At 39.0% G+C, this 121,132-nt stretch overlaps 5 protein-coding genes across 25 annotated transcripts; 3 read left to right on the forward strand and 2 right to left on the reverse strand.

The window, feature by feature from the left end:
• Nucleotides 1-282: 282 nt before the first annotated feature.
• LOC131470792 (focal adhesion kinase 1-like) lies at nucleotides 283-56,124 on the reverse strand. 19 transcript variants are annotated; one of them, XM_058646763.1, is made up of 37 exons: nucleotides 55,879-56,123; nucleotides 47,210-47,236; nucleotides 38,511-38,788; nucleotides 38,251-38,417; nucleotides 36,068-36,155; nucleotides 35,726-35,805; nucleotides 35,572-35,634; nucleotides 35,385-35,439; nucleotides 34,970-35,110; nucleotides 34,481-34,558; nucleotides 33,847-33,954; nucleotides 33,064-33,181; nucleotides 32,700-32,730; nucleotides 31,890-31,960; nucleotides 31,490-31,507; nucleotides 30,789-30,845; nucleotides 29,940-29,960; nucleotides 28,182-28,279; nucleotides 27,598-27,682; nucleotides 27,373-27,473; nucleotides 26,345-26,460; nucleotides 25,841-25,941; nucleotides 25,624-25,713; nucleotides 25,268-25,472; nucleotides 17,837-17,948; nucleotides 16,100-16,960; nucleotides 12,989-13,066; nucleotides 12,294-12,482; nucleotides 11,232-11,357; nucleotides 8,974-9,036; nucleotides 7,050-7,089; nucleotides 5,928-6,047; nucleotides 5,540-5,637; nucleotides 3,785-3,940; nucleotides 3,137-3,217; nucleotides 2,953-3,038; nucleotides 283-2,318 (listed from the first exon to the last, which is right to left on the reverse strand). In XM_058646763.1, the coding sequence occupies exons 3-37, from the start codon at nucleotides 38,742-38,744 to the stop codon at nucleotides 2,192-2,194; spliced, it is 4,263 nt and encodes a 1,420-aa protein (XP_058502746.1). In that variant the 5' UTR covers nucleotides 38,745-38,788; nucleotides 47,210-47,236; nucleotides 55,879-56,123; the 3' UTR covers nucleotides 283-2,191. The 19 variants fall into 19 exon arrangements, with proteins under 19 accessions (XP_058502746.1, XP_058502742.1, XP_058502747.1 ...); XM_058646759.1 differs by lacking the exon at nucleotides 55,879-56,123 and adding an exon at nucleotides 54,097-54,158; XM_058646764.1 differs by lacking the exon at nucleotides 47,210-47,236 and having other exon boundaries at nucleotides 55,879-56,124.
• A 2,540-nt stretch (nucleotides 56,125-58,664) lies between these two features.
• LOC131471287 (protein NDRG1-like) lies at nucleotides 58,665-63,349 on the reverse strand. The gene is made up of 12 exons (XM_058647782.1): nucleotides 63,145-63,349; nucleotides 62,390-62,495; nucleotides 61,986-62,106; nucleotides 61,286-61,348; nucleotides 61,124-61,184; nucleotides 60,942-61,028; nucleotides 60,666-60,722; nucleotides 60,418-60,584; nucleotides 59,796-59,895; nucleotides 59,556-59,591; nucleotides 59,399-59,450; nucleotides 58,665-59,195 (listed from the first exon to the last, which is right to left on the reverse strand). The coding sequence occupies exons 1-12, from the start codon at nucleotides 63,193-63,195 to the stop codon at nucleotides 59,008-59,010; spliced, it is 1,089 nt and encodes a 362-aa protein (XP_058503765.1). The 5' UTR covers nucleotides 63,196-63,349; the 3' UTR covers nucleotides 58,665-59,007.
• Nucleotides 63,350-70,949: 7,600 nt separating this feature from the next.
• On the forward strand, nucleotides 70,950-78,850 carry LOC131471819 (protein tyrosine phosphatase type IVA 3). Of its 2 annotated transcripts, none has more exons than XM_058648588.1 (7): nucleotides 70,950-71,665; nucleotides 73,683-74,152; nucleotides 75,346-75,499; nucleotides 75,597-75,689; nucleotides 75,785-75,915; nucleotides 76,661-76,735; nucleotides 77,236-78,850. In XM_058648588.1, the coding sequence occupies exons 3-7, from the start codon at nucleotides 75,404-75,406 to the stop codon at nucleotides 77,351-77,353; spliced, it is 513 nt and encodes a 170-aa protein (XP_058504571.1). In that variant the 5' UTR covers nucleotides 70,950-71,665; nucleotides 73,683-74,152; nucleotides 75,346-75,403; the 3' UTR covers nucleotides 77,354-78,850. The 2 variants fall into 2 exon arrangements, with proteins under 2 accessions (XP_058504571.1, XP_058504570.1); XM_058648587.1 differs by having other exon boundaries at nucleotides 70,952-71,665; nucleotides 75,362-75,499.
• A 678-nt stretch (nucleotides 78,851-79,528) lies between these two features.
• LOC131470756 (zinc finger protein ZFAT-like) lies at nucleotides 79,529-89,372 on the forward strand. Of its 2 annotated transcripts, none has more exons than XM_058646695.1 (24): nucleotides 79,529-79,720; nucleotides 80,666-80,824; nucleotides 81,156-81,302; nucleotides 81,707-81,826; nucleotides 82,010-82,111; nucleotides 82,283-82,375; nucleotides 82,471-82,544; nucleotides 82,872-82,957; nucleotides 83,167-83,274; nucleotides 83,527-83,675; nucleotides 83,786-83,877; nucleotides 84,073-84,221; nucleotides 84,318-85,179; nucleotides 85,595-85,721; nucleotides 85,846-86,078; nucleotides 86,302-86,383; nucleotides 86,718-86,816; nucleotides 87,205-87,378; nucleotides 87,461-87,549; nucleotides 87,911-88,049; nucleotides 88,155-88,261; nucleotides 88,399-88,486; nucleotides 88,613-88,710; nucleotides 88,787-89,372. In XM_058646695.1, exons 1-24 carry the CDS (start codon nucleotides 79,702-79,704, stop codon nucleotides 88,994-88,996), a joined length of 3,606 nt encoding a protein of 1,201 aa, XP_058502678.1. In that variant the 5' UTR covers nucleotides 79,529-79,701; the 3' UTR covers nucleotides 88,997-89,372. The 2 variants fall into 2 exon arrangements, with proteins under 2 accessions (XP_058502678.1, XP_058502679.1); XM_058646696.1 differs by lacking the exon at nucleotides 79,529-79,720 and adding an exon at nucleotides 79,775-80,091.
• Nucleotides 89,373-90,084: 712 nt separating this feature from the next.
• mtbp (MDM2 binding protein) lies at nucleotides 90,085-115,479 on the forward strand. Its single transcript, XM_058646752.1, has 23 exons — nucleotides 90,085-90,251; nucleotides 90,576-90,659; nucleotides 91,501-91,574; nucleotides 92,224-92,372; nucleotides 93,000-93,058; nucleotides 93,473-93,617; nucleotides 94,122-94,236; nucleotides 98,415-98,531; nucleotides 102,920-103,014; nucleotides 103,154-103,220; nucleotides 103,404-103,521; nucleotides 103,954-104,133; nucleotides 105,118-105,231; nucleotides 107,001-107,171; nucleotides 109,258-109,351; nucleotides 109,444-109,599; nucleotides 109,892-109,987; nucleotides 110,154-110,417; nucleotides 110,843-111,003; nucleotides 111,676-111,782; nucleotides 114,233-114,346; nucleotides 114,760-114,825; nucleotides 114,936-115,479. The coding sequence occupies exons 1-23, from the start codon at nucleotides 90,185-90,187 to the stop codon at nucleotides 114,984-114,986; spliced, it is 2,664 nt and encodes an 887-aa protein (XP_058502735.1). The 5' UTR covers nucleotides 90,085-90,184; the 3' UTR covers nucleotides 114,987-115,479.
• Nucleotides 115,480-121,132: the final 5,653 nt, after the last annotated feature.

Genomic DNA, 121,132 nt, shown 5'->3' on the forward strand with positions numbered 1-121,132 from the left:
TCTTGGTCCACCCAAACTACAGCTTGAAACACCCTTAAATTAAACATGTATATTGTAATAAACAGCAGTATGGGCTTGCCTTAATGCTTTCTAGTCATCAATATGCTGTATTTGGTGAGAAGAATCAGTTCTACTGCACCTGAAAATGAAATCCTAGTTGTCATCAAGGTTCATGAAAGTATCATTTTGGGCTCAAAGACACTCATGCTCTGTAACAACACTTGTTTTTTTAATTTTTATTAATAAATATTTCTATCGTGGATAATAATGTGGTCAGACTGATTTTCATTTCATAATTATTTTTTATTTCACTGTGTTTTGCTCCTATTTAACGCGATGGTGGTTTATCCCAGCAGACAAAATAAAAACCAGTGTTTACTAGTAGGAGTTCTGTACAATTCACCAGTGATACACGCCAGTATAGCTTACAATATACCAACATGAGCAAATTTACACAACAACATAAAATAGATTGTGTGTGGCATTTCATTTTTAAACTTCTGATTTAATTTAGTAACATTTTCACCCCATAACACCCAGATTTGGACCCTTTTAATTGCCGGTAAAGCAAGGAAATCAAACGTGGGCATAAAGTAGGGTAACGGAAAGAAAATGCTGTTAGCTGTGCAAATATGCTCTTCTCCATACCAGTATATCATGCTATACGTGTACACTCACCAGTACATTTCATATAGCAGTATGTCATATTCCACGTAAGGTCAATATTAACAAAGACGTGTGAACTGCTGAATATTCAGTTCGCTGTTTTGTGTCTGCAAGACAGGTTCCAGTCGTGTGGCTGCACATTTCATGTGTGTTTGTTTCCCTGGGGACCGTTGTTAGGGAGGGACATATTTTTTTTATTATTATTTTAATTTAGTGTTATACCTGATTGGGACTTGTGGCACAAAGGGTTCCAGTTGTGAGGTGTTGTCTGTGTCACTGGGGAAACTCACACTTGTGACACCGGTGGATAAGAGGCAGTTAAAGGTGTGACATGACGTCTCGGACTGAATCCTGCTTGTATTCCGTGTCGATGAAACCATGTGTCAAGTAAGAAGACTGTGACGGCTGAAAACAGCAGCTGATAAAAAAAAAGAAGAGCAGACTAAATCTGAATGTGAGTAGGGAGTTTCTGGTCTGTGGTGTTTTTCCGCAGAGCAGACGTGGATTCTTCACATTTGGAGCCTTTTCAAAACTGCTCAGGCAAGAGGTACTGAGGAAGACTGCAGAGAGTAGAAGAGAGGAGAGGAGAGGTGTAAATGACAAGTGATTGAAATAAAGAGGAAAGAGGAGGATAGTGGCTTCTTTCTTTCCCGGGGTGCTGCGCTGTCCTCACTCTTTAACTTGCTCTTCCTACTTCACCGTCTCCTCCTCGGCAATTTCTGAGTCTATAAATACAAGTTAGTGAGACACAGAGGGAAGACAGGAATGGATGGAGGAGAGGAAACTAACTGAGGGGTGTGAACCTGCCTCTCCAGACTCAAAGGACACTGTCTTTCTGTCAGTTTTCTTGAAGGAGCGTCGACCTAAAGCACCGTGTACAACCAAAGCTGAACAGAAGACATCTGGTTAGAGCTTCCATGGTGATGTGGAGGTATTTCAACGGAGGAGGACGTTCACGTCCAAGGGTCAAAACACATGATGTCAACACAAGGGGTGACATGGCTGCTGCTGCTGCTGCTGCTGCTGCTGGCTGATGTCGGAGTCCATCCCGCTGTGAAGTTTCATGCAGATTTACTGCAAATCAAAGGCAATCCGATCACGTTTTGATGGCTCAAAAGTTGTCACCTCTCTGATATCAGCAAATCCAGACCCAAACGCCCATGTTGGTGCTTCTGTTGTCAGACCTCAGGAATCACCAGTCTATTCCTCTCACCTTTATATTCCTGTCCAGAGAGAGTGAAGCTGCCAAATCCCTGATTCAGGAAGAGTTTCTGCTCTGTCCTTGTTCTGAGAAAGTCACAGTGGTGGAGAGTTTTAATTCCAGATGAGCGCACTACTTCGGCTTATGCAGGATTTCAACGTGTGATGAGCAGAGCCACTGTTTTTCTCCTTCAGCTCTCAAATGTCAGGAGTCATGGCTGACGTCACTAATCCAGGAGTCTTTCATTCTCCGCTGCCAACAGAAAACGGGAACCGTGCCATCGCTAAAACAGCCGACCAGCTCCTGTTGGTCAGATCAGCTGGGCTAGTGTGGGCGGGACTGGGCCATCATCTTAAGCCGGGATTGGTCGATAACATCCAGCAGGTTCTTGGCATCGACTGCTAGAGCATGAGCCGCCGTCAGCATCTGTTTCTTATAGTCTTGCTGGAGACTGGGACAAACAAAGATAAATGTATACATTAGTTTTAAAAGGGCTAGTTTGTAGACGAGTAATAATCATAAAAAGACACTATATGCTTCTTCCACCAGGCTGTCAGGAGACTCAACTCCCTCCCTGCTCTACCATCAGTCCCACCTCTACTCATCCTCCCCCCCTCTGCCCCCTGCCACAGACCAGGACTGTACTCCCCCCACTCCCCCCCCTCCTCCTCCTTCACCAACACCATTCCCACACTCTGAACTCAGGGACTTTGCACTAAACTGCACTATTTTGCACTAAACTGCACTACCTCACTTATTCTTCTTGTTGATTGTTTACTTCATGTCTGTTGATTGTTTATTGTTGATTGTTTATTTATGTTTACTGCCTGTTTTGCACCGTGGGTCTGAGAGGACTGCAATTTCATCTGTGCTGTATGTCGTACATATAGTACATTTGACAAATAAACTACTTGAAACTTGAAACTTGAAACTTGAAACTTGAAAATATGTATGAAATGTGGCCCCTCCCAGTGGCAACTTAAAAACTTAATTGCCAGAAGAATTAAGATAACAAGTTATGGGACTGACACTGATACACAAGACACCGAAAAGTGTGTGTTTGTGTTGCTGGAGTGCGTACGCACCTGGTCATCACATACTGCTGGGCTAACTTCATCTTCCCAATCAGCTCTGCCAAGTCAGAGTTCAACAGCTTCTGTGCCATCTCAATCTGTGACAGAAAACATGAGCAGCGATTATCAGGCTGACCAGCACCAGCATCTAAGTGCGTACAGATACATGTACGTGTCGGTTGTGCGTTCTTTGTACCTCTCTGTGTGTACAGGCTGGAAGTTGTGGTAATGTCTCATCCACTGTGGCCAATAATGTCCTCAGTGCCAGACCCACGTCCTGGAACACACAACACACAACGTTTTTGAGATCAAAACAAAACGAAACGATAAAATCTTATCTTGAGTTTGAGTCAAAAAGTATGATTTTGTATTCTCATTGGAGAAAGTCAGGAGAACAGACGAGGAGACGGGTGTAGGTCACGTCCACATGATTCATCTGGAAGCAGCAGTAATCAAATTCAGAAGAGCTGACATACATCACCACGGTACATATAGCAGCATAAAACTGTCGACAGAAGTGCCTCCATCTTTGTAAAACTCAAGGCTGCTGGCTGCAAGTGGCCAACGAAGAGATTTAATGTGAAGCTACTGAGGAGAATCAAATCTCAAACCAAATAAAATACACTCACCCACAAAAATGCTAAGAGAGCTACACACCATGACAGAGACAACAAAGTACATATAATTCACAGAATATAAATAATAATATGAAATAAAAAAATAAAAATGAGTAATAGTATCTGCCCTAAAAAACAAAAAAGTGAAGAATATTAAAAAGAAGGCAAGACCAGATGAGTGCTCACAGCTAACAGAAAAATGGGAAAACACAAACTGAATCTGTTACCTTGACCATGGGAACATATTCTTCAGGCGGAGCAGGCTGAATCTTGCTCGACATCTCGATCACAGCTTTGACCAATCCCGTCACGTTCTCATACACCTTGTCGTTAGAGCGGTCCAGATTGGCGGTGGGGGGCGGACTTATCTCTTGGGGCTGCAGCTAAAAAAAAAGAAGCAATAAACAACAACAATTATTTCGGGGGGGCCGTGTTAAGGAATGAAGGACTTACAGTGCTGATGGTGAGGAACAGCAACAAAACATGAAACAAACGAGTTGAGACGATGGAGATGAAAAAGAGTCCTGACAAAGAAAACACCTCCACAGTTACCGATACAAACCCGATATGATCACAGAGAACATGGACATGAATCATGCACCGCCTGACCGCACGAACACAACACTGACTCCCAGACAATCACACAACTGCAGAGCTACATCACAGCTACATGTGAATGCGTAGATTAATCAAAGCCAGTGATTGAATGTGTGTTATAGAGATTTAGGACACGCTTTAACTTTGAAAGGCAATGAGTTTGTGTGGATGACAGATTGTTCACATAAGTAATGCTCCATTCTGGCCACTAGATGGTAGTGTCACCTTGGCACAACCACACACTGCGTATTCATCGAGACGTTGTCATCCTAAATAGGGCTGAACAATTCATCAAAATCGCAATATATACGGCCCCCTGCAATTCTCAAATTAAGCCAAAATGTGTGTCAAATGACCATTTTAGATTAAATATTGTCCTGTCCTATACACAACATATTCTACAGACGGAAGAGAACACCTCAGTAATCATTTTCAATGTTATTCAAATGAAAATAAGAATAATTATGTGAAAATGACCATTCCCTCTCTCATCGCATCGTTCAGCCCTCGTCCTAAACTAAGACAGAAGTAACTGAACTACTCTGAATCACTGCATAAACACAATTCCACTCCATCTTATTCCCTCTTAATCTTCCTCGACCTAATCTGCCTCCAGTGCTAAATCGAGTGTGTGCGTTCTGCTGCCATTTCTTCACAAACTCACTCCAGATACTCAGTCATGGAAGAAAATCTGATTAAATTAAGTATGTTAAAAGGTAGTGAAATTAATTTAGTTTTTTAATGTTTGAAAATGACACATTCTTTGCAAATGGCTTTACAGGGTGAAGCATATTTGTTTTTTCATATACTTTAAGCTGCATATGAACACCGTTTAATTAGTGTTAGAGGGTTAAATATTGTTAGTGTAAGAAAAGAGGCCAAACTTTTGAGACGAGACGGAAACCAGACAACACAGCGACTGCAGAGATGATATGAGATATATATTTGTTTTACACATGAACTCATTTTTATTTGTCGGACTAATGGAAGGAGGAAAAGAACCAGATGAGTGTGTGACCGACTAGGAGACAAGACGCACAGTAAACACACACAGACAGTGTGCTGCTTACCCGCCAGGGCTAGGGTCAACATTAAGGCAGAGTGGAAGAGGAGGAGGATGAGGAGGAGGAGGAGGAGGAGGAGGGGGAGGAGGGAACAGCCGAGGGGAAAAGAAGATACAAAAGAAAATATTAACATTCTAAGCACTATACACATGCAATGTGCATAGTCGTGTACTTTCTCTAGTTCATCTTGTTCTGATATGCATATCTGTGTGTTGTTACCATTGTGGCTATGCAGGTGTGAGTATTTTGTGGGCTAAAAATCCTGATTTTAGCACATGTTTGTCACTATAATACAGTGTGTGTGTGTGTGTTTATGTATACCTTGACTCCATCATTGTAACTGTCTCCCGTATTTAGACAGGCAGACACTTGGCTCTGGGCCCCGGGTCGAGGAGGTTTCTTTGGTGGGGCCACATGCTCTGCAGGGAAGAATGTAAAAAAAAAAAAAAAAAAGTCAACAAAAAAGAAAAGAAAAATGTTTCTTCAGAGTTTAAAAGTCTCACCAATGTGTCGTAATATCATTTTAGTTATTTGTATAGATGAGTGGTCGCAGCACAGCTCTAAACACAGTTGCACTGACAAAAGTGATGCAGTCGGTGAATAAAAAAACAATGTAAAGCTGATTATCGTGATTGTGATCGTGATCGTTAATGCCTCGATTGTTGCAATCGAGGCATTAATGGCTGCGCCACCATTAATGCCTCTGTACCTGTTTGTAGGTGTGAGAAGTTTGACACACTGTCGCACACAGCTGAGGGGGAAAAGTAATCCTGCCCGCTAAAGATGCTAAAAACTTTCTGGATGTTTTCATGGCTGATGGAGATTTGACCTGACGGAGACAGATGGGACAGTTTTGTGTGGGTGTGTGTGTTTGTATGTGTGAAAGACACAGAGTGATACCACTACCATGGCCACATCAGGGAATTACCACTGCAGTTCCCTGATGTGGATACCACAAAAGTAGGGGTGTTAGAAAATACTGATACACTAAAATACTGTCATATTTCATGGCATCATACTGCATCAATTCTTTCTATCGCCTCCGTCCACTAGATGGTAGCAGGCTTTCAGACATTTGACTCTTTCTTCTTGCATTCCTCTCACAAGATTTCTCACAACAAACAAGTATCTTGTCTCCTTTGTTTGCCTAATAATCACGCAAAATGTATTCTCTGGCTGGTCTGTCCCTTCAGGCTGCTGTAGGGACATGACAGTGCAAGATTTTGGCCTCCATCGAAAGCAAGACGCTTGTTCCAAGGCAACAAAAATCAAGCAATTTTTATTTTTATTTCAAATTGAATACAAAACACAAGTATGTCTGTATTAGTTTATAATCAATGTCTGCCAGTACACCTTCCTAAATGTCACACAACGGAATTTTAATTATTCAACAATATATCAGATTATATAGATGTCTATATGAAAAAGTATGTCTATATTTTCAGCTGAATGATGTTTTTCCTTTGGCCTCTGTACTCGGCTGTCTGCAGGGCCTGCACATTCTCACAACATACTGAGCCGGACATGTCGTGTCCATTTAAACAGAGCGTGATTTGCTCACGTTCAGGCCAACAGAGTGCTGAGTTCACAATCAGATGTGTGTTATTGTGGCAACAGACTGTAAACTGTGCAGATAGACAGTGTCTGTCTCACACACACACACAGAAACTGCTCTGCAGCAGACACAGCTCTACATACTGTAAACACATGTAACACTTTACAGTACAGTATGTACTTCAGCGGACTGAGACAGGAAAAAAAAGAGGAGAAAATAAAACAACAGTGCTTGTTTGACTGTAATTACAGAGAGTTAGAGTTCTGTCTGTCTTACCTTGTTTGCCAACGGGCTGGTATATGTGCTGGTTTCCCGTCTGCTCAGAAACACAAAACAACAAAGGTTAGCGAATGCAATCACGCATATTAATCAACAGGAAATCAAAAGCACCAGCTAGAGATGTAAATTTGAGGGAATCCAATATAACTTTTATGTAACTTGACACCAGGTCTCGATTTGTTCTTGTCAAGCTGTAGTTGTGAGTGTTTTTAGTAGTGTGTGGTTCAGCACTGTGTTTCTAATGTATAACAAAAGTATTCTGTCAGGCGACACCAGGATAACAAGGAATGTTTCCTTTGTTCGTGCAAACCATTTAAAACCAGGGAAAAAAACAACACTTAACCATGTCTTCTATATGATTTGATGCCTGTCAGCATAAAACGATGCCACAAACTCTCTGGTGGCACCAGGAACATTATAGGTTTACTGTGTTTGCATTGTTGCTGCATCTTTGTTGTTTTATCCGTGTGAGAAAGCTTTGAGAGCCTTCAGAGTGTCAGGGTTTGACAACCACCAACACCCAAAAATACTCTACTACAGCATTTCACTCTCACACAAAGACACACTCACATATAACCGAGGAAGGCTTTCCCACCACAAACCACAGCCATTCAATGGGAGGAGGAAGAGGAGGAGGAGGAGGAGGAGAAGCAGCGAGATGAATTACAGAGACAGAAATATCTGTCTTCACCATGCTAACTTCAGACTGCAGCAACAACCTCTGCTGGTATCAGTCCGTCACACACAATGCCAAGGAGTAACTCAGATTCAAGATTTGGAATAATATTTTACAAAATGTCCACATTATTTTGCAATATGATTTGTGAAAATTCTTCATCAAAATATCCAAAAACAGAAGTAGAACAATCTTACATACTGTGTTGGGTAGTGTACCTATACGAGCCAACATGCTTTAAATCTAAATAAAACTGTATTTCTAGTCAAGATAACGGACCGTTTGACAAATGTAATTGTCGATAACTGACGGTTACGTCATTACACGGCTTTTTCATGCACCCGAACAACATCCTTTTTAAATATGGAGTGAGAAAAATGGATCCTTGATTTCTTATATCAGCTTTGCCAGCCCTTGGATTAAAATAAAACATTTAATTTAAGCATTTTTAATTATTTGTAGAGGTATCCTAAACTGCAGCAATGTTAATTAAAATAAATGTTTATGAATCAAGTATTTTTATTGTCTGTATTGTTAGTTGCAGATGCCCAAAGACACAGTAAATGCACTTTAAGACCCTAAGAGAAGCACTTTTAGTTTGCACTCTTACTAAGTATCTAGTAAAATGACAACAAATCTGATTTAATTTGGTTTGAGAAGTCTAAAACGAATGAATGTTTGGCATTTTCACTATTTTAAATTGTCATCTTAGAAACACGTAGAAAGGTGCATACACATTACTTCCTATGAAACACTCTGAACAGCGTAGTTAGTGGGAAAACAGTGGATATGGCAGCTTTGTTTTCTTGCAGAGCTCTTCTATTAAAAGCCAGAGTTGTTATGGGAATCCATTGACCCCCTCACTGATGACCCCACCCCACACAGGTCATTTCCGATGGCTGAATCAATCCCCTCAGCTCTAATCAAAACAAACAAATACTTCAACCAACTACGGAGTCCGACCAGAATGTGGACTTCCGTTTACAGTTGCTTGAACACACACACACATACACAACTCTAAAAAAACAACAACTCCATTCTATTTTTAAGATGTATTCGTGAAGTAAGCGGAATTTGTGTGATGAAGGTCATGATTCTGAGATTTTGTGGGTAAAACCACTCACTCTCTATCAGTGAATGTACCCCCCCCTTTTTTCAAACTGTGTAGCTTTATTAATGTTCTGCTGTAAGCATAAAAAACAGCAAGTAACAACGATGCCATTAGTCAACAAAAAAGTAACATACCGGAGGTTGAAGTCCACCATCATCTCTGTCTAGACTCCCTCTAGAACTTCTGGTGTCTGGTTTCTAAACACACAAGAACACAAAAACAAAAATGATACATCTTCACATTCCAGTACTCAGGTTCAGAGCTCAACAATTCTGTATTTAGAGTTATTCAACACGACTCCTTTTGCGTATACTACTTTATGTCAAACAGTGAGCTCAGAATCCCACACTGTTGTCAGACTGACGCACTACTGTATATGATGCAAAATGAAAGATCATTTACCATCAAAGGACACACGTGCAGCCATTTTAGGAACACATGATGACAATAAGTAACCCTGAAATCTGTAAATGAGTGATACATCACACTGTGGTCTGACCAAAATGAAAACCTCCAACTTAATCTGAACAAACACAAAAGTCAAGGTCACTTTCACTGGATTGAAACATACTGCAAAAAGCTGCAGGACCCAAAACTTCAGATTGAGATGAAAATAAAACCACACACACACACACACACAAAACATAATTTCACCAGCCACTCTGTCACATACATCTCGCCTACCAGTTTTCCAAGACAGGACTTGAAGACCAGCATTGCCATTGAGTTCATCAAAGTTCCCCAAGTGAATTGTTGTGTTCGAGTTGTTGTCTGTGATGTTAGAGTCGAATCTTCTAATAACTTGTCTGCCTGCTTTATATATCTCAGTATCTCATCTCTTTATTCAAGCCTGCACTCTTGTCTACACCAGCAGTTTCATCAAGACAAGAATTCAGATTCAACTCCAGCTTCCTGCCTCCACCACACTTATATCTGACTCTGACGCACAGAGAGGGAAGGATTGGAGATGGGAGGGAGGAGGGATGGAGCATGCTGCCAACAAGCCGTAAGCATGTCTATCCTTCTTTCCCAAAACTTGCCCTTCTTCTCCCCCTTTTTCACTCGCCCCTCCCTGAAGAGACAGACAGACAGACAGACTCACACCCTCAGACGTTTGTGCAGCTATTCTTGTTCAGGCTCTACATTGCCTTCCATTCATTTGGACAGCCTAAACAAAACCTTACCCCTAACTTTAACCATAACCAGTGAATGCCTAACCCTTTGTCCTCAATAGGACTAGGATTTAGTCCCACTGAGGCCTAGTGTTCCTGACAAGGTCTGTGTTTATACCAGGAAAGGTACTTGGGAAGTAAACAAAACGCATACACACAAACACACACCTCCCAGGCTTTTCAGTAATCTTGTCTGTTGTCAGTTAGTGGTTGTGGACTGTTGACTGGGCTGTTAGATTCTCTAAGCCTATCATTAGCCTGGAATTCACATAGGCCACACCTGCCTGCAAACTCTCTCTCTCTCTCTCTCTCTCTCTCTCTCCCTCCCTCCTCTCACACACATACACACACAATAAAGTACTTGAGCAGAAACCCCACACATCCTTCGATCAGTGTTCACAGAAATATGCATCCTACATGAAGCGCCTCCTCCCTCTTCTCCTGAGGCCTTTAGCTCATCGAAACATTTAACGCTGTTCACAGTGAAGCAAAAGAAGAGCCTATTTTTTTCTTTTCAGAAAAGCATCATGTATACATGTATTATACTGTATGCAATGTATAGAGCTGAACAAAAGACGTATTTAAGTAATTTTTCAGCCATTGATGGGAGAAAATAGTAACATTGTTCATCTCATGCTCAGCCCCCCCCAAACAATGTGGTTCTGAACCGATCCCAGAAAATCCTTAACTTTCACTCGTCACAGATAAAACATGTTAGTGTCACTTATGACTATGTAATAAAATAGCTACAGTCCGTTACTACTGTGACCACAGTCCCATTAGTTCTGCTATACATGAAATTCTCATCAGGTTTGATATATTATTTGACGACAGCTTTGAACTTATTTGTTATTATAACTTCAATACTTTGACATGTCTTGGATGCGATGATTTTGAGAATCATTCAGCAAAGAGTGGCAACTGAAAAAAAAACATGCACCTTGAAACTTAAAGGAAAAAAAACCCTCCACAACACAAGTTGAAAAAAGGCAACTAAACATGACATGACATTTTTCCAACAATAACACACTGAACCAGGCAGCACGACACACAAGCGAGTCTTTTAAGGTTAGCCGTTTCTCTATATTTACTGTGCGCATGTTGTTTCTGTAATATCTAACTAATGTGAGGGTTAAGTTAAAGTGTAGGCTTCTATATTCAAGTTGGTAGTTCTATGTCAGTGTGTGTATTTTTTTTTTACTGTGTGCTGTGTGTGTTACCAGCAGCATTTCCTCCTGTTCCAGCCACCTCTGATCCTCCTCCATCTGCTGTTGTTGTATCATCAGCTGTTCCTCCATTAACAGGCACTGCTGGCCTACACACTGCTGCATGTCTACTGCCCTGTCCTACACACACACACAAACAAACAAACGGGCAACAAAAGACAAGACGAAGCACACAGACATGCACACAAACACAGAAACACACACACAGATGAAGACAGACATGCAAACACACACAAATACAAACACAGGAACATGGAACAGGCAAGCACATACACCAGGACTGATGAGAAGCTGAACTGAGGTGATACACACACACAAACTAAAAATAACAGCCATCAATGGACCACCAAGTTGTACAATTTAGATGTTTAGGTCATTTGGCAGATTTGTGGACTAGACTCATTATAAAAGTGACTTCTTTCCATTAATAATCTAAACAGAATGATCAGTCTCTACAGGCTGCAAGGCAGATGGTGTCTAACTGAACCAACAGATAAAATCTATTTACAGAAAGAAACAATTATCCAAATTGTGCATAAAAAACAGAATTTTGAAATAAATAATAATAATAAGAGCTATGGAAACAGATTCAGTGAATACATGATGTTTAGATATTATGTGACTGACATATAATTTTAGCTTTCACATTTCACTGCACTGGAAAATAAAATGGTGGAAAGGAACCACCACATTCCTCTACTTAGTGCAAGAATCAAATATAACTACAATATTAGATCTGAAGCAGCAAAAACAAATCTAGCATGGAGCTTTTTATTTACATCAAGTCGCACCTTCTTCTCCTGTTGTGGCGAACACCAATTGTGTGCCATCTACTGCTTTTGTTGGTAAACTAACTCCCAATATCTGGCCAACAGCAGTGGAGGGAAACACTCTGTGTTTGTTTGTTTTTATGATTTGTTGTTTTTGTAATACATTTAATAAAAATCAAGCTACGATTTAGACATGTTCGTGTTTTGGTTGACCATCCTACCATCATGACATGATAAGTGTGTTTGTACATGTGTGCGAGAGTGTGAGACGATTTTGAGTTCCTACCTCCATTGCAGAGGCCCAGAGTGCCATGTCCTGCCCATGAGGCTGGGGAAGGAGTTGTGCGTGTGAGTGTGTGTGGACGTGGTGGCGGGGGTGTGTGTGTGCATGGTGTGTGTCCAGCATTGCTGCCTGAGGAGGATACAGGGCGCTGGGCACAGAGGGAAGAGTGTGAGGGCCGGGGTACCCTGCCATCTGACACAGAGAGAAAGAAAGGACAGAGGCAAAAATTGTGATATTTAAATTTAAATTAATTTTCAGTTGCAAAAACACTGCCAGTGTCCAAAATTGAGGGTTGGGAACTTATATATAGTTATTAAATAATATATTGTATCATAGTCTTTGCTAAAACAATCAGATTCCAATTTGGAATATTTCCAAAATTCTCAAACTAAAGTTCCTGGAAATTTGGTGGGAATTTTCCGCCCCTTTGCAACCCTAATTCCATCCATTCTCTTTCAACATTTGTTTAAGTATTTTATAACCTCACTCATGTTTCAGAGTTCGTTGCTGACACAGACACGAAAAATAAAACACTGCTATATACCGAAGAACACAAGACAGAGCCATGTGGGGCAGCATTGTGTGATTAGACAGTGATTTCAATGCAACAAAAATGTGTTTATACTTAAAAGTTACACACTACAACTTTACATTTCATAATTACCGCACGTGAAGAGTTGTAAAGTCTGTCTACATACCTGGTAGTGTCCGGGGTGCTGAGGACTGGGATAAAAACCTTCACTTGAGCGAGGACTGGGATAACCTGGTCTGCTCGGCTACAGACGGACAGAATGAAAGAGAGAGAGAGAGAGACAGAAAATACAGAATGAGAAAGCCTTAAAGTGTAAGAAATCAAGTTAAAACTAATGTTAATCATATTTTTCAAAACGTAATGACAGAAGACGGGACACAAGGACATTCAGACAATCAACACACAAACCTCCAGGAGCGGTTTGTGTGGTTGGGTTAGCGGTCAATCAAAAAGAGGGATGACCCACTGGGCTGCAAATCCAGCAAGCAGTTAGTTGAACTGGCATGAACTACGGTCCCTATATTACAAACATTAACACCAATGGATAACCAGGCTTAACTATGTTCCTGGACTATGGAATAAGGGGAGATCTGAATAGATGTGATGCAGGGATGTAAATATTGTGTTATGATTACATGTTCACCAAAGACCACTATTTTAAGTGCACCCCGCCCCCCCCCATTTGGATTAAACATCAAACTACTGCTGAATAACAAAAGAATAAACAATTTTCAATTCAGATTACTAATATAGGATTTCTTCTATTGCAAGACATGTCTAATGGAAGCTTCTGATGAATGTTGATGGCCAAAGGAACAAGGTTTTAGTGGAGGAGAGTTTGTCTGATAGCAGATTATTTTCTTCTATGTCTTTTTTTTTAGCAGTTATGGCTAAAAACAGAAGTCCATGGTGAACCCGCAGCCTTGCTTCTTCAGTTGGTTTCGGGTGATTTGTCAAAATGAAGCTGATGAACAGTTTTCCCTCTTAAAGACGTTTTTTTTTTCTTGATGATTCAAACTGCTCTTGTACAATATTATAACAACCTCTACCTTCCACAGACTGTCATAGTAGCTTTCTCTGGGCCACACCTCCGACAGCAAGACAGAAAAAAAGACAAACGGAGGGAGAGGGAGACAGACAGCAAAGAAAGACAGGAAGGGATGACAGGGAAAGGAAAAAATGGGAAAGAGTAGGAAGGGACGGACAAAGAGAAGCAGACAAGACAAAGAAACTAAGACGGGACAAACGGGAGCAGCAAACCTTCAGAGTCAGACCAACAGACAGATACATACAGCATGTTTGTGCACATGCTCTCACATGGAAGGACACTGGGAGGGAAAATTATAACTCAAAGTTTCAATTTGGCCCAGATTCACAGCCCTGTCACAGTTAGTCCATGTTTAGGGAATGTTTCCCTGGGAAAACCCAGTTTAAAGATAGAAAGATAAACACAGGGACAACAGACAGACTGGAGGTTAATCTGACAGTACTGGAACACCAGGGTAAGAAAAACGGGTTTCTATCTGGACACTTTTAGATGAATATCTGAATTTGACAAATAAATTAACAGGCCAAATGCAGCGCTGGTGTTTTAGTGTAAGCTCGTCATTAATGGGTGAAATAAGTATTCTTCTTACAACTGAGTATGAGCATATTCACACTACCTGCTGAGAATGAAAACACAATTTTGATCCTGTCACAATTATTAAAGCTAGTTTTTGTCCTGATGATTGCGAAATGACAAAAGTAAGCGTTGGCTGTAACCAATTTCCAAGGTTTCTAAGGTGCTTAAATGTATGGCTATGTGTAGTTCACCATGATCATTTAACCCTGTAGCATTAAGTAAACACACTATGGCATAACTCGATTAGGAATCATGGGAATGCTGAGCACAGTGTAATTAAGATTCTTCTTTTTTACTTCAAGTATCTCTCAGGGGGCACAATTCAACGACTCCCACACTGACACATCCATCATCATAATAAGGGTCACAGAGTTGTGGAGGCATACACTGTATCAGCAGCTTTGTAACAGTGACTTATTTCAGACACTGATTTGTTGCAGGGATTTAGCTTGCGGCCTGTCTTCTTGTTGCCTTATACAATTTAAGCATATTTTACATAAAGCTACAGCTCCAAACGCAGACTGAGCTTCCATGCTATACATACTAGTCACCCACAAAACCCAAGCTCATGTGCAGTGCTACTGACCATTACTCAAAAGCTGGTGACAAGGTGACAGACAGTAGAGCTGGCTCTGAGTAAACATACATACGTTTTTTTTTTTTGGTTATTTCTGTCTCAAACACATTCACATAAATCATATTATTGGACTGAGCTGCATACACAAAAGTGAGGGAGTGTTCCGAACAGAATGTAGATCACAGGATTAAAGAGAATTGTGCTACATGTAAGCGCAAATCCTTACTCATAGACAGATATTAGACCGAGAACAAGGGAAGAGAAAGAAAACACTGTACTGCAGCTTTATTTCTGCACTTATATATTATTCTGTTACCGACAGCTTTGTGAAATACTGCATTTGATCTTCACATAATGTTTGTGAGGTGAGTCACACTCTAAGCCCAGTGGAATTAGGGGTTCTATACAGGCATTCCAAACAGTCTAGAAATAGGGTGCAATAATCCGAGGACACATCAACACAATGCCTGACAAAAACAAATATATGTGACACGTTCAAACAAAGCCAAGGTCACTTCAACAGCACGTCTTTCACACGGTGAAGCATGCAACCAGGTCAATGCACTCAGTTACAACGCACAACTCAAATTGAAGAGTTTAGTCACTAATGGTGACCACTGAAGCCATATACCAAGAAAGTAGCAGCTTTTTTGGAGAGTGGAGTTTTTGGTTGTTATGGCAAAAATATGTTTCTTTGTTAATATGCTTTTGTTTTCTACTGGCTAAGTAATCAACACCGCTTGGTTTACCTTTGGTTGTCATGTTGTGGATACACACAAAGTACAAGGACATGTACCAGTATTCAGTCATGATGATGAGCTACAGAGAAATATTTATTTGAAACCAAATTATCAGAGGATTTTTTTTTAATTCTATTTTAACTTCTAGTAGCTTTAGTAGCCTCAGTTCAGGGGAATTTTCTTGTGGCTTTTTGTGCAAGAAGCCTGTCTGCATTTATCAAAGGCTCCACGACCAAGTCTGTCGCAACTTTCTTTGATACAGACATGCACAGGTTTGTTTTAGTTTAAAAAAAAAAAAAAAAAGGAAATCATGCAGCATAGCAGTTTACCACCTGCCTTTAAAGGTATGGACATGGGTCTTTCAGAGCACGGCGTGTGGGTGGTTACAGGGGAGCTTTGTAATCTACTGGTTGGTAGATGAGGGTTAGCGGAGGGTCGAGTGTAGTGAGTGAGGGGAGCACCAGTGTGTGAGACCAGTGGTGGTCTCACACATGACTGCACCACAGGGTTCTGGGTCTGAGGGTCGGAGTCAGGCTGAAGTAGGGCACTGGGATTAGTTTGGCAACCGGAGTGAAAGCTGGGCAATGGTGGGACATTGAAATTAGAATTTGACATGGACTGTTTTTTTTGGAGGGTGAGAGGACAAACATCTGACGTCCTGCTGGGCAGTGGGTTAAGGTTCGGACTAAATAGTGAAAGGACTGGGGAGAAGTTCCTGGGAAGGGAGTGGGAGATGTTTGACATTGGCTGAGCTGAACGGAGCAGGTGGCCGTTAGTAGAGGGGTTTATCTTGTTGGGGCCGCTGCAATTGGACATGCTGTCTAAGTTAGTGAGAGGAGGCGAAAAGAGGTTTGTTTGAAACTGTGGGAACAAGCTTTGACAAGTTTTGGATTCAGAGTTGAACCTAGTGTGGTGTGGAGAGAATGAGCGATTGCAGTAAGTGGTGTTTTGAAGAGGAACGGAGAGAGGCTGAGGATTGTGAGAAGAGGATAAGTGATAGGGAAACTGCATGGACGATGAGTAAAGTGGAGGAGCGGGAAGGTGAGAGGAGGTACAGGGAGATGGAGGATGAGGGTTTCCATGGCAAAGGGAAAGCTGGGAGGCAAAGCGTTGTTTTTGATGGCAATGGTACTCAGGAGAGGGAGCAGAAAGACAATCCAGACTGAAGGTCGGCTGCAGGGAGGGACAACGACTGGGCTGCAAACAGAAAGACAAAGGTAGAGGAGGGACAAATGCAAATAAAAGTATAATAAAAGACAGAGACATGTAGTTGACAAGTATGGGAGAGAGGGATGAGCCGACAGTGAGAAAGAAATATGCTGGGCTGTAACCAAAGCCATACTGAGCCTCAAAAAAGGCTGTTTTAATTTACTTTTTTTGTCAAATTAAATTCAACAAATATCAAAACATATCCATTAATTAATTTATACTTGGGAAAAAGCATTACTGACGACTTAAACCAAACAAATATCTTAATCTCGTAAACTACAGTTAAAAACACATGGCTTTAGTTGTAACCAAAAGAAGCAGGTAACAGATGTAAACAGCAGGGGAATGGGGGCAGTGAGCGTGGGTGAAGTAGCCAGCAGCTGGGCAACAAGCTGTGATGGTAACTAGTGACAGAGGGCTGGGGAGGAGGTTAATGATCTCAGAAAAAGAAGAATAAAAGGAGTAATGTAATATTTGAAATATCATTTGCAAATGTATTGAGAAAGTCCACCCTGTTTAGACATTTGAAATTAGTGAGTTGTAAACATACACCAAATACATCTTTTTCCATTTGTTATATTGACCTCGATTGTCACAGTGGGAAATCCCCACTTGAAAACCTCATCGGTAATTGAACGAAGCATGTCACTGGTGTCCTACAGAGACACAGAGCTCTTCTACTTCATGGCCAAAGTAGACAACAGAAAATGTGCCACTGAACAGGAGCTGTAATCACTGACTAAAATGTAATAATCTGGAAGTTTCTCTTTAAATCGCAGAAGCAGAGAGAAACAGACATTTATTCCTGCACTCAGACAAAACACATAGACACAGGGACACAAATACATGTGCTGTGTGTCTTACCTTTGGTGGTGCTTCATCAGACCCTCCCGAGTCCCAAGAAACAGTGACTTGTCTCCGCATCTCCATCCTATTCCTCTCCTTCTGCTGGAGCTTCTCCTCCTCTAATATAGTGCTGAAAACAAGGAAACGGATGGTTTAACACTAAAGTGGTACTGGAATATTACATTTTCGAGCTGAACTGCCACTTCCTGTACTCCAGCACTGGAAAAAGGTTAAGGTTGAACGTGATAAACAGACAAGGCTGTCTATATCACAAATCAAACACTTTGCATTTAACACTTGTTAGGTCAGGGATAAAATGATATGGACTCTAATGAATCAACTATATTATCCTGACATCAGAGAAGAATTTTACTTAATATCCCTAAACAAATGTAGTGAAAGCCAGAGGGGACAACATGCTTTATACTTTGAGACAAAATAATACCACTTCTTTCATGCCCATTATTTTCTTATACTAAAAAGGCACCCGATGAAATATTCAATTACAACTAGGGTTACAGAATTCTGGGAATTTCAAAAAGTGGAAACTTGGATATTAAATATTTCCAAAATTCCCATGGAAGGTTTCTGAAAAGTGACCGGGAATCTTTCACCCCTTTTCAACCCTAATCACAACACAACAACCACAGTGGAGTACCCGCATGTTGTCACTGTCACAACAAGCCAACTGTTGCTTGTTGCTGATGTCAAGAAGAAAACTAACTGACTTAGTTCTATGTGTCAAACACTTTTAACACACAATCTCAAACATACAACGCATTAGTGACACAGTTTATACAGTGCAACAAATCACAAACTACTACAGACAACAGAAGAACTAATTCCATTTTGCGTCAGTTGTATGAGGAAGTTCGGCTTCAGAGGCTTTAAAATTTACCCTGATATGGTCACTTATATTGTAAAATTTACTTTTATTTCAACATTTAAATGCTACAATAGACAAGAGTAAATGTTTCAACTTCCTTCAACACTTTGGTTAACCGTAACCACTGAAGCCATCTGTTCGCTGTGTCAGGGTAAACTGTGACGGCAGCATAAGCAGTAAATCTTTGAGTGAAATGAAGTCCCAAACCAAGCATGTTTTAGGACTAATGTAGACATAGATACCACAGTGAAATACCTGCTAAAATTACGGACACTGACCTGTTCCCTTGAGAAACGACTGCTAAACCAAAACCCAGATTCTGCAGAAGAGCTGACGGTTCCACAAAACAGAAAACTGAGTGATTCAACAACTAAAAGGGAGCCATGCACACCCACACCCACCCATGCAGCTCTCCTTTCCTCAACAAGGATAAAAGCTATTTCTAGTAACATCATCATCCTCCTGTTGTCTCCCTCCTGTGTTTTGTATGTGTGTGTGTGTGTCCTTGCACCTGTCCAAGTCCATCTCCTGTCAGGATCACAACATACATTCTTTAACACATCAGTGCTGAAATAATGTTCCTCTTAACAACCAGTGAAAGCTGGGGAAACAAATTAAGCAGCAACTGCTGTGAATCAAAAATCTATTTATTTAATGTATTACTTTAGTTTGCACATTTGACTTTACATTATGTTAAATTTTATTATGAGACTGGCCATTTGATACTGTTTATATTGGTTTCAACCACTGTTCATCTGTATACTAAATCACTGGCAGCTACCAGTAGTAACTGTTTATACCAATATAATAATAAAAAGTAGTGACTAATCAAAGCTAATTTTAATCTTACTATTTAAGTTAGAATCAACTTTTCATTTTCATTTAAAATAATTCTTATGAACCTTGATAAGACCTGTAAAGGAATAATTTTCATTTGGCAGAAATGTTATGTACACTTAGTTTTTCATAAGAGTTGAATCACCTGATTGTATGAATTGATGAGTTTCATTATCCCAGAAAGAGCCTTTAATATTGACAAGAGGGTGAGCTCTACAGGGGCCGCCGTATTCTTACAATAGCCCACAATGGACAAAGACGTTAACTTAAGGCTACATGGGTTCTCCAACACACTTGGAGGGACATTAAGCAGTGAAATGTAGCTTCACCAATCAATGTTGCTTGATTTTTCACACACTGTAGGAAGTAAAACTATTGCAAAGCAATAAGTCATCATTACTGTCAGTTTTACAGTAAATGACACATGGCATATCCAGTATGAACGTGGGATGATGATGATGATGATGATGATGATAACATCCCCACCTGGCAACATTAAAACTCTCCTCCCCCATCTACACAAAACCACCACCTGGAACAACATGACTTGTTTAGCTTGTTGACTCAGGCATAGCTGTCTGCACAGTGTTGGACTCTTTAGCTATGCCCTGCTTCACTCTCAGTCTCATGTAGTCCTCACCTGTTAGCTGTCCAGCATAACAGCTACTGATCATCACTGAGCTGGAGATAACTGAGCAGTAACGTTACCATCGAGATGTACAATTGTTTATCTCACTACTATTCTTGAGAATAAATCTAAGAGATGAATACATGCATGTCGGAAATAAAAGCATGCAAACTGAATTACTTCACTAACTGCAGCAAAGGAACACGATCCACCAAACACAAACCACTTTTACTTAAGGAGGACTCTTCACATCCTTGACAAAATAATCTTTATTTGTGCAGTATTCTCTTTCTAGCTAGTGGCAAGAAAAAAAAAAAAACATAGCGAAGAGTAATCAGGTAATTCTACTTACATGTGGGTGAATCAATATCAATATGAAAACCCACTGTTTGAGTAGGATATACACAGAGAAGTAGACTCTGTGTTTTAAAATGGCTGCTCAACATCATCATTAGAATGCCGCACACTTGTGCACATCACGAACACTGGAGTACCGTCAAAGAGAAATAAAGCACTTCACTCTAATTAAGGCTGACACCAAAAGCTTTAAACACCAAAAGAGACAAAAGAGACTATACTTCACCTTCAGAAAAGGCCTGCCCGAGAGCAGCAGAGTTTTCCCAGGCAAACTCTTAAAGAGGAATTTCCGAGTAACCAATAAAATGATGATGATGGGCCAGCAGCACTCAACACAACAAGAATACCTGGATGCCAGCAAAACTTAACAGTCACAACCTTCTCCTCCTGGTGGGATGATGCAAATAAACTTTTCTAACTATGGTAGATCGTTACTCAGAGGCATAAGTTGATCTGAGAATCAGGAGCTTTGGTCAGCTGTCTTTGACCATGGTTGTGCAGAGGTACACTCGCTCTGCTCCTCTTTTTCCGCTTGTTTCTCTCTCCCTCTCTCTCTGTTGGAAATCTGTAGCTCCTGGCAGCTGCCCACTGTGCACACACACACACACACACACACACACACACACACACTGGTCTACCGTCAAGGAAAACTGTAGTAGTCGCTGAAAGCTGCATATTTGGCAAGAGAGACCTATAATTGATATTATGATATAAAAGCCAGCCAGACCTAAAGTACCCCAAACTGCATAACCTTATATGGCATGACTTTCTCCTATTAATAGCCAGTGACCACAGTGAAGACGGTCAATATTGACTTGGTTTCCAGGACACTGGAGGAGGCACATTAAGGGCTCCTCACACTTTCTTCATGCCAAGTTTTCACAGTCAATTAAAATGGAATAAATGTTTTACATTCTGTCAGCTTAGCACCCAAACGCTGCTCACGTGTACTTTTCCAAACTGTTATTTCAGCCCCAATAAAACACACGCAACCACATACCAGCACACTGTAGTCTAGAAGGAGGACAGATTAGAAGGAGGACACAAAGGAAAGGTGAAAGAGTTCAGGGGGAGAACATTTAAGAGGTGGAATAAGAAAAGGGGCGAGAGAGAGGAAAGCTGACTTTGAGAAAATTGGAAGAGGGATCATGGTGGAATTTAAGGTGTGAGTCATGCTGGTTTTAAGCAAACTCGTAAAAACCACAGGAGTTAAACATGCACTCTTATATTTCTGTGTGTAAGAGTGAAAGAACAAGACAGAGTGAGAATGTGTCTCTTGAAGGAAACAATGATGGCAACGATGAGCTGAAGGTGTTTTAGGTCCAAACAATATTGAAATGAAGAAAACTAACAAGTTACACACTGTACATTATAGTGTAGTTTTCTCCTGGATAGCTCAGATTTGATTAAGAGACAAATACTGCATGATAACTTCCACTTTTCTCTTAAAATGTGGAAATATATTATATGTTATATAATATTATAACACAAGTTAGTAAATACTGTGCTAACCTTTTAAAGTTGAGCACATGTAGCACATGGGGTGATGTCGAAGCCTCTGCACACCCTAGCTCAAGAGTTTATAGGTGTAGACAAGTCGGGTGTATAAAAATACTTATTGGTGCTAGAAATTCCGGCACGGTACCATCTATTTGGAACCTAACCAGGTGTAATCAGCCACAGTAATTTACATGTGTGTATGTGCAGTGATTTGTGCTGTAAAAGGATCCTTGCACCAAAGAATCTGTTCAATTTCATCAATTACCCCTTTTTTGTGTAAAAAGGGGTAATAACGAAGACCACAGTAATCATGTCTAAGTAAAAGAGCAAGCAAACCCAGTGCATTTATTGTGCCAATATCCTATGGGAAGAATTCTGTGCCACCAGGAACTGATTATTTACTAATTATTTACATTTGAATGTGAATCACTCAAAGGTCAAAGCTCAACTGAACAATTTGAATTTGAAAAACATAATTTGAGTTGACTGTATTGGTTGGAAAGTATATTGCAATAAATTTGAAACAGTATTTCATTTGGTTAAAAAATTCAGCTCACTTTTCACTTCTCTCAACTCAAACTCAGTTTTCCAAATTAAAGGAATACTTCACCGATTTGCATTTAGCTTTGTATTACTAGCATAGGGGTAGTATTTTTGAAAAAATGTGTTTCCCAACCTCAGTTTCCCCTGAAAAAAAAGAATGAAGATATTTCTCGACTCAGGGGAAGCACATTTTTTCAAGAATACGACCCCTATTCTAGTAATACAAAGCTAAATGAAAATCAGTGAAGTATTCCTTTAAATGTTTGTGCCAAACATCCGTTAAGACATGGAAAGTCTTTTTCACCCTGCTTGATTCGGCACAAAGAAGTTGACTGGCTGGAGTAAGGACGAGAGAGAAGTCAGTGCAATGTCCGGTGACCAGCACCTTAAATCTGAGGTGAGTATTGCAGTCACAACATACATGAAAAGAAGTGCCGTAGATGTACACGATATGTTATGAGCCGATTCTCTAAGTGTGTGACTCTTTCTCGGCACACTGAAATGTATTATGAATTGTGCAGCTCTCTTAATACCATGTTGCTCAGTCTTTAACTCGGCTGATAGTAATTTTACAGGAGCTATCTACATCCATAGTTCTTTCACCACCACCACCACCACTCCTTCCATTATGATCTATCTCGTCGTCAAAGGCGATGCTGAGGCATCACTTCCCAAAAACTGCAGGTCTGTTCTTGTCTGAATGATTAAGAACTGTTGTGTCATGGTGGCTGGGCAACACTCAAGGCAAACTTCTACTTCCTCTATATATAATGTACCGAATGAAAACAGAACGTGTCAGTGGACCTAGATGGAAACAAAACACTGTTAACTCTCCTTCAACGACAGCTAAAATGTCACCGAATGCACTGTTCTGACGAGACAGTCAACATAAGACTTCTGTTATGACAGGTATCCTGATTCTGCTACACAAAGCAAAAGGTCCTATCCAGCATCATGCTTCATAAACACATCCCAGAAAGCAACATTTAAATTTGTTGGCGTGCTTGTTTTTGTGCGTAAGGGAAAATTATAATCCGAGTGCTGATTATTTCACTCTCGCTGTAAATGCAGTTTATGATTAGCATTGATTATAATCACATACTGTAACCGTACACTGACAGACATAACACATGCCATTTATATAGAGTTGCGTTTTTTTTTTTAGCTGCTCTCCTCTCACCTGATGACTGACAACATACCCAATTGTTTTTTGTGGATTATACAGATGGAACAGTTCTTTGTTCAATATTTGTTAAAGTTGTGTGTCTTGAAAGTGCAACTCTCATGTTTCTTTGATAACCGTTTTCATACCGCGTTGCACAGTTAGTGGACCCTTTCTTTTTAAAAGGAAATGTCACAGTGATTCATAAGTCTGAATTTTACCCAGCATGTTTTTAAATTACAAACAGTGTTGTCTAGCTCTGCCTTATCTGATGACCATGATGACTGATAAAGTCTCTGTGAATCTGTTTCCAGGCAAATCCGGTATCAATGCATCATTTAACAGACAGTAAGTGAGACAAGGCGTGACCAAGGTGTCTCATTTAATCCTTCACCGTCATCATTACATTTCTGTCACTATGCCAACAGTAGAGGTTGTTAGTGCTAGAGGTGAATAGCAGATTGTTCTACATTGGAAGTCAGCTGCTATCTTGGGGGCTTTGTAACCCAGCAAAATAATTTAAACATAAATGATACTCAGGAGGTCACTTTGAGTCTTTATATCCAAATGCATGAACACTGAACAACCAGACTGTTGCTTGGATAATGCTGTATTTACCATCACGTGAAGTCAACATTATCAAAACACATCTGAAATTAAACTCCTGCACTGGGCAAAAAACAGAAACCGATATTACTGTCCAAACAGTTATAGACTATGGTGTATTTTACGTTGTTGTAAAATGTCAAACTTCACATACCGTCATAACACAAACAAACAAACAAAATTAAAAAAAATTTATGTTTGGTATACGATATATTATTTATATATATCGCCCATATATACATATATGTGTGAATATATATATGTATATATATATATATATATATATATATATATATATATATATATATATATACATACATATATGTATGTATGTATGTATATACATATATATTATATTGTATTAAATTATAATTATGATATTAATAAAATGTGTTGCATCAGCATAGATATTGTTAAATGTTTAACTGTTTGTGAGTGACGGTAACATAATATAAATAGCAAAAATACTGCTATTAATTCCCACTACCTCCAATAGCCTAGACATTAATAAGAGAGCAATGTAAGAGTGACCTCTCTCTTTCTGAGGTTAGTGCATCTATAACAATGAATTCTGCTCTGGTGTTAAATCAACAGTCAAAGAAAAAGGTTTAACATTTGCTCTGGTTCTCTTTCTGCTCCATTACTGATGTCACATTAAATACAGACATACAGCGACACCTGCTGTTAGGAAGGTGTAAGAAAAACGTCAGTCTGTGAAATATTTAACTCATAGTAAAGAAAAGCGAGCAGGTCTCTACAAACATAATACATTTGCTGAAGCTACAAAATGTTTGATACAGGCTGTTTCAGGAGGGATTTTTACTCTTAAAACAAAATGTTATTGTTATTATGATGTTAGAAATGGGCTAAGTGGATCTTTTCTTACAAATCAATACAAAAATACACACAAAGACAAATTTAGTAGCCTACCTCAGTTGTGTTTTGAGTTCATTGAAGCGCGGCCTTTTGCTGGGATCATAAGACCAGCACTTGGTCATTAAGCTGTACAGAGTAGGAGGGCACTGAGGGGGCATTGCCAGTCGCTCGCCGTTCTCTATCCTGCCAATGACGTCATTGTTCTTCACACCCTGGAAAGGCTTTATGCCGTACATTAGAATCTCCCACATACAGACACCTATGGAAAAGACAGACATACTTTATTATCTTTGCCACTTTTGCTCTGACATGCTGCAAACACATGGAAGTGACAAGTAAAGCAGCAACAGAGTCATGATACAAGTGGCACAGAAATGAAGAGAACAAGAAAACAACAAATTGGAACTCACCAAACATCCAGACGTCACTAGCTGTAGTGAATCGTCTGAAGTTGATGGACTCTGGAGCCATCCATTTAATAGGCAGTTTACCTTTAGATGCTGAAAAACAGGGACACGTTACCACTGATCACATTAGGTAATGTGAATCCGACACGTCTGTTGTAACAGATAAAGTAGTACTAAGAGCGTGCTGTTATGGGTAACCTGTGTGAGATATCACTTTTACCTTTATAATACGAGCTATCTTCCATGTATCGCGAAAGTCCAAAATCTCCAAGTTTAACACAATCGACTGTAGACACCAACACGTTCCTCGCTGCAATGTCCCTAACAAAAAAAAAAAAAAAACAGACTTAGAAGAAGTTGTAAACACTTTGACATTTATTCATTTTATCTACTGGACTGGGTGTTGAATAACTGACTGATCTCATGTTACATCTTTCATACAACAATTGAAATAAATAGCACAATGGCATCCCACGTGTACATTAACATGACATGAAGTATACAGCTCCTTTCATGACAACACCTGCCTTTGTTTATTTGTATAAGTGAGAGATAAGTGAGATACTTCCAAAGCCAACTGAGCTTTTTCATTATAAACGCCAATTTGATGTAGAAATAATTTATTCCATGAAAGAGCTAGGTGATGATGTAATTTAGTAACACAAACTTAAAATTAATAATAATAATTTGCTGTACTGTGGGTTCGGGATGGCCTCCTGCATACCTGTGGACAAAGCGTTTGCTCTCTAGATAGGCCAGTGCAGTGCTGAGCTGGTAGGAGTACAGGATTAAAGTGGCCAGGTCTAGACTGTACTTCCTCACCTGGAGAAATGATCGTAACTATGGAGAAAAGAGAGAGAGAGAAGAGCCATTAAAAACACACAACAGGACAAGGGAAGAAATAGAACTACAAGTCATTAGTTAATTAATGGACATGAACAATAAAAGTGCCCATGTGACATTTGGCACATGTGGCTTTGACTTAGAACTGTCTTTAGTTATTACTTCACTGAAAAAAAATATAAAATATTTTAGCTGAACGGCAATATATATGATACGATATTTATCTTGATATATTAAATCAAGATAAATCATATATTGCTGTTCAGCAAAAAAAATGTATATATATATAAAAAAAAATTCAGTCCATATCCCCAGCCCTACTTAGACATAGGGATGTTGGCAGTTTATCTCATAGCAAATCCTGCCAAGCTCTGTCAGATTAGATAAAAAGCATCTATAAACAGTGAAAAGTCAAGTCATTCCTCCACATCACTGGGGCTTAGGTTTCCGTCTTTGGCTCACCAAGATGCTTCAGGTCGTTGTCTGGAGATTTAGAGTGATTGTTAGGTTCTTTGTCACCTCCCTGACAAGAGCTGTTCATGTCCAGTTACTCTGCTTGGCTGGACAGCAAGCTCTCTACAGTCACGGTGGCTCCAGACACCTTCCGTATACCAATCATTTAAGCCAATGCGCTCCCAGGATCACTCAGACCATTAGAAATGGTTTTATGACCTGCTTGCACTTCATCACAGCCTTGTCACAATGTGTTATCTCTTGATGTCTACAGTAAGATCCTTGGCCGGGCTAAGCATGAAAAAACAACTAAATTATTTACAAGGCTAACAATAATACATTTACATCCAGTACTTTTAAACTAAAAAGCCATTATTGAATCATAATAAACTCTAGGTCGTATATATAGAGAATTCAATTTATTACACAACTCCATGTGCACATTCCGTCTCCTACCTCTCCAAGTGTGCAGAGCTCCATGATGATCCAGACTGGATTTTCTGTGATAACTCCCATCAGCTTTACAATGTGAGGATGGTCAAACTGACGCATGGTCACTGCAGGAAGACGGGGAGTGAGCAAAGGTCAATTCAACATTTCTTTCCTTACTAGAGTGGCTATTCTTCGTCTCATAGCTGAGAATCATCATCAGCGACAAATGCACCCACAAAAGGAACTTACATGCCTCCTGTAGAAACTTTTCCCTAACACTGTCTGACGTTGAGTTCTTACATGTCTTCACTGCCACAGAAAGAGCTGGGTTCTCCTGCGTGAAACAGAAACACCAAGCAAAACAAACATAATCAGCAAATCTGCTCAGTAGAAAATCAAAATCGTACTAACATAATCCAGTGTCTTCCCTCTGTAATCACTGTGTTTTTACTGTGCAGTTATTGCGATACAAGTTCATGTTTGGTTTCTTCTTTCTATTGGATTCAAAATGAATGAATGATACTATACCTTCACCTATCATCCAAGGCTAATGGTAATTTATAATAGTCTTTATTAATTACATTCTATGACTATATGCCTACTATCTATATGTCTACTTTAAACAAAATCATTTGCTACAGATGTGAAAAGCTAGTTCACTGCTACACCTGTGACATAAGTGTTTGACACATTAGTGATGACAATGTTCTCTCCTGGAAGTGTGCAGTTTCACTAAAACGCAGAAGGCCTGGTGACACACGATCTATGAAACAGAAGAAGAAATATAATTTCACAGTGTATGAAGATGAGACTCAGAACAAAAGACAACTTACTGGGCTGATATAGACTCCTTGGTGGACATCTCCAAACTGACCCTCTCCAATGCAGCGTCCTAGTTCGATACGATCCCGCTGAATCTCATAGTCCTGTGCTAGATACACAATAAAGACCAACATGAATGCCCACAGACACACACACACACACAAGATCAAACTGAAAAGTACACCTTTTCTATTAGACACATTTACTTTGTGGTCAGGCCTTGCATTTACCAAGCTTGTCAGAGTGTCTGCGCTCTACAGTGAGCAGGAATTACTCAACTGTACCTTTAAACACAAAAATCTGGAACAGATTATGTGGAATTTCATACTGTGAAACTATTCTCTGATCACAACAATAAATAAATGACTGTTTATGGTAATATTTCAGACTTGACCACACAGTGTAGAACACTTGTGCATGGACATTTTTTGATGTGCCATTGTTGCTATAAACAGAACATATAGTTTGATTAAAAAACAAAATAAAAAAAAACATAAAACAGAATGTGAGGTGGCTCAGGAGCCACCTCTCTACTCTGACAAGCTTGGTTTTAAAGCAATCCACAGAGCTCAGTGTCAACGGCATGCAACGACATGAGCAAACCACAGCCAGACAGGCCATGTATCACAGACAAACAACAGCCACTAATACCAAATGCATATACAACCAAGTATTTCTATTTAAATTCAAATGTATCACAGATTAAGCGGATTGTGTAGGAGTGAGGAGATTTAAAGCTCACAATCCTTTCAGAACCAGTTTCCCATTTGCTTGATCCAAGGGAATTTGTATGTTACTATAATTAGCCAATTTACAAAAGGTGCATTTTTACATTTACTTTGTTGACAGTAAAATATTGGCTGTTGAGAGGCTGGTGGTTTGCTTTGACTGTAAGGTAAGACACTGTTGACCCGACTTTGTTCATGTCATCAGTCTATGGATTTGACATACATGCCACTTTTATACTAAATTTCTGATTTGTTTTTTATGCACTGAGCATTGTTGACAAATGTCCAGTCCAGTGGAGTTTTAGAGGACGGCCTTAATTAATGTCTCCGCCTCCAAATGTCCCTCATGTAACCTGGCATGTAAGGAGTCAGCAATTTAAATAATGAAGTGAAACTTCCCTGTGTGCAAGTGGTTTGCACATATTTTACTTACAATATGTACAGCGTGTGAGTGTGTTATTAAAGTCTCACCACAGGTCAAAACTATTCATACTAACTGACTTGCCCGGATGATTGATGCAAGTCTTTTTCAAGGCAGACATTTTGGCAGGTCATAGCAGGAAAAGCACAGGTGTAAACAATAATAATAATAATGATCAATTATCAGGATACATGCTGGTTCACTGTCACCCTGTCCTGACATCAACTGAACAGAGCCATCTTTGATTTGATCAATAACAGCAGTGCTTTTCATGCTGAAACATGACAAAATGGCTGCTGTGAAAAAGGATGCATTGCGGAGTACTTGTGTTTTTTATTAACCTTTAAAAAAATGTATCTGGAAACAAAATTCAACTTTGTTTTCCCTTTCGTAATGGGACTCAGTTCTCAGTTTATTACCAGTTTAGCCAAAAACTGGCAACACATTAAGCATCAGAGAGGATAGGGGCCAAATCAACAGGGTACCGATACAAAACAAAAACAGAATTTCTTATTTAACATTAGCAAGCAAAAGTAAAACAAAAACATAGGGATCACAACAACCACCAAATCAAGAGCCATCACAACAAAACCATACTTATTGTATGTTCCAATCTTTACCTTGATCTAGTCCATAGTATTCTGGAAAATTGGTTAGTGGTAGGAGACAAAAATAACTAGCTGTGAGTACAAAGAGCCATAACATAATATTGTATGCTTGATTAGTTAAGTCAGTGTACCTTGAACTACTGCCGTGATTACAGATAAATTGGAGGTTCATTTTAGTGCCACTCATTTTACAAAATAAGATTCTTACACCTGGTGTACAAGCACAACACAGAAGCAACAGAAACACAGACCATATAAAACCTTCTACACTGATGTGAAGAACTGAAACAATGAGATGAACTAAAGATAGAGCAGGGATAAGTGGAAATAAAGTCATTTGAAAATTGTTCACTTGCAATATTGTGGTAGGAATACTGCAGTGGTTCTGGCTCAATAATAAACAGATGACAGAAGATGCAGTTTCTTGGAAGTGGCTTCCTGTTTTAAAGGAAATGAGTGCTGCATGTAACTATGGAAAAAGCAGATCACCCACCCTGATATCTACCAGGCTAAAAAAAATATTTCAATTGAAAACTTGTTGTAATACACTACTATGTATCATTAAATCCACCTGTATCATTTATACAGTATATAGTTTATGGGTGAAATTAATTTAACTGCACTAGTGCAAAAAAAGACATGTGATATATACAGTACACATTTTTCTATGATATTAAATCCTCACTTAATGGCCAAGAGACCATAACACCCGAATATACAAAGTCTAACATGTGATCACACGCAAAAGTCTGAGCATCTATAACATTGTTCCTCCATTTATCACATAAGCAGACTACAGTGTCTGAGGTGCATGTGTGTGTGTGTGTGTGTGTGTGTGTTTGAGTATGTGTGTCCACTTACTTGAAGGCATGGTGTAGGTGTCCTCCTCATCTATGATCTCAGCATAGTCGTCCGTTTCTGCAAAGCCAGAGCAAGGTGAGGAGAAAGGAGTCCCAAGGACACATTCAATCTCAGGGGAGGAACGAGTCAACAGATTATGTCCAATCTAAACTTTGATACGACAAGCAGAGAGCCATTAAACAGTGGGGAGTAACGTTCCTCAAAACAATAACGGTTCTGTTATCAAAACAAAATTATTTGTATTAGCACTATTAATATCTGCAATTTTATCTCCCGTCTCCGCTTCCACCGCCCCACACAAAAGTCAAGAAACCACTCGGTAAGTTCGGTGAACCCACCTTCAGACAACAAAAGCAATGAAAAGGCCGACAGCATTGGAAATACACCGTCATCAGACAGAAGTACCTTTCCATAAAAGCCTGCCACCATATCTGACTCCAGACACATTCACAACAGTTAAAAATCCATGTACTACTGCACAGCGTCCCAAAGAGAGAGAGACATGAGGAAAGGGGAGGGATGGAAAAGTTCCTTCTTTCCAGAGAAACATGTTGGAGAAAAACAGGTTGAGTCATGGATAAGGCAGAATCAGTTTCTTGCAGATACTGTATTCACACAGATTACATTAAATGCAGAGACAGAGCTAAGAACTTCTTTATTCCTAATAAATAAAGGGGTTTGACAGAGAGAAATTTATTTACCATCGCCACTAGTGTGACCTGCAGAAGCCACATGCAGCAGGAGGGAGGAGACGGAGAGAATCATTAGTTTTACTGTTATAAGATGGCAAAAAAAAGCTAAAGATGTTAACTTAATGACTTCAAAGTCCTTTTCATTTAATTCTGTGTCACTGTGAGATTGTCAGCAGTCAGGGAAGCGACAGAGAGACAGTGACTAAAGCTCTCCATGGGGACATCTGGGGAGACAAGGACTCTTCACTGCACACACAGATGAGGCTTTATTAGGGAAGCGGGGTGTGCACACATATCTATGGTCCCTTTATCTAATTCTCAGTAGTCACTGTCATTCATGACATTTAGAGCGGTGGACAGAACGGGCAAACTGGCAAGAGAAGAGGCAACTGAAAAACGCAGTTTATACCTGAGACGCAAACAGCTCTGGTCCGTACTCCCTCCATTCGTTTTTCCATCCGCTTCTCATGATTTGAAACTCTGCAATAAGAATTAGAAAATGATTTATTGGTTCATCAGTGTTTGGTTCTCAGCAGTGCTAATGTATTCTGAATGGTCTTCCCTTTGCAGCGATTACATTACTCGAAGTGACTCGAGTGACTCTTCCTTATCCTGTCATGTAGCCTCTTTACAAAAACACTTTGAAATTAAGTTTAGTTTTTTATATCTTCAAGTGAATATTATATTCATTATGTGGTGAACTGATAATTTAGTTCTACAGGCTTTCATGCTTCAGGATGGTAGTTGTTAGCCTCAAGATTACTATTTAAATCCTGAATTGCAAACGAGTGGAAGCACACAATAGAATCAAATCAACACAACACATGTGCTGGCAAATCATATTTTACCCTCAAACAGCCACTCCCCATTTCAGTGCACAGAGCCCAAAAATAAATAAAATGGTTAATGTTCTTCAAATCAACTCACAGTCAAAAACATTACCAGTAAAGATCAGGATGCCTGTATTACTGAACAGATTAATAACTTTGTGCTCAAGTAAAGTACATACTATACATTTTCTTATTCGCAGACACATCAGAGTCTAACGTGTCTGCAAATAAGAAAATGAAAGAACAATAACTGCAAAAAAGAAACATACCAAAACTAGTGCTATCAATGTCAAAGTGTCTTTTGGTTCACAATATTTAAAAAAGTTTAATATCAGGAAAATTAACTCCATAAAGTTGTCAATTAATGCAAAGAGAGTCAGTTAACTTACTTGGGTAAAGAAGGCAGAGCTCTGTCCCCCTCTGCAGAGACAGAAGGAATGACAAAAATTAGGAGACATGGCTCCATGTTAGAGCTACAACATCACTGTAACTATTCTCTGCTACATGTGTTATTTTTAAAGAAGACTGACCAAACACAGACTTGTTATTCAAAGTGACAAAAGATGACTCAGCCCAGACCACTATTTATAGTGTAAGATAAAACAACTTTGCTTAAAGTTTCCATCAAATGCAAAAAGAAAGAAATCACATAATCCCACAACTGCACCACTGAAATAAAGCAAAATTAGCTATGATATTGATTTATTTTGGATGTACGGCAAGTATAAAATGCATGGAATGTATGGGTCCTACCTTTGTGGACTCTGACAATGAAAGAGTGAGTAGCTGAGGAGACAAGCCGACAGTATCCGTCAATCAAGTCAGCCATGTTTTCTGCTGTAGTCAGTGATGCCGTGGTGACTGTGAGAGGCTACAGACAGACACACGCACACACACGAGTCAGTGTATGAGCAGGACAGAGCGTTACTTCACAGGGACACAATGAGAGCTTTATCATTGATCAACGTCTTCCAGAAGTCCACATACGAACACACTCAGACACACACACACACACAGACACTCCAGCACTGGCGCACACATGCTTTTCCACAAGTATTAGCCTACCGAGAACACAAACCACAGACAGACACATTCACACTGACACTCGAAAACAAGTGGCGAAACCCGCCTTCACCCTCCAACATCCTGTTTCCTTTTTTTCCCTTCAGCTTATGTCGTATTAACGCTCAAAATGGAATGTTTAAACGGCTGGATCAAATTAGTTACAAATGAGAAAAATCAATGATTTTGCTGCTTAATAATTGGATGAAAGCAGACAGTGAGAGAAATATGATGGGTATTTATGTGCCAACAAATACAACGCAAATAAATATGTGTTTTGGATGAGAATATAGACACTGTATACAATTCAGTTAGAGTTGTTTACAATTACTTACATTTTGTGATTTATTCAAACAATATCCAACCTCAAGACAATAAGTGGTGTTTCACCGAAAACCACTCAACATTGGAAAAGTCATTGCCATAGTATGCAAGTATGTTTGTGTGTGTGTGTGTGTGTGTGTGTGTTTTTACCTCAGGGGCTCCTGCTACGTTGAGCTGCAGCATACCTTTCCTGTCCTTCTCTTCCATAGGTGAATACTGGATGGACTGAACCTGGTTGAAGTTAGCTAAGTGTGTAGGCTGCAGAGACAAAAACAGATACACAAATACTAAAAATCAAAAGCACTGCATATAATGGTGCCATTTACTCAGCTCACTGGAAGTGGAAGAATTGCAGATTAATGGCATATACAGCATCAAGTTGAGACATCATGTATCATCAGTCCATAAGAATGTGTGTGTGTGTGTGTGTGTGTGTAAAGCTGTAGTTCTGTACTGATTGGACCTCATTGATGCAGCTGCAAAATCACCTGGTGATCACACTGCTGAGTTTTTCTAGCTCACAATATTTGCTTGTGAGTAAAACCACCAGACCACTGGCATTTCCAGAGTCAGTACAACTTTAGCAACTCAAGAGATGAGAGAAAACCTGGCTATCGAAGATGAGAGGTGAACCAGCAGAGGGCAGTATTTGTGCTGTACTATCCTACTGAAAACTGCTGGCAGACATCCATGTAATATTTGAAAGACAACACGTTTTTAAACAGCTAACACATTTACAGGATCAAAAGAGCCAAGCTAGATGTCTGTGTGTGTGTGGATTTACCATTGAGCCCTTATCTGTGAGGTAGCTGATTCCTTCCTCTGGCCCGATAGCCAACTCGACTGATATTACCCAACTAGACTGGAGATAGGAAACAGCATTTAATAAGCTATGTATACATTTTACAGATACAGAAAGACATGTTTCATCATGTTATATAAACAAAACATTGACAAGAATCTATTATTGACACTGCTTTTGACAAAATAAACTCTCTAAATTAGGATACTTTGCATTCAGTAGATAATGTATATAATAAAATATGACTCAGTATGAATATGGATCACATGCAAATGCTGTAAATGTATGGCTCTGGCAAGCCATTTAAATTAAATATGGAACCTTATTCTGCATGTGTGATCCCGTGTGCATGATAAACAGACTCTAACCCCCAAACTCTATGACTCTGCATGACAATGTACAGATGCACTTTGTACTTTCTCTTCATCGTTTCAGGCAACAGCATGCCCATTGCACCGAGTGTTGCCCTACCCCTAAAGCACATTTGAAGCACTCCTTGTCGAATCGGTAGATGGGACTGAGTATCTCAAAGAACTTGTGGATGCTCTGCTCATCATTGAAGTTGGCAAACTGCTTAAAAGTCTGTTGGATCTGCTTACGCAGAGTCTTTGCCTGACAAAGAGAGAAAGGAGAGGAGGAAAAACCATTACCAAGAGTGAACTCTTTCTAGTAGGAAGTTGGTCCAGAGCCAAGAAATTCACAACAGTCAAATGGCAATGCACAGTGTGAACAGAAGTTTTAACTTCAGTCAAAACAACCAGATAATCAGCCAGGCTTTCAGTTTGTCACTCAGTCAAACAGCTTTCAGTTTAAAATGTCTTCCTCTGTTATTAAAGTGACAAAGAAATACACGTAATGTATGGACACACAGAGAGAGACCACTGACCTTCAGCGAGTCCATCAGGGTCTTGGGAAAGAACCTTCTTAAACCAACATCTTTCCTAAAAAGACAAACAACAGTGTTACATTTATCTGCGATGCTGAAATTTACCTTCACACAATTGAGGATTAAATGGATTAAAACAAAAATAAATAAGGTGATTTAAACAGCGGAGAAAGAAAATCCATCTTACTCTAGTAATTCATAGTTTGATTTCTTATCGAGAGCATTGCCTGGCATCTCCCTGAAGAACCTCCTGTGAAATTCACAGAGAGAAGGGGATACACTTCAAACAAACAGGCCTACACGGTAAGAAATGAAGACATTAATGCATGTTTGTGTCTTACCTAATTTCCAAACATCCTAGTTTCAAAGCAACGTCTTGATCCACCTGATCAGCTATATGTTGCATGTAATCACTCTTCACCTGGAGATACAGAGTTAAATTTAAATCATATTGTTTTTGTACATTAGTGTGATACAAGAGCAGAGTAAAGTGCATTAGTAAGGGATGTTTTATTTATGTGTTTCACAGTATGCCTAAAAGGGGTCGAAGGAGGAGATAAAACCATGTAAAGAAGATGCAGATTCAAGAAAATTATAAATATCATTTAAAACAAATTTAAATATGTTTAGCGGTATTTGACAACTGTCGCGACTTTTTCTGAGGCATTGCTGGGTTATTTCACCTGGTGATAGAGGTAGTTGAGAGAAGGTTTGTCCTCAGAGAAATGGCTGAGATAACCTTTGGGAAGGTACCGTATCCGCAACTCATACCTGAGAATGACACAGACAATCAGGATAAATAACCCCACAGTACACTCGCTCTCTCTCACACACACACACACACACACACACACACAGAAAAAAACCTGCAGCATCAAAATTCAATGCCTGCCTGACGCATTAAGACAGAGTGAGTGCTTACTCATTCCTGCTGATGACGCATACACAGTGTGAAGTATATAAGACGTGAATGGTATGGCAATGGCAGACTGGACAACATGGAGCATTATGTACTTGAAGTGTTATTCACTGAAAAACAAACTGTACTTAATTGAAAACACTTTGGATATACAACAACATAAGTTGGATATACGTTTCTCACAAATATAAAATGCAACCCATGGTTCAGTTTGTCAATATTGTGGAAAACCGGTGTGGTTGTACAAGTATATGCACAGTATTCAGCATTCTGTGAGTAGTAGAAGTATACATTTCTGATGATGAAGCTTTACCATACACAAATTTGCCTGAATAAGCAAACCGTGTCTTGCTTCTCCATCACAGAAATGCTGCAGTAAATGTCAATGACAGGAGCATCAATGAATCTGCGTCAAAGTCACTACAGCATGAGGGCTGGCTGCCAACAGAGCAAACTGGAACCAACTCTTAAAGTTCTCTGTCCCAACTCACGCTGTTACAGTCTGGCAGGACAACTTTTTATATTTTGCTGACAGTGAACTACCTGAATGTGATACTATAAATCACTATGAGATTCCCACTGTTGCACTTGTTAATTAGCAGCATCACTGAAGTATCCAGATGAGAGGTTGCCATTTATAGTCGCATATTATTTTATGACTGACGTATTGCATTTGAGAGAAATGGGTCAGGGGGGAGTAAAGAGCGCTGAGCTGCTGTGATGCTACAGGACTGTAGTTAGATAACAAAGGAAATCAAGGTTGAGGACAAAATGAATAAAACATAAAACAACGTTCTCTATGATGAACGAAAAAGGGTGTGATAAGAGGAAGACAGGACATTAGCATATTTGAGAAAAGAGAGAGAAATTGATAAGAGAGAAAACAAATTGGAAAAAGAAGGACAGGGAGAAAGATCAAAGTGAAAAAGAGTGACTGCGAGATGAGCACCAAGACAGAAGGAGTGAGAGCACGCGAACGAGACAGTCAGTCCATCCCCTGGGCTACTGCTGCTGTTCTAACAATAGCCTGGCAACAGCAGAAGCTCCTGTGGGCTTGCAGCTCCGCTGCCCTCAGAGGAAGAGCTGCAACAACTGGCAGAGCTGCTCTGCTGCACGTCAGCAGTGTGAACAACAGGTTCACTTTGAATACATTTCAATATTAATGACTTTGGGTATGACACATCAAATGCAGGCTAATTGACTGAATTGTAAGTTAACAATATTAGCTAAATATGGCAAAGAGCCAACACAGGTTGACTATTAAAAATGAACAAAGTTGTTTGTGATATGTAAGCAGCTTTGAACCAATGAATGTTTTTCCCCAGAAGAACAACCGATCAGGCAACCACTTCAAATAAACCTGTAGATTAAGGCCTTACAATTTATAAAAAAACAACAAATAGTACTATTTAGAAGAACTGATTGTATGAGGTAAATGCCATAAACCTTTTAATTGTCTATGAATGCTTCTGTATTCAAAGCAGGGGCCATGGTAAAGTCAATATAAAAAACTTGCTTGTAATATTTTTGGAGCTTATATAGTGTGTGTTGCAGGTCTTAGTCTATAAAAGGGTTTCATTGGAACCATATGTTATGTGGTTGTAACTTTGTAAGCTATTAATAAAATATGGTTTATTGGCAGATTGGCAGCTTCTTTACAGTCCTACAGGGCATTTGTAAAGATGACTTGTTTATGTAACGATCTGCCTCTTCCTCTTCTATGAAAAGAATCAATATTCTCAGTCAGTTCTCCCACACTTCTGCAACAATGTGGCTTCCTTCCTGATAACCCATAATAATTAACCCATAGCGACCTTAACTACAGAGGCATCATTATCTCTACACACATACTGCAAATATCACACTCTAGCACTCGTAGCAATTCCACGGATAAAATGGGGAGCAGAAGCAGACAGGGTAAAACATTAAATATTGATGTAGTTCTACCTCCACTCCTCCTGAGGGTGCTGTTTCTCATATTTCTCCCTGACATGAGACACGCCCAAATCAGGGTGTAACCAATGGAGAGCATCAGAGTGCAGATGGGTCAGACGGAGGCCAAGAGAGGAAACGCAGCGCAGTTTGTGGATCTCTGCAATCTTCTGGATAACACCCTGTTTGACAACAATCAGTTAATGGGAAACTGAGAGTCAAGGAAATCCTGACAACCTAATGATAGAAAGATGAGAAATGTGCACGTGTCTTACCCTGACATCTGTCGCATCTCCGTGCCTGATATTGCTAGCCCAGGTACATGGTTCACTATTTGTCTCAAAGTAATGGAAGATCTTGAGAACCCGGTCCATGGAGCCTGGGGGTCGCTCAAGGCCTCCAGCAGAGCTGCTGGTGCCAACACCAGGCATCCCGGACCGGGATTTGACCGCACAACCACCTACTGCCGAGTGATTGAGGTTGGGTTCCAAGTAGGAAGACGAAGCCATGCTTGACTCAAATGTTTCTGCTGGGGCTAACTGGCCATCATATTCTGCAAAAGAGGGAGGAACAACAGAGGACACACAGGTCAAAACATTATTTCAGTATGTAGTAGTAGTAGTTTAAAGTAGTAGTGTAAATGTAGAGGGGTTAAACGAGGCAATCTGTCAGTAAATTAGTCAATATAAACCAGCAGAACACCTATGTTCTTTTTCCTGACTGACTGACTCACAGTTGAGGTCAAATCAGTTTCGATAAATGTATCCTCAGACAGTGGGAATCATGGAGGTCAGACTGAAAGGACAGTTTTATTACTTACACTGTCAGTCTTGTCAGGCCAAGTCTGACTCCACTCAGGCTAACAGTCACTCAGAGTGTAAAATTGAAGCGGCCAACAGGTAAAAAACATGTTTCAGTCTTTTCAAAGCACATATACTCTAAACTAGCCTGCGTGGCCTACTGCTCATCCACAACTTGCAATCTGGTGGTTCGCAATATTTGACTCGACATGCTTAGGTCTGCAGTGGGACAATTACTTAATTGCTATCGAGATACTGTCGTTGACGGTAAGTGGCTGTGGCTCATGTTATATAAGCCTTTCCCACTAAGAACGAACCAATAGGGTGTTTGTACTGTACTGACCTTTTTCTACCTCTTAACTCAGGTTTATCAGCCGACACCAATACCCACATATAAAATGATTCATATGTAAGGTAATGTGGCTCAGTGAGGTTTTTCGAGTACCCCAATATTGAAGCCTTTGTCATGCATGTTATTGAATACAATAATAGGCTTCTAGCCTAAATAATTATTATAAGCCCTAAAGATGAGCTAAGAAAAGCAGCAAAACGTCATACTAAAAAAGTTTTCATGTTCAAGGTATTGCAGTGCTAAATAAATGCAAAGCAGAAATAAGAAACAAAAGACAAAGACAAATCCTGCAACAAATTATTACTTTCACCTAATGACCCATTTAATGACCCGTTTGTTTTCCACCTTATTTCTAATGTAGCTTCATCTTCACACGTCTCCCCACAGCTTCCTGTCATTCCTGTGTCATATTTTTCCTATATTTCCTGGATATAGTAGCAGGGCCTGCTCAGTCAGTGACTGGTTTCAGCTGAGTGAATTCTGGCTTGTCACTGTGGTGAAAAAAAAGTAAACTCCAAGGGAATTTCAATTTCATGGCTCATTTCCAGTGTTGTGAATGTTATCTACAACAAACCTATTTACCATCATAATTGTCTGAAATTGAGATCTGCATCGTCAGCTAACAGGATATTTAACACTCTGATGAAGACATGAATATCACCAGATTCAGCATTTTGTTGTACTCAAGTCACAGCCAGAACACTTCAGAAAAAACGGAAGAAACACAGAAACTGAAGTATGGACACTCATCTGTGTAAACACTGTTGCCTCTTCTAAGAAAAGTGAAATACATGACCGTGTGTGTGTGTGTGTGTGTGTGTATACACAGAATAACTGCAACAGAAGTGTAGAGGATGGCATTATGCATCTAAGCACTTTCCAGTAAGAACTTGCTGTATCAATTGTGTGTGTGTATAGAATTGTGGGTGTATAAGCATGAGTCCTGTGCACATTACCCATCCACAGATGTGTGGGAAGGGAGACTTTGTTGCTGTGATTCTTGTGACACAAAACCCTCTTACTCATTTAATTCACATTACACTCTTTAAATGTCCAGTGTGTAACATTGATGGAGGTTTATTGGCTGAAATTGAATTTACTACCCATTAGTATGTTTGCATAAGTGTATAATCCTTTTAAGTCAAAATTGTGCCTCTGAGCACGGGCGATTCTTAACAGAGGCTGCTAACTTGGGCCGCCATGTTTCTACAGCAGCACAAATGGAGGAACCTGCCAGAGCATACATTTTGGATTTTCCACAAAGATGACTATCATCCTTCTTGGTATGTGCAAACCACCATAGTTCCCTGATGTGCTTGGGAAAGGGGGGGTGAGTGAAGGAATCCTCTCTTTTCTTTTTTTACAATCTGCAGTCTCAAGATTAGATGACATAAATTCCAACACAATGGACCTTTAACCATAATGACTTATTTAACTCTTATTTTTATTATTATTCTCCAATTCACATGTGTGATAATAATGACAATCAGTGCTAATCTGAAGCACAAACTTGCCTTCATCTTTAGTGTATGAATGAGCTCAGGAGGTTCTATACATTAAGGTCAGTGTATTATGACGACAGACCCAAGGGACCCTCACACGGCTTAATTACACCAGATTAGTGCAATATTATATAAAAATCTCTTTATAACGTACAGCAATTACTATCATTATCCAATTAAACTGATATGATGGTGCTACTGGAATGTTGGTGGTTTGTTATAATCCCTGTGCTGTTGCTTCAAATCCATTAGCAAAACCACAATATCATAATCGTCTCTTCACAAAAATAACTCCCGGTTCTCTGGCACCATGATTGAATACATTACATATATAACTTGGAAAATGACATGCTATATGGTTAAATACAAATTGATTACATTTTTGATTTATTAGTGGGGGGATTGGTCGTGCACATTGTTTAAAGTGGTCCCTCAGAAAATATGTGTAACTTCTAAGAAGGCTTTCTCAACTAGACCTCACACTATATATTTATTGGTTTAAGGGTTTTGTTGTTTTTCTTTACAAGTGAACCTCAGTGCTGCATTTGAATGAACAGGAGGTTTGAAGAAAGTGTTTTTTCCCCCTAATGACTCCACAAAGAAAAGAAAACAATTGTGAATATGGCATCCAAAAATATGATGCAATGTGGTGCATTGAAAGTCAAAAAACCAAACACTGACTGTGTTTAGCCCCAGGTGTCTCTACAGTGCAGGTGAAGATGCCAGGTTGTGGAAATCAGAGACAATTTTTGTTTTGGTAAAAACAGCAAATTGAGCAGTAACACTGAAAAACTAATTCACAAAATATTTGTATCCATACAATTTACAACAAAGTTAATTTAATTTAAATTCCCATGAGTTGGAATACAGTTGTTATAGTTAAACATATCTTCGGTTGCTTTAACAGCACTAGGTCCAGCTTTCATGCCTTTTCTCAGAGGGGCACATAAAAAATGTATTGGGGACATTAATTTGACCTGATTTTAAATAAAAGCCTTTTCACCAGAGGAGCAATACAATCACAAACCACAGTCAGCCATCATCTTCTGCTCACTCACCCAGTAATCAGTTTAGATATGAAGCACTCAATTATTGTAGCACAACACTGAACACACAACACTGATGCAAAAAAATGTAACTTTAACCCAAATACTACACGCAGCTTACTGAAATCCTATTAGAGAAGTAGGCATACCTAAATTTCAGTTTATGTAGCTACTTTATGACATAAACGCTGCATGTAGTGATTGGTTTCAACTGTTTCTCTGATTCAGGACACTATAATACATAGATTTATGTGCTTATAATGCTAATCACCATTTTAAATATAGGTCCAGTGTACACAACACAGGACAAATCAACCCATATATCTCGCTGCACCAATTTCTACTCAGCACAACTACACTAAATCCCAACATGCATGACCTCAGAGCCTCACAAGAGGAATAAAATCAACTAGGCCATGGAGGCAGCCAGGACGGGAGCAGGCAGCTGCCAATCCCCTCAATGGGGCTCCGCTCCCTGTTAAACGGCAGAAGGCTGGACTTTAGCTCTCTCCCATAGCACCAGCAGAAGGATGGTTTATCTTGTTCAACTGGTATCTGGGTTACTGTGGTTAGCAAGATCCTGGGGGAGCCAAGGACTCGCCATCTTTTAACCATTCATTTCTCCCATTCCTCACGTGCATTCCTTCTTTCATGTCTTTCTTTACAAATTATTTATCTTTTCCTCCTCTTTCACAATCCCCACATCCCAAATCTCCCACAACTCCCTTCTTTCTGCATCCCTCTGTATTTTTCATCACCTCCTTTAAACTCAACTGCAGATGCTCTTGTTTTTACATCTCCATTTGATCGCTGCGTCCTATTGAACAGCCTCTCTTCCTTCCTCCCTCCATCTCAGCTTTCGCGCATCCTCAAACAATTTCCTCTGCCCCATCTCTCTTTCTAAATGGTGGTAATTTATCTGTAAGTATGGGTGTGTGTGTGTGTGTGTATGTAGGAGTGCGATCCAAGTTGTTCCACTGACATCAAACCTTCAAGGGCAAATAAAGGCACTTTACACTTTTATTCAGCATCCTATGTGCAGCTCAGTATGACCATAACCCTGGCAAATGAACAGATATGAATTCACAAGTCGTTTGGGTTTCTTCTTCACACAAAATCAAATCATAAACAAAACAGCTAAAAGAGGGGAAGGATTCATGCACATCGGTCTGGTCGGTGACGTGGTTCTATGACATCCAAGAGTATAAACATGGTGTTCAACAAACTGACAGTCATTGGTCATAGTTTTAGTGACATTCACACAGCTCTACTTTATACTGATTGCACTTTAAGATTATGCAGCACTTTATAGTGCTTATTGCTTGGTGGATTTTCTTCATTCTCTAGTGGCCTCCAAGACCTCAAAATAATAGCCTTTCATTAGCAATGACAAACATCATGAATAATGAACCTCTCCCAAAGCACAGTGTGTTGAAGAAAACAAATTAGATTCACATCACTGTCTGATTCAGACTCTACTGCTGTGTCTTCCATGAGGGTAAACTGAATTTTACATTTAGTGTGAAGGAATTCTGTGGCATAAACACATGTATATATATATGTTTAGTACATACTTGGTAGGGGGTGCTGTGCATAGATGCAAGCCCCCTTACTCCAGCAGAGGGGGATGCAGCCGCTGTTTTCCATTTTTTTGGTACAGGGTCAGTTCCAAGTCTGGCCACGGGGTCCAGACAAAAAACCCGGGACCCCAAAAACAGCATAGAGGCCAAGACTGGCTCCTGAACTGGATTGTCGGAAATCCCCGATATATTACTATGAATGCACTGGTGATTTACAAATTGGGATATCCAAAAATGTTCCCGAAAAAAAACAGAAAGTGTTACTTGCTGGGTTGATACCTGACCTGGCACTGTGTACAGGTGTGACAAATAGCCACAAAACAGCCAGGGGAAGCTCCCAGGCTTGTAAGTATCTCCTGTAAAGCTGGGAGCACGGCAGGAGGAAACAGAGGATTTCAAATATCCTTCACAATGTAAAATGTGATGACACAGTAAGTATCCACACTGCAGAATGAGAAAAAAACATCCATATCTTCTCGATGCTTTAGTAGCGACTCCACGTGGTAATGGTCGAAATCCAGCTGATAAAGATGCTCAGAATGTTTTCACCTTTATGCAGCACCGCAATAAAAGGTCTGACTCAGCTTCTCACAGCGGTCCAGCATGCAGAATTATTCCAAATCAAAGTTGGCCTGAACAACAGACTGGCGTTTGTTTTTTCTTTTCCAACAGAAAGACACTAAAGCAGCAATGGCCGTATCCGTTGCAGGAATGTGAGCTACTGATCACAAGAACATGACTTCCTCTTCTGCATCCTGCTGAAACATCATATTAGGCTACTTCATGACTTGTGAAAGTAGCTTGGAGTCCTGGTTTAAGTAATCGATCCATCCAAGTCTATGTCATGACCTTTATCCAAGCTAAATATCTTCCCCATTCTGCAATGTGATATGCATTGAACCCTGTAAGGCAGGTCTTTCTTTGCTCCTTCACTTCAGGGAGATTGAGCCCCAATGGCAAACAAGGATTCAGTAGGTTGCTCAAGGACACTTCATAACGGTGTAAGCTTCACAAAACATTAACAAGACATTCAAGATTGACTTCTGTGGTTGAGGGATGATTTCCCATCAGGCTATCTTGCGGTCCACTAAATTCCCACAATATATCAAATTCAGGTCTTCTTAAAAGCTGCTGGTCCAATTAATCGATTCTTGATGTGAAATTTAGCTTCCCTGCAGCCTTGAATCTCAAGTCGCAGGTTACAAAATAACACCGATGGACAGCCCCTCGCTGTCCAGACTTCATGTAATATTATTAAAGTAACATTTTCCAAGTAAGGTAGTGGGGGTTCTGTTCAGTAAATCCAAAGTGTTATCTAAAGGATATCACAAGATGGTTGAGGAAAAATAAGAAACTAGCATCAGTGAAGAAAGACAAAAATGTAGGGCAAAGAGGGACACAGAAAAATGGAGCATCGCGAGCAAGAGGTAGAGGCAGATGAGCCTGACCGACGTAGGAGAGAAAAAGGAGAGCAAAGACTGGTGAATAAGGATACGGAAATGAAAAAAGGAGAAAAGATGAACTGACAAAGAAAATTAGAATTTCAAAGAGAACAAATGAAGACAGTACGATGAAGAGCGTGAGCGGAGAAATCCCAGGGAGAAGTGGAACCTAACATCCTTATTTCTTTCCACTGCTCAGAGCCTGCGGTAGTTGACCAGTTCAGAGCAGGTGTCTGATGTCAGAGACAGACATACAGTGGCAGAGACCTGCAAGGTGAGGTGAAGCAAAAACAAAATAGCAAAACGAAGCGAAAAAAGCTGTGATGCAAAGCCATGCAGGATGGGAAGAAAAAAAAACATGAAGAGAAAATGATGTTTATGGCTCGATGCAATAAAATCCTTATCAAAGTCAGTCAGCTGTGCATCGTCAGGCTTCAGAAGGCTTTTCCTCTACAGCTGCAGAAGAGCAACTAGATCGGAACATTATTCCCAACCTCAAACATGCTCGCGCACACACGCACACACACAGAATATCCAGTGCAATCTTTGAGTCAAATAAGAGACTGTAGAGTGAGAGTATGGGTTTTCAGAGAGAGAGAGGGAGAGAGAGTGAGAGCAAGAGAGAGAGAGAGAGAGTGTGTGTGTGTTCACAAGAGTGTGCATGTATGTAGGTGTGTTTGTGAGAGAAAGTCAGCAAGGTTTAAGTGAGTGTGTGAGCCAAGTGTTTTTCCTTTGCTGTATTTTCTGTATACCCTGCAAAAAGCTGCTCTGCTTAGTACCAGGCATAAGAATGGAAGGAGGGAGGGGGATGTTTGTGTTTGTGTGCGAGTGTGAGTGGGAGTGTGAGTACGTAGTGTATGTATGTGGGTGTGTGTAGTGCAGAAAAGGAGAGAGGGTAAACATGGAAGAGACAAACTACGTGAAAAAATTAGTAACTGAGACTTGATGTATTGGTCAAAACTTAAATAGTAACTTCCTCTTTCTCTAAAAAACAAACATACACAAAGTATGCTATTCTTCTAAAGGACACTGCATTGACTTCCATTAATTTGGACAGCATAAACAAAGTCTTATCACTAACCAATTAACACCTAATCCTCACATTGACCCAACCACAATTCAAATATTAGCAACAAACATAACTACTTGCTAATTAGGACCAGGATTTGGTCTCCAATGTTTATGCCAGAAACGATCCTAAAGAAGAAATACAAGTACACACAGTTTTAGCAGGATCAGAGATTAGCCACTGCAAACACATTCCACGCTTTGACCTTTCACAGCACTTTCCCTCTGACTATTAATTATCACTCCACCCTGTCTGTCTGACTGTCTGTCTGTCTGTCTGTCTGTCTGCCTGCAGAGTCCACAGGTCTCTGCTGCCCCCTGTCCTTCCTCCCTGTCCCCTCCCCTCTCTTCACCTCTCCACATATAATTCTAGTTATTCACTGGAAGTGCAAAGTTTACGTAGACTGTGACTTTACTCTGAAAATCTTCTGTGTTAATGTAGACTTGTCACTCACTAATAACGTCACCTGACCACGTCCTTTGCTTCAGTCATAATTCCTATAGCAGTCCATCATTTTTTTTCAGTAATACTGAGAATGAGTGTTTTCCCAGGACTGTTAGAGAGCATCATCGACACCTAATGGTTTCAGACAACATCAAAATGAACCTCATCTTTGGAAACGTCTCCCAGAGGACATTGATCAAAGCGAAGGATGCAATAGTTTGAATGATTATGTTTTGGTATTTTTTTCCCCAGACACAACAAATTCCCAGCTCCAAATACACAACATCCTGCTCAGAGACAAATTACCAGTTGTTACCTAGCAACGGCTACAGAGAGAGAGAGACTGGAGCTAAGGATCATAAGATGTCTTTAAAATACCTCTGAAATGTTTCAGCTTTGCCTACATCTACTTAGAAAAATAGTTGACAGTTGAGTCTCACTCATCCCCATTGATTCTGGATCGCAATCTCAGACAGACACACTTGGTTCAAACACGACAGATGACCAGAAGCGATCCCACCAATTATGAAACTCACAACTGAGATTGATATGTTTTATTGCATTTGTATTTAAACACTGCATGGGCTCAGTGCCACCAAGGGAAATAGAATCACATTTGAATCCAACATTTTTAAAATAGTAAGCTTTTAATTTCTGGCAATTACTGGCAGGTAGTTCAAAAGCACACACACACACACACACACACACACACACCCAAAAAGATTCAATTTGTACTCACCAGCGTAGTATGATATTCTGGAAATATCTGAAAGCAACAAAAAAAAAAAAGAGGATTTTACTCTAATAATTTCGTGAAGACAATTTTGTTCTGAATTATTGAAATACATCTTCCTGTCCTGGATTAATTCATGGTATCAGTGGTATTTATTTTATTTAGGATGCATAATGAATTCTCATTTTTCATCATGCTGTTCAATAAGCATCTCCTTTTCCCTCCACACAACAAAAAGGGAGAGCAAAAAGTGGATGAAAAAAGAGAGGGATGTATACAGTACAGAGAGAAGTAAACAAGCAACAGGATCAGTGGAAGAAATCAAGATGAGTGCCATTAATTCTAAATTAATCACATCACGTTCATTCATCAGAACAAATCTTTGAATCAGTTTCTGTTTCCTGAATGAATGATCAGTGTCGTGTCATAACCAACACAGGGAGGAAATTTATCACTTGGAGTCCAACTGTGCAATCAATAATTACAATGTTTTACTACTTAATTTGACAAATAAGAGTCAACGTCTTATCACCCTGAGCACAAACCACTGGTGTCAAGCTCTAATGAATCAGGAGGATCTGATATGTGGTGGCATTCCAGACAGCCAGTGCAAGAATCATGACAGAGCAGAATTTATTTGCTCTGTCATGCAACACATATTGACTTCATCCAGAACGATGTAGTTCTGTCTCATAAATCCTGCATCAACTTATTCTCATCGCATCTCTGTCCCAGCTTTTCACTCGCTCTGTGCCACACTTGTGCATAAGAATAAAACCAAAATGAGCAACATGATGAAATGTCCGACACGCCGAAGCTACGCTGACATCTGTTACTAAGCAACAGACAGGGAGCAGGACTGATTTAGGAGGTTGCCAAGGCTTTGTCTTATCATGTATGAAAGATAATAGCTATGTGTCGATACCATATGGCCTGTGATTGTTATATGTTTTGTGGTATATATAACAATATCCAATACTCTTATTACAGGAGATACACATGCAATTAATTAACACTAATTTTAGCCAATGAAAAAATACAAACAGATATTTTTGCATTCAACACTTAGCTATGTCTAGATTATTTTTTATTTTCACCAGGTTTAATTGTGAAATTAAATATATTCTAAAGAGGCGGAATAAGACTTTTTTAAATTGATAGCACTGAGAAAATGTATGAGGTTGTATTTATTTATGTATTTTAAATGGAGAGCAGTAAATGGAGATACATGTAAATGTATTTCTTATATTCAAGTAAATTTAGTGACATTAATATACAAAAAATACATTTGCTTATTTTAGTACGGTTACCAACAATAACACACTGCAAACTTGTGCAGGACAAGATTTCAGTATGGAACTGGAATACAACACACACATATACACATTTTACTTGGTTTGAGTCACTGCTGCTCAGTGTGTTTTGCCATTCCACACAATTTCCCCTAATCACATAATCCAATTTGTTCCTGGCAGAGTTGTGTCCAATATGTCTACTACAAGGAAGATACCATTAACAAAAGCAACACCACCAATGCTGGCATTAGTTTCCATCTCTTTCACTCTGACACTAATAGTAACTTGTGAAAAATGTTAATATTTACTGGCACTACATTTAGGATTTGATTTGGTGTTAAAATATACAAAATTTTGAAGCGCTAATGCGCTACAAACTAGAAAGTTATCACATTTTGCTTACACATTTCATGTGTCAAATACCCTAAGTGTGAAAACATGCACATCACCTGTGAGTCTGAACAATCCACTTGGCAAGAGACATTTCTCATTTTAACCAAAAGAAGAAGTGGCCTGCTTTAAACCCAACTTTGATCTTTCACATCCACAAATGACGACTTGAAACTGGAACCTATGATTTAAACAATTCTGAAACATCTGTCACTGGTACTGCTTAAAACAGTTTCCTCTGCATATAAACACTTCTTCCTCCTACTCCCTCACATTTTCCACCTCATGCTCTCTCTCTCTGTCTCTCTCTCAGCGTCTCTTGTTCTCTCTCCCACTCAGTGTAGTAGAAAACTATTGCCTCTGGGTGTAAACCATAGAGGCTACACTACTGATGACACCATACTAAGGACATTGCACAACTCCATTCTCATCAGGAAAACAGCCTTTTGCAGCTCCTCTGCACTGAGAAGCCCTTCACAACAGAGTGGTGCAAAACTAGATTTGCTATGGGAATTAACAGGAATTAAGAGTTAAACTGGACATTTTCGAAAAACTGAAGGTTGGGAATAGAGCTGCAAGTTACAATTATTTTCATAATCGATTAATCTATCGAGAAATTTCTCGATCAATGAAGTAATTGTTTGTTGTTTTCAAACCTGAAAATTATGATTAAAATTATAAACTCAAACCGATTATCAAAATAATCGATGATTCATTTAGTAATTGATTAATAATCGAATATTCGAGTAATTGTTTCAGCCATAGTTGGGAACATGAATACAGTTTGTAAATATTGCACCATAATCTTGGCTAAAACAATCAGATTTGATGCAAATGGGGTTGAATATCAATGCTATTCCTCAATCACAGGCACATGGCAAACTACTTACTGCTGCAGGGCTATTGAGGCCCCACCCACTACACGCAATGTGCATTCCCCATCACATGACATCAGAGATGATTTCTAGAAACTTAGTGAAGCTACGCCATTGAGCCCATTGATGGAAAGTATATATTTATGTGTAAATATTGTAGTAAGAACATACTTGAAGAACACCACTTTCTTTAAATTATCCAAAATGTCCAGTTAACTGTCATTATTTCTCATAAATTCCCGATTAAAGTTCCCATGGAGAGTTTCTGGACATTTCCCAAGGGTTTTCTGCCCTTTTCAAGCCTATGCTAATCTGAGTGCAACATCAGAGAGGAGAATAAAGTCACCACAGTGGCTACAACAGCTTTAATGAGGAAGCTCAATAGGTCATACAAAACATCTTTGTAGTATCTGAACTACTGCGGCGATGACAGGGAAGTGAGGCAGAGAACTCAATTTACACCAGTGCCCTTTTCCACGTCTGTGGTTTCTTTTTTTTAATATTTGGACTTCTGCTAATGTCAACATTTTCATATGTTGTCTTTAGTGTCACCTTAAATTACATCCATCTGAATATCCCAATTTTTATCTTAATTTGGACCTCATACTTTTATCATTGTAATTAAAAAATAAAATTCAGATATTGGACAAACTTTAACTTTATTTGAAGTATTTTTTTATTGTTATTAAATGATGACGTATAAAGATGGTATATTTGTGCAGTGGACGAAATACACCAATAATGTCAACCACAATTTAAAGAGTAATATGCTTCCAACTGCTTAAAAACCACCCACAGTTTTTACAGAACAGCAGCATGCACCATCAGATTTATGCTCGACTGTTACGGTCATTTTCCTCCAAATTCACAAATTTATAGTTTCATTTTTTACAATCTCATTTTTTTTTTTTTTACACAAACAGCCTTTTTATCAGCAATTTTATGGCTAAACCTCAATACACACCACACCCAAGTTAATGTGCAGATATTTAAAAAGAAAATACACTGATCTAAACCACCAGATCTCTGGGGTCCCACAGAAGCTTCACATTTTCACATGAATTCTTTGAGAAAGAACTGAGAAAAGAGGATTTTCTTTTTTAGATACTCATTGATTAGGATATCCTGGTGTATATTTGTGACGCAGTGAAAAGAGAAAACAGTCAAACAACCATGGTATATTAAATATGTCTACCTTTTTTCAAAATAATACGCTTGATTTTGCACCAATCAATGATCACAGAAGTGGAAACAAGACAAAACAAAACAGCAGTCTTTACTAGCATTGCAAATGTATGTATTTACTACCACTTCTTTACTCATCTGCCTGTGGTTGTGATTATTAAAACACCCTTTTCTGCAAAAAAAATCAAATAAAGAAACCTTTAGGTAAAAAAAGAAAGCAAGGGGTCCATCATCACATATTTGCTTTCAATCAGGATACAATAAACTGGTAGTGGAATGCTTAATTTAACTTCCTTTAGCATTTAAAGTTCAGTGAGATAAACACAAATTAGAAAACCTGGCATTTCAATGCACAAACAGATGTTGCCTGGCATAGGCCTGTCAGAGGGAGGTGTTCTTACTTTTATTGTGGTGTTTTTTTGTCTCATATTGCGATGACTAATTGTGATGTCATTTGCAGGGGAATGTCAAATATGTCACATAAATATGTGTTGTTACGTAAACTATAACATTACATCTCATTTCAAAATCAAAAGTGCCTGGCTGTAAGCTGTGACCACACGGAATACGTTAAGCAAAGTAGTGAGCTGTGGATGCAAATAGAGGAAGACTGACAATGACACGACACAAGCACATATTTCTGTTTTTCAAAGCCAACTACTGCATGGTCCCAGCAAATATGAAAACCAAATATGTGGATATGAAAAAGAAACATCAAAATGTCATTAATGTCATTAATGGCAAAAAGTAGTATCTGTACAATGTACATTTAAAAATAACTGTATCTGAAAATGTGTTCCTGACATTTGGGATACTGTTCAGTAAGTGTGAAGAAAATTACACAACCCAACAGGTATCTAAGCCATAACTGTTAGTGCAATAGCAGAACACATGGCCTGAGGCACAGGATGGGTGTTGGAGGTAGGTCTCTCCTGGAATTCAATACAACGCAAATAAGGTAAACCACAATTGTAGCAAGACACAAGACATAACTAAAAAGCACAAGGCAGACCTGTCCTTTATACATTTAAAATGTTGTGTTTGTCCTTTTATTTATGCTACAGTTACAGTCACACAATAGTTTTATTCCCATAGGCCTATGAGAACATAAAAAAAACTGGCCATACTTTTGACCGCTGCTGTCAGTCGCACACCGACATGTAGCCTTGTGGACAAGAAAAGAGACATTTGATCTCTGTTGCCTGTGGTTGTTTAGCTGCAGGTAAAGAAATTGGCTGCTTTACTCGCTGTGGTACAGGTCAGACCAGATCTGGCTGTCCAAAAAGATTAGAAGATTGAAGAGCAGCAAACATGCTCAGATGTTGCAGAGATGCATAAGTCAAACATGTGGACCTTATAGGCAGGTTTCCGGATGAATAGGATGAGTGTGAAGGGTGCATTTTAATTGCTCCACGTTCTATGCCTAGTGTTAAAAAGAGCAATAGAACCTTGCATTAGTGTATAGCAGTTAATATTTTTATGGTAACTCATGCGTCATTTTGAATGCTGTTAAATTCGATTGACTTAAAAGTTGTATCACAAATCAAATCACAGAGATCACAATAAATATTTAACCAAAATTGTTCAGCCCTAACATCATTCAAAATCTGCTCATAACATTTGTTCTGTGAGTTTTTATCACAAATGGACAGCATTAAATACCTGGAATAAATGTGCCGAGGAAGAGTCTCCCGTGCCCACTTGTGATCTGATCTCACTTTTCTATGCTTAATGGTAATACACTGTAGTGACTAATCAGTCCAATTTTAGCCACTCCGCTGGCTGCAGGCAAAGACCTGTTTTAACGCGCTTCAATGAATGGATGTCCAGGCAAACTTGGTCTTTGTGTTGAATTCCCTTTTGTTTATTGATCATCTGCTTTAAAGGTGGATAAACTGGCGATGCAAGTATTTGTAAACGTGTCTAGTATAGCGGTGAAAACCGTGCAATCTCCCAGTAACTTATACGTGATCAGTGAACCTAATGCAGCTGCACTTATTAAGACACAGCCATTCCCCGTGCGCCATCACCATAACAAATAATCAAGGTGTAAATAAACACAAAGACCCGATAATCAGGATAAATGATCAGAATGGCTCCTACACCGACGTTTTTTTTGGTCATGGTAACAAAATGATGTTTTTAAAAAGGCTGTACTGATGTGTCTGTTACAATGTGTTTGTGTCCACGTGTCTGCTTACATTGTGATTTAGTGAGTGATTTAGAGAGGAAGAAGAGGTCAGAGGAGCTGACTGAATCAAAGCTTTACACACGTTGTTCTTACCATTTTGTAAAAATAAATCATGCAATGATTAATACTGTCACTTAAAAAAAATCACATATGGACCCTGAAGAGTGTAGATTTACTGAGAAACTGCAGCGGAGGACGACAGCTGACGAGGTCTTGTTGCGTCCCCAGGTCAGATTTTTGCAGATGCAAAAAAATATGGCCAAATGCGTTTCCAGACCATTTCCAATTATATTTATAATATTATATATATATATATTTATATATTTATTTATTATATTATGGGGATTGGATCTTAAGACAAGCCTTCAAACCTGTACTTAGCACTGTCCACTTGTCATCAGTTTACTCAAGATGAATGCTCATACCAGGTCAAACTGACCCCTCAGTGCTCTCTGAAAGTCAGAGTGACAGGAGGAACATGAAGCGGTAGCACTAACCATTGTTACTTCACCATTGTGGCAGCATGTGAATTAGAACACCAATCACAACAAAGACACCTTACATGACTGATACACGAGCCAAAAGAATAAACTCCATGTTAGGGGACAGCACACATACATGCCATGTAAGGAGGATCCACAAACATTCAGAACAAAAGTTACCATCTGTCATTGTCCATCGGTCAAATCTGTTAGAAAAAAAGCCACTGACCAGGTTTATCAAAAAGAAAACCAATCAGAGCGGCACCGTGTCAAAGCCTTCTACGTCTGTGTTTGTATTGTACACTCTACCTGCCTGTGAAGTTTTCACATGCAACTGCTTGCACAGCGGTGAGCAGCACAAATTCCTTTCCAGCCCTCATCCTGCCAGACCCTCTACCTGCCTCGCACAGAGGACCCATACACCAGTCCAATCACAGACGAATGAATTCACTGAGCCATCAGTATGACTACATACCTCTATTGGTGCAGCCCAGGAAATCCCAGAACTGCATGTTAGTAATTGGTACACAGAGGACTGAGCCTCTGCTAAATCACAGGCGGCCTGTATACGTTCTCCTTCTGTCTCTCCACTTCCTAGTTGTACTGTATGCTGTCACTTATAGGAGAGGGAAAACACCCGCCCACTGATTGTTTGGGACTGACGCACCTGGGGGCTGAGTTTCATTTTCAAATACCTGCCTCCTCCTACAAAAGACTTTTTTTCCTCACTGCCTCCTCACTGCTTCTTTCTTTGCTTCTCAACCTTATGTTACCCGCCTTTATCTGTTCATCGATCCATCCTCACTGTCATTTACCTCATCCCTGCATCTTTAGATCGGTGGAAGTCATGACAGCAAAAAAAGTGAAACAATAATACTGCAAAGTAAGCTTCTAATAAATAAAAATCCTGACTTGCAAATACATTTTAAGTGAATATATGTTATTGTGTAAGCACAATAATAAAGACATAATAGAAAATGAGATATTTAAAAAAAAAGTGATATGCACAAATATATATATATATATATATATATATATCTGATATATACATCAGCCGAGAAAAGCCACAAGTCCCAGTACTGATGGATGAGCAATCTAGCAAATATTAACTAGGCTTCCAATAATCCAGACAGTGGAGTGGTTGTGTTGATCCGTGTGAAAATGTCAAGTGAAAGTGGAATTGAAAATCTACATTTGTAAAAGTGAATTGATATCACCCTTTTATCATTTTTTAGCATTTTAATCTGTGTAGTTTTTAGTTGTTGACAGGACATGCTGCATGAAGACTACAACAATACCAGTGGTAAAATTGCGCCAACAAAAATCCCTGGTAACTTCACCATACATGAGGTCATCTTCATCGACAAATCTCATATACTGAGGAGGACTTAATCCATCAATTTCAAGGTAACGACTAATAACAATTACAAAAAAATAACAAAAACATCAGCAATAGTCATTTCATCAACGATTGCATTAAATACGTCAGGGGACATAGTTTGGGTTCTGATGATCTGGTTTGACTGCTGGAGGGGGCAACAACCACATAAAGGCAGGAAACTAGATAGGAAATAGGCAGGAAAGCTAAAATGTAGACATGACATGGCAACTTTGACTACAGAAATCTCAGAAAACTCCATAAAAAGGAGACTGTCAAACGATATCCACAGAGTGACCAAGCATTTAAAAAAAACATTTGTTTAAAGCATTATATATAGTGAGCTGTATTCCTTTATACATCCTGACCAAATTAATAAATACAAATATTAAGTATTGTGTGGTTGACAAGGCAGCAGGCAACCCCAAAACACTTGAGACGAAGTGCCTCCCTTTGTCTCAAGTAAGAATAAATCTCAGTGTGAGATGTTCAACCACACACATCTTATTTTTTGGGCTAAATCCTTGTTGCTCTGCAGGACAGAAATTGTTTTTGGACCTTTGCACCTACAAGAGAATCACTGAGGGTGGGTTTCGGCCACTGCACCACTGTATGTTTGTTGGGAATACAAATGTGACTCCATGGCTTTAAAATAACCTCTATTCCATATAAATTCTGGTCACAACATTTCGTTGGAAATCCTAGAAGCGGCTCTTAAATACACATACATACACCACGCATGTTGCATTGACGTTAAACCTATCGTCCGAGTACGTGTAGTGTGTGTGTAAGTGTAACCCTCCTTTAATGCTAAGCTAGCCCAGCTAACAGTGGGCTATTCCCACTCATTCTGCATCTATAAGTGGGATCAATACTCACCCGCTTTAGCCCTGGAGCCCAGCCGCACCTATTCTCCGCAACCGAGCACCTTCTCCGGCCAGTGTGTTTGAAATTTCACACATCCACGTGTGGTTATCCGAGCCCGGCTTGGTGGCTATATCACCCCGATATGACTCTGCCTCCCTGTGTGTTTTTGTCCACAACAGCGCCGTGCCAGGCTGTCGGTGTCCACTGATCCTAGCTGTTAGCACCGCTGTAGCTGCTAGATGTTTTCCAACATGGCTGCAGCTGGTAGTCTCACTGACAGGAGAGGGGCCATACGTGTCCAATGCCACTTCAAGGGCCCTCAAGTGTTTCTTATTATGTAACATCCACGTTTCATTAATATTCTCTATATGAGGCGTGTATTTAAAGTAAAATAAGATTACGATTAAATAAGAAACCTCAGTTTTACCCAAATCCGACATTTCACTGCACTGAATATTTAAGTTAAGATTTGCTCAGTAGTGAAAGATGAAGAAAAAGATGTAGTTATAAAATTCTTTATGGCCAGAAAACAGCAAACACCTGTTAAATAGAGAATAATTTCAGAAGATTTGAGGCATGACATCTAGCAATGATGTGTTGTGACTCAAAATATGTTTCCACAATGCATAAATATTGTGTTTATATAGATCCTTGTTATTTACAGTCCTGACATAAACAAACACTGAACAACACATGTGGTTTTTCATACCAATCTGCATGTTGTGCCTTCACTGCACTGAAAACAGGGTATAAACTTAATATCAAACACATTAAATGTGGAAATTTGACAGAATTAATCTAGTTTCTGAGAACAAAACTGTCTTGTCCTACATTATCAAGTAATATGTGGCTGTTACTGATTATTAAAAAATAGCAGGAGTCATCCTGACTAATCGGTCGACCTCTAATAATAGACTTGCAGTGTTATATCACTAGGGCAGTCATTAAATCAGAAAAAAATTTAATTACACTAATACGGATGACATTTTTGCAGGATCAGGGTTTTTTTTTTTACCCATATGCAGCCCTATGCACTACAATATAGTGGTGGAAAAAACACAGCCGTTCTAGAGATGATATCTCATGTATAAATTAAATCTGAAGAGAGTTCTGTCATATATTATTCAACAAAGTATCATAATAGAAGCCAAACAAAAGGGGCTTTGGCAGGGATGGTCCAAGCCTTTATGGGGCCCTAAGCTAAATTTGATTTGGGGTGCCCTCCCCCCCCCCACCACCTCGGAGTAGTCAATGCTTGGCTATTATTGATACACATGTAACACTTTAAACTGCATTAATTACAGTTGTGTTATTTACGCCAAGCTAGTGTCATTCTTGTTTAACTTTTAAAGTAAAAGTACAATCGTAAAAGTGGCCTAGTATTAAGTTGCACTTTCATATTCTAAGTCAAGCACTAAGTGTGGTGATACTGAACGTGAATTAAACATATAAACCAGTTTAATGACTTTGGTTTTTAAAACTTAAAGCCTATGCCTTGTGCCGCCTCTAGGCTTTGACATAAAAATGCAGCCCGAGTACCCACACACACACACATACACACACACACACACACACACACATTCAAATGACATACCCACATTCAAATGTACAAACAAAATGATTGTGACTTTGATGGCGACTGCCATTATGCTGTCTCTTTCACAACAGCAGCCTAAAACAATTCATCAGCTGACAGCCTACACACACACAATCCCACCTACTCACTCACACACACACAATGCATTCATGCACACAGCTTACTACATCAGTAGTCCAATTATATACTCTGCATTTACACATTTGGCAGACACACAGTTGGACAGCTGGGAGAAAAAAATATTATATTCAGTGCAAATGTATTCTGTTCTCTACAATTTAACATAATGGGAGAAAAGGGGAAATTAAATCAACCCCATTGGATCATGTTAGGATGATTTTGTGTATCGCTACATTTCTACAACCAAGCTGACAAGAACAATGGTAAAGGAATGATGTTATGAATGTAATCTCATTTATTACTGACATTAAAAGTAATGAAGCCCTTTTGGAAATGTTCCTCTATTGTTATCATCATTATTATTATTATTATTGCTGTTTTTGTTATTTTCCCACACTAGCCCCAAATTAGATGTCACTGGAAAATACAGCTGTTCAGTGGCTCAAGCTGGATCAAGCATGCACAACAATAAATGGGAAATAGCACGGACAAAAAAGTATTATACAATAAATGCCATGGGTGAGTCTTTATTTGTATTGAAACATTTAAAACTATCATCATCTGACCCAGATAACCCAGCTATAGAGTGCCATCTAGTGGAATTATAATAGAAGTACACTATCTATCTATCTATCTATTCAGGTTGTTGTATTATTAAAGCAAAATAACTGGCATGTGGAGAAAGGAAGTACAGAAAAGAGACCATAGTGTAATTTTTGTACGCAGGTCAAAATGTACGACTTTGTCTCTGAAACCGAATCCCAAAGCTTCTGCTGCTGATGGAACTCTTATCAATTGTAGGATCTCTGTAAATCACCTACCGTAATGTGAAAAAAATGAAAAAGATTATTCTGTTTTTTGTTTTAACAGTTGGAATAAATGAAGGTCGCAGGCTTTTTGTTTGCAGTACAATGTTTAATCACTCATATCCACGACATGAAGTCAGTTCAAGATTAAATTGAATGTAACATTAACCGTACAAGAACGATGTAACTTTTGTTTTACACAGAACACCCCAAGCAAATCCAGCTCCAACTATTCCGTATCACTGCAGTTAATAATTCACACCTCAGCAGTTACAGAACATCAAGTTCCCACATGAGGAAACATTTTATTGGTAAGTCACAGACAATGGCAAAGAAATAAGCAGAGTGTGGAGACAAAAATAAATACACTTAAGAAGAATATATGGGTAGAGGCATGGATGAACAGTTCAGCACAGGTTTAACTTGAAGAGAGAAACGTGAGTGTGGAGGAGATACAGACGCAGTGGAATGGAGAGGGAGACAAGAGAGATGGAGATGAATCGCAGTGACCTGTGAACTTTCAGCTACTGGTAGTGCAGATAAGGGCATTACCACGTAAAGGGAGGTAGAGAGGGGGGAAGATATGAGGTATAGTTTGAAGGAAGTGCATGGGATACTCTAGCATACTACTTGAGTGGACTTTGAGAGGCTCTGGCTCACACTGGACACGCCCTCTATGGAGACGTCGGTGTGCGATCGTCCACGTTTCTCGTTGGTGTGTGTGCGCCTGCGAGATCCTTCTACGGACGAGATGCTGGAGCTGGAGTTCGTTCTTGAGCGGAGTCTAGTCATAGTGGCGCTGGACACTATAGAGATAGAAGAGGAACACGTTGTGAATCTGCCTCTAAAATGTCCCATATTAATACAAATACAATGATATAATGGTATTTATTGCAGCTGGAAGACAATGTTTTATCTTTTCCTGTTTTAAACACCTATGGTGGGGTAATCATAGTTGAAAAGCAGAGAATCAGAGAACTGAATTTGATTAAATATATCAGTTTCTTACAGTATCCCAGGCCCTGGATGAAATATTTGAAGGCTTCGGTAACTTTAGCAGGCTGTGGAGAGAAAGATGACAGGTGTTAAATGCGTTTCCAACCAATCAAAGGTGGAGATATGAGAGTGTAATCAACAAAGTTGAAAGTTAAAAAGTCACAGCCCACCTGATTCACCTGAGGAAGTCCTCCACAGTCTGCCATCTAGAAGAATGAAGCATGGACAGGTGTACAAAAGAGTATAAGATAATCAGTAAAAACATGTCAAATGTTCCGTGGATGTCTGCGTGGGTGCATTTTTCCCCATTCCTTGTTAATGTATATTTATTTATTATTACCTAGCACTTTGAGGTTTGTTGTTCAAATGTAAAGTGCAATACAAATAAAATCTATTATTATTATTATTACCTTGAGCAGTGTGGTTTTGGTGGGGTTGAGTTTAGAGTTGCATTCGACCACCGCCTCGACAGCTGGAGAACAGTCTCCTACAACCAGCAGAGTCTGGCACCTGTGACAACAAAACAAAACAAAACAAGACATTATGTAGACAAACTAGTCCTATTTTAACTTGTTTGTGTCACAGGGAATTCAAAATAACTCAGAGTTTTTACGAGGAATGTATTGGTATTGGTCAGATACTGGTCAAAATCAGTGGATCGGATATTGGACAGATAAAAATGTAAAATACAATACACAAATATGAGATACCACATGCTTCACGATGCACAAACTGTAAAAATGTAAATAAAAATCAGCAACAGCATTTTAGCTGAGTCATGTTGAGTGCTGTTTAGTCCTTCTCTATGGGGGGAGAATATTTGTTGCACAGTTGGAGAAGTATGTCTTTGAAGCTTGAAATGCATCAGCACAAATGTATTATGAACAGCTTCATAGTTGAAAGGTCTACAATGACTGTATCGGACTGATATCGTTATCAGACTCACAAAAGTGGTATCTCGCCATCCCTATTTTTTTTTTTTACAACAATCACTTGGATGCGTGGCAAAACATCTGGTTGTTTCTTACTCACTTGAGTGTCCTGACGTTAATGCTTCCCCCAGGAACAGGCCTCTCCACCTCCAGAGCGCTGCGGCTTTTGTAAGAGCGGAGAAACTGATTCACGTTGGACTGGTTCATCGTTGCGGTGATGTGGTGACGATACGTCCCAATGAGGTCGTGGTTGGTCTGGATCTCCTCCTGAAAAGTCAGTTTGGTTAGCGTGTACAGTATATTTCCACTTGTCTTGTTGTCATGCGATAGAAGACTGATGATGTTCACCTGTCCAAACAGGTGTGAGATGACTGTGTCTGGGAGAGTGTGGGTCCATTCAGTGATCTGTAAATTGCACAAAATATACACATTATCACAAACAAATGGGACAATGTGTGGGTTCAACCAGGAGCAGCCGAGGTACACGATCAATCAAATTCCAATATCTATCATCACTGATGTATGAGGGGGAGGAAACAAAACAACTCAGATCCACATCCAGAATGCTGCAGGAGACAGCAACAACACACTCATACACACTATTCTTAATATAGAAGAGTTTACCTTGTTTGCAACAGTATCAATAAGTCCTTCAGCATTTGGGTTGATGTTGATCAGAAGTAATCCATCCACCATCTCTGGATGATTTAGCTACGCAGACATGCAAACACAGCAGTTGTTTCCCCTTAAAATCAAATGTTACTCTCACCGTGTTGTGTTGAAATGAATAACAGTTGTGAACTTACAGCAAATTTCGCCAGGATGTAGGCTCCTGCTCCGACTCCCAGTCCGATCACACTGCCCAGTCTGCACAACAGACAGTTAAACGGACCAATCAGTCAGCGGTTCACTTGTTAATATAAAGGAGAGTGCAAATAAGAAGGTTTCGTAAATCAAGTGGGACCTACCCAAAGTGTTTGACGACAGAGGGCAGTGCGTCAGACAGCTGGTCCATGGATGGATACGTGTACCTGAGAGATCATATAAAGGGATGGGCAGTATTTGTTACACGTGCATGTAAATGAATTCCAAAAATAAAAATATTATTTGTATTTTATTGAGAAGATGAAAAAGCCTTCATATTGTGTACCGAAATGCTTCAAATTGTGTGTTTTTAAAATACTGTAAAATACTTATTTTGACAGAGCATGGCGCTTGGTGCCTACTTTAATTTGTATGAACTCATTAAAATCACACATATCAACACACTGACTAGGTCACAAGCTTTCATGGCCACGTATGAAATTTATAAATTATTTGTTCTCCATTTAGTCATCGGACAATAATAATTCATCTTTTCTAGACTTCTGGCACTTTTAAAGTTAGAAATTATTGATCATAATAATGGGCTTCAAAGTGTTTAAGAAATTATTATATTGGATGTTACATTAAAATTTGTATTTACAATAATAAAGGTTGTGCACACACAAAGCACAGTTTCAGCTGTAGACTAAAATATACAAAGTCATTTTAGTGTTTGGTATTTTATTATGCGTGATCATATTAATCATCAATTATTACTGCCAAATTTATAAAAAAATAATTACTTTAATATAAATAGCAATAAAAGTAAGCCTGCTGTTGAAAATAAATAAATAACTAACTTACGCAGCCGGGAGAGTATTGGCTCCCTCATGTTGTCCGGGTGCTTCAACATGACAAACAGGTAGATGTCTGTTGATTTCCTGCATGTCTTCATGGTTGAACAACGTCTCAAAGCAGGTCTTATCTATGGGAAGTGGGAAAAAAAAAAGTCACATCATGGTTTTGTTTGCAGTTTTGTTTTTAAATAAAATGTACAAAACGTTAAGTAAGGGTATAGAAAGTGTAGAATAAGTATTATTGAAATCTATTATATTATATATATATTATATACCTATATATTACAATATTACAACGTTAGGTTTGATGTAAATGTGTGGTGTTTTCAGTGCTTCCTTGATAATGTTTGGCATTTGTTCTACTTGCATATTGAATATTGTTTCATTGTCAGTTTAAGAGGTGCGCCTTACGGTTCAGTCCAACATCGTGAAAGGTCAGGATGACTGGCCGGTTTGCCTTTGGAGTCCCTGTCATGATGCAGTGGACGCTCCCATGCGGAGTCTCGACGAACTCCTCCTACAAAACATAAAAACTGAGTTGAGCTGCAAAAGTCTGTGTTTCTTTCAGTTCTTCAAACCATTTTTTACCACTTGGTCAAATGTAGAATCAACTTAAAATCATTATGATGCTGCTGCTTTTGTTTAGAGTCGGATTAAATTTGTTGTTGTTAAATTTAAATCTTTTACTCATAAAACTTGACCGAAACACAGTAAGTAGGTTCAGGGCAGTGTAGGGCTTTTATTTTCTTTGAAGGAAGTGATTTTAATGTTGAATTTTTGTCAATTTTATTTGTTTTTTCAATCCCAACTTCCTCTGTTGGCGTGGGAATGAGACATGTATCTTAGATCCACTGTCTGATGATTGAATAAGACATTTATCTCTGTAAATTAGTAAAAAAAAAAAGGAAATGTATTTTTTGGGTGAAGTGGCCCTTTAAACCTTTAAAAAAAATAATTGAGTCCTACAAATACTCCATTGCCATCTGCACATGTATATCCATTTATCACTGTAATAACAGTTAAGATGTTTATGCCATTTTTTTTTCTTAACAGTGAAATTAAACAATATATAATTTTGACACTGTAACACTCCAGTGACTGACCAGTGATCTCTATAACCATGCAGACAAAAACTATTTGATAACAGATACAGAAGTGATACTCACAGTGATACTGGGCTCAAAGATAGAGTCACACTCATTGTCCTCCAGAGCCATGGCAGCTGTGATGCAGAGTAGACCACAAAAGAAACAAGTTTGACGTCTTATTATTCTCCTTATTTGTATTCCTGGATATTGCCAGTCCTGCAATAACAAATTCTTTGATAGACTAAGTACAGTGTTGAGTCATCAGTGCTGTACAGTGAGTGTGTTGAGCTGCTTTATAAATCCTCTGACACTGATCTGTCTCTAAGCCCTAACTACAGCCGTCAATTGGCCTCTTCCTGTTTTAATCTGACTTTAGGCTGTTGTGTTCTCAAAGACACACCACTGGATATCTCATTCACCACATCCAAACTGCAAAAAGCACAACTTCACAGTATAATTTTAAACTTCTGTTTATTAAAGCTGACCTTATTTACTTTATTCATTTGACTTATGCATAAAAAAATCACGAGGGATGTCATTTCTCAACTGTCATGTCACGGTGGTGCCAATAAAGTTCACAGGTTATTTTTGCCGCACGGCATCAGGAGGCCCACAAATACCTTCTGCCATACTTTGAGCAGGTCAACTGTCTAATCTCAGTGAGCCATCTGCTCCTCACAGCAAAAATATTCTCCTCCTGCCCGTCAGTAACCTTTACCCCCCTAATTAAGTATAATAACTTAATCTGAGGAGCTTCTCTGAATGATGTCTGTCATGTGCTTCTAACACGTCTGCAGCTGTCAAGTTTAAGGAGTTATGGGGGAAAAAAAGAAACTGGTTATTCTGCACTGACGTTGAGAGAGTCGTGATACAGCCTTCATAATTCAAATCAGTGCAAAGGTTCATCTGGAAATTCTGTGAATACATGTCTGAATTTAGTTTGGATTTATATTTTTATTTCATTTTTATTATTACTACTCTTTCTTTTTGCAAAATCAGTGGACACACAGATATACACTTTGTCACTAACACTGTATATTGCTGACCAATGTATAATGAAGCAACATTCAAGTCAATCTTTCCTCTAAATCTACTTTCAGACTAGGTTTCAGATTGTACAGAAAATAAATCTAATGGTTAATTCACTGGACAATTAGTATTAGTTATTCACAAACAATATCATGTAATGTAATATAATGTGATTGTCAGGAGATACAGAACACTCTAAAACCTCTCATTCAGCTGCCTGAGCTAGTTTTACTTATTCACAATTTATTATCCTGTGTTCAGAGGTGGAAAGTAACAAATTACTCACGTTACTGTAATTGTGTAGGTTTTTTGTATTTATTTTGTAATTTTACTTTTACTTAAAGTTACTGAGTAAACAATATGGCCTCAACTTTTGGCAGCGAATGATGAGGACAGGTGATTTGACGCTAATCAAGGTCCCTGAGAGAGTGAGAAAGTTAAAGCATTTGTGACATTTGACCCGTTTTGACTGTTTACATGTTTTGTTTTGTCAGCACTTTTAATTTGTAAAGGTTTGGCCTTTAATTAAAAACAATTCATGTGAGATTTGTGTCCCCTTGTCCTTTTTGCACGACACAAGAAAGAACCCTAATCCTTGTTTAAAAAGTAACTAAGTAACTTTTACTCTGAGTACATTTTAAAAAGCTACTTTTTTACTTTGACTTGAGTACATTTTTAGTACTTTTACTTTTTTCAAATTTTATCAAAATACTTTTACTTTAACTCTTTCCACTTTGCCTGTGTTTATATTTATTATGTTTGCATTGTATTTTTTGGAACCTATATACTTCTTATATATCTAATGCTAGTTTGTACATATTTTCTTTATATAACTTTATTCACTAAACATTTCTTCCTCATCATACTACTTTGTAAAGTTGAGGCGAAACTGGGCACAAAGAATTTCATTACTGGTTATTATAATAATAATGCATTGCTATCGAGTATATGACAGTAAAGTATCTTGAATCTTGAATTTTGTCATGCAAGTGGTTTTAAAAGAACAACCAAAGGCAAATGTTATTTGTTTGTTTCTAAATGAAATGGTCTTTGCTTCACTGCAGCAGAGGGGTCAAAGGTTTATGGATTCAAAAGTGTAGGTAAATGTGCAAGTGCTCTCATGATCCTGAGCAAAACAGACTATTGTCTCCGACAGAAAGGACATTCCCTATAATTAACATATTAAATTGTACACTAAACGGTAGCAGGTTGACCCCACAGCAGACAGTCACAGCAGGCTGAATGAAAACATGACGTCCAACCCTCCACCTTCACCATCACTACCAGCAGCACGTTGTGCAGCACATTTAATCCATTTAGAGGTGGGAAAGCAGAGCGTGGCAGATGGGTCCTTCTCAGCCTCATGTCAGTCTGAAGCCATTTTAGCATCACACTAACTCCGACTAATCTCTGGCCTGCTAGCCTATTTCACCACTGACTGCTGACCCAATTTGCGGTGACATTTGACAACATACATAAGAACATGTTGTTTTCCTTGGTGTTTTTGTAACAACAACTACAATATCAGGCCAACTACAATATTTGTGTTTACGTTTAGGGAGACTGTGTTGCCCTCTCACACATGCAAAATCAGGAGAACTGAAGCAGCTAAATGGAATTCAGCCATCATTGGACAACATTCAAACTCATCTACTGTATCCTATTTCAAATATCCAAATTAAAAAAATATATATTTAAAGCACATGCAGCACATGTCTAAATAGATGAACCTTCTAACAGAAAATGTAAAACATTTTAGTCGTTATTATTAGTTCTTTGAATTCCTTAGAAAAACAGTATCATGAACATCCAGCAGACCTTTGGACCCTTGTGTCATTTCCTAGCTGTGTCCACTAGATGGCGTTTTATGTCGACTTTTTTGTTTTTGGCTGCAGGCAGCTTGAAGGTCAGAAGTTCAGGACTGATTTTGTTTTCACTTGATACTTGTGTCCTTTTGTTTGTCCATTTTTAATGTTGTTTGAACAAAACCATAATTTCTGAATGTGTAACATGAACTTCCAACAGAAAAAGAATATGGTGTTGTTACAATACAAAGCCTCGCTTATCAAGCAAAAACAAAATCAGTGATGAATTTGCTAAGCAAGGTTTTGTCTTAAGATTTGTGTGTCTTTTTTTTTTTCTGAGTTTAAGATTGGTAAATTATAATAATAAAATCGTGATCTTGCCATTTTCAAATATATAATTTGAACTGATTTGGTATAGCCACTGAAGTCAAAACATCATGGGGTCATGTGGATGTGGCTGTTTCAAAACAGAAGGGATGGACAGTGAGATGGAAAGCGACTTGTGAAAGCCTGGAATCTCAGCATATGGTTAAGTGACCACGAATCATGACTTACAAAATACCAAAAAAAGGAGGCCAATTGCATGAGATAATCTATACACCACATAGATCATGATATTATATATTGTATATTATATTTGATATAATATTCTAAAAATATGAGGTTTTATGGAGACATTTTGGTTTTTCTTTAATTGTCTAACTGTATTTCTTCGCTAAGGCTTTATATACAGTGTATAATGTAGCCCGTATTATAACGTTGTATTATCATACGGACAACTGGTTGTCACGGTAACTCTTCAGTCTGCAGGTAAAAGTCCTGCTGTCTGACTCTCAGCTTTCAAAACAGTCTAATTATATACACAGCAGCTGCTGCTGCTTGCCACATGCTTGACTCTCTCTCTCCCTCTCTCTCTCTCTCTCTCTCTCTCTCTCTTCCTCCCTCTCTCTCTTCCTCTCTCTCTCTCTCTCTGTGTGTCTCACTAACCCTCTCTCTTTATTGGTAGGTATGTGTCGGATTTTCGTTTGAACCTTACTGTGTGTACGTGCATTTATGTGGGTTGTCCCGTGGGCATGTTTTTGAGGGTTTGTGCAGGTCACGGGACCTTTTCATGACCTCTATTCCAATATGGCACCGGGGCATGTGATGATATCGTTAGGTCCTAACTTACTTGTTGAATTCCTTATAGAGCAGAGTGTTTTTGTTGTTGTAAAGTATCCGCTCATTCACAAGTGGAACAAAAAATGACAAGTTACTATTTCTGTTTATCATGTCCCATTTCCTCATGATCTCTTTGAAACCCTCCAGATTTTTGTAATTTGATCTCCTCACTGGGTCCCAAAGTTTATGTTTGTAACAACCACAGTAAATAGTACAAATATATATCATCTTTATCTATATCTTGTCTATGTATCATATCACACTGTGTCATATTTCACCACGTTGTACTACTGCATCTGGATCTTGTTCTATCCAATGAGGATCTCATTATTTCGCAAGTAGTGACGCACGTTACCCTCACATGGAGTATCATAAGATAAGATCCAAGTATTGTCAATGCATGATACACACGAGGATATGAAGGTCCATGTGCTGTTGAGACAACAGTGATGTGTCCGTGTCACATCACAAGTCTGAATGTCGGCTTCCAAAATAAATCTGGTGGAAGTGACTGTGCTTCCCTTTCATATCCAGTTTCTTCCGAGTAGCTCAGCGAATTATAAAGTATTTCACACTGCGGTAGGAGTGGTGTGCCTCAGGGACGGAGTTCCACACTCTTCCAGGGGAGGAGTTGCATATTTATATTAATATGGTAAATATACACTCACGTGTATTGCAACAAAGGCTGGCCCAAGGCATAAGTGAACTTAGTGGCTGCAGGGGCGCCCCAGCAGCAGCAGATACCTTTAGATATATTTAGAAGTGTAAATAGTGTCGAGCTAGTTATTTGGTTTTGTTATGTTGTTGAAGTTTGCTAATTTAGAGCACCTTTGCACGTGTTACTTAAAAACCAACATGGTTTACATGTCAAGTTCAGTATTACCACACTTGATGCTTCTCTTTAAATGGCCACTTTTGTGATTTTACTAAGAGTGACACTAGATTAGATTTATTTTTGCGTGATTTATTTTGTGGATTCACTTTTGGAGGGCCAATTAAATGGATGTTTAATGGATGGATGTGGATCAGTGTTGTGATTGAGATGGACAGAGTGATATGGAAAAAGGTGATGAGGTGAGATCCCACTGTTCAAGTGATGAAAGGAAGCATAAAGTGCACCTTTAAGGAAGACCTTTTTCGTTCCCTGTGTGTTTTTTTCTGCACCCACAGCTCTTTTAATAGAATCATGCAATTGTAGACAAACCCAGGATTACACTATAGTTCAGAGTAAATAACACAACTATAATCAATGCAGTTTATACTGTTACATTTGGATCGATAATAATCACCCACCGGCTACTCTGAGGTGAGTATCTTCTTAGTTAAAGTTCCTGAGTCGTTACTGGTGATAATTATTTTCTCACATAGAAGTCATTACTGTTGAATAAGCTGCCTGTTACTGTAGGTCAACCTTTTTTCCCCCCTCCACTTGAAGCTATGTTTGTATTCAGCAGACACAAATACAACAGGGTGAGATCAGACAGGACTGAGCTAGATTAACGCTCCTTTATTGTGATGATGAGAACTTTAAATAGCACCAGTCATTGCATAATGGCAAGAATAACTTACCGAGAATAATCTAGTTGTACAACAGCGTTTGCCTATTCGTAGAAATAATGGATTTTCACACAGGGATCAAAGTTCATCCACCCACCACTAATGTTTGTCTGGACACAATATTAAGTAAAGCACAATGCTATACAGTCTTATTTTTCAGCTGTTGTTTCAGGTTTGATACGAGACAATAAGGTTCAACTCTGGCACAAAAGTCTGAACTTTATGAAGATATGGACAAACGGCTTTCCTTGATAAAGTCTTTGCAGGACATCCCCCTTGCCTTTAAGAAGTTTGAACCATGAACAATGTATAACATTTTGCAATATCCCTTATCTCGCCCTTCCCTTGTGTTTGGGAATCTATAGCTTAAAACTCAAAATTGATTTAGTTTGTCCTTTGTGAGCTATTATTAAAACATAGTGGCCCATAACGTATATATAAATAAATATAAATATAAATATATATACAAATAAAAGGTTAATTTTGGGGTAACAAAAACAACAATGATTTATACAATCACGTGACTTCACACAGCCAATGCGCGATGTGTCCTGGGCTCCTCAAAATGCACAAGACTGCCAGCTGACGACTGACGTACAAAGTGTCAGCTCACATTTCCAGAAGCCATGCAGCAACCATGTTAGGGCCGGTTTACTGCCATTTGCAGCATCAAAACAGATGGTCACAGTCAGGTCACACAGGACATCATTGATTCCCTTATCTGGGAGAGATGAAGCCTCGAGGGGGAATATGAATATGAATGTATGAATGACACAAGGAGAGGTGGCCGTGACATTTCAGGTGCATGTTACTGGAGTGTGTGTTTTAAGGTTTTAAGGTTCCTACGGTGTTATTGTGGACTACCTTCTCTGATGTGATAGGGGCTGTTATCCAAATAGCAAAACATTACCAAAGAATATGAGTGGTAAACACACACACACACACACACACACACACACACACACACACACACACACAATAAATAGTAGACAAGCTTTTTTTTCTTAGATGATTTATAATTTGCTTGTTTGTCAGGAAAGTGAGTGGATGAGTTGGACAATTAATATTTTATTTACTTGTTTCATTTTGTGTATATTAGTGTCATTTTGGGATGTAAATTGATTGCTTGGGATAAAGGGGCAGAGTAAATGAGATTCTTCTTTCTGCTCCTTCTCATTCAAGACATGGACAATTTTGTGTTTATATTACATTTTTTTTATAATTTGTGAATGAAATGAAATAAACAAATAAACTAAACTAAACTAAACTAAACTAAACTAAACCAAACTACACCAAACCAAACCAAACTAAACTAAACTAAACTAAACTAAACTAAACTAAACTAAACCAAACCAAACCAAACTAAACTAAACTAAACTAAACTAAACTAAACTAAACTAAACTAAACTAATCCAAACCAAACCAAACTAAACTAAACTAAACTAAACTAAACTAAACTAAACTAAAAGTGTTCAAAAAAAAGTCAATTATTAATTGTTAAATTAGACAAAGAAAAAAAAGTGGATAGCTTAATTATTTATCAGCTTCAATTAGATATAACTGTATAACTCAGTATGTGGACTAACACAAAGGGTCAAGGTGCCATTTCACTTTGATGTCATTCAACAAGGCCAAGCTAAGTCATTTGTTTTTTCTATCTCCTTCTTCTTCTTCTCTCTGGAGGGTCTTCATCCTGTCACTTTGTGTTTGGAATCAGCTTGTTGTCAAAATTAACAAAAGGTGACAGGTTACTTTGGTTACTTTGTGCAGCAGATATATATGACCATGACATTTCAATGGAATGAAGTGGGAAGTTTTCACACACGGCTCCGCAAATAGGTAAACACTTGTGTTAACTGCAGCTCTAAGTGATTGATGGCCAGACGAGGCACCAGCAGGTTCTGTGCCTGTGACATGTCTTGTGACCGCCTCGACTCACGTATCCTCCCCATACCATAAACAAACCTGTCAAAGATGACTTAAACATAAATCCCGAAAACTCTGTGTGAAATGTATTAATGTCCTGCCATTTTCACAGTGTTTTATTTATTTATTTATTTATTTGGATGAACACGTTGACTGATGGCCTGTGGTTTAGGCGGTGGGTTTAGCTGCAGGAAAACAAAGACCCATGATACTACTAGTGTCCATTATGGAGAAAGTTAATTCCCTGAACTGAGCCTCAAACGTTTGACTTGTCCAATCTGTCTGGTAGCTCAAAGGACCATTTATTTTTAGTCTTTCAGGAACGGGTGGGGAAGGGGAGCGCAACGGAGGGAGGGAGGGAGACGACAAGGAAAACAAGAGACGGTCCAGACAGATGTGGCGTGGCAGGAAATGTTCATGGGAACGATTTACCAAGTCTAATGGACTTAAACTCTGATCTACATTAAATCTGTCATTGCAAACTGTTACATGAGAGATCATGGACTTCCTTTATTAGACCCTGTAATCATCAGCCTGCTGGAAGGGGCGAAGAGAGAGGAGGAGGAGGAGGGAACAGCACCTCTTATTTACCCACTACGTGCCTGCTGGAGGAGAAGAGGGGAGAAAGTAGGAGAGTGGAGGAAGAGGAGGGGGAGTGAGGCTTCTCCCTCTCTCTCTCTCTCTCTCTCTCCCTCTCTCTCACTCTTTCTCTCTCTAAGAGCATTAACTGTAGAGTGTTCTGCTGGTGACAGGTCTGTCAGGGTCAGATGGCTGCTCAGCCTGATTAGACCAGCTCACAGCAGATCCTTGGCCCAACACTCTACGCTGCTCCACAACAAGGCAGAGCCACAAAGTGGGACAAACTGTACATAGCAGAGAGAGAGAGAGAGAGAGTGTGAGAGAGAGGGAGAGAGAGAGAGAGGCAAGCAGGGGCAGGGGTGAGGCAGGGAGACAGTGGAGCAGAGCAACAGGTTGTTGCAGGAAGTCTCTCTGCATCACGACCAGATTTTTCAGCTACTACTGAGGCGGAAAAAGACTGAAAGCAGGTGAACTTCACTGTGGCAAAGCGACAGAGGAACTACTGTTCAGTCTGTTTGGAGATGACACGGAAGAACTAACTGGTAAGGACGCACATTAAATATTATACTGCATTCCCTTTGTTTTGCAGTGTTCCCTTAAATCCCAGTTAAATACTATATAATGTAGGTTCTGGATGCTGACATATTAGTTAGTTTGAGAAACAAAAAAAAAAATACAGAAATGATTTCCCACTACAGTGTTGTTAGAGATAGTAGTGAAAGCTAATCACAGAACTTGAGTGCAACATGCAGAGAGCAGGAGTGCAGGGTTGCACCAGCAATGGAAAATTCTGATGTGTCACACAACCAGCCACCAGTATAGATACAGCTATTAATACAGCTGCAGGTATTCAGTGTCTACAGGGGTTGCCTATAACAGGCAGTCAGCTGGTTGTATGTCAGCACTCAAACTCTGGTATAGCCTTGCTCCTGCCACTGCTGCTCCTGCCACTGCTGCTGCTGCTGCTGCTGCTGCTGCTTTTGCTTCTGCTTCTGCTTCTGCAATGATTTGGGGGAAGTGACAGTCAGTGGTTTGTGGATTTCCCTGCACGTTCAGGAGCCAAGCTGTCCACCGAGTTGAGAAAGACGGCAGCATAGCGTTAGAGATCTGTTTCAAAAGTTGTGTTACAAGTGATGTGAACTGTTGCAGAAAATCTCGGAGCCTACTATACCTGTCCTTTTATTATCAGTGTTGCTAACAAGTTCATGTGTTTTTTTGGCATGCTAATGCAGCTCTAAAATAATGTAACGGCCTTTTTTTTTATTACTTTTCGGGTTCCTACACCCAACCTGTGACGGGAATATAGACAGAAAACCATCTTGGGATGCACCTGTTTTTTTCAAATCTGACTGTGCTCCAAGTTAACAGGGAAAATCAGCATATTATTATGTCTGCAGTTTGTATCCTGTGTGTGTCTCAGTTTTCACATTGTTGTGCCTTTGGCCCATATATGCTTTAAAATGATATATCTCTATAAGCTCCCTCTGTCAATGATAAATAAAAAATTTTTTCTTACATCTTACATTTTGGCTTGTCCTGAACCCTAGTTTGTATAAACACATACAACTCCTAATTTAAGATAATGACCAACCTGAAATAGACCGTAGTCTTCTGGAGCATGTGATTATGAGGTGTGTGTATGTGTGTGTGTGTGTGTCAGAGGGGTGAAGAGGTGACCGTAAATAACTCAGATTACCTCTGAGCTTTCCTTTGTTGTTCTGAATTTGGCGTGTGATTGGATGGAGAGTCTCGTCTCTGAGCAACCTTCGTTCATATATCCCTCCCTATATAAACAATCTGTGGACATGATCAGAAATATACCAGTTTAGCTGACCTCTGTGTGTAAATCAAATGATTGTTTTTGCACTGCTTTCTACAATTTAAATGTGTGTATTTTCTACATTAAACTAGAGCATGTAGTTTGACTTCTTCAGTCACATAGACACAATCAAACCAGTCTAGATGAATCAAAAGGCATATTTGCTTCTCTTTTTTTGGATTTTTTTCCTCTCTCACCAAATTTAATTTTGTAGATATTGTGCAGGCTAATCTAATATGATCTCCCATATACTGTGAACCCCTCATACTGTATATTAGATTTCAAGCTCATGATGCATCTGTTGCCCAGCTCTCTTGTCCATTCCTCGTAAACACACTTGTACTTGTCTGTTCCAGCTATTGTATGTATTGCACATGAGGTCATTCTGAATACATCTGCTCACACAAATTAGATCAGTTCCTTGCAACTCAGACTTTCCTAAAATGATCATGGGCCCAAACAATTTCCAACTCTTCCAACTTTCAAAGAGGAGAGTGGAGGTGATATTTCACCAAGCAAATCTCAAATATTTTTTTTATTATTATTGTTGTTAATTGGCTGATCTGTCTACAGTCGTTGCCTAAAGAGAAAAGCAGTTTGCCTTCAAAAAAGTTGCTTTTATTTGGTGGTATCACTCAGCTGATACTTTGTCTGGACCATTGTTGAATTACTGAAATGTTTCCTCACCCTGCGAGTTGAATGTTTGACTTGTTTCTTTTTCTGTATCTTTATGACTTTAGAAACACTGGTTGATGGAGTTTATGCGGCAGAGTGGTGATTACTGCCACGCCCAACACTTTTAAACCCTACGTGGGATGATGTGCACTATGGCATCCTGTGGTCTTGAACCCTGAAAGACATTTTTTCCATTGTCCTCTGAACCAGCCAGCTCATGGGGTAACAAGTGGAGTCTCACACACCGGAAGCTATCTGAAGAGAGAGAGGGACAGAGAGAGCCACTGAGCAAGGCAGCAACAGTAACAGAGTGAAGGACTTGACAATCAGAGAGTTCAAATACAAAGGGACAGACCTGACACACTGTAGCCTGTTGGACTATAGAATACAGTCAATGAATGGTGCAAACAAAACAGTTACGACCTTGGAATTGGGAAGACAAGTCAAACGGCTATAAACAGGACGTTCCATAGGCAACAGGAAGTGTCAAGGATCACCTGAAGACTTTAAGTGGAGACCACAGCTGGAACTAAAGGTGACAAGCGGATTTTGACTACACATAACGATGCACCAACACTTTCTACCTCCTGAATTTTAAAGGCTGGAAAAAGCATTTATAAAACAGAATGTATTCGCAACAATGGAAACATAATCAGCAATGATCATGACAGTAAAACGTGTCAGTGAAGAAACATTTAAACAACTTAGCATCAATAAGATGATATGACAAGAGAGTTTACAAATGAGCTTTCATTTTCAGGCCAGTTTAAGATGATGAAGCTATGATGGGAAATAAGATGAGTTCACCAAATTCAGTACACCAATAAGAATGAGTCAAACACAGCCTGTACAGTTAATAAGAGAAATGTTCTCTTATCTCTTAAAAAAGAAGAATTATGAAGAGATTTAACTAGCTCTTTAACTTTTCACTGGAGACTTATGACATTATAAAGGGTACATGTTTTACTGATAAATACTAAACAAAACTGTGATGTATATGAATATGAACGCCTATTCTGGGTTCTGTGATGTTTTAAATAATTTGTTCAACTCTTCATCAAACACTTAATATGTTTTCCTTATGATTATGATTGAGGCCACTGTTCAGTCTCAATGGTAAATAAAGCTGAAGCCAACAGCTGGTTAGCTTAGATAAAGACGGGATGCTGAACGAAATAGCCTGGCTCTGTTCCCACCTAAAATATTTCACCTACTCACACGAAACTTTGCTGGTTATCATGTTGTAACCTTGCTTCTTTAATTTGAGCAAAAACTCATACAGGAAAATGACAGCTTGTCACATTGAAAAGCAATAATCAGCTAAGCTAAGCTATGCTAAAATGCTCCAGGTTAGCAGGCAGATGTGAATGGTACGATTAATCCCACAGAAATGCTGAACTATTCTTTAACGGTTTCAGTCAAATTTGTCCAGTATTGTCAAGCTGGTGATGTTTGGCAGATTCTGGTAAGAGCACAAGCCAAAGTCACACAGACTGATGATACAGTTTGAGCAACAAAAGGACAAAATATTTGAGCAAAATACATTTAATTTTGGAGGGAAAACATATATTATGACTATTTGTGGCATTTATTGGGAATATCTGCCATGTCTGTCATTGCCATGTCAAAAAAGCTTTAAATGTGCTCCAAATAGAAAGTCATAAATATGAAATTGTGCTAATATACAGCTGTACACATTATGTGCTACACTGGGCTCATTATTAACAGCTACACTAACATTAAGGTCAGAGATCATCCTGGGAGGACAAAGGTCACATTGGCCAACATGAACCGTCCAGCTCCAGTGGAACTGTCCCACAAGAACATGAGATTCCTTATCACCCACAACCCCACAGACAGCACACTCAGCTCCTTCATAGAGGTAAGCAACATGTGTGTGACTGCTATGCACCTATGCACTGAAGGACTTCATACAGGTGAGATGCACATACACACCCCTGTTTCTCCCTTTCATGCAGGACCTGAAGAGATATGGTGCCACCACCGTGGTTCGAGTGTGCGATATCACTTATGACAAGACGCCACTCGAGAAAGATGGCATCAATGTGGTGGTGAGGAAACAAAGCACACAAGCTAAATCAGTCATGCTGTGACGTAATGTGTAGTGCCTGGAGCTGGAGAAGAAAATGTTTCTCTTCTCTTTCAGGATTGGCCCTTTGATGATGGAGCCCCACCTCCAAGTAAGCTTGTTGATGACTGGTTAAGTCTGCTGAAGAAGAAGTTTCAGGAGGACCCAGGATGCTGTGTCGCTGTTCACTGTGTGGCTGGACTGGGACGGTAAGACAAAATGTATTTCAAAATAAACCACCAAATATCCAACTAATATCAACATAAACTACAAAATACAGCAGTCACACCATGTATCAAAATAAAATACTGTATTTTTGTGTTTTCAAATGTTTAAATGTAAATATTTGTATAATCAATTAAGCTACTAGATGCAAATAATTATGACATGATCAATACGTTCTAATTTTAAATGCACAAGAAACACTTTGAAATAGGAAGTGTCCTTGTCAGGTTTTACACACCATAGCAGTAAACCATTTGAAAGGATTGAGAACACACACAAATTAAAAGTCTAACAAATATAATTTATTATACCTCCAAAGAACTAAATGGAGAACAATAACAACTACTATTAAAAGGCAAACAGTGTGGCTATGAAAGCCACAGCAGCACCTCACATTTAGTTTTTTTATGATGTTATGATCATATGTATTTGAAAGTATTTTAAAAATACACAATAGTAAGGCATTTTCATCATCTGAATAAAATACAAATACAATCCCTGCCTGCTTAGCATTATTAGTCAGGGCCATTGGATATAATACATTCCCTAACCCCTTACCCTAACCTGAACCACCACAATTCAAGGTTTAACCCTAACATGAATAGAATAATTTCTCCAAGAATAACACATTTGTTTACAGGATATCAGAGACAAAATTTGATCAAAGCGGTTGTTGTTCGAGGATTTACAGAACTGTGTGTGTGTGTGTGTGTTTGTGTATATATACAGGGCTCCTGTGCTAGTTGCTCTGGCTCTGATAGAGAGTGGGATGAAGTATGAAGATGCAATTCAACTCATCAGGCAGTAAGTACAATTCTACACCACATCCTGTGTATTCACACTCATGTAGTCATGGCAAACAGAAGAGCATCTATATGTGTATGAATAATGTATGTTTTTTTATGTATAGTTAAACATGGAGCATTTTATAATATACACCCAGAACCGTATATGAAAGCGTCATTAACATTTTTAAAATACTGCCAAGAAGAACACTTAAGGAAGCTTAACGTCATGAAAGAATATTTACCATAAACACAATGAATAGGCACATGAAAGGCTATTGAGAATATTTTGTGAGTGTGTGATTCTCCTTCACATTTTTATTCTTCCTTCTTTCCTGTCTTCTCCTACAATTTAAATGAACAGTGTGTAGAAATTAAATATTTTTTTCCATGCATCGTTTTTTTTGTTGCAACAATCAAGATCGATAATGGGATGGAGATTGTATAGTATGAGAGAGGAAGTACAGTGCGTGCAAATGCTCTGAGGGTGAAATCATTTCTTATGTTTGTGTATTTTAGGAAGCGTCGTGGAGCCATCAACAGCAAACAGCTAACCTACCTGGAGAAATATCGATCCAAGCAGAGACTCCGCTTCAAAGAGTCTCACGCACACAAGAACAAGTGTTGCACCATGTGAACACACACAACACACACAACACACACACACACACACACACATTCTCAGGAATCCAACCACATAAGCCTTGTCTCACCTGCACCTGCACCATCAGGGATTTTATGAATGTTTTTTTTTTTAAACAGAATTTTTTTTTTTTCAATTAGAATCCATCTTTGTTCACTTGTTTTGTTTGAGGTGTCTTTGAAAGATCATTTTAGTCTGTTGGAATTTTGCTTTATTTCACAGCTTACAGTGAAGAAAGATGGAAAATTCTATTGAGGGATGGACAGTTGCGCCCCCAATTTCTTTTACACACAAAGTTAGATCAGGGATAAATTTGAGACTCTTGTATGAGATTTGATCAAATTTTCAACAAATCTAATCAAATTAATTTAGATTAGATTAATTTTTACAGCTCAGTGTAAATATCCGTACATTAATCCTGCTTTTGCCTGTTTTACTTTTTCATTCATTCATCTACAGTTAGCATGACAACACACCTATATAATGCTACAATACATTACACATTTGACAAAAAAAATATAAAGCTTTTTACGTTTTTTTGTCACAGCCACTGGTTTAATATTACAGTATGTCATATACTGTGCTCAAGTAATGTGTTGACATATAATGTTATGCTCTGTTTACTGTCTCCCACAGAGGAGATCTTTGTGGCGAGCAGAATGATTTGTAGTATAAAATGTGTTACATAGAAATAGGAAATGTCTAACAAATATATTTTGGATTCAACATGACATGAATTCAGAAACAGTGGAATCTTCGATAAGGGAAGGTCAACTCTTCCCCTTCTATGATTGCAAAGGTTTGCTTTTTTGAATAATTTCTACGTTTACAAACATATACAGTATCCTTTACAAGCGTGTCATATCAGCAGATGGTGACACCTACTGGTCAGGCTGTTTGTTACAGTGACAGGCCAACTTTCGTCTGATGTGTCTGTTAAATTGAGGTACTGGTGTCATTTTATCTCACATGTTGCTGTGCATTGTCACATCTTTTAGACTTGGTCACAGTACTTGACACACATTTTATTGTGCGGCTGACTTTGTTTATTTGTATTGTTCCTGAATGATACATGTAAACATCTGCTACTGACTTGTTTCATTTTTCATTCAGAATTGATTCAAGTTTTTTCAAGCTTTTTCCCCTGATAATAGAGCGTGCACTTTTTATGTATTAGCGGGTTGTGTATCATAGTTATACTTGTCATCTGTGTTAAGAAAAACATCTACGACATGAACAACAAATTGAATGAAAGAAATGGGAGCAGCGGGTGTGATTGGAAGTGAAGAAGCACTATGTGAGGTGTGAGGAAAGAGGGTCAAATATTTTCCCCAGAAACATTGGCTACAATGTGATTCATTTGTGAGAATGTGTGCATGTGTGTGTGTGTGGCCTGGACTGAATTGACACTTTTTTACATAAAAACAAATACTGTAAATGTCCTTATGTCTGTAAATATTTGCATTGTTTAATAAAGGTTTTGTCATTGCCTCCAGCTGTCCATCTATCCATCTGTCATTTTCCAACCTTTCTATGGATTTTGGCCTTCTTAGGTTCCATTTAGCTGGAGATTACAAAATAACTGGTAAAAAAAAACTCATTAAAAGAAAATCCTGTCAGTTTTTGTCAGCTCAGAGACACAATCAAACAGTGTCACAATTCTTCATGTAAGAAAGTGTTGTAGACATTGAAAGTAAATTAAAGTAAAAGCCACTCTAACTGTAAAGGGCATAATACATACAATGAAATATAGTCTTAATCTCAATCGAAAAAAATGCAAAATTGGTCTCCAAATAAATATTCGAATCTGAAAGGTTCATATCTGCGTTTATTTACCTGATATTACGTTATTTCATAAAATCAAAAAAGGGTGAGTGGTTTACAATAAATATATTGTAAGATATATAACCCTCATAAAACAAAGGCAGAAACAAGCTTTCAGTGTTGAGTGTTGCATAATTTTCTCAAGACTTTTATTTTTTAATTTTGAAATAACACAAGCATAACATTAAATTGTGATTCATTTATCTTACATACAGTATATATACCTCTTGGAAATGTCTACTTTATGTTGGGATAAAGGGATACATTTGGCAAACTCTCAGTCTCCCCGCCACAGAGGGCGCTGTTTTCTACATTACCTCTAGAGGAGACCGATGTCCGCTTCCGTTGCTTCGAAGAGATGTACCATGAGATTTACTTGTGTCGCAGATTCGACAGAAATTCTTTCGTACGTAAAATAAAATTGGGCTATCAATCTAAATAAGGGATTATATAAAATCATACGATGGTTCTTACCCATCAGTAATATTTTTTAAACTCGCTGTTAAAATGCCGAAAAAATGGATGAACATAAGGAAGGTAAGAGTTTGTTCAAGCTCCAGCTCGAATATGTTTGTCGGGTCTTCATTTTCGCTTCGGCCGAATCGTTCACAGTTCACTTATGTAGTCGTTTGTTTTATGTTGTTTACAATGTTGACAAGTTACTGTGGTCCATAGAGTTTGTCTTGTACTGGTGTGCCCGTTAACTACTAATGAAACGGTGCAAGCTTTGAGGCAACATAAGATCTGACAGAATCGCGGTGAAGTTAGTTTTAGATTGGATAGTCGGCAGACGGTCTCTCAGGTGTGAGAGACTGTTAGACAGTAGGCATCAGTGCCGACCCAAGCTTTTATGGGGCCCTAAGCTGAATTTGTTTTTGGGGCCCCCTTTCCACCACCTCAATACAAATGTAACAGTATAAATTATATTATTTATTTATTTTAAACCGTAGAGGGTCACAAAAAAATCACAAAAGTGGCCTATTATTAATTTGCTCTTTCGTATTCAAAGATAAGCACTAAGTGTGGCAATACTGAATTGACTAAAACTATCAAAAACACTATGACCAAGATATGCAAGGACTTTAGCATTAATAGCATGTGCCACATCTATGAGTGAACCCCTTGTCCCCCCATGTGCTATCTATATTGTATTTATATACAGACTATATACAACTGTCTGTACCCAACTGTAAGCTTTCAGAAAATGCACACAATTTTGGACATTTTTATGTAGTTTTTCTTTCCATGTCTGTTTTATTTTCATGTATATATTATATACATCTATATATTTACATTTCGTGTGCTTCCTAACCACTGAATGTGCAATGAAAAACTTGGGTTTGAAATGCTACTTGTTGGGGACATCAACGTTGGGGAAATCTAACACAGATCACAGGGCATCACTGTCTGTAAGTTGTTGAGGTGCATCCATATCATCTGACCCACTGACTCAAACTGACTTTTTTTTTTCTGATTTTTTAGCTGGTTCTGTGTTTATGTGCCGGCTGTGCAACCTCTTCTCTCCCAGTCGCCCTCTGCTGCTGGCCCACTGCTGTCAGGTTCATCCTGAGCAGGTGCCTCCTGATAACATCATCACTACACTGAAGCCTCTTGTCGCGGAACCTGTGGAGACAGTGGCAGGTCAGATTAGTGTATCATTGCTGGGAATACTTTTAAAATGATATATAAAAATTAATTCTGTTTGACCACTGACTAGTTAAACGATTAATTTGAATTTGATATGAACAACATGTAATGAGATATTCTGTAAATACTGCCATCATTGACTTTGAGGCATGGCATATAAGACACAAAGCAGAAGCTAAAGTAGATCAGCATCAACTCCACCAACACTAAAAACACCCCATCTCCAAATTTTAAAAGAAAACTAAAATAAATCCCATATCTACCTTATTTATTGGCTTTGTTATTGAAATTGAAAAATAATAGGTGTTGTCTTGTTTCCCTACAGAGAGCCCAGTGAAGCGAAAGCGAGGACGACCAAAAGGCTCTACGAAGAAGTTCAAGGCTGACTCCACCGATTCTCCAGAGGATAAACTTGAACAGAAAGACAAAGGGAACAAGACAGCGGGAGACCCACAGCATAGCTCTGTAGAAGGTTGTACTGCAAAACATTTATATGTATCCCACATTCATTCTTTCTTTTTCGTGTGGAAAACAGAATAAGTGCATTCTGGAAGATAGTCCACAAACCGGACAACTTCAAATTACATCAGCATTTAGTCCCAGACCAGTATTCCTCTGAGACAATAAACCACTGACTATTACATCTGTTTTTTTTATTGGTTGAGTGACAATTGACAGACATTGACAGATAGAAATACAATTCCACGTAAAATCTCCTGAAATATAATGGCAACTATTTTGGACAGCTAGCTTTGCTTTTCTCACCTGGTTTGTAACCTTTACTCCTTTCAGAAATCATTCACTAAGTTGTTTAGTAGACCTTCAAGCCTAGAGTGTTAATAATATCCTTTTATCAATGATATTTCTTTCTGCTAGGTGAAAGCCATGATCAGATTTTGGGACTCAATTGTAGAAACTGTCGTCGCTCATTCAGCAACAAACGACAGATCCTCAAACACATCTGCCTTAGGGAGGAGGAGGACGGAGAGGGAAACGGTGAGTTGTGAAAAGACCAAAATGTGAACAGAGAATTTATGTGACATAGAGCCTTGCAAAGAAGAGTAAGTGAAAGCATGTTAGATATATTATTTAAGATGAATAAATACTGTATGTCATTATAATTCAGACACTGGTGGAAAAAGTGATTGTTATTTTAAGACAAAACAATCTTTATTGCAGTAGGTGAGGAGAGCCCTGGGAATGTTGACCGTGTGAAAGCTGATTCAAACAGGAAGCACCAGAACACAGTAAGGCCGGGACTTGTGAGAGAAAAAGAAAAAGGTTTGTTAAAATACTTGCTAACTTTTATACATACTTTTTATTTTCAAGTCTGAAAGTATAAAGAAAACTCTGAATATGTAGATGACTGAAGATGATCTGTAGAGATATTTCTTATTGTATGTCTATAATCAGATTTGATGAATTGGACATAATCTGTCTTGTTCTATGTAGACCAAAATCTCATATTAAAAGATGGAGGCCCAGCAACAGGGAACAAAAAGACAGTTGTCAGTTTTGTTCTGGCAGAGAATGAAACAATCCCAGGCCAGTAGCTTTTGCTTCTTTTTTTTGATAATTTAAACATTTTGTCAAATGAGGCAGTACGTCTTATGTAAAATGTGTTGCCTTTATTTCAACAGGTGTTTCTAAAATCGTTCCACTAGAGGATGGTTCAACAGAAACTGAGTCTGCAGCCAACGAAACTCAGCCTCACGTAAGGAATATATAAAATAGTAAATTAAAAGTTAAAAGTTAATTTTTACAATTTTGTCCACCCCACTTCTAGGATTTAAACCCATAAAACAATGACAGAGAAGTCCATGGTGCTCATAGATATTATACCTTTACAACCTCTTGTTTTTCTAAAAACAGCATTTCAGTTATATATAATCTACATGTGATCTCAATGAAAACTGTTACGGGATTTTTCTCCAAAGAATTTTAAACGAGGAGAATGATTAAAAGTTGAATTTTTCATAAATGTAGTTAAGTTGATTTTATTCACCTATGACAGTATAATTTACTAAATGTACCTGTTCAGCCTGTAGTCTTCCAGAGTCACTCACAAGACCCTGAATCTGAAGCCACCATCTTGGAAGGTAATGCTGAATCAGCACAGGAGCTGAGGTAATTTTATAAAAAAAAAATTCATTTGCATGATTCACGGTCTTAATAGTTAATCTTGCTCTAGTAAATCTGACAATAAAGCATATTATCTCATCATCTGTCATGAAAACAGTAAAACAAATCTGATAGTTGACTTGTCATTCACATACATGTAGTAGATCAATTTTCTCCACTGTCAGTAGAGTGACCACTTTGTTTTCTTCTCCTAGTTCAACCTCCACAACAACAACAGCAACAGCAACAGCAACAACAACAACAAAGGGAGCAGCAGTTGGCAGAGGCTTTCAGGAATATTCTATCAAGCAACATGCTGCCAAGTACTAAAATAATATTTCCCTATCAAATGCATTAGTAGTGATTTTATTTTATAGTAGCCACAGTTTTGTTTGGAGTTAAAGTGAGAATTTAAACTTTCAGCTAAAAATCAGTTTTTTACTATGCCACAAAGAATTTAATGTACTTTTGTTTCTTCTTGTTTGTCAATAACTGTGCTACCACCTAATTAGAGACTTAGCAACACTAATATTGGTCATCGGACAAATATAATATTGTTACTCTGTGTTTCCCAGTTCATCTCAGAGTAAGATGAAGATCTTCACCTGTGAGTTCTGTAACAAGATCTTCAAGTTCAGACACTCTCTGGTCGCCCACCTCAGGGTGCACACCCAGGAGAAACCGTTCCAGTGTCCTCACTGTGACTATGCATCAACCATCAAAGGTTAATCCAAACTCATTGGCACACAAGTGAAGAAATATTACAACAAACAAAATAAATTGTTGTTTTATTAAATTGCTTAGCCACCTATTTACTTAATTTTCCCTTCAAAGCAAACCTGAATGTTCACTTGAGGAAGCACACAGGAGAGAAGTTCAGCTGCCAGCACTGCCCTTTCTACAGCCTCAGCCCAGGACACCTAAAGGTTTATTCATTTATTTGTTTGTTTGTTTTGTTTATTGTCTGTAGTTGTGATAATTATGTGCATTTTTAGTGTCAATTATGTGCAAACTTTGTGAAACCTTTCTTTTATTGGAGCTAGGTTCCTGTATGTTGACACTGTGGAGTTTCTGGTTCTCGCATTGAATGAAGCTGTTATTCTGTGTTTCTGATAATTCAGGTCCACATAGAGCGAGTCCATATGAAGGTGAAGCAGCACTGTACCTTCTGTGAGAGAAAGTACTCGGATGTGAAGAACTTGCTGAAACACATGGAGATAAATCACGACCTCAAAGACCCCACAGTCTATCAGAACTACCAGCAGCTGAAGTATAATCTGCAGTTTCCAAGAATTAATTTAATCTTTACCATCATTTTATTCACCATCCCACTTTCCTCCTCAATGTATTTATTTATCTTTTCTAGGTTAAAAACTCGTCAGGGCCTCAGACAGCTCCTTTTCCACTGCCACACCTGTAACCGACACTTCAAGAACCAGCTCGAGCGGGAGCGCCACCTGTTGGTCCATGGGCCTCTGCGTCCCTTTGCCTGCTTGCTCTGTGACCACGCAGCCACCAAGATGGACGCTCTCACTGCCCATGTCAGGAAACACCTCTTCCTGTATGTGTGCTGTGATTGCGACGGGAAGTTTGTCAGCTCTCAGAAACTTAAGAGTCACCTGAAAGAGTCTCACCCTGACGTGGAACTGGAACAGGCCTTCACCAAGTGTATTAATAGCAGCTACTATCTGATACAGCCTGGAGGGGACATGTGGGGGGAGGAGGACAGGAGGGACACAGAGAGAGGGGTACAGGAGGAAGACGGGACAGATGAGAGGGTGACACAAAAAGTTGGTATAAATGGTGTCGGAGAGGAGGAGTTGCCAGGTGTGGAAGTGGAGCAGCTAGAAGCTGCAGAGCAGGAAGACATTAAAGCTCAGGGTGAAAGTGCAGAACATGTACAGGTCACAGAGGAAGGAGCAGGAAAAAACGAAGGTGCACAGCAAGGCTCCCATGAAGCAATTTCTGTAGAAACTTCAACTCCCACTGAGAAACAGGACAAAGCAACGGCTGGAGAAACATCACAAAGCAACAAAATGGAATCTTGCACCCCTGCAGCTGAAAACAAAGACGGGCACGAGGACAGGAATCAAGAAAACGCACATGCAGCCACAAGCACGCACACCACTTCATCACCAGGCAATGCTAACCTACCTGATGTGTGTGACAACACACATTCATCATCAGCACCTCCACCACCCGAGGACCAAACGCCACATCCACAAAAGGTGAATTAGTTAATGGTATTGTTATGAACAAGGAAAAGTCCTTTTCACAAGTGGTTAATATTTCCTCTGTTTTATATCAGAAAGCAGTGTATCGAAATTTGTTGAAACTCAGAGCATACCCGTAAAGTGACACATTTTACAACTCAAAGTTATGTGTTTTATTATAATGATTACACAAGGACAAGCACCAAAGTCACATATTAGAAAAGCTAAAATTGTTTTTTTTGAGGATTTCTCTCTTGGAACTCACCACTAGTGTTAGAGGTGTGTCAGTCAAAAACCACCATAGAAAAGGTGATGACAATATAAGAAGCAGTTGTACTTGCTAAACAATTAATTAAAAGAAAGCTTTTGTATTTCTGATGATAACATTTTGGTTTACTTTGATATTGAATTATTTTATTTCTGCTAACAGGAGTCCGAGGTTTTCCCTCAGAGTGCATTTGAGCAGGTGTTTTCATCTCTTCGGAAGACTTGTCTGAATATGGAGACTTTCCAGCGTCTCAGGAAAGTGTATGGAGACCTGGAATGCCAATACTGTGGTAAGATGATGGGGGAAAAAGGGGCTGGTTTTGTACAATAATTATATTTTATGTGCTTTAAATTTCACGTTTGATTATCTATTATATAGCATTTCCCCAGTTTTATTTCTTTTCTGCTGTACAGGTAAACTCTTCTGGTACAACGTCCACTATAACATCCACGTACGCACGCACACCAAGGAGCACTTGCATTACTGCACAAAGTGTAACTACTCGTCCATCACCAAAAGCTCCTTAAAGCGGCACCAGATCCAGAAGCACAGTGGTTTGCTGCTGTCGTGCTCTAATCCTGACTGTAAATACACCACGCCTGACAAATACAAACTACAAGCCCATCTGAGGACGCACCAGGAACAGGTAACCAGCCTGACGAGACTCTCAGTTAAGATAGTCTTTTAACTTTATTAAGATTTATGAATGATATATATAATTGTATTAATTCCTTCCTCAGCTACATCAGACCACTAACATTCCTTTGACTTTACAAAAGAATGTCATTTAGCTGAGCCTGTTTAACCCATTTTTATCCATGAGGGATGCAGAGATGAACCAAGCTCTTTGTCCTGTTGTCGTTTCACAGGGGAAAAGTGTGACCTGTCCTGTTTGCCAGCGCAGCTACTCAGAGCACAGACTTAAGCAACACATCAAAACATCCCACCCTGGTAAAGGAAACACACATGCTGTATATCTACAGACCAAAACACACAATAAACTGTTAACATTTCTCTTGACAGTGTTAACTGACAGCCAAATCTGAACTCAAGAGTGTTTAATTTTTTTCCTCCATTGTTTGCATTGTGCCACCTTTTTTTCTTTTAATTCCACTTTATTCTGCATTTCATTTTTATTATTCATAAATTGTATTTATTATTTTTACTGCATGTCTTAAACTGCTTTATAAACATTTTCTAGGCTGAGAATGAAACGTATCACACAAGACTGACATAAATGGTTTTGACGACCAGGTTTCTGTGTGTGTGTGTATGTGTTGGGCAGATTCACTGCCTGTGCAGCGTGCAGAGAAGTGTCCTTACTGTGACTCCTACTTCCTGAAGAACAGCAGAGACTTTCAGCAACACATCTGGGCCCATCAAGGTGTGACACCCCTCTGTCATTACTACAAGAAAACACACACATGTGCTGACTGCAGTCCTCTGTTGGGCCAAATAATGTCAAGCATTTTAAGCCATGGGCCGTAATGTGTGTTGATAAACACTCACACACTTACAAACTCTAAAATACAAATTCCCATAAAACATACAAAGATGCAGCTGTTGCCGTCTCCTGGGCTAATAATGATGAAGTAAATTCTAATAATATTGATGAAAATGACGTTTTGATGTATATGTGTGTATATATATATATATATGTATATATATATATGTATGTATATATGTATATATATGTGTATATATATGTATATATATATACACACACAGTATATGTTGTTTTGTCTTATACTTGTGCACCTTTACCTGCATAGGTCTGAAGCCATACGTCTGTGGCGTGTGTGACTACGCGGGCCGTAGCAGGAGCAACCTGAAGACTCACATGAACCGACACAACACGGAGAAACGCCATCTCTGTGACCTGTGTGGGAAAAAGTTCAAGTCTAAAGTAACGCTGAAAAGCCACAGACAGAGCCACACAAATGAAGGTGTGAAAACTCTCTCTCTCTCTCATGAAAATAGACAAATCATTTATAAATTATAATTTATACAATAATGTTGTTTCTTCAGGGAAGCGATTTCACTGCTCAGAGTGTGACTTTACCTCGGTCTCAAATCCTTACCTGGTCAGACATATGGAGCAACATGCTGCATTCAAGGTCAGGAAACACACATTGATTTACATTAAATATGTGTAATAAATTATTAGTAAATTATTTTTTTGTAAAATACAAATGATCAAACACTTGTTCTAATCTATCTATTAACAGTTGGGTCTCACCCAAAGTGTTCTTTAAGTGAATATTTAAGATTAGTCCAATATTTGTTACACACTGTCTCAACCAACATTAATGTAAGTTTCAGCAATGATTAATCATTTGCTAACAAAATGTTTGGTGAGTTGCTCAGAGAAAATCAATTAATGCTAAAATTCATTATTTAAAATTGTCCTAGTTGTGTTTCATTTGCTGTCACTTGTGTGTCTTTGTGTCTTTTTGTCTTTGTCTGTCCCCTCCGTAGCCATTTCGCTGTGCCCACTGCCACTACTCCTGTAACCTTGCTGGTCCCCTGAAGCGACACTACAGCTTGAAGCACCCAGATCAGAAATATGAGAATGCTGGAACTGGGCTGCCTAACCCTGATGCTCTGAAACAGCAAGGTCTGAAGTCTTTTCATTTTCAGACCTTCTTTAAAGTGACATTCATTCAGTTCATGGGTTTTTTTCAGCGTGTGTGTGTGTGTGTGTGTGTGCCTGTGTGTTCAGGTGGACGAAAGTGTCCTGAATGTGAATTTGTTTATGGCACCACATGGGAGCTGAATCGACACCTGAAGAGCAAACACAGCCTGAAAGTAGTAGAGGGCACTTGGGAGGTAAACAGGAAACACATACACACATTAGTTCCTGAAAATTACATTTGTAATATTTATAGGTGCCAGTTATTTTTATTTGTCCAAGCCAGAGTTTTCAGGATAATACAACATCTACTGTATGCTATATAAAAATCCAGGCGGGTGAGACAGTTGAAGCCCAGTATGTGTCTGTGGAGGATGAGGAGCAGCTGACAGAAGCACCTGCAGTAGCTCTGCATGACAACGGTAAGAATTCGCAACAGCAGCCAAAACCTATTTTCTGCTCAGTTGAATTGCTGTTCATTGCTCATTGTAGTTACACTTATATGTTGTAATGTATGTTGTATGTAACACACTGGCTTTTATGTTCAGTTGATATCCAGCAGATCACTGAGTTCAGCTCAGAGACTCATGACGCAGTCACCTCCATGGTCGCCATGGCTCCAGGCACCGTTGCTGTCGTACAGCAGGTAAACATCATCACACAGTAAGAAGGAAACCGCAGCTAGTTTCAACAAAAATGTTAACGTTGGGTTGTGGCCAAAGTTGCAGGTGACTGACGAGCAGGACCTCGGCAACTGCGGCAACCAGCTGATGGTGGTGAACGCCGAGGGGGATCTAACCGGTGACCAGGTGATGGTGGTGGAGGATGCGCAGGGACTGGAGGCTCTGACAGTCCTCACTCAGGGAGAAAACACTCATCACTACATCGTCTATGTCGAGGAACACACTGTAGAAATCAATTCGCAGAGCTAGTATTTTTTTCACACATTACTGCTGATTTGTCAGTGACTCACAGTATTTCATTGGATGAGGCGGCTCGTCTTCCACTTCTGTGGGGAAGGTTCCTCCGGACGTCAACTTCTCTTGTCCACACGCCGATGTTTTCCTGTGGAACACACCTAACCCCAAAACCCATCCTGGTGGCTGTGCGTCAGTGTGTGAATGTGATTAATGTATGTGCGATAGAAAATGTGCTGCATTTGATGCACTGTGTGAATGGGTGAATGGCAAAACTGTTGTGTAAAGTGCTTTGTGTGGTCATCAGTAATTAGGTCATCAGGAATTTTCAAATGTATTATCGAAAAACCATCAAGTTTACCAATTTGCAATAAAATCAGGATTTAGCGATTGTCTCCTTTCTTCATCATTTTTTATTTGCTTGATAATTATGAAAACAGTAAGAGAGACTTTGTTTTAAGATTATTTAAACATGAGATATTCTATTTTGTGCTTACATAGTAGATTCTGCAGCTTCTGGGTCTGCAGTTAAGGGGATACTTAAGTTTCTTTTACAGCTTCTCAAGTGTGTTACTGTTGTTAAATTACATTGGACTAAGATTTTAAACCGTACTGTATTAGACCTAAAGGGAGATTTTGCTGTATTTATGATTACATTGAAATAACCCTCTCTTAAAAACCAGTGCCCCAAACCATGTCAAACCCTTGACCTGGACACAGTTTTTAATTTCTATAATTGAGTTTGACACCTTTTGTAAGATGATACTACTTTATGTTCTGGATAGATTGACTTATTGCATTTTAATCAAACCAAAATGCATTTATGTACTTAGTGTATTATGAAACCACATGTTAGGCAGAAAGCAAGAAATCAAAAAACCCCTTTGACATTGTTACTGCTGGTAGCACACAATAATGGATAAAATCACGGTTTATTTGATATAAGCGAAAGAAAGACAGTGATTTAATTAAATGAGATGAAGGCAAACATTATACAAATCCCACAATATTCTTGTCGACAGGCAGTATTCGGCGTTTCACTCTCCGTCCAGTACGTGGCGGTGGCGCACTTTGTGTTCTATTCTCAGCTGCCATTACGCTGAAAAGAAGAAGAAGAAAAAGAACTGGTGGGAAATTTGACAGTGCGCGAACAGTTCACATCCAAACAAAGGTTAAGAGCCAATGTACTAATGTTTACACACGATGGACCGGTACGTGTTGGTAATATCTTTTTGTCAAACTGATGTCGAGGCCGAGGATCAGTTTAAATGTGAGTTTTCATTCCTCCTTAACTCTGCTAATGTTAACGCCGCTAAGTCGAGTTTAGTTTAGTTAGCTAGCAGCTGAGTAAACATGTACAGTAGAGAAGCTACATAACGCTAGGCTATAAGCAAACGAACTAATGTGTGTGCACTTTAACATTAGATCTTTTTTTATGTATACAACGGAAATGTTTAACCTAACTTTGACTTGTAAATATGAAAACACCTTCAAAACAATAAAAAGTGCAAAGCGTTTGCTGACAATACTTGGCTCTTGCTGTTATAATAAAAGTAAAGTCTAATTATTATAATACTGTTTTCCCTGTTCACAGATCTGGAGCCAGTGAAGCGCGTTTACAACAGACTGGTGGACATTTCAACTCAAGAATCAGAGAGAGGGATCTCTCTGTTTCCAGGTACAGTAAGCTTATAGATTGATTGAGAGGAAGATAGATGGATGGATATCAGAGCTTATTTTATTCCTGTGGCCATTAAAACGCTCAATGTACTTGGTGAACTTGCCATCTTTTATTATTTTAGATTTTAGAAAGATAGATGGACTTGATTTTCTTTTATAAACGCGTTACAGCGGCACCTTGCAACTCAAACACTATGCAAAACAAAAAATATAGCAAAATACAAGAGATGAAATGCAAATATACTGGTCAATAGAAGAAGGAAATGTATAATTAAGTATAATACGTATTAAAAAGATATACAGTAAACAGCTTTATCACCGCAAACCAAGAGTGCAGCCGAATAAAGTTATAAAGAATACTCCGATTGTTTATTTATTGTGTTACTAATGTTATTAATTTATTTATTACCAATTGCCTTTATACAGCAACTTATATGACTTTCATTGACAATGTAATCCATGACTTATTTATTTCTGTTTTTTCAGTTTTTTGTTTAGTATGGTAGCAATATCACAGTTTTTTTCTTGTAATACTTTTATTTTTTATGATGTGCCTGTCACAGCCCAAATTACCTTTTGGCATAATAATAAACGTTAAAGTGAAGTTGAAGTTAGGTGTACTTAATTGATCCCGCAGTTGAGTCATTTCTTTTTTTTACAGCTGCATGGTATCATACACTAAAACTATTAAAATATAGAAAAAAATTCAATATAAAATATAGGAAAGTCTGAAAGATTACTTCAAAAATATATGTAAATAGAATTGAAATCAGCATAGTACAACTGTGCACACCTTCTAAAAAATGTTTTGTTTTTATATATATTTTTTTTTTTCAAAGCTTGCTCTCTGAATGGCAGCCCATCATGTCTGAAGTGGTACTTTGCTGTTCAGGCTTGTCTTGGAGTATCACAGGTAAGCCTTGAAAAAGAGAGACTCAAGTCTTTATTGCTGTTATAACCTTTTTTAAGTTTGTGAGATAATACTAGCCCCTGTCCAGAAATAGGACTGCAAAGGAGGCAGGGACTGAGTATTGATCGAAATATTTCTACTTCAGCTGGAGTTTCATTTCTTTTGAGTGGATCTTTTGACCGAGACCGATGATTGGCCTCCCAAACTTTAGTATAATTCAGTCTATGTTCACCCCAACTTGCACATCTGATGTTTCTCTGCAACACCAGCTCTTTGTTAGAATAGTGTCTTATTATAAAACCATCATTGGGTAGAAGATCTATGGTTTCATCTTTTTTCTAAACTGACAGAACAGCAACAACTCAAATGATAATATGAATTTGTTTTTCAGAATTATTATTATTTCTCGTTGAAAATACACATCACACAGTACATAAAGCAAAAATAAAGAGTCACAACTGTACTTCATCACATGTTTCTGTAAAGTACAGCTGATTCTCTTGCTAAACATTTAGTCAATAATATCAGTAAACAACTTCAATACAGATCATCTAATATGTTTGTTTTCCAGTTCACTCCACTTTTATCAGGCAACAAAAGCAGGAGTTCAGTAAATGTAATCCACACCAAATACATATAAACTGTTTCGTAGTTTTGCAGCTTGGACTGGGAACCGTTGGGGACAGGTCATCAGAAAACTGACAGCGAGGAGGAGAAACTTTCTGCTGTGGACTCATGTTTCAGTTGTCTGAGTAATCAGGAGGCACCGGATCAAAAAGCAGATCAGTCAGCACTGACAGAGTGAGTGAAAGACATTTTTATTATTGTTCAGAATTAAACTTGTGTTTTTTCCAAATGAATTGGTGTGCACATCATTGAACACATTTTAAACAATTTATTATGAAAATGATTTTTTTTCATGAAATTAATTCCTAATGTGGAGGTCAAAAATGGATGCAAGGGGTGTCCCATTTCATAGGGGTAGATTTTAATACTACCCCTTGTAACTAAAAACTGAGGTTATTACATCAGAGGACAGAGGTTATTACCCAGGTGAAATACCTCTAGCTTCCCTACAGTCAGTCAAAACAAAAGAGGATGAGATGAAAAGTCTTTATGAAACCAAAGCTGGTGCACTTGCCAACCTCTATATGTACCACTTATGACAATAACAGAATTATGTGAATAAGCAAATATTGACTGTCCAAATCCCAAAACTGATCGATTTGTGACTACAAATAGGAAAAAATTATTTATTGTTATAATAACAGTGAGTGGCAGGTCTGCAAATGGAAATACATCTGGAGAGATCGTGGGTGAATGGTCTGACTGGTTCAAACTGACAGCTGCAGTAACTCCAGTAAGTTACATTTTGGCCAATGGGCCTCTCATGTCTTCCTTACCTGATCTGATTGGCTTATTAAACAGGTTGTTGGAGGAGGCTGCTGATGGACTGCATCTACTGTCGGACAAGTTACCACCTCCAGGTACAGCTGACCAATTAGTGAGATCTGTGTTTTTTGTTAAATTTGTTTTGTGTTAAAAAAAGAAGGTTTCAATCACTTGTATCCGCAGTGATTTTGGATACAAGATTTTGTACAGCTATTTTTACAGAAACACTCAAAAATAGAACAATGATTGATTAGTTTTCTGATGGAAGTTAGGTTGAGACCGTCTCAAGTGGTGAACTAGCATTTTATGAGGGATATTTAACAGTGAATCATCACTCCTGTTGTTTTTCCAACTAGTCTTCCACAGGTCTTGATATTTAGACTTGAAAACAGAGATGTTGTCAGTAGAATGGTCAATGCCTCCTCCTGAAATCCAACAGAGAAGCGTTTTGTAAAGAGCAAAGAAAAAAACCAAAACCCCAACAACAATTTTTTTCTTTCTCCCCTCAGGTAAAGCTCTGTTGGATGTGCTGGTGTTGGGCTCTGCTGACCAATCCCCTCCTGTTAAAGACCTTCTACCTTTGCTGGGAGCCCTCAAACACATGTCATGTTGGCATTCTGCTAAGATCAATGTAGTCACACAACATACAGCTGGGTGAGCAGACACACAATACACAGGCATTACTTATTTGACTTGTATTACAATAATAGCAATCACATTTTGCAACTAATGTAATTTGCACAGGCTTTGGAAATCATAAATTATGGAGTCACTGAATTTTTCACTCATAGCTTGAATATATTAATGCTATTGAGGTCACTGTGCCCATGGCACATGTTAGTTATTATGTTTAGAAACATCCAGATTTGAATCAGTACATGTGAAATGCACCCAGTTTACCACTAGAGGGAGTTAGATTAATACATTTGTACACATTGTGATTTGGAGTGATGAACAACTTAAAATACAGTTGAACATTTTGGAACATTCAAATTAATTAATGGCAGATTAGATACATTAAGTTTATATTTATGTTTTACTAATTTACTAGTTTTACTAATTTACATGGACTAAGATTTTAATCCTAATTCGCATGAAATACCAATAGAAATTGAACAGGACTGATCATTGATTATTTATTTATTTTTTTCTTCCTAGGTGGCAAAAAGTAGCTTCTTACCTGAGTGCTGCTTTGTTGGTGCCCTCTGACCTGGACAGCTGTATTGACCACAAGGAACTGTGGAGGGGCAGCCTGGTTATCAGAGAGAAGAAGGTAATGAGCTCTGTTAATGATGTGACCTTTTGTGATACCAGTATACCATGTATACTTTTATATTTTTCTTGATTCATTTTGCCTTTGTCTTCTTTGCATGTAGGAGAAAGAAAGTTAAGAAAGTTAATGAAACTCAGTTGAATCATTACAGAAAGGTTCTCAGAAAATCCCAGCAGTATTCCTTTTTTGTAAAATACAATGTAATGGTTGCAAACAGCAGGGAGTGGGGTTGTTGACTCAGGACTCTTGGGTAACAAAGAGGGTGGTTCATTAATGAGAAGGGAGACTAGAGATTTTCGGGATGATTGCACGTCTGTGTACAGTGTTTACCTTTGTTTGTTTTGAATGGAACTGAAATGCTGCAATTGAACTTCAGAGAAAAAGACAGCGAGAGATAGCATTAACTTTCTTGTCTCAACAATACCAAATGTGGCTTTGTTCAGGACCAGGCATTTACATGCATCTCAGGTGATTTGATCACATGAAGACACCTCTGTATATGTCAGTCCACTCCTGGCATTTCCAGATGAGTCATCTCTAGTAAACGCTCATAATTGCATCTCACCTCCATGCTTCACATGAAAATAAACATGTATTTACTGTATCATTGCTGTTTGCAAAGGACCAAATGCAGTGTTGTTTTTCAAACTATGATAGATGGGTCTTCTCTGCGTGTGACAGACTATGTGAGCAAGTAAGTGAGGGAAGTAGGGGCAGAGCAAATCAATGTGCTTCGGCTCTGAATTAAATAATTTTCTACCTACATTGAAAATGGCTAACCCCCCCCAAAAAAGAACAGAACATCAATATGTGGTGGTCAGAGTTATGACCAGAAATAAATAAATGTATGAGATAAGATGTAAAATGTTTTCATTATGAAACTGGAGAGTCTGGAGATATTAATGACGTCCTTCAGCATGCACTGCACAAGACATTTGCATTCCCACTGCTGAAAGAATGTGGTCTTGATCTCCTCCAGATGTGGTCTAATCTGAGCTACACCATTTAAAAGATTTAAATAAACTAGACTCCTGCTGTGAGGCTGCAAGAACTGCTGACAGAGACGGAGGGTGAGAGAGAGGGCAGAGATGTCGCTAAACCAGCGCTATGTTTGTGTATATGTCTTTAAACTGAGTGTTGAAACTGTTGCTTCTCTACATGTTTATTTAACAGCTGTTAATAAAGTAGCTGACAAGTGGCCCATGTGGAAAACTGCAGCTCGCAGAGTGAAGAATCAGACAGAAGGTGTCCTTGCTGATAACTGATGTGCGATCACTTAAAGAAATGCCCATGCATGAGGGGGAAAAAAAACTGTTCTTTGCATTTTACCAGCGTGTTTGCTCCGAGCTGTTATCATGAAGAGTATTCTCTGTGAACAAGGGCACAGAGCAACTTGGGTTCAGTGAAAAATGGCAGATAGAACAGCCAATTCCCTCACAAACCTCCTGTACAGGAGCTAATTGTGGTTCAAAGATCTGCCTCATGCATCCTTACAGTATGTGTTCTAACGTTTTTGTCATGTGATGTCAGTCACATGGCAGTGGGTATACGTTTCTTCTGCTGAAGGAATCCAGAGGAATCACTTGAGTTCACGGCAGGGTCCCCTGACCCCTTACCCCCGTCTGGCTCCTAGCTTCTTGCACAGACTTGGCCTCACTCTCTGAGGAGTTGACTAATTAATTATTGCTCTAGGCTTTCAAAAAGGGACAGAAACAGTCTTGGTGTCATTGACAGGCAATTAAGGTGCTGTTTTGTGGGAGTCTATGGGGTATGATAGATGCTTCTGTTCACATTATGGAGGTTTTTGTGGTGTCCCATTCCTGAGATAAGCTCAGTTCAGAAAACTTAGCTTTGTCTGAATTAATGTGACCTGCCTGGTCAGAGCCCTGATCAATACCCTGTCCATCACTTAAAAGATCAACGTAAGCTACTGAGGCAGAAAGGGAACTAATTCCTACAGTGAGAAATGCATTTTTACTGGATTGGAGGCTGGAGTCCCAGCAGATCACTATTCATTATCTTGCAATTTTTCCTCATATTTTTGGCCAAATATTGTGGTCTTTATTTCCTGCCAGGGGCTGCCTGATGGTGCCAAACCGAATAGACTTTACACCCACTTGCACTTCTTTTTCATTACTGGAATACTCTGGCAGGTGCAGTCATTTTCTGTCTCTGCACAGAATTGGCCAATGTGATGCCATTCTTCTAGGGCTTACATTCTTCTACTGCCCTGTGGGAGTAATCAGTCTGTTTCACTGTAGGATTTCCTTTCATGTCCTAAACTGTTGGTGTATATTTCTCTTCTTCAATCTAGCTGAGGCTTTTCAGTTGACATTTTATTATAATAAAAAAAAGTATTTTGGCAGCCATTATACATGTTCCAAACTAGAGCTGCAACTAACGATTATTTTCATAATCGATTAATCTGTTGATTATTTTCTCGACACCTTAAAAAATGTTGATCGGTGTTCGTCAAATGATGATTTTCTCAAATGTCTTGTTTTGTCCACAAAACCAAATGATTCACTTTTAATGATTTCTTTGTTATCCAGAGCAAAGAAATTAATAAAATACTCACATTTAAGAAGCTTGAACAATCGGAAATCTTGTTTTAATCATGGAAAAAGCTTCACACTGATTAATTGATTATCAAAATAGTTGTCGATTAATTTAGTAATCGATTAATCGTTTCAGCTCTATACCAAACACATGTACTAGGCAGACCTACTATGATTGTCTCCATTAAATAGCTTTCACCAGAGAGCTTTTATTTCAGATCTTGCTACAATTCAAACGAATTAACACATTCAAGTTATTCTTACCAAGGATAAATATCACTACGATTATTTTAGACCCATATTTCCTTACCAAATAGTATCAGCTTCAAATATCTAGTATTAGATACACTGTGAGCTCATGTGCTGTTTGGAAAAAAACTTTTAATCAGTCCTCTCTCATCTATAGCTGCTTAGCTTGGAGTATGCACTAAGGCAGGAGTGTGTGTCTTTTTGTCCGCTGTAATGACCTTTGCCAAGTTCTTGCCTTCAGAAGTGCGTGGGCTCTGTCAGTAACAGCTTCACAGTAGGGAAGTGGAGGAACAAAGGAGAAATCTCACTGGAATAAAAGCCTGTCTGAGAACAATCATCACCACTTAACAGCTGTGAAATGTATATCGCAACAGCAGCTATGAGTGAGTGTATGTATGTACATGGGTATTAACTACACAGCCATGTGATAAGATCAAGCTGAATATCTTTGAGTGCATGTGAGAACAAACACTTGCTATACGGAGGGTTTTATCTGTTTATCTGTAATATGTAGCAAAGGAACCTATTTTTGAAGACAGTCTAAAGCGATGGAAAAACGTCTCTCCTGATTGTTTGTGTTGTCACCCTTGTGCCACTAACCACCTTTGCCACATTTGAATGATTGAAAAAGTGTCGGTAAGTGTTAAAAATTGGGTTTCAAAGTATGTAAAAGGAGCTGGACACACACTCACGCAGTCAGTGTTTTTACAGATTAACCTAAATGCATCTGAGAAGTGACCTTAACTAGAGTGTTAATGCGAGTGCGTGTCCACGTGTGGAGTTCTATCCACTCCTCCTCATGTACTGCACCCACACAGACATATAAGCTTCATTGGGTACCAAAGCAACCGAGCGTTGCTGTTCCTCAATGTACAGAATATTAACGTAAGCGTTTCGGTATCAAACCACTTGTTTAACAAACATGTAGAGAAGCAACTTCTGAACACTGAGCTGTTTTAGCTCCAGTGCTGACCTGCAGCCTCACGGCAGGAGTCTGCTTCTTTTCTTCTCTACCTCATTTCCTCATGAATTTTTAATGATGTGGCAGAGCTTTTCTGTGTGCTTTTGCATCAAGATAAGACACATTTTCAAGACAGACGTATCAGATGATAAAGTGTCATGGGTTTTATGGAGATATGGAGAATAGTAAGTATGATTCCGGTGTGTCATCGAGCCGCAGACACACCCAAAAAAAATCATAAACAGAACTCCGGACAGAAACTTTCTTTACTCCGTTTTTATATACATTCTTGGCCACTATTCTGTGAAGAGGGAGAAACTCTGCATTTTCTTCCCTTGGTCCTTTCACTAAGCATTATGAGTATAATGGAGAATTGACTTTTAAGTGACGTGTTGTTGTTTTTTCTCCAGTACGTGTCAGAGCTCCGTTTCAATGGCTTTTCGCTGCGTTCCCCGGTGCATCACAGATCAGGGTCCAGTCTCTTGCATCTGCCCTGCACCTCTACAGACCACAAACTACAGTCTGAGGTGAGTCCAGAGCTTTCCACCACTTCTCACATGTTTAATTACTAACCTTAATATATGTTGCTGTTGTTAAACTGAGCTCCTGAAAACTAATTTCAGCCACGCCTGTCACATTGAAAATGACATTGAAAATGTGATTATCAGGGGATGAAATGCAAAACGGATGATCAAACTGAATCCATGCATTGTTTCACTTCATTTATTCAGCCTTACACTGGGTTAAACGTGTGCTCTGTTTGGGAGGTGAGGCTTCTGCTGCTTAAAGAATATAACTTTAAAGCACCAGGTTGAGCTTTTGACTAATAGTAGCATTACAAATATGGTGCCCATTTTGCTTGAGTTGTGCATGTTCCAAAGATAATGTTATTGTAATGCTCTGTGTCCTACAGCAAGTTTGATACTATTCAACAGTTTTTACATTAGTTGTATGTATGTTCCCATTCTTAACCCGTCCTACAAAGCTCGCAAAGAGTAAATGTGAGTCAGTTTGGGAGTCAGACTGGGAGTAAAAACCATCAGTAGGAACAACAACAGACTTATCTGAATCACTGAGCTCGTCATTGTTGTGGTCAGTGATTCAGATGTCTGCTCTGGAGCCAGACTTTGCCATCAAATTCTCCAAACAGCTCAGGCAGAGTAAACTCATGTTCATTTCATTGCCAAAACAATTACACGGCTGTTTCTATGTCTTGTTTCTTCTTCTCTGACAAATACATTAGCAGAGACAGTCTTTTTCCAGTGTGCTCTAGGGCCTGAATGTGAGCCTGATGCTGTTGGTATAGAAACCCCATGTATAGAAATGTGATACGTTTGTTCTAGACCTTAAAACAAGAGTATAATGAACAGTAGTCACAATCCTACAAACATCAGGGAAGGCTTGATTGACAGAATGAAAGATAATTACTGAATTATTATTCAGGGTAGAACGGCTCCCTTAACCTCAGTTCATACCTCGTCTTAGATACTAGGTTGAATGAGCTGCACACTCTCCGCCTTCTAATGATTCCTTGTGGCTAAAGGTTCGGTTGGAAAGGGTCACTTCCGGGTTGCACTTCAATTACAGTAAAGGAACCTGTGACAGAATGGCCAACAGTGAGATAAATTAAATATATTTTATCCACCAAATTAGTGTTGACCTTTTTTTTTTTTTTGCTTCTGTGGACCTTGTAACCATTAAATGGAAGACGAATATAAGTATAACACACCATAAATGTAGGCAAAAGCCCAAGGATTTAACAGGGCAATATGTAAACCTGCATTCATTAAGCAGTGTTTAAGTGTTTGTGCTATATTATGCAATTCTCACCTTCCTCTTCAAATAATGTATTGGGGAAAAATGCTCCCCTTTATTAGGTGCTAACTTTTTTTTTTAAGCAATGATCTATCTTTCCTTTTTTAGCTATCAGTTTTCCCCTCCGTCTTCCACCTTGATTAAGTTTGAGTTTTTTTGTCTTGAGGTGGTATCAGTCACAGTTCATACTGAGAAACTGGAATGTCCTGGCAGCTCAATAATATATCTCCATCTTGCCTTAGTTGATGATAAAGTATTCACACAAGTAATTTGCTCAATGACCTAGTGTCAGCACTACTCATTTAAATTCAAAATTGTACAAACACCCCACAATTTTAACACTCTTACTTTTCATCTTTTACATTTTAATAGACCTGTTCATATGTGAAACAGACTGATGGATTCTGTGGGAGTATGCCTGTCTGTCCGTGGTGGGTGTTTATACAAAAAATACCTCTATGTTTGTATATTTTATATCAATTTATATGTTTAGGCAATAAGTTTTGTTATGTAGCTTAATATTTAAAACAATTAAGTTGCACAGGAGTCGTGTCCAAGAAGCTGTGGCCTGATATGGGATAAACTTATTGTCTATCCAAGATGATGTCAACTTCTGTCTTTTAGCAGCTTCTTCTGGAGGCTGAATAGACCTATCCTAGCCCACAGGTTCTATTGTTTTATTTGGCATTTATATGTGGTAGTTGTGTTTGTGTCAGAATTACTGGGAGCTGTGGGTGTAATCTTCCTGTGCCTTCTTTGGCTGTCCTCTCCTTCTCAGTAAATGGGTGCCCTCTAGACATAGTTGCCGCCAGGAGTTTCTGTCAGTAGCAAGGACCCCAGGCTTGAAATTTCACCTCTTTAGCACAGTTTTTAGCTGGATTTCTGCCCTCCAGCAGAGAGTTTACTGTTGTGTAGCTGTTGTATAGCACTCTGCGAGGCACTCGATGATGGGACATACTAATGACATAGTAGTTAGGTGATTGTGGCCTCAGTGCTTTTACAGCCTGTTTTTCTGCGTATCTCTGTGCGGGACACGCGATCACGCCAAGTGATCCCCAGGATGCGCTTGAGGCGGTGTATGTGGAATTGCTCCAGGGACTTGATGTGGCAGCTGTGAGTTACCCAGGACTCACAGCTGTAGAGGAGTGTGGTGATGCAGACCGCTTGATAGACACTAATTTTTGTGTGGAGATGAAGGTTGTGGTTCTGAAACCGCTAAGCATACATGCATGCACACACACACACACGCTGCTTTTATTGGTTTTAATTAGTAAAGCACTAGAAACATTTGGAAGGATGTAACTGTGTAGTATGTTATGTTTGTTTCCCACTTTATGAACTATGTGTTGTTATGTTAACACAGCACAGTGTCTATATGAGTGGGCTGATTGTGTACGTTTGTGTGTGCTATTCATTAATGTCTCTGTAGAGAATGAGACAGTGTTTATGTGCGTCTGTGTTGTTTGATCTCATCAGATCTAGGTATAGAGAAGCAGATAGCGATGAAAAATAACTGAACAATCACCATCTCCACACTGCTGGAATGGCTGACTGTATAAGGACTGGCATTCACACACACACATGCACTGTGTAAACTCTGAAATATCAAAAACTAATAGCACGCCTCACTGTCAGGACTAATTGTTGTGGTAATTACTAAGACACATACTTGCTCACCCTCAGGTTTATAGGCCATAGTGTGCGGCATGCGCACCAAACATGAAGTGTTTGTTTAGTATGAGATTTATAAACTCCTCTGCTGGTCGTAAATAAACTGTCGGGTTATAGCATGGTTGTATATATCTGGCTAAACAATTTCTAAAAAATGTCTAATTGTGATTTTTCTGCCATATATTGTGATTGAGATTAAAGCTAGAGTTCAGTTTTGCTGTCTAATGGATTTAAAACATGATGGAGCATTATCACATCAGATACCACTGGAAGAATTAACTTTTATCGATAAGAACTTGGCATGGATTATAGAACGAAGTTTACCCTTCAGCTTTTGTGATTTGCTAATTGAGTTTCAGACTGATTTTAAAACTATTAATCATTCAGCCCGATAATGCTATGCATATCTGCAATTGTTTTGGCATCTTGAATGAGACATTCGCTTAAGACAAAAATCCCAGATTCTCCTGTTTGGTATACAGGTCACAAACAGTTACAAGGATTAAAAGACTTTAAATTAAAAGGGGAAAATGTGTAGCTAATTAGTGTTGCTAAAAACGTAATTGTAATTTAAATGTATAATCACCACTTGACAGCGTAGATCATCTCATACTCACCTTTTTATCCTGTAAACATAATTCTGTAAATTAGAAATAGAAACTTTGATATATTTTATCAAAGTTTTTTTTTTTCAGAGCCTTAATCCTGTTGTCAAAAAGGGAAAAGATCTTGATCACTTAATCATATAGTATTAATATACAGAATTTACTGAGGTAACATACTCTGTGTAAAATAAATAAATAAGAATAATGCGTAAAATCCTGCCTAGAAACAAAACACCACCAACATCTGAATGAAGATACATTGACAGTAAATTAATTTGTTGAAAAAAACATTTCACCATATGCAATTTTTAGTTGTTATATAGGACCATTTTAAGTACGGTAGTTGTAACTAATGAGGGCAATTAAATTTTGTAGGCCCTAATGATGTTTGGCTTCTGTCTTCTTTGGCCACTGCATTAGTCAGACTTTACACTAGTTTGGACAAGAAAGTAATGAACCTACCGGTCTTACCAGCAAACTGGAGATTTAACCAGTGGTCATTAAAACCTGCATATACTCTTATTATATAGGAATCTGTGAGAAATGGGTCAGCACTAAAGTTCAATAAATGATGAGATTTGTATTTCACTCTTTGTGCTGGATTTGTGTTTTTTTATGCTAATGTTTTTCCATATGTCACATATACATTATGAATTTCCTCATAACAATGAGCTCATTTGATAACTAGGACAAACACTAAGACTTATACGGTTTTATTTCTTTACTGACATGAGGAATGACATTATTGTGTTATGTCTGTTTTTTCCCTTGTGTTTTTTTCTTTCCTTATTTTACTCTCTTTATTTCTTGTCCTGTGTTTGCAGGTCTTTCATTACTACGCTCCGGCTTTAGACTTGGTTCAGCTGGTTAATCTGTCAGACCTGCCCAGCTTTGTGATGTCCAGCTCCTGCTTTGAACTGTATCCTTAATTTGAAATCCGTGTTGAATGTAAAAATTATAAAATTGTCTTTTTTTGTTTTACTATTATTAATGTTCCTAATGGATGTTTATAATTCTTCTTCTAAATGGCAAACAATGCCTTGACAACTGACAAACAGAGGCCTGTGTGGAAAGTCAGCAAAGGCTAAACTTCTGCTGGACCAGCTGAGGTCACTGCGTGGACAGGTATCTGCCCATAAGATGTGCTCTTATAAGTACGACAATCTGGTGCAGGATTCAGGCAAACATTTTATTTAGTCCCCAGTGTAATGTTTATTAGAGGGTACATATGCTGATCTGTCTCTGTCTGATTAATGGGTCTTAAAGGACTGTGTGTTCATGTTCAAGCAAATGTGTTTCTATCTTCAGGTTGGGGCATTGTTCAGTCTGTCCTTTGTAATCACTCCCATCGCCCAGGCTGCAGCCAGCCAAATCAGCTCCCAGCGCTGGAGGGAGTCTATAGACCGGAGGCTTAAGTCCATACCTGGTAAGATCCACGTCGCATTAAATGAATGGTCTTTTGGCAACAACAACATTTTGGAGCCATATTGTTGTATGTGGTGATTTGAAATTGTTAAATGGCACTTTACTGATTTAAAGTAGATAGTAAAAGCCTTCCACTGAAGAAGGAAGCTTGGACATGCTACATAATCAATTATGTACCATGTACAAATGAGAACACAAGACATAATGATCTCTGCAGCAAATAGCAGAAAATAAAAATCACTTTTTAATACACTTGTTGATAATTCACAATTTATGAGGTAGAAGTAAACATATGAAAGAAAGTGGCAAAGCTTGGACAAATTAGATATAAACTATGCAGAGATATCCTGAGATATGAGTTGTTGCACAACAAAAGAAGTATATTTTGCTGTTGTTGGTTAACTGTAAATGTGATCTCTGCCTCACCTTGTAGTGCCTGATGTTGAGGTGAAAGGTGAAAGTGCTCACTTCTTCCTGTTGGTCCAGGGAGCAGACGATACCGGGTTTGGATCCTGCAGGGTCAGGATGTTGCACTCAAACAGTCAAATTAATGGAGCAGCTGCCATGGCAACCCTTACGGGGTTGATGAGAGAGAAGTGTCTTTCTTCATCAGGTACAATGTGTGGTCTTGATTCTACAGCTATGTGTTTGTGTCTCTATAACATGCAAGTTGTCATATGATGGTAAAAAAGTGAAAGGTGATTTAGGTAAAATGATGAACAACAGCAACCTTCTTTAGTGTTTGACACAGTTACGGCAATCCCAGTTCAAAACACTACATAACATAAGAAAACATAGAGGGACATGGGGAACCCATGGTGCTTCCCTGTACAGGACAAAAGTATCCACATGTCTGTTGTCACCATCATTTTCTTCTCCACTGGTTGAGACATTTTGAAATGAATACTGAAGCTTTGTTGGTTAACCCACTAACTAGCTCCTGTTGTACTGCATACATATTTAAAGAGAATAATTCTATCATTCCATCTTTTTGATGCTTTGGGACATTTCATGCTACTTTGGAATAGCAGTTTGTTTCCTCTTCAAACATCCTTTTCTCTTAAAGCTGCTCCTCAACTTGATTGGAGCAGAGGCCCTTGTGGCGTCTTTGTCAGAGGTTGAGTGCCTGTCATTGTTCAGCACACTGGTCTGGTACAAAAAGAGATTTTTTTCATTTGGGCTACTGCTAACATGGTTTTGTGCCTTTTACCCTGTGTTCTCCGAGTGTTCTCTCAAGACTTTTAAAATAAATCTTTTTTAATAGAATAAAAAGAAAGGGTTTTGGGATTGTGTTAGGAGTGAATTCTTAGCATTCGTTTCAGTGTCTTGCTGTGACCTAGTAAGAGATCTCACTCATGCTACTCAGAGAACTGGGGTTAAGAGAGTAACCTAAAGCCATGGACATTTAAGGCAGGCTTCCTGTCAGATGAAGTAATCTGACTTTTACGTGAAGTCGGTGAAGTACCACCTGTTGACCTTGATCTCACCAGACAATTATTCAAATGTTAAATTCCTGTCCGAGCAATTCACCGCTGAGTATAGCAAATCATTTTGTCATTTTCTCCCTTCCTTCCACTGCTCCTTTCTCTTTGATCAGGAGGCAATGTAGCCAAGATCCTCAGTACTCTCCCCTGTCTCCAAGGAGACGGCCTACTGAAGAGAGAGAGGAAGGTGACCCAGGTTCAGGCTCTGGTACTTAAGGAATATCGCAGTAAGTGTGACATTTAAAAATCTCCTGAAATTGAAAATAAATCACTGCACTGTACTTTACTGTACCGTGGCTCTGGGGGGGGGAGAAAAACTGAACATTATGAGCAAATTAAACCGCAAACAGTCCAGTGAGACAGAATTTCTTCAGCTTTTTTGTTGTATTCTAGGTTTACTTAAGTACTTTTTAATTACTTTTTAAAAGCTCTCAGCACAGCATCTTAACTTCACTACGATATGTCAATTAAAAACATATTACACCCAAGCAGGGTGACGTATGGAGACCCCCTCACTGTGTGTCAGTAGAGGAGACATTGGATAATGGAAACAGATTTGTAAACTACATAATCACTGTGGTTTCCTCAGGAGGAACATCACTTGACACTTAAAAACAGCGAAACGCAGGACAAACTCTTCGCTCATTTTTTACTGAGGATGGATTTATTTAAGAGATAATCTTGTTAATCCTCAACTGACCTTTATCTTGGCTGGTGGCTTAGACATCCTTTACGCCCTCCTTTAATAAGTACATTTCGCTATATTACCGTTATTTTTCCTGCATGTCACAGCCACTGCAGCTAAATATTTAATTAGAATTTTAATGGGGAGTACAAAGCACATGGTGTACAATTTGCAGTGTCATTGAAAAGGAAATATCCTAGCGTTTGCTTGTTTGCTAATTTCTTCAAAAACGGGTTACAAAACACTGCATTAGTCCAATTGGATAATGTCAGATGCTAGATGTTGAATGCTGACTGTGGAGAGAAAACTCCATCTGTAAGTGAAATTATATCATAAAATGTGTTCTTGAGCATACACAGTGCTTACAACAAAATGTATTAGACCACCACCCAAAGCCACAGCAGCCCTAAATTAACAGCATTGGTAATTATCAAAGTGATTGTTTTATGTTTCTGTAATGGTTAATACACCAGTGTGTAGAGGCTCTTTAAGCAAGATGATATTTTTTAATGCTAAAATAATATTTTTAATGTTGTTCATGAATTGTCAAATTTAAAAATAGGAAAGGATATTATGATTAAGGTCTGAAATTGCAGTTATTTACATGAATTCCTGAACAGAGAAATTAGTTTTAGTAGTTGAGTATATGCACTTTTCTTTGGAAAGTATGAATTTCATTGCAATATTCTGACTTGGCGTTAAATCAGGAAAAGACGCGTCCTTATAAGTTTCAGTAGTTAAAAGTACTGATTTTAAGTTTTTGAAATTTGTTGTGCATGTGTGTGCTTGCCTGCATATGTGTGTGAGAGAGTTGATGCAGTTCTGAGTTTTCAATTGTTTATTGGAATTAATATAGAACTCTAACTATTACTTTTTATCGTGAAACTTTATCTTACAGATATGGTAGATAGTGTATACTGGGTTTTCTTATAGACATTTCACTTCACTTGCATCTTCAGAATGAGAGGTAAAACCTGACCTGCCATTTTGACAGTAATAAATCTCTTTCACACAAACCCTTACCCATATCATTTCAACTGTCCACCTTTGGCCCCTGTGATGTCATCACAGCCTTGGGCATTTCAATTATGTCAGGCTAATGACTAACAATTACCCTATGTAATGATAAAATGAAGCAGAACAATAGTATAAAGAAAGAAGTGTCCGTTTGGCAGGAGACTCCAGTCAATAACCCACTTATAGAGTATTATGTAATGCTATCACAGATTTTAAAATCCTCCACCTGATGTTTGTGTCCCAGTGAGCTATAAACTAAAGTCTACTAAATCCAGCCTCTTTTTGTGTCTTTAGGACAGAAAGAAGAAGAAGAAGAGGAAGAGTACAACTCCACTTCAATACCCATCAATGATGTGAAGGCCATTTTAAGTCTGGCAAGGGAGCAGTATCTGAACATGGTGGACTCCACTCTGCTCCCGGCTGCCGCCTGTCTGACCAACAAGCAGGAGACTGCCAAAAAATCAGGTATGAAAGAAGACTGGGACAAAAATGTACACCTGCTCAAAGCTAATAGGTTAACCACAGAATATAGTATTTATAATCATTTATTCAATTTGATTGGTGTTTTAAATGTATTATTATTTTTAATTAAAAAAAGCTTACTGATGTTTTTGCTTCTTATAGGTGATGTTGTTCACACTCAGTTACCTAAATACATATTCTGACTTGACTGTATTGCATTAGTATTCACTACATGCACATTCATAGGATGACATTTTCAGGAAACGGTGCCAACTAATAATATACAGATAAATTGTTGGCAGTGAAACAAGTCCCAGGCCTGCAGCTACATGTGCACAGTATGGGCGGCGCTGCTTTTAAAGGTTTAGCTGTGGGGCTCATAGACGTGCAGGTTTCATGTCATAAATATCTTGACATTATTTGCCAATTATTTTTTGAGTCTCGGCACAACATTTTCCGTCATAATGTTTAACTGTCAGTGTTTACTGGATTCAGGCTGTGTTTCAGCGTGTGAAAAAGTATTAGATTAGACTAGGCAGCAAAACTGCCATTTGTCTCCAGACTCGTGTACATTATGACTTTTGTGTGCTACCACTTGATTTTATGTTCTGTGCCAGTTATACGTGTGAGCTCTCCAGAAGCTCAAACAAAGGATATACTTTGTAAAGTGGTGACACGGCAAGCTTCAAAAAACAGGAGTAACTCTAATTATATGCAGCATGTACAGACAAATAGTCTAAGGTGCATCATTTGTTCCGTGATGTGTGCCCACCTTCTGGTCTAGAAATGTCATTTGCAGCAATAAACAGCTTCCACAATCTATATGGAATGCCTTGGATTTGTGTATCTGTATGGCCTGTAGGTGTGAATGACTGTGTGGGCTGTCAAGCTGCTGGCAGAGAGCTTCATTTTCCTCATACAGTATAATGTACTTATGTCCTCAGGTCATTAAGTACATGCAACACACACTTCCTCTGGGGGAACTTGCTGCATACAGATTGATCACATTCCTGTCACCCAAGAGACAACATATAATCTGTCTACCCAAACACAAGAAAATTGCATATTTACTGATGTATTGGGTGCATAGATTTGTTCAGGGTGCAGTCTAGAGTTCACTGTGTTGACCTGGCTCAAGTAAAAGCATCTTTAACTCCTACACTTCATCAGACTGTACGAGCTGCCTACATTTTCTGGTGTATAGTTAGAAAGGGTGCTATAGGTTTGTTTATTTATTAATGCTTGTGCCATGCCCTAATTGTTGCTTAAGATTAGCCCGGGGAAACTTGTTTCTCCACAAAAACAGTCTCACACATTTCTTCCCTTCTGTGTTTTAAGCTGTTGTGCAACTTTTAAATATTAACAAATGTCCCTTATATTTAAGCCATTGTCACAGGAGTTCACTCAACACGGACATGACTCTCTCTCTGTTTCTCACTGTAGCAGTGTTAAGATATCGCTTAGTCTGCACACAGGAAGTGATTAATTTTATGTCAAGACAGACTCGGGCAGTAGCAGCTTTGCAGTGGTAATTCTAGTTTGTTGTAGTATGACAACAAACCAGCAAAGAAGCGACGCACAACACAAAGAAGCGCCCATGAAACTTTGCTGAAGTTAATTCTACTGTTCATAAAACACAGTTGTTTAAATGTAAGGGTAGGTCACACTAAATACTTGACACTGAAACCTTCATTTCTGAAGGAAATGTTATTTTAAAACTGCATACATGTTTCCCATATTTTGTGGATATGTTCCAAAAAAAGGTGATTGAGAAATAACTATACTCTGTGGTCATTATAACCTTGGTAAAACAACAAATGTAATGGACTCCTGCACAGTTCTGTATCACTTCAACCTCCTCTTTTCACATAAACTAATCTGAGCTTAGACTAATGATACACAACCAGTTAAAAGAAATCAAGAATTGAAAATTGTTTGGTATTTTTTGGATATTTCTCTGTGAGACAACATATCTCGACAACTTCACGTTAAATCTAAGTACTGAACTCACTGGCTGCACAGTGTATCTGTGTTATATAATTGCATCCTAATATATTTCACTCTAACACTTGTTCCTGGGGCATTTTAGTTTTTCAGACTGTTTCCCACCAGCCGTCTGAGTGGCCTGAGAGGAGCGTCCTCCACAACATAGAGAACCTGCAGAAGAGACGACAGAGGAAGAGGTAAGTGGGATTTACTCTGTGTGGTGATGCCTTTCTCTAGCATTATTGATTCATAATGTTCATAATGCAGCTGATCATCACTGTTGTTTCAGATTTGGACTGTCAGGTCCAGGCTCCAGTGACAGCCTGCTGGGTCCCAAAGATAGTCAGAAGACGTCTGCTCTCTTAGATGCCAAGGAGCTTCTGAAACACTTCACATCTGATGGTTTGCCTGCTGGGGAGCTACAGCCACTGGCTATCAATAGAGGGTAGGTTCTGTTATCATGTTTAGCTCTGTGCTAACATAGCAGTTTTACATCAGATTAAAGTTAACAGCTAGAGGCATTACTGAATTTATGAGGCCATAATGAGGATTCTATCATAATCATTAGCCTTTTCTGGTGAGTTAACAACCTTCTAATGAAAAGTAGTCTCATATACGTGTGTGTATTAATGAAGAGAATATCACAAAGAGACTAAACATTGACTTTAACAAACAATTCATTTTCTTCTCCCTCTTTTTCCCCCACTACCACTTCCCTTTCTCCCTTTTCTGTTCAGTACAAATGTGTTTCAGTTGTCACCAGACCTCTCTCCGGGGCGAGCAAGCAAACTGCCCTTCGACAAGGCCTCAGCTTCACATTACCATGGCATCGAGTAAGAATCTTTAGGTGCTAAGCAGCTAGTCAGCCATAGTAATTAGTTATTTGCAGTACAGGATGAGTGGAAGCTCAGCCTGTAAATAAAAGCCACCCTGATCTCAGTTGTTTCTATTTTTTGTGTAATATTACTACTAAAAAATTTATTTAAATTGTTTATCTAGATTCTGCTTGGACAATCAGCGGTCTTTGGATCGGGACCAGGCCTTTGTGCGGCTCCAGTCCCGCCTAATCCGGCACGAGACCCAAAGTACCTGCACCAAAGAGCCATGTGCCCTCCCCTTCGCCCTCAGTCCCGCCCCCTCCCCTGCCGTGATGTCGGAACCAGGAAGTGTACCTGACGGAGAGAGTCTGCAGAATGCTGACGTAGCACGACTCAAGCGTAGATCCTGGGACACGGACATTGTCGGTGGTTATTCTCGCAAGAGGTACGATGATGTTGCATTTAATGTCCAGTGTACTGTGTAACAATTAGAGATGTCTTATCAGTGGCCTTTGCATCGCAGAGCAAAAAGAATGGCGTTCTTCATAGTTTGCACAATAAGCTTTGCTTCAAAATGGGTAACGCATGCTCTGGCTGATTTGACAATTTGTGCTGTTATAGAAACGTGGCAGTGCAAGATAATGGTCTCCGTAGAAGATGCTGCATCAAAACTATGCATTAAAGGCTTATTCTGAGGCTACGAAAAAAAGTGATTTTTATTTCATAGCAATTATCCAAACATAAACCTGCCTGAATGTTACACTCTGGTCTGTTTTATGTCCACAAACATGTATGTATGATCTGTAAGGTGGTAGATGTTCAGATTTGTAACCTTTACTTTGTCTTCACACGTCCATTTGAATGAGGTAGGCTGGTGAAGTCCGAGAGCAGCGACTCGCTCTGTTCTCAGAGCAGTGGTAGCAGTGGGACGCACCCTGTCATTAGGTCTCTCAGACAACAGCCAAGCAGATCCCAGTCCACTTCTGCCTCCATCACGGCTTCTTCTTCAGTCACCAGACGGATATCCTCGGGTAACTTTTCCTCCTTCTATCACACAATGGTTTACATGAAAGCACTATTTTAGGAATGCCTTTTACATGACTTTATATGAACTAAGCTATTTATTTTTCTCGTGTGCTACATAACAGGTAAATTACACACAGGGGAGTGTTTCTAAACCCCCAAATTTATGGGAGCTACAAAATCAGCATCTGCACCAACAGGGTTGTGATTATAGTGTCCAAAAAGTACCAGTTATGTTAGGGGTCATATTATCACAATGGTGCCATTGTAAAAGTTATTAGCAACATCTGCGCCTGTCTTATTACAGCATGACAACCCCCCGAAATTTATGTTGCTCCACATCCACCCGCACAAGTGTTTTGATTAATTCTAGGTGTTTAAACCTTAGCTTAGCGACAGTAACAATGCTGGATTATCTGAGGTCACAAAATGCTATGTGCTGATTAAAATGATACATGAGTCAGAGAGATGTTAGGAGACAGGCTCAGGCTGCACACACCCAGTTAGTCCTAAGAAGATGTGTAATTACAAAAATGATGAGAAAACATCTGTGTTTGTGTGGAGACTGAACATTTCATTTAATTTTACACCACCTGATTTCCACCGTAAACCTGTTTTAAGAATGTACTTGTTCCATGTGATGCTATACCTATTGTTAACTGTCAACTGTCCTGGTTCAGTGACGCTCCCTGCTGCTGATAAACCTAAAGCTCCACAGCAGACACAACATGTTCAGTCAGAGGAGAAACTTGCTGCCAAAGAGTCACGTTCTCAGAAACACAACAGGGTAAGTATGCGTGTCTCATTATGTGAGTGGTGGCATGTTTTATTAACTTTACTGTAACAAACACTGTGCATAAATTAAGAGTTATTGTAACCATAGCAACTAGTTTTCATCACACTTGATTGTTTAGTGCAGGTTTATAAAAGAAATGAAGATCACTTATTGTGGTCTCCTATTGTTGATGTGGATTTAAATTATATTTTTTTCTTTATGTGTAGACTATTTTAAGTGTGTGTTGCTGTCAAAGGCACTAAATCATATTCTCGTGGTAATTTGACTTGAGGTTAGCAATTTCCGTAAAAAATACTGTACTGAAAAACCATTTTGACGACTCATTAGCTGTATATGTGTAAAGGAAATTGTATTACTTTGTTGCAGTTGGTGTTTAATTTTAATAGCTCTAGGCCTACGTTTAGCATGCTTTGATCAAGGATATGATGATGAAAGCACTGATGCCTTAAATGAGGAGAAGAAGAGAAGTGTTTTCTCTCTCTCTCTCCTTCCTCACTCACTCGCATCTGAGCATCTATAAACTAACTCTGCTTCAGCTGCGTAAACTAGCTGGGGTCATATTTATACAATGGCTAGGGCCAAACAAGCGAGCAGCTGAGTTTCTTTGCATCTTCCTCGGTTTGACAGGCTGACGTTGCTCCCATGTGGCTCGGCAAACTTGAGCTGCTAATGAAAGCAGGAGTGCTGCGCTGCCTTCAAGGTGCCCTCTGGAAAGTGGCTGTTGCTAGTTCCTAAAGTCCTATCACACAGTACTATCATGATACAGCACTAATGATGGAAATGGATATCGCTGCCTGTGTTGTCCTCATCGTTCCGTTTGTTCCTTACGCCACTGAATCTCTACATTATGCTCTGTCTCCACCGTGGTACAGTTCAGTTTGGCACTGGGGCTGAACAATTTTGAAAAAAATATCTAATTGCGATTATTTTGACAGGAATTGCGATTGAGATATGATTTTTGATATCGGAAATGCTCATTTTTACATCGTTCTTCTCATTTCCAATCGAAAAAACTTATTTAAAAGGATTACTGTGCAGATTTGTGAGAAGGAAAGATGTTCCTTTCAGTCTGTAGAATAAGATGTGTATAGGGCAAGACAATAATTAATCTAAAATTATATTTAGGCTTTCACAAATGTTGCGCCTTATTGGTCAGCCCTATTTGGCACAGTATGGTACGGTTTGTAATGGTAAAGCCCTCGGTCAGGCTTGAATTTCGACTGAGAACAGTACCTTTACTTGGTTGGCTGGCTGCCCGATAGTGGCGTTACAGACGTATACAGTGTGACTTTGTGCTGGTGTGACACAAGAACGTGACACAACAGACAAAAATGGAGGACATCCAGCAGCTCTTTTTGTTCTTGCTCGGTTTGTGGTGTCTCAAGAAGACGTCGCGCTTTGTACGAGAAGGACAGAGAGCGGGCGTTGAGGAAACACCGGTCGCAAGGGAACAAAGTTTTTCTGCTGCCCAATCAGCCGACTGTCGTGGATGGAGCCAGTCTAGCTCAAGTCAAATTTCTAGTTAAGCAGTCAAGATCAAAGTAAATGGTTTTGCAAGCGCAATGATGTTTTAGCTGACAGAAGCAAAGTCAGGAGTTGGGACGTACACACAGCAGTAGACCGACGGCAGGACACTCAGCTAAACACACACATGCAAGTGCACACACGCACACGCCGTTCTTATGACAGGTGATCATTTTCATCAGCTCCACCAAAGATAAATGCTTTGCATGTGATCACTGTGAACATGTGGGCTGCATCATAATGCTGAAGAAGCACTTAAACATTTACACTATTACCACATCACCTGCTGTCTGTCTTAATGCTCACACACACACACACACACACTCTTTCTGGACGCGTGGACACAAGCGTGTATACATGTGCATACACAAACGCAGCCTTCCATATGGTTCCATGCATGTACAGTTCACTATGTGCATCCCAACCTTGACTTGTTCTGATTTCTGATTATGCAAACAGGCTTATCATCCAAACACTAGAGTAGGAAAGAACAGTTATAGGAAATAATGACGGCAGTAGAGTTTATACAGGACAGAGATTAAAAGCTGCCTCTTTGTTTTTCCCTCTCCTGGAGAGACTGAATGGCACCAGTGATTCCTCACAATAATTTATTGTTTTTCTCAGAACAGTCGCAGTGACAAGATTAATGGTGGACCTATTTATTTCAGGAACGTGTTTTCCCTGTCAACGCTGCCAGTGAAATATTTGTATGTTTGTACCATCGAGCTCACACGTGGTATGTGAAGACATCATTCTGTTCAAGGGCATTTCCCAGGACGTTTGATGACCTCTGTTTTTAAGAAAAAGGAGCTAAAGCTAAAATTAGTTTATCTGAACCAGTTAATTGTCGGTTGGTTTGGGAATAAACACAACTGGATTTAATGTTTTTTTGTTTTTTATTTCAATTGTCTCCTCAGATGTTGCAGGAAGTTGTAGCTAAATCACTCAAGCTCCACGGGATCAACGCTGAGCACGAGTGCTTTGACGCCTGCAGCAAAAGACTGTTTGATATCTCCAAATTCTATCTCAAGGTTGGTCTCTACACTGGTGACACACAGTCAGTGCTGTCCTTTCGTTTGACTGATTGTTTGTCTCCGAGATTATATGAAGGAATATCACATTTTCATAATCTCACACTCAGAATTTGGGGAAAACTGTCGGATGAAAACGTCATGTTGCATTTTCCCATTTTCACTTTTATTAAAACTGTAACCTTTTAGCTGATCATCTCCATAAAGCACTATCTTGGTGAAAAGATAGCGACGCCACGAGTAGAACAACCAACACCCATGCCGGTTTAAACACGTGTGTCAGTTTGTGACAGATTCACAGAAGAAAGCATATGTGCCACACAAACAAAATCACACAAAAAAACCCATAAAACATGTGTGTGAATGTACCACACTATTTCAACATGAGTGATATTGTGTTGTTTGATCTAAAGGATCTTAAAACCTCTCGGGGCCTGCATGATGAGATGAAGAAGGCAGCCAGCAGCAACGTCAAGCAGGTAATCTAAACATAAAGAGATTTTCCATTTGATTTATTTATTTATTTATTTATTTATTTATTTTTTAAAATCTAAGTTGCTAATAAAAAACACATTTTCTGTTACCGAAGGTCATTGACTGGGTGCTGGAGAAGACCTCGGTCAAGCGAAGACGGCCTTGAAGCATAAGTGGAAAAAATATTTCATTTTTAAATCTCTGGAAGGTTTGCTTTGTGAACTGTTCAGCTCTGTTTGTTTCTTATTTTGTGTGTTTTTATTTGGGGTTTAAATTCTTGCACAAGCATTTTTGAAAATCCAAAAATGTAATTTTATTTGAACGTCTCATAATGTGGATAATGGTTTTAATACAAACCTTTTTAGCTTTCTTTTTGTGTTGCTCTGTATTTATCTGTCCTGATCTACTGCCACTGCTCTCTAGCCTTGAAACGGAAAAGTCATTTCTCTGCTGCACTTTTCTCTGAGAGGCCACTAGAGCATAGATGTTGACCTCAGGTTACAGTCAATTCTATGTAGCCATTTATAAGCACGATTTTTAAATCCTCTTCAAACACCTCTTCATTTTGTTTTTGTTAGTTTTACAGTTTTGTGAATTTAAATGTTGTGTTTTTATGTACATTTTTCCTTTGTAACAAAATAAAGTGTTATTGAATCTTATTTTCTGCCCAGTTCAACTCCCCGATCGTTGCCTGAGTCGGTGGGAAAGTGTTTACGTTTTGCACGTCATACTGTGCTCAGTGCGCAGATTTATCCAGTTTGTTGTTCTCTATGATGAGATATCTGTCTATATCTATCATTTCACCAAGAAAGTGCTTTACATGTATGTGTGTCAGCTAAAAGTGAACGTTATTTTCCCAATTTCTGAGTACAAGATTATACTGTCTTTAGTACAAGAGTGTAGATTAGATTTCCATTCATATAATCTTCATATAAACATTTTAATGGAAACTGGAAACTAATGATTCTGTTATGTACAGCAACTGTTTTAGTTCTTTAGTTTAGTTTTTCCAATATTTATCGTCACATTACATTGAATGACATTGTCTAAAGAATAACGGATCATACTGAATATAGTTATAGGTGTGAAAAGGCCCAAATAAAATGAAGCTTTATTGAAAATCACTGTTTTCTGGTGAGCTGATCATAATGAACAAACATCAGATCATCCAAATACAGTCTTTCAAAGCAGGAAATCACAGGCAAGGTAGGGTCACTGAACACGTATGACCTGGTGTTTTTGTGGCAATGGACTCATCGCTCACTGTGTGAGCAGCACAAGAAGATTGTAGTCAGAATGTGAAAACAGAAGCGATAATACGGTTACACTGTACCTCGTACATCTGCGTCACACACAGAAGGCTCTATCGAAAATGACCACAGAAGGGAAATACATTTCAGCTGTGCAGAGGAGGAAACAGCAAATGGTGCTTTGTTATCACTTGTTTTTTTTATATAACAAGATAATACTAAACTTGGTCTTAAACTCCCAAGTACGGCGGCTTCTCCAAAGAGTTGTTGCCGTGGTACCAAAACTTTACGCGTGTGTCACGTTTGTATCAACTGCAAGTGATGACAGGAACACAAATGTGGAGCTCAGTGATTTACAAAACCTGCGAACGTTGTTTTCTCATTCTTATCACCGGTGAGCCCATTAAATGACAGCAGAGATTAAAGGAGCTGCCTATCTACAAAATAAAAAATAAAAGTGTGTCTCCCTCTCTCCGCCCCCCTCCCCCCCCGTCACGCTTCACTGTACTATCCATTAAAGGCAAATAAAAGCCCCAAATGTCTTTAAAATGAATAAATAACTAAATGTTAGGGGAGATTTTCTCACAGAAGATCCAAATGACCTGTGGAGAAACTAAAAGCTTATCTCTGTGCTTGGAGGTCAACAGGTTTCCTCTTCATGCTTGATGACATCTTAAAATGTGACAACAAACTCGGAACGGTGCAGGAATCGGACCAACTTTCACACAAAGATGAATAGATGAAGCTTAATATAATAGTAAATTAATTCCAAGAGTGTATCATTTGACCAGGTGAAATATTAACACAGAAAATAAGTGGTTTTTTTATGATTATTGTTGTTTTACGTCAGAAAATGTGTAACTATTGTTAAAAACACACTATAGTAATTGGTTTATTGATCTGCTGAATGGCAAAGCCACTCTGAAACTGAATGAGAAAAAGAAAAAAAGATGGAATATGACTCAAGCAAGCAAGTGATCAGGCACTGAAAACAGATTTTCAAGGTTTTAAAAAGATTACCTTGAAATGTGTATTTTTATTTGTTACCGTAACTCACTGAGACGCGTTCGTAATTCAGTTCACACTCATGCCCTTGTAAACGGACTCGAATCAACGAGGCTTAGCAGAGCTGTGTTTAAGTCACTACAACAATGTTCGCCAGGGTCTGGCTGGGTGTGCAGTGGACAGAACCAGAAACAAGCAGTGGATAGTTGATGGAACCAAGTGGAATGGTTTGCTTTGGTGCAGCATTTTTTTGTGTGTGTTTCCATTAGGAATCAGCCACGGAGAGTCACCAAATAAATATCCCATGGAAGTCACCCAAGCGCCTGCAGTCTAAGCTCATACAAAGCTTGACGTCTTGTTGAGACGAACAGCGCAGGAAATAAAGAGCTGCTGGACGGCCTCCATTGTTGTCGCGTTCGACGCTCAACGAATAACCATGGCATGTTGACGGCTTTGTAGTGCTCCAGGCTCAGATGATTGCAGGGCTAATTGTGCTACTTTACCTGCAGGCCACGAAGTGTTGGGACTTCCCAGACTTAGAGGATGATGGACAGTGTCCACAGCACAAATCCACTGACTCTGTTGTGACTATCGGTGTTTCTCCTCCAGGTTTTTCCAGCCTCCTCACTGGGGGGGGGTGTGGATGAGACTGAGGCTGTAGAGGATGAAGTCCATGTCAGGTGTGAACACACCTTTAGACTGGAGAGTCTGCCTCAACGATTATTTTCCAGCGATTCTACCTACTGCAGCTTTAATGGTGAGTGAATTGATAATTTGCTGTTTTGTACATTGTACATCTAAAGAGCAACATTAGCTTTTATTGAAATCAAATAACTGCTCCAGCCTTTAAAAAAAAAAAAAAGAAATAAAAAAAAAAAGTCTTTGAATTAATCAGTCTACATGCAGTGGGAGATTTCTTCACATTAACTTCTGTCACGTGTACGCTTTTGAAGCCTGTTACTGTCACGCATCCTGCCCTGTCATGAAAGGGAAATGTTTGGCTATGTTATATTCTATCTTCCTCTGATGGTTAGCGTACACAGTTTGACTGTTAAGCTGATCATGAAAGTAGATTAAAATCTCCACGGAGTGCAGTGTAATGTGGCATTTCCATGAACCCTGTGCAGGTAGTGCTGGTGTTCCACAGTTGTCAGCTGGTATCATGCAGAGGTCCGATTGAAATCCAGCTCTGACGATCAAATTATTTTGTAATGACATGATTCTCCTGTGGTGTTTTAAACTACACACGCCACCCCATCTCCCGTCGGTACTGTTTTCATGACAGCAGGCCATTTCTGTGGGACACATCCACAAAAACACATCGCATGATTCCTAACCCTAACCATAACCAGTTAATGGCTAACCTTAACCGTAACCACAATTTAAATCTTAGCCCTTATCTATCCAGTTCTTCATAAATGAGGTTCTGCCTCATTAGGATCAGGTTTTGGTCCCCATGAGGACTAATGGTCCGGACAAGGTCAGTGTTTATACCAGAGATTGCAGTGAATGAAAGTGATTTGCTTACTGATTGTAATTATACAGTGTGATATTTAGCGGGTCAGCAAATCCAAGAACAATGCCCAACTGTAACTGTTAATGGAAGCCTATGGCTAAGTGGAAAGGGAACTTGGCTTGTAACCGGAAGGTCGCCAGTTCAAGTCCCCATCAGGTCAAAAGGGCTGGGGTACCCCTGAGCAAGGTACCCAACCCCCATTGCTCCCCGGGTGCTACTCAGTGTGGCAGCCCACTGCTTCTAATTCTTGGATGGGTCAAATGCAGAGAAATAATTTCCCTAAGGTGATTAATAAAGTATCTATTCTATTCTGTAGATCAGTTCAAAATACTTCCTTAAAACATCACAACATTTAGCAAGGAAATTTCTAAAAATAAAATAATGATTTAACAGAGGAGTCTGGGGTATTTAGCGACAGCAGTGCCGAAAGCCGGCGGCCGTGAGCCGAATCACAACCCGTTCATGGATAAAAAGTTCCGTATTTTAGTTGTTAGACGGAGTCTGTGCAGGAAGTACAGAACAATTCAGCGAACAAATCTTTTTCATGAACGGATTCTGATGAGTCAGTACACCAAAAATAACTGCTTTGCCTGTCACTAGTAAGGACTTGGCCGTCTTGTTACTTGTTGACTTTGAGCCATTTGGACAACCTAACCAAAAGCTTATCTCTAAATTTAGCCATAACCAGGTCGTGCCTAACCCGACCCTTAACCTAACCAGGTCACAATTCACACATTAATCCTAACTTTAACCAAGACCTGCCTTCTTAGGACCAAACTTTAGTCCACATCCCACAGACTGGTGCTCTGTATTTCTGTATGTGAGGCAGACAAAAAAGAGGGTGGGTTGGGTACACATGGAGTGAGTGCATACCTTCATGGTTTGTGGCTGCACAGGCGACGTTTGGGCGGTTGTTTGTGAGATTAACAGAGATGGAAGTACAGCCCTCGTTGAGTGGGAGGGTCACGGCAGCAAATATCACCTGACAAATATGCCACTGTCTGTCCTCTGATGTTGTAAGACACAGTTTCCTTCTGTTTGTGTAAAGGGCGTAGATGTTGCTGAGAAGGATACTGTCATCCTCTTCTTATCCATGAATACACAATAAAATAGACACTGTGAGCAGGTTGGATATGGATGGATATAATGCATTAGTTCATATGAACATTATAGGCGTAAGGGATACATGAAAACTTTTTAATTATATCATTTGGTTGTCAAGGTTTAATGAGTCATGATGACACAGCTCATCGGGAAGTTGGTGGAATTATAGTTTCGTAATTCACAAAACTTTTTTAAACCTTTACAATCAAAATCTAAGGGCATATAATCTCTGTTTGTAGTGAAATGTAGTGTTTTCTGCTGTTTTTATTTTAAATCTACAATGATTTAAACAGCTCTAAGGCCAAAGTAATACACACACACTTGCTCTCTATCTTGTATCCACAAGCGTGACCCTGCAAAAAATAAGTAAATAAATAGATAAATAAATAAATAAATAAATAAATAAATAAATAAATAAATAAATAAATAAATAAAGGATTATTTAATATAAATGTGCCTCATTTACTGATTATAGAAAGTACTCTATGTAGATGATCTTAGCTGTTACTTCTTCATAAAGGACCTTTGGTGTCTTGATTCACTTAATAATATAAAATAAAATAAAGAGACAGGCATGTTTGTCGCCACTCATCACGGGTTGGGTTCAGCAGGACAAAAAAGAGACATGCACTTCAAAGATAATGGCTGCCAGAGAGCAGTCAAGTATCCCCCATGTCCCAGTCTTTACAGCTACTGCAGAACCCATTGAATTTTTGAATGTTTCAATGTTTGAAGCCTGTCGAGCAAACTGAATTCTGATTTAAAGACAGATGACCAAAAAACCCTGTTGGTGCTGCGCTGTGTGTATTGTTAAACTGTGTGTATCCCGTCAGACATATTCCCTGTATTTATAGATCGATATCTAACCCCTATTTTACAGAAAACACACATATGTGATCTAACCTGTAACACATTGGGAAGATAAAATGGCAAGATCGTTTGAATTGCGTATTAGTTGGGAGGGAAATGTCTGTACTGTCAATGCACAAATCATTTTCCAATAAATCATGTTTAATGGGTGTTCAGCTTTGTTTGGATCGGTCAGTCCTACTAATACTTCACCCCTGCCTCCTTGTGCTCACCCTGCTCCCAATAACCCTACACACGGACACACAAACACAATCTTAGCAGAAAGTGTGTACATGTCACTCACAGAAGTATTCACTGTGTGCAAATGAAAACAATCCTGGACACTCGTTAGCTCACACGCAAGTTGATCTGAAACGTTCCCAGCCCTTTAGAATCCTGACAGTTCTACTCAATATGGATCCTTAGCTTTCTCTCGCTCTCTTGCTGATGTACAGTCTCCCTAGTCTTTCAATGAAAAAGCTGTCCTTTAGAGCAGAATTTCTCATTCCAGGTTTTCCTGCCCCAACATGCAGGGCAGTGGGTCCCCAGGACCAAGATTGGGAAACCATGCTTTAGTGGGCATGCAAG

This window comes from Solea solea, chromosome 13 (assembly GCF_958295425.1).
Source record: "Solea solea chromosome 13, fSolSol10.1, whole genome shotgun sequence".
Classification (NCBI taxonomy): Eukaryota; Metazoa; Chordata; class Actinopteri; order Pleuronectiformes; family Soleidae; genus Solea; species Solea solea.

What these genes read in the sequence shown, in the direction of transcription:
- LOC131470792 (XM_058646758.1), bottom strand. Translation starts at nt 43,582, where the DNA reads ATGGAAAACAGCGGCTGCATCCCCCTCTGCTGGAGTAAGGGGGCTTGC. An exon ending in GAGATGCGACAGATGTCAGG is followed by an intron (nt 38,418 to 38,510) that starts GTAAGACACGTG and finishes GTTGTCAAACAG; the next exon opens with GGTGTTATCCAGAAGATTGC. An exon ending in TCAACTACCTCTATCACCAG is followed by an intron (nt 35,806 to 36,067) that starts GTGAAATAACCC and finishes CTGTATCTCCAG; the next exon opens with GTGAAGAGTGATTACATGCA.
- LOC131471287 (XM_058647782.1), bottom strand. Translation starts at nt 63,195, where the DNA reads ATGGCTCTGGAGGACAATGAGTGTGACTCTATCTTTGAGCCCAGTATC. An exon ending in TCTGTCGTCAAACACTTTGG is followed by an intron (nt 61,185 to 61,285) that starts GTAGGTCCCACT and finishes TCTGTTGTGCAG; the next exon opens with ACTGGGCAGTGTGATCGGAC. An exon ending in TTGATACTGTTGCAAACAAG is followed by an intron (nt 60,723 to 60,941) that starts GTAAACTCTTCT and finishes TGCAATTTACAG; the next exon opens with ATCACTGAATGGACCCACAC.
- LOC131471819 (XM_058648588.1), top strand. Translation starts at nt 75,404, where the DNA reads ATGAACCGTCCAGCTCCAGTGGAACTGTCCCACAAGAACATGAGATTC. An exon ending in CACTCAGCTCCTTCATAGAG is followed by an intron (nt 75,500 to 75,596) that starts GTAAGCAACATG and finishes CCTTTCATGCAG; the next exon opens with GACCTGAAGAGATATGGTGC. An exon ending in GCAATTCAACTCATCAGGCA is followed by an intron (nt 76,736 to 77,235) that starts GTAAGTACAATT and finishes TGTGTATTTTAG; the next exon opens with GAAGCGTCGTGGAGCCATCA.
- LOC131470756 (XM_058646695.1), top strand. An exon ending in GGAGGACGGAGAGGGAAACG is followed by an intron (nt 81,827 to 82,009) that starts GTGAGTTGTGAA and finishes TCTTTATTGCAG; the next exon opens with TAGGTGAGGAGAGCCCTGGG. An exon ending in AGCAACATGCTGCATTCAAG is followed by an intron (nt 87,550 to 87,910) that starts GTCAGGAAACAC and finishes TCCCCTCCGTAG; the next exon opens with CCATTTCGCTGTGCCCACTG.
- mtbp (XM_058646752.1), top strand. Translation starts at nt 90,185, where the DNA reads ATGGACCGGTACGTGTTGGTAATATCTTTTTGTCAAACTGATGTCGAG. An exon ending in GGTACTTAAGGAATATCGCA is followed by an intron (nt 105,232 to 107,000) that starts GTAAGTGTGACA and finishes TTGTGTCTTTAG; the next exon opens with GACAGAAAGAAGAAGAAGAA. An exon ending in AAGAGACGACAGAGGAAGAG is followed by an intron (nt 109,352 to 109,443) that starts GTAAGTGGGATT and finishes CTGTTGTTTCAG; the next exon opens with ATTTGGACTGTCAGGTCCAG.